This window comes from Loxodonta africana, chromosome 3, assembly GCF_030014295.1.
Source record: "Loxodonta africana isolate mLoxAfr1 chromosome 3, mLoxAfr1.hap2, whole genome shotgun sequence".
NCBI lineage: Eukaryota > Metazoa > Chordata > Mammalia > Proboscidea > Elephantidae > Loxodonta > Loxodonta africana.
Genome location: NC_087344.1, coordinates 204,054,936 through 204,167,130, shown reverse-complemented (window position 1 = coordinate 204,167,130; position 112,195 = coordinate 204,054,936). Strand labels below are relative to the sequence as shown.

Genomic DNA, 112,195 nt, shown 5'->3' with positions numbered 1-112,195 from the left:
GTTCTCATCATGCCCATATATGTGCCCGTGCCTGTGCTTGTGCAAACGTGTGTGTACATGTGCGTGCACACACATACTCTCTCTTTCTGACTTCCAGGAGGTTCAATTGTGATTGTGCAATGATGAGCACACCAAGCACTGTCACTGTTGAACTACTAATTACATATTCCAGCATTCCTGGGCAGTTTCTATCTATTCCTCCCTATACACACTCAGTGTCTCACACCCTCATACCTGTGCTCACCTAGCTCTATGTTCATAGCTTCACAGAAGTCAACAGACTGTTCTTGGCAGCAACAAGAGCTACATTTGTTGAGTGCTTACTATATACAAGGTGTTATCCTAAGTACTTAGAAGGAAGTCTCATTTATCCCTCAAACAACTCCATAAGGTATTTACTATTATTCTGGTTTTACCAGTGAGAAAACTGAAACTCCTAAGAGCTGAGTAATTTTCTTGAGGTCATGCAGCAAAGATATGGTAGAGTTTAGTTTTCTTATTTAGGACTGACTCCAAAATCTATGCATTTAACTATTCTCCTTTAAAAAGGCAGATATTTCTGAGAATGCATTCCTTATTCCTTGGAGCGTAAGTTTGTACGTATGTCGTGGAAGAAGCGGAGAACTGACTAACCTCTATTAATAATTGACTAATGGAGTCCAGTGGCTTGCCCAAGTGGCTAATCTGATTTTAACAAGGAACAGAGCTGGGAAGGAGATTATTCTTCGTAATCATCTAATGAACAAAACCCCATACTTTAGTTTCAAAACCAGAAAGAAAAACAACACTTTTGTGTAGTACCTACCTTCTTTGCTGGTTTTATTTATCCTAGGAAGGCTAGGAAATGTGATTTCCCAAGCAGACCCTGAATAGGTAGCTGAGCAGAAAAGGTGGTGTGGTCAAGAATACGGCATTATGTTAGGAACAATGCCTGTACCTACCCAACCTCAGCTACTGCTGACTGAATTCACTTCTCCTCTCTGTCCCATTTTTGTTACCTAGAAAATAGGAGTGCAAACAAGGATTTGAAGAGGAATCACAATTAATTAAAAAAATTAATGCAATAGAATTTAAGGAGAAGCAGCAAAGAAGAAATTTATTTTCCTAATCCAGCTATGTGAGTCAGGGAGAATGGGGTTAGCCACATCAACATTTGGGGGAGCTGAAGGGGCCTGGCCAGAACCAGTGGTGCCTGGGAACTAAGTGTTTTTCAGTGAACTTCCGGATGGGCGTTACTTCCCCTTGATGATGGTATTGATCTAGGTCATCTGGCTGTAGATGGTGATGGTCTTAAGATTCAGGAGCCTCAGCATGGGAGGTGAGGGGAAAGGCAGAAAAGGTGAGGGAAGATTAACATTTGAGGCTCTACTCTCTACCAGTGGCTATGTCTACTCTAGTCTCCTTCCTGTAGGTGCCTAGTGAGATGTTTGTTAACTGCCTTGTGAGTAAGGACTACGACGCTCGTTTTATCGGTGAGGAAAATGAGTCTCAGAGAGCCTAGAGACTTCATTAAGGCTTCACAGCTAGTATGTGACCAGATACGATTCAAAGCCCTGCCTGTCTGAGGCCAAAGCTATTTTATTATCCCATGCTATCTATGATTTCAACCAGTTTCCTGTGCAAAGTCCTAGAAATTCCCATATTAATCATCATTCATTTGCTCACCAATTCCTTCATTTATCCCATAGATAGCTATTGAGCACAAGATAGGCCCAAAACACTCTGCTGATAAATCTCAGATACTGTTGCATTCACCTCTAAATTCCACAGAACGCAGAAACCTTTTCCTCCAAACAGGAATTAGAACCTAGTTTTTCATAGGAAAGGTCTCATTGAAGAGAGGCACTGGTCTGAAAATCAGAAGACCTGAGGATGGATGTGGCGCCTTGCACTGCTCGCACAGTGGTTAAGAGCTGTAGCTACTAACCAAAAGGTCGGTAGTTCTAATCCACCAGCCGCTCCTTGGAAACCCTATGGGACAGTTCTACTCTGTCCTATACAGTCGCTATGAGTTGTAATCGACTCGATGGCAATGGGTATGTTTTGGCCCTTGTCATAGGTTCTTTAGCAAAAAGGCAGATTCATAAATATGTTAGACCTGTCAGAAGGAGCTCTGGTGGCACAATAGCTAAGCACTCAGCTGCTAACTGAAAAGTTGACAGTTCAACCCCCCCCCCACCAGCGGCTCAGTGGGAGAAAGACCTGGCCATCAGCTCCCATAAAGATTGCAGCCTAGAAGTTCTACTCTGTCACATGGGGTTGCTGTGAGTCGAAAATTGACTTGACCACACCAAAGAATAACAGAGCTGTGAGAGCAAGTTTGCTCTGCAGGATGTCACTGTGAGCATTGGCCCCAGTGAAGGACAGGAGCTACCCCAAGGAAAGTAGGCCTTTCTTCCATGCCCCAAGTCTGCCCTGTGACTCTAGGGGAACTCTCTATCTCAGGCTACCTAATTCGGCAGGCTCTGGGACTCAGTTCAGAACCTCTTTATCATTTCTTTCTATTCAGATTCATTTTTTCTGCCTCTTATCTGAATTCTATTTCTGCTTCTAACCTCAGATCAGGCTAGAAACTCTTGACTCTCCCATTCATGGAGGAAGTTATGTCCTCTTCGCTTGGAATTTCTAGATCTTACCATTGAGTTCCTATAGGCCCTGGGCCTCTCAGACATGCCCTTGTCTTCCATTCACTGAAATTTCTCTCTGTTTCTTGGACATCAAGCCTAGGTTTGGCTCCTTTTACCACTTAAACTATTCTGCTCTATAGTCCTTTTTTTCTTTCTTTCTTTTTTGATTACCCTTCAGAGCTTTTGAACATAGTCAGCTGCTTCTGATCTGGAATTTTCCATTTTTCTCAAAGCCTCCTTTTCCCCTTCATCTCTGTTCGCTTTGATTGGTCACCAGCTGGAAGGGAAGTCACTTCTTCCTGAAGTTACACTTCCTGGCTTCGTTGTTATTATTTATCAAATACTTGTTGAGCACCTATATGCTTCACAAGCCAGGATGATAAGATGGATGAGACACAGACCTTGCCTGACAAGTCTGGTAGGGGTGACAGGCATGGAAATAAATATTTTTCAAAAATTATTGAAATAAATGTCTAGAAGACAATGCTCTGTATGCTGACAGCACAAAGCAGGAAGTGATGAGCTCTGGCTTTACAAGAAGTCTCTGAGCTGGGTTTTGAAAAATGGAACAGTTTCCCAGGGAAAGAAGTGAGGGAAAAGCATTCCAGAAATAGGGATCATCATGTGCAAAGACCCAGAGGTGTGAAATAGCGTGGTCCACTGGGGAAACTGTTAATTGTTTGGTATTCCTGGAGCTTGGGGTTCAAATAGAGATGCTGCAAGAGGTGAGGCTATGAAGATAAGAGCTGGATGATGGAGCCTTTGGATGCATTGCCAAGGGCCTTGGATTTCATCCCAGAGGCCATGGGGTATAAATGAAGGGCTTAAGAAGGACAGCCATAGTAGTCAAATTTAGAAAGATCACCTGAACTATATAGCAAGGAGAATGTATGAGATGGAAGTAGACTGTGGCAGGGAGACCAGACAAGAGATTATCATAATATTTTAAGTAAGAAAATATGGAGGGCCTAAACAAAAGCGGTGGTAGTGAGTTTGAGGACGAGGGGAAAAATATTAAAGGTGTTAAGAGATCATGTTGATATGACTTAGTGACTGATTGGATATGTGGGGTGAGGGAGGTTCCTGGACATGGTAACGAGATGGATATTGATGCCATTAATTGTGAAGGAGAAAGTAGAAGGAAGAAGAGGTTAGGAGATGAGGTGGAAGAATGACCTCATGCCATGAGGTGAGGTCAAGGATACGGATACCATTTGGACATGTTGATTTTGTTTTGCAGCCATGGCTGAAGGCCTTCAGGTCACAGTGCCTGAAAAGAAGAAGGTGGCCATGCTCTTCCAGCCCACCGTGCTTCGCTGCCACTTCTCCACATCCTCCCATCAGCCTGCAGTCGTGCAGTGGAAGTTCAAGTCCTATTGCCAGGATCGAATGGGAGAGTCCCTGGGCATGTCCTCTCCCAGGGCCCAGTCTCTGAGCAAGAGAAACCTGGAATGGGATCCCTACTTGGATTGTTTAGACAGCAGGAGAACTGTTCGAGTGGTAGCTTCAAAACAGGGCTCTACCGTCACCCTGGGAGACTTCTACAGGGGCAGAGAGATCACTATTGTTCATGGTAATAATACCTCCTGTTTCGAATCTAGGTAATGGGGGGAGATTGGTTCCATTTCCCCAGAGACAAGGGGATGTCAGCCTCTCACCTCCCAACCCCTCAAGACTTTGATTTTATGGGAGACAGGAGCATCAAGACACCTAGCAAATTGCTTAGATGGGATGGTGAGGGTGGAAGGTGTGTATCTGGAGAAGACATAGAGATAAGCTTTGGAATTGGTCTTTCAGAGCCTAGCCTTGAGTTTCACGTGCTTGTTTTCAGAAATGAATTGAAATGTGAGAAGTGAAAGTACTTCTTCAGTCAGACATCCTTTGCCTTGACTTCAGCCTCTATGGCTGTTCCCCAGGCCCAGAAAGCAGACTTCCCCAAGGAGTTCCTCCTCTGGGAGAACGGATGTGTGTACAAGTTGTAGAGCCAGGTAGATGCATCACCAAGACCCAGATGGCTTTGCATCAGTTCCACCCTTTCTCCTGCTCCAAAGCTTTGGACCAGAAAAGGTCCCAAGAGGCCGACATGATCTATTGTATCATGTGAATTTTGAAGCACTCCTGTGAAATCAGCTCATTTCCAGTACTCCAGAGTTAGTCTAGAATCTATTTGGCTCTTAGGTGCCTCTGCAGGCCTGGTTCAAAGCCAACTCCGACTCCTAAAACTAGAACTAGACCAGTATCTGGTTGTGCTTTAATTCTTTAGCCCTAGGGGTGCTAACAGTTAATAACAATTTTGTTTGTTTAATTTAAATAACACAAACACCTTTTCAGCCGCCATCTAGGTAAAGAAATAGAACGTTGCAAACACTACAAAAGGACTCCCTGTTCTCCTCCCAACTCTCCCCCAACCCGCCCCCACCTAGTGTTCACTATTTTCCTTTCAGAGGGCAGAGTTTTAGGACTGGGCCCTTCTTTTTGTGATTACAGATGCGGATCTTCAAATTGGAAAACTCCTGTGGGGAGACAGTGGGCTTTATTACTGTATTATCACCACCCCTGATGACCTGGAGGGCAAAAATGAGGACTCAGTGGAACTGCTGGTGTTGGGTAAGTGTAAGACCATTTGTAGCATATTCCTCTTAGACTGTTTGCATTGCGCCCTTCTCACTCCTCCTTGTGTGTGTCAGCAGGCCCACACACAGCCTTTATCTCTTGTGCACAGGCATACCCATTTTAGCACATACTCTTTTTCTTGGAGGCTGTGGCCCCCTTTTAGCATTGCCTTGAATGTCTCTGTTGCCTTTTTCATTTTCTTTCACTCTCTCTTCCACTTTTACCTTTAACCCTGATTCTAGAAAAGAATAATGTTGATGCTGAAACCCAGGTGTTTTGATTCCTAGTCTCATCTTCCCTCTATGACACCATACTACCTATCTATACTAAGAAACTATAGAATGCTGCCCTGCGTAACGCATGCTGAAAGAATCTGGCTGCTGCTTGAGGCCATGGGTCATGATTTTTATTTGGCCCAAGTTTGCTTGAGTAGTTGACTTCATTTCTTGGTGAAACTGCCTACATGCATTGACCTAGGCCCTTACTTCAAAGACATGGCTCCTTCTCCATTACGTATCTCCCCACTGAGTGTGACCCACCTTCCTTCCACTCTGTACTTACTGAAACATCTAAAAATCACCATGGATGCTTCTCTCAGAAGTTTCAGAAATATCCAAAGACATGTGATTCACAGATACGAGAGGAAAACCACTGATTCAACATTAAACACAAAAACTATATTGAACCACCCTTTAATCTCTTTGATGATTCAGAAGATAAAAATCATTTATTCTGAGGTTGGAAATACACACAGTGTTTTGGGTGCTTTGAAATGACAGTGACAGGTACCTTGGAAATATTTAGACAGACATGCAGGATCATAGGGCCATATCAGTGGGTAATCCTAGAGGGTGGTGGTGCCCAGAAATCTGCCCCCTGAGATTAGACGTTGGTCTAGGCTCAGTGGCCAGGCCAGGCTGTTTATAACCTGGAACCATGCCACTATTTGGACAGGAATAAAGTTCCCTGGAGCAGCTCCCGCTGGCAGGAAAAGGACTTCACCATCTCAGGAAGGCTCAAGCAGGGAAGTTATTATTTTAAAATCTTAAAGCAGCTTGCCTCATTCTTCATCCTTTCTATGCACAGTGTGAAGGCCTGACCCTCCTTTCTGATGTCTCATTTGGTAGCTTGTTTTTTAAGGGCCTTCAAGGAGAAAAAAGGGGAAAAGGGCCCCTGTGGAAATAGGGCCGGGTGAACACTCCTCCTGCTCTGGACTGAGAGTAGAAAGAGAGGATGCGAGCCAAGGAGTGTTTAGGTTAAAGCTAAGGAAGACTTTCCTAATGGTAAATAACTGTTTTTGGAAATTGTTGGTGGTTGGAGGAAATTATAAATACTCCCTCTCTAATGAGCTTCCAACATGGAACTGGTTCTCTTGCTTAGGATATTAGGATAAACAGGATGGCTTTTCAGAGCCCTTTCCATGGTCTTGACTTTATTTAAATGATCCATGGATTAAAAATAAATTCTCTATATAGGGTGATGGCTCAAGTGTTGTTTTGCTTTATTTAAAATTTCTGTTTTTTTTTTTTTCTAAATGATACATGTTTGTTGTAAAAATTTCCAGTAAAACAGAAAAGTACAAAAGAAGAAAGTATCTCCTCACATCTCACTACCCAGAGATAACTGCTGTATTCTTCAGAACTTTTCTTGGCTGTAAGGATAAACACTCAAACTGGCTTAGGGAGAAGTTTTTGGTTCAGCTAGCTAAGTCCAGGGCTATTCCTAGCTTCAAGCATGGCCAAATCCAGGTGTTCAAATTACATTTCTAAGAATTTCTGTCTTCTCTCTTGGCTCTGCTCTGCTCTGTTAGCTTCCTTCTCACGCACTTTGTCCACATGGGCCATAGATGGCCGCCAGCAGGCCCAGGCTTACCTAGTCTTCAGCACCTTCCACCTCAGGAGGATAAAGTGCCTCTTTCCCCATACTTTCAGCAAAAGCCTTGTGGCTGTGTGTGTGAAGAGGAACAAAGAATACAGCCAGCCTCAACTGAACCATCTGAACTGAAGGGAAAGGGGGTAGCTTCCTAAAGGAAAATCGGCCAGTTGTTTCCAAATGAAGAAGAAACGAATACCAGGCAGGCAAAAAACAAACACTGTGAACATTTTGTAGAATTTCTTACAGACATCAGTTTCTGTGGCTTTATAGCCAAATGCTATTCCAAGAGGCCAGAAATAGGTGTGCATCCAGACTACTGTGCGTAGGCTGGTTGTGTACTGTGACCACTTGGGATTGAGTCTTCCCCATAAATGTAATGGCACAGAATTACCTCTGTTTTTCTGTCATGCTTCTATTTTTCCTTCCATCTCCTGCTGTGACTTACCCAGAGTGGAGAGTATATAACCTAGACAAGGGGCGAAGAACAAGCTGGGAAATAATACTGGAGTCATGCATGGATTTTTTTTTTTTTTTTTTTTTATGAAGCTATTCACAATACTGTGCCTGAAATTGCTATTCTGGTCTAAAATAAATCTTTCTGCCCATTAGTATAAAAAAGCCATTAAGAACATAAGAAATTGGTGAATTCTTGGGAGGGGACGTGCAGAACTTACACCTGACTTTAGGAATTTTTTGACAGGAGCGTGTTTCCTAAGGCCGTGCGGAGATACCCACCCATGTGTCGCCGCTGCGTCTATTTGAATCCTTTCCCACCTGCCACCCCCTTGACTTTAGTTCCTGCTGTTTAGAAAGGCTACTTGTTGCCAAGACTCCCTTCCCCCTTCTCTTCCTATTTGCCAGCCCCAGCCCCGGTGCTGCTAACCAAGGAGATTTGCCGATTAAAAGGGCCTCAGCTCCAGAGTTCCCATGGCAACAGCCTCCTTGGAGGTCTTTGTTGCCTGCTAAAACTTTGATCTCTGAGAGTGGCTGCTGCTGTTTCTCTCCAAGATTTACAAACAGAGGAAAAGGGAAAAAGAATTGGGGGAAAAGAAAGAAAAAGTTCACTCCTGGCAGAAGACAGAGAAGGAGTTAATTACAGAGCCACACTCTAGCCATAAATCTGGAGGTCACGCCTTCGGAACATCTTCTCACTTGGGCTGTGCCCACATTTTCATTTGTGGCCTCAGTTATGCTTCAGATGTCCTGGCCCTATAGGACAGTGTGGGGTTTATTCCCAAGGAGGGTGGGAAGTAGCGTTTATATCTTTGGTAGACACCTGTACCTTCAGTTTCCAGAAGAGCTGAGATAACCCCACAGATTCTCCTGGAAGGAAAGACGGAAGACAGATGAAGAGTGCACTTTCCAGCCTCTGCCCCTTTTTTCCCAGCCCTTTCTCTTAACTCCTGGTCTATGCTGTCCCGAGCTTACCTAGATAGTCTGTTGGTCTTGTTTTCAAAAACCCAGAAAAATGTGTTGAAACGAAAGAGGGGAAGGAAGAGGAAAGGATTTCGTGCCAGGAAAGTTACGCAGGCATCAACTGGAATCTGGTTTTGGTTAATGACGGTCAGTATGAGGTGTTAGTGGTTCAGAGGTAGAATTCACTCCTTCCATGCTGGAGGCCTGGGTTTGATTCCTGGCCAATGAACCTCAAGCATAGCTACCACTCATTGGTCAGGGGAGATTTGCGTGTTGCTGTGATGCTGAACAGGTTTCAGTGGAGCTTCCAGAATAAGACAAACTAGGAAGAAAGGCCTGGCAATCTACTTCCAAAAACCAGACAATGAAAACCCGGCATCTTCCTGCCTCCTCCCTCCTCCCTCCTCGAAGCTTCTCTGCCACTTCACCATTTTTGCTTTAGTTGTTCTCATCACCGTGGGAGGAATCAGCATCCGGTGATGGGGCTGGCGCAGGACTGGGCAGCGTTTTGTTTCCCTATGCATGGTGTCACCCTGAGGTGGGGGCCGATTTGGCAGTAGCTCAGCACAGCTGTATGAGGAGCGGAGTGAGGGGTGTGGCTGCCCTAGAGACATGGAATTGTAGACCAGTGACTATGCCTTTTAGTCTTTGCAAGAAGCTTCCTATGGCCTTCAGAACTCTCTACTGTATTACCTCAACCTTGCTCTTTGATAGGCTCCATGGAGTGAAGTCAGTTTTGTTTCAAGTATGATTTATGTTTAAAGTATGACTTAAATTTAACTAGTATTTTTGCTTACTATGTCCCTAGCACAGTGAGGATACAAAATAAATAATCGACACTGTCTTACCCTTGGAAACCCTGGTGGTGTAGTGGTTAAGAGTTCAGCTGCTAACCAAAAGGTCTGCAGTTTGGATCCACCAGGCACTCCTCGGAAACCCTATGGGGCAGTTCTACTCTGTCCTGTGGGGTCGCTATGAGTCGGGGTTGACTTGACGGCAACAGGTTTGGATTTGGTCTTGTCTTTATAAAAATTACATACCTGAAGCAAATACAGAACAATACAAGAGGAGAATAATACTATACTTGGATATTAAATATCTAGATTACCGGTTCTCAGGATGGAGTAATTTTGCCCCCAGGAGACATTTTTGGTTGTCAAAACTTTGAGCAATACTGTAGCATTTGGAAACCCTGATGCTGTAGTGGTTAAGAGCTATGGCTGCTAACTAAAAGGGTGGCAGTTCGAATCTACTGGGCGCTTCTTGGAAACCATATGGGGTAGTTCTGCTCTGTCCTATAGGGTTACTATGAGTCGGGATGGACTCAAGGGCAACTGGATGGCATTTGGTGAGTAGAGGCCAGGGATGTTGCTAAATATCTCACAGTGCAGAGGACTGCCCCCTGCCTCTCACTCCTACGCCCAACAAAGAATTATCTGGCCCTAAGTTTTTTTTTTTAAGTATCAGTAGTGCCAAGGCTTAGAAACCCTGATCCTGACCAAAAGGCAATCTGGATAGTGGTCGATGTCACTGTGAATAGCATGGGCTTTGGGGTCAGACAGCCCTGGATCAAGTATAATAATACAACCTTAGACAAATTAATGTCTATGAAACTTGGTTTCCTTATTTGTAAAAATGGGGGAGGGCTGTAATAGTTACATGGAAGACCTATTGTGAGGATTATTTAATAAGAATTAAATAGTTTCCTTCTCCCACTTCTCTTTCCACCCCCATTTCATTGCTAGTGTGTTCTGCCCTAATCTGAGGGAACCCTCCTTGAGGAATTCTGCTTTTGGGGACTCCTGCTAGAAAGCAGACTTTATTTTAGCCAGGTCCATTTTATAGGCTGAGGCTTTAATGGGCCATCTGTGAATTGGCAATCCTATTACTAATAGATCCATGTTTTCTCAATGACATCTGTGCTATGCCTTGCCGGTGGTGACCCTAATCAGCCCTGTGGGAATCTTCCCACTAGTGGATTTCATGGCATTCTGTCCCAGCATGCTGTATTTTGGTTGCTGCTGGAAGCCCCTATTTCTCAGGGGATGGCTCGTAGTCAATACAGGGTGCTTACTGTCTAACCTAAATACAAGGATTAGGCCCATAGACCATTCAGTGAAGTCTGGCGAGGTTTGGAGAACACCTAAGACTTGGATTAGGATCTGAGTGGGCCTGGGAAGACTTTAGGTGGAGTGACTTTGTAATTTATGGTCCAAACTAGGATACTTTTGTGAAAAGGGGGCTCTTAAAAATTATGCCAAACCAGTGGACATAAACTGGGACTGTCTGGGTAAACTGATATGAATGGTCTCCCCATTTTTAGATGATGGCCACATTAAAGATTCCCCTTTTGATTGAAGAGAACAGGAGATCCAGAGGAATTTGGGAGGTCAAGGCAAAATAGTATCAGGTCACCTTCACCAGCTGAACCTTTGCTGCTAGGTGACATTTTATTCATGGGGGTCTGTTGGTGTACATGAGGTCCCTGAGTTGTGCAAATCGTTTGCAGCCAACTACTAACCTAAAGGTTGGCAGTTCAAACCCAGCCAATGGTGCCCTCAGCTACTAAACTAAAGGTTGGCAGTTCAAACCCAGCCAATAGTGCCATGAAAGAAAGCCCTGGCAACCTGCTTCTGTAAAGATTACAGCAGAGAAGACCATATGGACCAGTTCTACTCTGTAACACATGGGGTGGCCATGACTTGGCATCAACTCCATGGCAACTGGTTTGGCTTATGGGTATGAACATCTCCATTCATCATCTGAAGGAAGCAAAACCAAAACCCATTACCATCTCATTCCAACTCATACAGACTCTATAGGACAGAGTAGAACTGCCCCATAGGTTTTCCAAGGAGTGGCTAGTGGATTTGAACTGCCAGAATTTTGGTTAGCAGCCATAGCTCTTAACCACTGCGCCACCAGGGCTCTAAACGAAGCAAAGGGGGCTCCCAAAGGGATGGTGGTTTGAGGTAATAGTTGTTCACTGAAAACGGCGCCCTAAGATTTCTGAAGCATAAAGGACACAGCTGCGGCTCTTTGCCGCCCTGGGCTTTTATGAGCACAAATGAGGTCCTGAAGGTGGTATGTCCCCTCAGCCACCGAGCCCTGCGCTGTGCCTGCACCTCCCCCCTCCTCGCAGCCTCCCTTCGCCTCACTTTTTGCTTCACTTGTTGCTCATCACTGTGGGAGGAAGCTGGGCCTTCAATTAGTGCGCATTCCTGACGGCCCGCTGCCCCCGCCACAGTTGCCGTGGTTACGCAGAGCGTGAGCCTGAGCGGCTGGGTCAGCCGAGCTTCATTGTGGTCTGCCAACCTGAGGCGGCCGGGTGAAAAGGAGAAGCCTGTGGCGGGGCAGGGGGCGCTGGGGTCTGCGAAGGGGGAGAAAAGTGGAGGCAAGCAGGAGAGTGGGTGTTACCGAGAAATCGGCTCAGCCCCTGGGAAGAAAGAATGGCAGACCTTGAAAGCCGGTCAGGGGCCTGTCATTGAGTTTTTCTCCAAAGCCAGCTGCAGCTATTCAAGTGTGCAGGTTTGCGTTCACACGGAGCTGGGCCTCCGATTTTGCTGAATTGGCTTCTCATGAGAGGGCTCTGGGAAATCCTCCATAGTCTAGGCCCCTCACATAGAGAGGGGGCTGGCCACGAAGGCCAGGCAGGAACTCGGACGATCCAAGATGTACAAGCTGTGTGCCCCTCCATGGCTGCCTGAGACCCCTGAGCTTTTCCTGGTTAGGTAGTCATTTGTGATATCTCTATCTAAGGTGCCTGTGCCAGGCTGCTGGATGGATGGAGCACAGTGAATTTAGGAAATCACACTGGGCACCAAGAAACTCAGTTTTCTCCTTCCATTAAATCCCACCCTCCTCCACATCATTTCTGAGTCAAATCTAGCTGCCTTCTGCATTTTATCACAGGCCAAGTTAAGCATGTTATATTACTAAGACTATTTTGCATCTATTCCCTCTCAGGAGGCAAGGAGGAAGTTGGATTACTACACCAAAAAAAAAAAAAAGAAGCACTGCCATGGATTCTGACTCATAGCCACCCAATGTAACCAAAAAATCCCAAACCCTTTGCAATCTAGGCGATCCTGACTCATAGCGACCCTACAGGACACAGTAGAACTGCCCCATAGGGTTTAGGAGAACCCTTAACCACTGTGCTACCAGGGCTCCCTAGTGACCCAATGTGGCACTTTGCAAATACAGAGTACTTTGCCATCATTTTTATTATTGTTTATTAGTTTGTAGCAGCATGGTGAATGCTTTTTAATTAGATCATACTGTGTTATGATGGGAAACCCTGGTGGTGTAGTGGTTAAGTGCTGTGGCTGCTAAACAAAGGGTCGGCAGTTTGAATCTGCTGGGCGCTCCTTGGAAACTCTACGGGACAGTTCTTCTCTGTCCTATATGGTCGCTATGAGTTGGAATTAACTCGACAGCAACGGGTTTGGTTTTTGGTTTTTTGGTGTTATGATGTATTCAGTCATCATTTTCTACTTGCAACTTTAAAAAGGTACTGAGATTTTCCATGATTTTCAACATTTCCTACATCCAGAAATTATACTTTAATTATATAAGTAGAGTAATACTGCCACAAGCACAAACAAATTTAAGGGTAAAAAAAAAAACTTTTTTTTTTTAAGGGTAGCTCACTGTAATACTATTAGACTGAAAACAATTGCTGCACATTCCTAAATTAAGGATGAACAAATGTTGAAGGGCAGTGAGATAGTGGGAAAAATACTGGAATAGGGGTGAGGAGACCCAGCTTCTACTCCTGACTCACTCATTAGCTAGCTGTGTGACCTTGGGAAAGATTCTTAACCTCTCTGAGCTGCAGGATCCTGAAAATGTGGAATGGAACATGGACTAGATGACATCAGATTTTTTTTTTCTAGCTATAAAATCTGATTTTGGAAACAGAAGAAGTCAGTACTTTCGGCCAAGCTTACAGTAACTGTGAAAAAGCCCAAAGTACTTATTAACCATTAATTTCAGATGGTTCAGTATTAATTGGATCATCTGAAATTCACTATTAATTCTATAGGTAAAACATTGAATGACATAGGAAGCATCAAAAGAAGATGGAAGGAATATACAGAGTCACTGTATCTAAAAGAATTGGTCAACATACAACCATTTCAGGTGGTAGCATATGATCAAGAGCTGATGGCACTGAAGGAAGAGGTCCAAGTTGCACTGAAGGCATTGGTGAAAAACAAGGCTCCAGGAATTGATGGAATACCAATTGAGATGTTTCAACAAACAGATGCAGCGCTAGAGGTGCTCACTCATCTGTGCCAAGAAATTTGGAAGACAGCTACCTAGCCAACTGACTGGAAGAGATCCATTTTGAGCCCATTCCAAAGAAAGGTGAACCAACAGAATGTGGAAATTATCAAGCAATATCATTAATATCACACACAAGTAAAATTTTGGTAAAGATTGTTCAAAAGCAGTTGCAACAGTACACCAACAGGGAACTGCCAAAAGTTCAGGCAGGATTCAGAAGAGGGCATGGAACCAGAGATATCATTGCTGATGTCAGATGGATCTTGGCTGAAAGCAGAGAATACCAGAAAGATGTTTACCTGTGTTTTATTGACTATGCAAAGGCATTTGACTGTGTGGATCATAACAAATTATGGATAACATTGAGAATTCCCAGAACACTTAATTGTGCTCATGAGGAACCTGTACATAGATCAAGAGGCAGTTGTTGGAACGGAACAAGGAGATACTGTGTGATTTAAAATCAGGAAAGATGTGTGCTGGGCTTATATCCTGTCACCATACCTATTCAATCTGTATGCTGAGCAAATAATCCGAGAAGCTGAACTATATGAAGAAGAATGGGGCATCAGGATTAGAGGAAGACTCGTTAACAACCTGCAATATGCAGATGACACAGCTGTGTTTACTGAAAACCAAGGGGACTTGAAGCACTTAACTGATGAAGATCAAAGACTACAGCCTTCAGTATGGATTACACCTCAACATAAAGAAAAAATAAAAAGAAATCCTCACAACTGGACCCATAAACAACATCATGATAAATGCAGAAAAGATTGAAGTTGTCAAGGATTTCATTTTACTTGGATCCACAATCAACACCCATGGAAGCAGCAGTCAAGAAATCAAGTGATGCATTGCATTGGGCAAATCTGCTGCAAAAGACCTCTTTAAAGTGTTAAAAAGCGAATATGTGGCTTTAAGGACTAAGGTGCACCTGACCCAAGCCATGGTGTTTTCAGTTGCCTCATATGCATGTGAAAGCTGGACAGTGAATGAAGAAGACTGAAGAAGAATTGATGCCTTTCAATTATGGCGTTTGCAAAGAATATTGAATATACCATGGACTGCCAGAAGGATGAACAAATCTGTCTCGGAAGAAGTACAGCCAGATTGTTCCTTAGAAGCAAGGATGGCAAGACTTCATCTCACATTCTTTGGACATGTTATCAGGAGGGAACAGTCCCTGGAGAAAGACATCAACCTTGGTAAAGTAGAGGGTCAGTGAAAAAGAGAAGACGCTCAATGAGATGGATTGACACAGTGGCTGCAACGGGCTGAAGCATAAAGCTATCTTGGGGACAGTGCAGGACTGGGTGGTGGTTCATTCCATTGTACGCAGAGTCCCTATAAGTTGAAGCTGGCTCTGCAGCACCTAACAACAACAACAAGTATTAGTGATTTCATAGGGAGAATTCACTGTCATAATTATTCTCCTCTAGGACTTTATAATTTAAAGAGAACTAAAATATAGAAGACACAGAAAAATTGAACACAAGGAATGCTTAAATACATAATTTACAAGGACACATAAAAGAAAGGGAGGCTATATCGGGATCTGTGATAGATAGTGGTAAACTAAATTTATTGAATGCATCGTTGCCATGGGAAAAGATAATAAAAACAGAGACATGTGTGCCTTTGGGAAATTTCCAATCTATTTGGGTTTCCAAATAGCTACAGAAACATCTTAACACTTGAAAGTATAGTCATACAAACAGCTTAACACTTTGAAGGGCCAGAGAAAGGCATCTGCTGTCCTCAAAGACATAGGATAGAAGCATTTTGGAGAATTAGGAGCCTAGAGAACAGGGGGTGGATATGGTACATCCTGAAAATGGATCTAGGGCATCTGAGGAAAGTCTGGAAGTGGGGTGAAGCCCGCATGGGCATTAAACAGAAGAGAGAAGAAGGGCACACAAGGAACTGGGAAGAAAGGCATCCCTGATTATTCTGAACAGAGGGTTCATTTGTACAGTATATTGGCAAACCTCAGCAGGACTCCAAGTTAATAAGTTTAAAGAAATGAATGGAGACAACTATGCTGTTAGCAGTGGTGACATAACTACTGCTGAAGCATTATTATCCCCACTTTCGTAAGTTGCAATTCATTAAACAACATGTCTCTTGTTGCTGAGTCATTCAGCAACAGATCTGGGATCCGAAAACAAGTCTGTCCTAAATCCAGAACTTCTGTACCTCCCATTGCACTTTAACCTCTCTCGGGATTGAAGGCTTGGATTTAAGTTGTGAGAGTAGAGACAGAAACAACTCTTTTGGCTAAAATTTGTATGCATGCTATCTCTCTGTAATGGCTGCCTTGCAAATACCCTAACCTAGTGGTTCTCATCTTGGAAGAGGGTGCTTCTGTTCCCTTGGATGGCAAGATGGCATTTTGGGGTGTTCCAATGACTGGAAGATGCTCCTGGCATTGAGCACTGAGTCCAGGGGTGCTAAGCCTTCTGCCATATGAAGAATGAAAACAAACCACACTCGTTGCCCTTAAGTCCGTTCCGACTCCTGACAACCCCATATGTTGCAGAGAAGAACTGCTGTGTAGAGTTTTCTTGGTTGTCATCTTTATGGAAGCAGATCACTAGGCCTTTCTTTTGTGTAGCTGCTGGGTGGGTTCCAACTGCCAACCTTTAAGTTAGTAATTGAGTGCAAACCGCTTGTGCCACTAAGGACTTTAATGTACAGAATAGTGGTACATGAATGAACGGGTGGATGGGTGGATGGTTTGCTCCTTTGCGTTTGTATTAAGAGCCTACTTCCACCTGAGATGGACAGAAGGCACTGTAATGAGCAGGGGATCAGAAGTCCAACCAGAAGCCCCACATGCCAAACAATGGAAACACTTCAGGGTCTGAAGGGTGAGGTGCCTCCTCACACTAGGCTGCTGGGAGTGCTAAAGATACAGCCCAGTCTCTGCCCTGGAGGGGTTTCAAGCCTAATAGTGGAGGTTGATGTAAAGGAATCATTGCAGCCATGAGATAAGTGCTCATATGAAGGCATGTACAGTGGTCCCAGGGCGCATGGAGCTTTCTTACAGGACTGCGTCAGAACGTATTTCATTAGTCTCGTAGAGACTTTGTGTGGTAAGTATTTGAACAAAGCAGGAGACAGAAGTGGATTAGCTGGTTGTCTTAGTAAAGAAGGTAAGTAAATCCTGCCTTAAGGGGACTGGGCTACCAAGAAAAGAATATTAGACCCTTGGAGAAATGTCACTAGGACACAGTTTGTTGTGGAATATACAAAGATGGTGCTACAAGTAGAAGGGAGGTAAGAAACCAGGTAAGGACTCTTTCCCTGGAAAGGTCCATGGCCTGGTAGAACCTGGCGTCAAAAACTGCAAAAAAAGTTGATGAGGATGTTAGATTGGGCAGGAAGAAAGTCTTTTCGACCTTACTTACACTGGTGGGCAAGCTGCCTGGGTTAGCCCCTTAAGCATAGGGATCATGTCTTGTTTCTCTCCGTATCACCAGCACCTGGCACAATATACATTTCTTTGTTAATTGGTTGGATGGATGCATGGATGGATGGATGGATGGACGGATGAACAAACTGGTAATATTCTGGAAGGGAGTTGGTTCCCAGGAATATGTACAAAGAGTTCAACTGGGGATAACTTCAAGGTGGCAGTGGCAGGAAACAGCTGATATAGGGAATCATATAGGTAAGATGTATAAATTGTTTTATTCACAATGCATGCACCCTAAAGTATGTGAATGTGTTTGGAAATGGAGTTTGAGACAGTATGGTGTGAAACTGGCATTTATGTGTGTGCATCTACTATATACTGTTAGTATGGCTGATTCGTTTGGCTTATTCTCATGGAAATTTCTTAAAAGTAATGGATTCTGCAAGGTTTGGGGAAAACTGTTGAGCGTTTACATGAAAACTGTATTTTCTACTGATAGTTTGAGCTGTTCTTTGAAAGGAGTAATACGGGCTTCTATTTCAGGGTCTGCTTTCCATCCTTTTCTCAGACATTAAGGTGACTTGTAATTACTGCTCTTAAATGGAATCCTGGAAGAATGACAGTGATTCACAAGTGTTGGTAAAGTGCTGCTGAAATCTGTAATGTATTTACTGCAATTGTTTAGACTCTCTAAGATAAGACCTTCATTGGAAGTGACAGAACAGAACAAGAAAGAAGGGATAGAGCATTTCTAATTGACAACAACATTTCTTAGGAATCGTTAGGCAAGAAGCTGGAAGCAAAATTATTTTCAGAAATACAAGATTCCAGCATAACTCCTTTCTGGAATGTCTTTAGCATTCAAGTAAATAATAGAATGAAAGTCAAGGCATAAAAGCCACAGAGCTTTGTACTCTCTCTGCTGTTGACATGATATAGTGTTATTATCTGCTATCCCAAAACTCCTACTATGTTCTGAATTCTGAAGAGATTTACTGCAAGAGTCTGTCACCCACGCTGCCCTAGGGCTAGCGCTATGCAGGTGCATTATGGGAAGGCTTTGCCTTCTTCTGAAGCATCAGCTATTGGCTGTTGCTTCAGGGAGAATGAGAAGTTTGATGTATGTCTTACAGTTGAAGTGGCAAGTTTTGTGAATCTCCCATCAATATTTTTGACCACCCTATCTTTATTTTACTTGCTATGAGCCAGAATAGACTTGTTGGCACAACAACAACGTCCTTATTTTAATTTTTTTCAGTTACAAAAATAAAACAGCATAAAGTAAAAAATGAAAGCTCTTTCATTATTTTTCCATGATGCTCATTCCAGCTCCCCAGAAATAAGAATAGCCAACAATTTAGTGTATAATACTGTGGCTTTCAAATTTTAATTGGAATGTAGGTGCCTAGAGCTAATTTTCACTATAATTCTGTGTGTGGAAGCAATGAATGTCAGAACACCATCAAGTAACCTAAACAGCCTGTGGGGAAATCCAACTTTTGTATTATATCAGTCCATAAATAGATGTGTGTGTACGCATATACCCTGCAGAGTTTGCAAGTGCATGACCGAAGACATATTTTATATAGCTTATCTAGTGTTTTTAAAATATATTTGTACTACTGGGGTGCCAATCTTAGTATCAGACAAAGTAGACTTTAAGACAAAATCTGTTAGAAGAGATAAAGATGGACATTACCATATTATTATGCAAATAACACGTGCCTTCTACATTTGTTTGCCAACTGCACACCCTGCCCCTGTTAGGTATTTTTATAATTGCTGCTGTGCCAGTTTTTTTACAAGTTACCATACCACTACTCACTGCCGTTGAGTCCATTCTGACTCACAGCAACCCTATAGGAGAGAGTAGAACTGCCTTATAGGGTTTCCAGGGAGTTCCTGGGGGATTCAAACTGCTGACCTTTTGGTTAGCAGCCATTACTCTTAACCATTATGCCACCAGGGTTTCCTTTTTACATGCTGCTGTAAAAAAATTAATATAGTGCACTTATGAAAATATCCCATGTGGGGAGGGCACAGTTGGCAAACAAACGTAGAAAGCACACATTATTTGCATAAAAATATGGTATACAGTGATAAAAGGGTCAATCAATCAAGATTTAACAATCATAAATATATGCATCCAACATTAGGCCATCCAGATATATAAAGTAAACACTGATCGAACTGAAAGGAGAAATAGATAATACCATGATAATAGTGGGAGACTTTAATATACCACTTTCAATATTGGACAGAACATCTAGAAAGAAGATCAGCAAGGAAAAAGAGGACCTGAATGACACTATAAACCAATTAGACTTAACAGACATATGTAGAACACTTCACCCCAAAACAGTGTAATACAAATTCTACTCCAGTGCTCATGGGTCACTCTCCAGGATAGACCACATGTTAGGTCACAAGGCAAGTCTTAATAAATTTAAAAAGATTGAAATCATACAAAGTATTTTCTCTGACCACAATGAAGTTAGAAATCAATAACAAAAAAACCTGGAAAATACACAAACATATGGATATTAAACACCTAACCAGATATTAAACAACACACTATTAAACTACCAATGGCTCAAAGAAGAAATCAAAAGAGAACTCACAAATTTCTTAGAGTCAAATAAAAATGAAAACACAACATACCAAAATTTAGGGGATGCAGTAAAGGCAGTAATTAGAGGAAAACTTATAACATTAAATGCCTACATGAAAAGAGAAGAAAGATCTCAGATTAACAGCCTAACTGAACAACTCCAGGAACTAGAAGAGAAGAGAAAATTAAGCCTAAACCTACCAAAAGAAAGGAAATAACAAAGATCAGAGCAGAAATAAATAAAATAAAAAACAGAAAAACAATTGAATCAATAAAACCAGAAGTTGGTTCTTTGAAATATCAATAAAATTGACAAACTTTTAGCTAGACTGACAAAGAAAAAAGAGAAAAGATGCAAATAACCAAAATAAAAAATGAAAGAGGGGACATTACAACTGACCCAATAGAAATAAAGAGAATTATGACAGAATATCATGAATGGAAACCCTGGTGGTGTAGTGGTTAAGTGCTATGGCCGCTAACCAAAAGTTCTGCAGTTCGAATCTACCAGGTGCTCCTTGGAAACTCTACAGGGCAGTTCTGCTCTGTCCTATAGGGTTGCTATGAGTTGGAACTGACTCGATGGCAGTGGGTTTGGTTTGGTTGGTTATTATGAACAACTGTACAGCAACAAACTGGATAACCTAGATGACATGTACAAAGTCTCAGAAGCAAACAGCTTACCCAGACTGATTCAAGAGGAAACAGGAAGTTTTAACAGACCCATAACAAGTGAAGAGTTCAAACCCATGACCAAAAACCTTCCACAAAAAAACAAAACAAACAAAAAAACAACCTCATGGACCAAATGGCTTCACTGGGGAACTCTACCAAACATTTAGAGAAGAATTGACACCAGTACTGTTTACACTCTTTCATTCTATGAAGCAAACATAACCCTGATACCAAAGCAGACAAAGACACCACAAGAAAAGAGAACTACAGGCCACTATCTCTTATGAGTATAGATGCAATAATCCTCAACAAAATACTATCAAATAGAATCCAACCACATAGTGAAAGAGTCATACATCATGACCAAGTGGGATTTATTCCAGGAATGCAAGGATGGTTCAACATTAGAAAATCAATCAGAGTAATACAGCACATCAGTAGAGTAAAGAAAAAAAACTACTTGATCATCTCTATTGATACAGAAAAAGCATTTGATAAAATGCAACACCCTTTCTTAATGAAAACCCTAAAGAAGATTCAAATAAAAGGGAAACTGCTCAATATGGTTCACGGCATATATGAAAAACCAACAGCCAACATTATACTTAATGGAGAGAGACTGAGAGCTTTCCCTTGATATCAGGAACAAGATAAAGATGCCCACTCTCACCACTTCTATTCAATATTGTATTAAAAGTCCTAGCCAGAGCGATAAGACAAGAAAAAGAAATAAAAGGTATCTAGACTGGCAAAGAAGAAATAAAATTATCTCTGTTCATGGATATGATCCTGTATATAGAAAATCTCAAAGAGTCCACAAGAAAAATTCTAGAGCTAATAGAGGAAGTTAGCAAAGTTTCAGGGTACAACGTCAACAAACAAAAATAAGTTGGGTTTCTATACACCAGCAATGAGAAATATGAAAGGGAAAATAGGGAAACAATTCCATTTACAAAACAGCTAAGAGAAAAAAAAAAAATTTAAAGAGAATAAAATACCTAGGAATAAATCTAACCAGGAATGCGAAGGACTTATACAATAAAAACTATAAAACACTGCTGAAAGAGATTAAAGAACACTTAAATAAATGGAAAGATGCTCCATGTTCATGAATCAGAAGACTTAATATTGTTAAGATGTCAGTACTACCCAACAAAAAAAAAGTGGTCTATAATTCAATGCAGTCCTGATCAAAATTCCAAGAGCCTTTTTTACAGAAATAGAAAAACCAATCCTCAACTTTATATGGAATGGCAATAGGCCCTAAATAGCTAAAGGAGTATTAAAAAAGAACAAAGTAGGAGGAATCACTCTTTCAGATTTTAAAACATACTATACAGCTACAGTAATCAAAACAGCCTGGTACCAGTATAACAATAGATGCATAGACCAATGGAATAGAATTGAGAGTCCAGAAATAAACCCATACATCTATGGTCAGCTGATTTTTGACAAGGGTGCTAAGCCCATTCAATGGAGAAAGAAGAGCCTCTTCAATAAGTGGTGCTGGAAAAATTGGATTTCCACATGTAGAAAAATGAAACAGTATCCATACCTCACACCATACACAGAAATATATTCAAAATTGATTAAGGAACTAAATGTACAAATTAAAACCACAAATTGTTAGAATAAAAAGCAGGGGCAACACTGTCAGGCCTAACTTTTAACAGTGGATTATCTGTCTAATAACAAAAGCACAAACAGCAAAAGACAAAATAAATAAACAGGACCTCCTAAAAGTTTAAAACTTTTGTTTATCAAAAGAGTTTACCAAAAAAGTGAAAAGACAAGCTACTGACAGGGAGAATTATCTTCTGAAACCATATATTCAACAAGAATCTAATAACCAAAGTATATATAAAACTTTGACAACTTAACAGCAGAACAACAACCCAATCATAAAATGGGAAAAAGACTTGAATAGTCATTGCACCAAAGAGGGCATTTAGATGGCCACCAAACACATGGAAAGATGCTTAGCCATCAGAACCCCAGTGAAACACCATTTCACTCGGACTAAGATGGCCAAGATGAAAAATAAAAGAAGACCCAAAACAAAACAAAACCCAGAAAATAACAAATGTTGGTGAGGATGTGGGGAGATTAGAACCCTTACCCACTGCTGGTGAATTTGAAAAATGTTGCAGCCATTACAGGGAATAGTGTGACAGTTCCTCAGAAAACTGAAATAGAACTACTATATGACCCAGCAATTCTGCTCCTAGGTATATACTCAAAAGACTTGAAAGCAGAGACTCAATCAGAGACTCGTACAGCAATGTTCATTGCAGCACTATTCACAATAGCCAGAAGGTGGAAACAACCTAAATGCTCAACAGATGAATGGATTAACAAAATGTGGCTTGCTATAGGTCGGAATCGACTCCATGGCAGTGGGTTTTGGTTTTGGTACATACATACAGTGGAATACTACACAGCTAGTAGGAGAAATGAAGTCTTGAAACATGCTGCGACATGGATGGAACTGGAAGACATTATGCTGAGTGAAATAAGTCAATCACAAAGGGACGAATATTTTATGAACTCATATAAAAAGACAAGAAAAGGAAAATGCATAGTGAACAAAGTTTATTAGTGGTTACTGGGAACAGGAGGAAGGGGAAAATGGGAGGGGTTAATGCTGACGGAAATATCACATCGATTAAGGGTAGGGTTGCACTGCTGATTATTGTAATTGCTGTTCATAAGTTATACACCTGTAAAAAGTGGAATTGACAAAAGTTGTGTAACAGATATATTTATAATAATGACCCAAAAAAAAGGGTGCTCAGGCTGCTTACGTACAACCAAAAACCTCATGGGATTTGGTTTCTTGGTTTGGAGGTTTAGGGTCATGGTTTCATGGACATTCCAGATAATGGATCTAATAACGTGTTTAGTGCTTCCGTTCTATGTCCTAGTTTGTTACGTAGTGTCTGGGGTCTTCAAAGCTTGCAAGCAGCCATCCAAGGCACGTTTGGTGTCTGTTTGCCTGGAGCAACAGAGGAAGAAGGAGAGTCAGGAATAGGGGAGGATATGGAATGTGTGGCTAATTTACCTCCATCAACAATGGTATCCTTTGCCATGAGACCAGAAGAACTGGATGGTGCCCAGCTACCATTACTGAATGTTTTGATAAAAGATACTGTAGAAGAATCCAGATCAAAAGGAGGTAAATGTCGAACAGAATTTCAAGCTCTTATGGATTCCAGACTTTGCGGAGCCATGAAGGTTGGATGAACCCCTGAAATATTGACTTAAACCAAAAATATCTTCTGAAATCTCCTTAAAACCAAACAATGGTTTAGCTTAACTAGTAAAAATGTCTGCTCTGAGAATTAATGCTCTTTTAAGAACAATTTATATGGGATCAAACTGACAACAGCAACTTGAAAGATTAGATAGGAACATTAGGTGGCAGTGGATTTATGTTAATGGGCGAGGAACAACTCAGAAAAGGAGGGTGAGAACGGGTGCCCAACTTGAAGAATGTAATCAGTGTCACTAAATAGTACATGTAGAAACTGCTGAATTGGTGTATGTTTTGTTATATACATTCTCAACAACAACAATATATATATATATAGGAAACCCTGGTGGTGTAGTGGTTAAGAGCTATGGCTGCTAACCAAAAGGTCAGCAGTTCAAATCCACCAGGTGCTCCTTGGAAACTCTATGGGGCAGTTCTGCTGTGTCCTGTGGGGTCGCTAGGAGTCAGAATCAACTCGACGGCAACAGTTTTTTATTTTTTGTATTTGTGTATATATATATAATTTGTATATATATATGTATGTATATATTTGAATTAGTTGCCAACATTTGAAAATTAGCACATTCCATATAAAAATCTGGGGCTCTGGGTAATCTTGAACAATAGAATGACTTGCAACCCTGAGGACACATTCCTGTGGGCAAAAATTGGGTAAAGGTGAGTAGTAGTCATCTCCTGAAGATGCTTAGCCTACACTTTGTCACACCCACACTATTCCCTGTTGTATTACATCTGGCCAGCTTCACTCATTTGTATGAACTGCTGGTCTCATAGGCATTTGAGTTTGCAACTTCAATCACTGAGTATCAGGATTTGATAATTAGAAATGTTATAGATAGGGTAACTATATAGTGAACTGTCCAAACTAGGACACTTCTGAGAGGAAAAATGGGTGGTAATTATAATAACACCAGCAAAACAGTCATAAGCCAGGACTGTCCCAAAGAAACCAAGATATATGGTCACCCTAATTATGGGCCATTTCATTCAACCCCTCTGCTGATGAGAAAATTGAGACCCAGAAATGGTAAATCATTTTCTGGTGGTAGTTACCAAGTGAACTAATGGCAGAGCTGCTCCAAGTACCCTCTCAGTCTTTTTTGAAGATAACATGCTATCTTGAATAGTATGAGTACCACATCTTCCTTTGAATGCATGGATTTTTATAGTTAATAATTATCACATAGATAATTTTCTGTAAGAGTCTACAGATTGGTAGCTTACATCACTGGTGATGTTTTGCGAATCTAATTAACGATGTGAGCTATAGCACATGTAGGGATGTTTAAAACTGGTTAGGCTTGAGAACTAGAAAGTAAACACAAGCAAAGCTTCTCATTTTGCTAGATACACCAAGAGATGTATTTAGAAGTGCTAATTGTCCAGATTGGCGGGGGGGAAATCATTAAGTAAGTATTGTATAACTGGCTTGCCAAAAAACACAGTGTATTGATTTCTTGATGACTGGATCTTGACTGGTAGTGAATATTATGCCTTTAAGAGATGGTCATGATTCCGTATTCTCAAATCTTCAACCAGCTGTTTATTGCCTTGTTGAGTTCCCAAGATATGGGGGCTACAGAGCGCAGTCAGGTGAAGCCAATCTATGTTCTTATTCACTTGCTCAGACTTTGGCCCCAAATCCTTGTCTGTTCTCTTACCCTGGGAAACTGGACTAGACCGTGTGTGAGCCTGAAGGGCACCTCTTAGCCTTTTGTGAAAGCTCAGGCCAGAGGGTGACTCCCTCCTTCAGGACCCTTTTCTCCAATACTCCATCTAGCTCCCACTTGTCCTTCCTAGGACCTCCAAGCAGCAGACTCATCTGACCACATCAGTTTCACAAGGTGGAAGACAGACAGAAGGAAGCCCTTTCCAAGGCCTAAAACAGAGCTGGCCTGTGTTACCCACTCCATGCTTCCTTTTCCTGGGAGTACACTCTGGTCCCAGTTAGTCTTCCAAATAGAGGACTATCACTCATGCAGGAGACGTGACCAGAACAGATTTTACTACACTGGCTTCATACAGTTGAGGAGAACTAAGAAGAGTGAAGTGAGAAATGACCCCTTTCCACCTCTCCCTACCATCTTGCCCTGGCTACAGATTCTCCCCTAGGGTCCTGGAGGAGCCCTTATTCTTTCACCTCCCTCTGAGCTTCTTCTCTGTGCAATAGCTTGGTAGAGGAGGGGACTGGTTACCAACCATGACCTTTAGGCACAAAATACAAACCACACACAAGTTACTTTTTCTCTAAAGCACCTGAACAAACTTTAACAGGAAAAAGCTGTTTTCTGAATGAGCCAAATCACGTGAATGACACAGGCCTCCAGAGCTCTGTGGTCCAGTAGCAACATGTGGCCCCTGAAATGTGGCTACTGCAACATATTGAAATAATGATGTTTTGGTTATATTGGGATAAAGAAAAAATATTAATTTCACCTGTCTCTTTTTACTTTTTTAATGTGACTACTAGAAGATCTAAAATTACTCATGTGGCTTGCAGTATATTTCTGTCAGCTAGCACTGTGCCAGGTGCATAAATGAAGTAGGATTTGGTTGTGCTTAGGTTCTTACATACCACAGGGACCTTTTGCCATCACAAATCTGAAAAGGAGGGCAGTTTGCTAGTTGTTCCCTAGTACAACTTACTAGTTTTTTAGCAAAGCTTCAGTGTGGTAGAGATATCTGGTCCAGGGGCAGAAGTAGTATAAGGGCCTTCTACCACCTGTCTGTCAGGTTAGCATACCACAGTGGCTGCGTATAGCTACGATGCTAGAAACTATGCCACTGGTATTTCCAATACCAGCCAAAAAAAAAAAAACAATGCCTGTTGCCTTCGAGTCAAGTCTGACTCATAGCGACCCTATAGGACAGAGTTTCCAAGGAGCGCCTGGTGTATTCGAACTGCTGACCTTTCGGTTAGCAGCCACAGTTCTTAACCACTACACCACCAGGGGTTCCAATACCAGCATGGTCCTGCATTATGAACGGGTTTCAGCAGAGCTTCTAGATTAAGACAGACTAAGAAGAAGGGCCTGGCAATCTACTTCTGAAAATTACCCAATGAAAGCCTATGGGTCACAACAGAATATTGTCCAACTTGCTTGCTTTGGACACATCATCAAGAAGGATCAATCTCTACCGGAGGACATCATGTCTGGTGAAGTAGAGGGCCAGTAAGGGTGTGGGAGACACTCCGTGAGATGGATTGGCACCATAGCTGCAATAATGGACCCAAACATGCTGGTGACTGTGAGGATGGTGCAGGACTGGGCAGCGTTTCATTCTGTTGTACATGAGGTCGCCATGAGTTGGAGTTGACCTGATGGCATCTAACAACAGCAGGTATTAACCTTGATGTGAGAATATAGTCAAAGCATTTAGCATTTCTGTCTGGAAATCAGACTATTTTTAAAAAGGACTAATGTCTTCCCCCCATCTTTTTGTGTCTTGTTTCCTTAACAGCTCTACCTCCCAGAGCCCCTGAGGGGCACCTGTTCTGATATCGACCTTTAAGCTTTTATGCCATGCCATGCAGAAGGCATCTGGGTGTATGCGACACCAGCTGTGAGCACCATATGGAAAAGCCATCCGCATACATGCGTACAGAGTATTTCTGAAGCCAGAAAGAGTGTAGGGAAGAGTGTGAGGATCTAACGTTATCTTTTCCTTGCGTTTGAACATTTCAGTCAGTGAAATATCTTTACGACATGATAGAATCATGAAGTGAGATGATCCTGAGTTAACACCAAATATTAATTTTTGTACGGACATGGGACTGTGTATGTAAGTGTATGAACGTATGAAAATATAGACTGAACGTCTGGACACAAACGGGTGTCAAGTGTGTGGGGAAGAATGTATAAATTAGAGGTGGTGTCTGTCAGTCTGCTCAAGCAGGGCTTTCTCTACTGAAGCAGGGACTTCCTCCTCCTACAAATAGTTGGAGAAAAGACTCGGTTTCTGCCTCCATCTAGTTTAGGTGCAGGGTTCACTGAGATGCTGCCAGAGATTGACGGGGAAGGTCAGTCTCCTGACTGAGCCCAGCGTTGGTGATGTGCCGCAGACTGCAAACAACATGGGCCAGTGGCCCTGTGTAGGGGTGGTGCCAGGTGCAGCCAGGCTTCAGGCTGTATTTCCCTTTGGAGTAACCTCTTTCCTTCTTTTCCTTCCACCTCTTCTAGGCAGGACAGGGCTGCTTGCTGATCTCTTACCCAGTTTTGCTGTGGAGATTATGCCAGGTATTCGGTCGTTTAACTCTTTGTTTGCTTAATTTGCTTTCGCACCATCTGTCCTGCCTCTGCTTAGTCACTAATTGCTCTTTTAATTTATCTGCACATTTGTCTGTATATGTGTGTGATCTTTTCCAGGATGAGCTAAAACTACTGGAGAAAGCCTTTAAATGTCATTCCTTTGGTAACTAGGCCCTAAAAGGATAATAAGAATTAAAAATAGGCTGAGATGGGGACCAGTCCTTCAGTGTTAGGCATGCAGCCTTTTCTGCAATCTCCACACCCTTCCCAGCATCTCAGCTACACCCAGATAGCTATAAGTACCCTTCAGATAGCCGCTTATCTATATTCCCTAAGTTATATATGTAACATATATATATAAGTATATATGTACCCATACTCGAATCCACCAGGCCCTCCTTGGAAACCCTATGGGGCAGTTCTACTCCATCCTGTAGGGTCACTATGAGTCAGAATCAACTTGACGGCAACGGGTTTGGTTTGGTTGGATTACTATACAACCCTATTACTCTGAATTGCCATTTATAACTTTATCAAAACATTTTTTCCCAAACATTATGAAAGCTACGCACCCCTCCTCCCTTGAAAAGCACATATTTACAGACCTATGTTACTTTGTACAATTTCAGGGGCTTCTTGGACTGCTAAATCCCTAGGGGTCCATGGACCATATGTCAAGGACATCTCCCCCAAACGCACATCTCTTTTCGTGTAACTTTATTTGAACACACCCGCTTAGGCAAGCCAAGCTCAGTCTGGTGTAGCACTATAGTCCACAATGAAAGGCGGCTCAGAGAGAAACAAGAATGAACTATGGGAGACGGCTTACCCAAGGAATGGGTATGACTCAGTTCTTGCTTTGGAGAGTTTCTGCTAAAGGTTTAAGAGCCGCCTAATAGTTTAGAGTAGCAGAGAGCTAGAAAATATTCCTAACCATTGGTTTTGACTTGATTCAAGTTATAAGAAACCTCCAAAGTTTTCACAGTTCAGCTTCACCTGTTATTCTCCCCTGAATTCTTCTAGTCCTTTTCCATTATCTGGCCAACCCAAATATAGACATTCGTCATATTGATATTGACCCAAACACAAACGGATGTCTATTGGTGATCCTGTTTATCCAGACTTCCTTCAATTTGTAAGCATTTGTTCATCACCAAACACAACGTTACAGGCATTGCTTCAAGCTAGATTCTGTATTCCCCTGTCCTGAGAAGGCGTTACTGTATTTTTTGTATATGCTTCTGGAGGTCTGAATCCCCTCCCTGCTTGCTTCCAAGAATCCTTTCACAGATGACATTGTTTTGTTTCTCAAAGGTAATTTGCAAGTATTTTATCCTTGACTGCCAGACTCAAATTGTAGCCACCAATAGACACAGCTCATCTAATCCTCAGGACTCATATCTAGCTCAGGCAACATACACATTGTATTATTATGTTATTGCCAAGGTCCAGGCCAATGCCCTTGACTATCTACTGCCCTCAGCATGAATGCTCTCCCAGACTGTTCTAGCCAGGGACAAGGCCTTCTTATTCCCTCACTGAAGAGAGGTTGGCCTCGGTAAAATGAATGCATTCCAGGTGAATGAGTGAGGGGAACACTGGAGAAACATTAAGTTGTTTTCTGTCTGAGGAAATTATGTCAAAAAGGTCAAAAATTTTGCCATTATAACAAAACCTTTTATATAATAAACATCATATTCTCAAGCTCCACCTGAATGTCCATTTAATTAGAGGAAGAGTCATAATCAAAATTCGAGAAAAACATATACATGGGGCTCATTGTAAAGGGACTTTTGGTAGATGGCCTTCAACCAAAGATGAGTTGATTTAATCTTCTAAATTTTAAGGAAAGCATGCCTCACCCCAGTCTGTCCCAGGTCTCCAGTCAGGTCCTACAGCCAAGTCCCAAAAGCATGATGTTCAGACTAGTTCCCTGAGGGCCATAGTCCTTTTTATCTAAGTCAAAATAAAATGTTTCCTTTTTCTTGGGTCTCAGGGCTTTAGATCTTTTGAATGAGCAAATGGAGTAGAATTCGTGTTCGGCCTCTGGCAGAGCTGCTAAAATAGCAGAAATGAACAAATATACCTGGATATATCCATGTCAGCCTTGCCACCCATCAGAGCTCTAAGCCACTTTAGCCGTTGGCTGTGCTGGTGATAAAGCACACCCGCTCTCTGGCATGGGGTCAGTGTCTTTCCTGTCCCACACTGTGTCTCCAGTTTTCCCTGGCCATGGTTTGTTTGAAGGTATAAGCACTGACCTCAGCTCTGATGCTGAGCACCGGAGAGGTGTTACAGGGGCAGTCATTAGGGGAAGCTGATGAATACATCAGGGACGTGGACCACCTAAACGTCTTCTCTACATAGACTATTTAGACATGGAGGACTTGTTTCTTAAGACTTATACTTTTATAGACAAGATTAGCTTGACTACAAGAAATGTGTATTAAATCTATAGAAACCAAAGCTTATTAGTGGTTACCAGGGGTGGGAGGGAGGAGGAGAGGGGGAGTCTGCTTAGTGGGCACTGAGTTTCTATAAATGGTGGTGGAATCATTTGGAAAAGGATAGTGGTAATAGTTGCATAACATGATAAACATAATGTCACTGAATTGTACATGTAACATTGTTGAATTGGTAAATGTTTTATGTATATTTTTGTTGTTGTTGTGTCCCTTTGAGTCAATTCCAACTCGTAGTGACCCTAGAACTGCCCCATAGGGTTTCCTAGGCTGTAATTTTTATGGGAGCAGATCGCCAGGTCTTTTCTCCCACAGAGCTGCTAGTGGGTTCAAACTGCCGACCTTTTGGTTAGCAATCAAGTGCTTAACCACTGCACCACCAAAATATATACATATATATGTACGTATATATGTATAATCACAATTAAAACAACAACAAAACCTACTACTTCTTAGCCCAATAAGACCCCCAACCAGGAGGAGTCTTTCTGCTCTTGTCCTTTACTTGTTCTGACAGTACCATCAGTTTGTTAAACCCTTTCCCCAGTAGGTGACCCTGAAGTCCTCCACCACTGGGTACTGATCATTATGTTGTACCCACTGTGGATAGGTAACCTTCCTGCTTTGTCTCCGTGTCCCTGCCTTGGGAGGGCCTGCACTTCCCGCTCTCAGAGTTCCTTGTGAGTCTCCAGGCCCTGGCCCCTTTTGTAAGATGCTTTCTTTCCCAGGTCCCTCCCGTTTGCCTCCTTTCACAGGGAGACCCAGATTAGAGTGTGCCCTGCTCTGAAGGCGGGCTGCCGCCAGTGTGGACTTCTTTGTGCGTCCTTCCAGAATGGGTGTTTGTCGGCTTGGTGATCCTGGGCGGCGTCCTCTTCTTCGTCCTGGTGGGGATCTGCTGGTGCCAGTGCTGCCCTCACAGCTGCTGCTGCTATGTCCGCTGCCCATGTTGCCCGGACACCTGCTGCTGCCCTCAGGCCTGTGAGTAAAGCCACCAGTGGGAGACAGTGGGGAGCAATCCAAAGAAATGTCCCCTCCTCACCTGACAGCTGTGTGCCCTGGGGTCCTTCTGAACCGCCTTTCCTTCCACCCGGAAAAGTTGGTCATTCCAGGCTCTCACCTGTGCTGGGAGCCCCTGGCTTTCAGAGTCGGCCATCCTTGTTTTCCTTCTCACCTACATGCACCTGTCCATGCTTTTCATGCACACCTGTCATCCTTGTGTTTGGATTCTCCTTGACACTATTGATGAAAAGAAGGGCAGGTCCAGGGTGGCAAGGTTGGAAGTGAAGCTTTTCCCCCCTCCCCAGGGCATTCATACTAGACTTCTGCTTGTTCCCCTCCTCTATAAGCAGAGTGTGCAGACGGGCAGCCTTGAGTACCATCAGCCACATAATGAAATGGGCCACGGTGGGGGCTGCCAGTCCTCATTCAGAGATTCACAATTTTACTTTACTGGCCAGGCCCATGTAGGCATGAAGGCTGGCAGCCCTGCCATAAACCAAACATATCTTGAAGGAGTGACACCGTACCTTTAGTATCTTTAGGAGTAGAGCAGGTTCTAGGGGGAATCAGGTTATTTGCTCTGCTTTTGAGATCGTGGAGCAGGGCCCACGTGCCAGCCCACTGCTTGCTTTGCTCCTCTGAGTGAGGTTCAGCACCCTCCTGGAAGTGGGCCTGGGCAGCCCCTGTGCTAGGCCTCCTCCAAAGGGGCTGAGGCAGCCTCCAGACAGTGTGGTTAAGAGGGGGCTGCTGCTGTCACCGGGGAAGCTGCTGTGACAGCTCCCAGTACCACTTACTTACTCAGTTGCCAGGTACTAAACACTGTAATTCTTTATGTCACTTCCTTTCAGCAGAGCTGGAGGAATCCAAGGAGCTGGAGGAATCCAAGGACTGGGAGAGAGTAGTTCTGATGAATTAATTCAGGCCTAGGAGAACGCACACACACACAGACACAGAGAGAGACACACACAAAGACACACACACACACAGACACAGACAGACACAGACACACACAGGGCTTTAAAGCCGGGAACCTCCTTAGTGCATCCTCAGGAATTTTGGTGTGAGGGTTGTGGAGGGTGGGCCAATGTAATTTCTCTTGCTCTTCATCTCCCTCCACAGTGTATGAAGCAGGGAAAGCAGCAAAGGCCGGGTATCCTCCCTCTGTCTCCGGTGTCCCTGGCCCTTACTCCATCCCCTCTGTCCCTTTGGGAGGAGGCCCCTCATCTGGCATGCTGATGGACAAGCTGCATCCACCTCCCCTGGCACCAAGTGACTCCACTGGAGGAAGCCACAGTGGTAAATGTAGTTCCAGACTGCCCTGCCCCATCCTCCTCCCGGGCTCCCACTTCTGGTTCCTTGCTGCTAAATATGATCAGCTCAGTCGTGCTTCTTTGGAAAATGATTACCCTGACTCCAGAAATGGGATTCTTCCAGCTGTGTCTGCTGTCTTCCAGAGTGCGCGTCAGGCTTTCCAAGGGTTGCAGGGTGGCACTGCTGCCCCTGCTTTCTTCCCAGGCTCCTCAAAAATTAAAAGTATGAGGAAAGTATTATACTTTAGATGAAGGTTTACAAAGCAAACTAGCTTCTTATTAAACAATTAACCACACATTTTTTTTGTGACATTGGTTACCAAGTCCACAACATGTCAACAGTCTCCCTTCTTGACCTTGTGTTCCCAATCACCAGCTTTTCTGTCCCCTCCTGCCTTCTAGTTCTCGCCCCTGGGCTGGTGTGCCCATTTAGTCTCATTTTGTTTTATGCACCTGTCTAATCTTTGGCTGAAGGGTGGACCTCAGGAGTGACTTTATTACTGAGCTAAAAAGGTGTCTGGAGGCCATATTCTCGGGGTTTCTCCAGTCTCTGCCACGCTAGTAAGTCTGGTCTTTTTTGTGAGTTAGAATTTTGTTTTACATTTTTCTCCAGCTCTGTCCAGGGCCCTCTGTTGTGACCCCTGTCAGAGCAGAAAGTGGTGGTAGCTGGGCACCATCTCGTTGTGCTGGACTCAGTGTAGTGGAGGCTGTGGTAGTTGTGGTCCATTAGCTCTGTGGACTAATCTTTTGTTTGTGTCTTTGGTTTTCTTCATTCGCCCTTGCGCCTGATGGAGTGAGACTGGTAGTATCTTAGACGGCCACTCACGAGCTTTTAAGACCCCAGACGCTACTCACCAAAGTAGACTGTAGAACATTTTCTTTATAAACTCTGTTGTGCCAATTGAGCTAGATGTTCCCTGAGACCATGGTCCCCACAGCCCTCAGCCCAGTAATTCAGTCCCTCAGAGAGTTTGGATGTGTTTGTGGAGCTTCCATGACCTTGCCTTGGGCAAGTTGTGCTGGCTTCCCCAGTATTGTGTACTGTCTTACCCTTTACCGAAGTTGCCACTTAACTATTGTCTATTTAGTGTTTTTCCATCCCCAACTCTTCCCTCCCTCCTAACCATCAAAGATTGTTTCTTTTTTTGTGTAAACCTTTCCGTGAGTTTTTAGTAGTGGTTTCATACAACATTTGTCCTTTTGTGATGACTTATTTCAGAAAAAGTACCTTTTATACCTCATGCTGGTCATTCGTTAAGTATTTATCTCATCCCTGTTTAGTGTGGGGCTATAGTAGGCAGAGGGAGCCCTCAAGGCACAATGGTTAAGTGCTTGGCTGCTAACTGAAAGACTGGTGGTTTGAACCTACTCAGGGGCATCACGGGAGAAAGACCTAGTGATGTGCTTCTGTAAAGATCATTGTCGTTGTTAGGTGCCATGTAGTCAATTCTGACTCACAGTGACCCAATGTATAACAGAATGAAACGCTGCCCACTCCTGCACCAACCTCACAATCATTGCTATCCTTGAGCCCCCAGCTACTGTGTCAGTCCATCTCATTGAGGGTCTTCCTCTCTTTTGCTGAACCTCTGCTATACCAAGCATGATATCCTCCTCCAGGGACTGGTCACTGCTGATAACATGTCCCAGCGTATGTGAGACAAAGTCTTATTGGCAAAGAATACTGAAAATACCATGGACTGCCAGAAGAACAAACAAATCTTCCTTGGAGGAAGTAGAGCTAGAATGCTCCTTAGAAGCCAGGATGGCGAGACTTCGTCTATAAAGATTAATACAGCCTGGGAAACACTATGGGGCAGTTCTGCTCTGTCACAGGAGGTGGCTATTAATCAGAATCGACTCGATGGCACCTAACAACAACATAGTAGGCACTGTGAGGGATATCAAGAAGCGTAGGACCTGGTTTCTCCAAGCAGGAGCCTGGCCTAGTCAGAGGGAGAAATGGGCATTTGTGGAGACAAATGCTAGAGTGCAGTACTGGGAGTTCAAAGAAGGAGCTGGAGTGATTACAGAGTCTTCAGGGAAGAGGTGAGATTCGAGCTGGGCCTGGGGGAATCAATAAGATTTAGGACAGCAGAGTGGGAGGTGCTCAAATGACGGCAGCCCAGAGCTGGGAGAACGTGGTACACGTGTTTGCCAGGGTCTAGTCTGCGATCTGACTAAAGAAGGTAGAAGGAGATGGTGAAGGCAGATTAGGGAGGGCCCTGCAACCCCTCCAGGAGAGCTGGGCTTGGTGTAGTGAGCAACTGAGAGCCACTGCAGCCAGGTTCCCGAGTGGAGAGGTAACATCGATGACAGCTGCATTTAGGAGCTATGATCTGGCATCAGTGTACCAGGTGAGTGGTAAGTGGGAGAAGGTGGAGTCAGAGACCACGGACTAAGATGCCACTGAAGTGGTTCAGGCGTAAAATGTGAGCATCTGGGCTATGGCGGAGACTACGGGGATTGAAACGAGTAGGTCAATCAGACAGATACCTTGAAAGAAGAAGCAATGAGACTCTAGGGAATGAAGAAAAGTGAGGCTTCATGATGACTCCAGGTTTTTCTAGCCTATCATTGATAAGGAGAGCAGATTTGGGTCAAGATAAGCCCCACTTGGGCATGATTAATTTGTGGTTATTGGGAGGAGGCATTAAAATATACCTTTCCTGGGGGTTAACAGGATTACAGTGTTAACCAAGAGGTTGGTGGTTCGAACCCACTCAGTGGCTCCACAGGACAAAGACCTGGTGATCTGCTTCGTAAAGGTTATAGCCAAGAAAACGGTATGGGGCAGTTGTATTCGGTAACACACGGGGTCGCTATGAGTCGGAATTGACTCGATGGCTCCCAAAAACAACAAAAACAGGGTAGTAAAGGTTAAGATTGTTTGTGTAGTAGATTTAGGAGGTGATTTTTAAATCCCTAGGGGCAGGTGAACCACTTAGGTTGGTAAAGCAGACATTTTTCCCCCGAAGTGTCTGGACTGCCCTCAGTGGTGGACAGTCCAGCAGCGAAGTGTGTTCAGCCCACTTAATGAACTGCCACTGCCTGCCTGTCGATGGAGTGTATATCCTCAGTGAGTAATTGGTGTTTGTGTTTTTCTCTCCCTGGAACTATTAGTAGAATTCTGACGTCTGAGACCGGGAATGAGTCACAGACTGAAAAGAAGAACTTAATGATCAAGGACACACAGGGAATTAGAGAAATAAAGATAACAGTCCATTTCCCAGAAGGATAGAGTGGGCAGAAGGGACACGAATGGAAGCTGTCTCATACTATTTGGGTGCTGTGTCCCCATTTTCTAATCTTCTTTCTCTTTCCTTCCCACCAGAATCCTTGCCCCTTTCCTTTTTATTTAATGGATTCTCACAATAAAATGACTCTTATTCCTAGAATGGCCAACATTTCTTTCCTATTTTCAGCCTTTTCCTAGTTCCCTACTCATTCCAGTTCAATCACTTGGCCCTTTCCTGCCGCACTATCCAACTTTCTCAAAGCCATCTGGGGGTGCTACTGGGTCTGTTAGGATTCTTTTGGATACAGGTAAGAGAAGTGGCTTTAAAAATAAAAAAGACATTATTTCACATAGCAGTAAATCCCAAGGTAAGGCAGCTTCAGGGTTGGTTAACTGAACAGTTCAGGTGGTATCACTGAAGGACCTAGTTCTTTCCATTTTTCTTCTGTCACACTGAGCTCACCCTCTCATCCTCTTGGGCTGGCTCCCCTCATGGTTCCATGACGACTGCCATAGTTCCAGGTATTAAGTATATTCACAGGTGGAAAAAGGTATGCCTCTTCCTTATGCCGCTGTTCTCAAGAGCGAGGCAGACTTTTCCATAAGCCCGTTCACCACCCAGAGGACTTCCCCTTGCAGTTTCATTGACAAAAACTGTGTCCTGTGCCCATTCCTAACCCGGTTGCTGACAAAGGGAATGGAGTTACCATTATTGGCTTGAACTTATCAAGACACATCTCCTAGGCCTAAACTTCTTCACCTGTATGTGAACAAATCTAGGTTCTACTAGCAAAGAAAAAAAGGGGAAGATACCACCAGTGTTGACCACAGCTAGTCTGGCTCATTTTATCATTATCTGGCTCATTGAATCAGGACAAAATTCTTCATAATGCCCACCAGGCACATTTCTGTATTCACAGTGTCATGAGTAGAGTTAGCAATGGAGTTGGGCTGTTCCTTCTTTGAGAGGTAGCTTAGGCCAACATTTCATGTAGATTATTCTTTAAAGAATGTTTTAAAAAAAAAAAGTTGATTTATAAAATGTAAATTTAGCCTATTTTTTATATTCTACTTCAATTTTAGGATAATCATCTAGCAATGGTAATTTCTCAGATTACATTTACACACAATACTCTTTTGAACACTCTATGAAGTTGAAAAGGCATCTCTGATGAGCTATGAATAATATACCCAGTTGGTTATTGAGTGGGAGAAAGTTTGGAGGCATCCTGATTCCTTCTCCCATTCTTTGTAGCAGCCATTTGAGACCTTCTGTCCTTTCCTAAAACCTAAATCCTGCTATCAGCCCTGTCATTCTCAGCAGATGACTTCATTCTTGCTTCTCAGAGAAAATAGAAACCATAAGGTTTCCTCTACGCAACCTACACAGTTACCTGCTCCCACACAGAGTGTTTTCATCTTTTCTCCTGTCACAGTGAAAGAAGATTCCCCCTTCCTCTTCCTGTCTGCCTCTGGATCCCATCCCCATCAGCCTTATCAAGGTTCTCTATTGACTATCCACATTCCCACCTTACATCTCCAACCTTTCCTTTTCTGTCCTATCAGCATTGAAAACACCTTCAAATCTCTCCCATTAAAACACAACAGTGTGTAAAACCCTGATGTTACTTCCTTATCCCTTTTCTCCTCTTTGCAGCCAAAGTCCTTGAAAGAGTTTTGAATATTTAATGGATCCACTTCCTCTGCTCTAACTCCTCAACTTACTTCCATCTTGCCATTGTCTTCACCACTCCAGAAACCAGCTCTTTCCAAGATCATCTTATTGCTAAATCTAATGGATGTTTTCAATCCTTACCTCCCTTGATATCTCAAAAGTATTTGCCACCCTTGACCCACTCATCTTTCTTGGCTTTTTTCAACCTAGTGCTTTGTAATTTTTCCTTCTCTCTCTGTATATGCTGGTTGTCCTTTCTCTGCATATCCTCCATTTTCCTATTTGGTCTGAGGTTCTCTTCCTAGGAATCTTAACTATTACTATGACTTCAGTCACATCTATATGCTAATGACCTCCAGTCTTTATCATCATCCTTTCTTCTGCACCTCAGTCCCATATATTCTACATTTCTTAGTGGATGGCACCATCATCCACCTAGTTGTCCAAACCAGAAGGAGGGACTTCATCCTCATTTCTTCCTTTTCCCTTATTTCCCTCATCCAAGCCATCACCAAGCCCTTTAAATTTACCTCAAGATAATCTCGAATCAGTTTACTTTCCTCCATCTCCACTTCAATTATCCTAGTCCTAGCTGCCTTCATCTCCCATCTCAGTTAATGCCGTTATCTCTGCCATGTCTTCCACATATACTCTTGCCTTGCTCTATTTTATTTTCTTGCAAAAGAATTGAGTCAGCAAGTAGATTTTTGAAATGTCATTTTCAAAGCTAATAAGGATGTGTGTCTGTATATATGCCTGCTGTATGTATACAGAGATTATGCAAATTTTAACCATCGCTTCTCCCACAATGGAGCTGCTGTCACCCTGGGGGTGGAATTTGGCAGCTGTTCTATCATCCATAAACAGCCTTAGCTCATTAAGATAGGACAGAAAGAACAAGGCTATATCCATGGATATCTGCCTTACAGACTTCTTTAGCAAGTTTTATAAGTTGGATTTGGGCTGTAAAAGAGAAATGAGCTAAAAAATTGTTGAGCCTTACCTGGGTCAAAAATATCAGCTCAAATCCATTAAAATATGAATTTTTTGAAATTATACTTTGGCATCAAAGTGAATATCCCAGTATCTCCTCTCCACTAAAATCAAAGCTGGCAGGGCTGATCAATTAAAGTTGGTGAGGTATGAAGAGCCACATGAACCAAAGGACTTGGACCAGACTGAACTTGAAAAGAGAAATAAATCATCCATCGACCCTAAACTGAAACATCGCCAGGAAAAAGAGTCATTTTTCAAATATGCTGGACTTTAGCCAACAGTCTAGGACATTTCTTATTAAAATATCACCACGCATCAGAGAGTTATCTGATCTTCAAAAAATTACAGGTAAAAATCAATCTGACACCATTCTATGTGTTTTCAAATCAAGAAAAAAAATATTACGATTGCCTACAAATGTTCCCTGTCTTCAAGGAATTTACAGTCTAGCAGAGTAGGGAATGAGGGCTAATGAAATAAAATGAGTAAGAAATATAAGGCAGTATATGGTAAGAAAGGAGCCCTGGTGGCGCAGTGGTTAAGAATTCGGCTGCTAACTAAAAGGTCAGCGGTTCAAACCCACCAGCTGCTCTGTAGGAGAAAGATGTGGCAGTCTGCTTCCTTACAGCCTTGGAAACCACATGGGGCAGTTCTACTCTGTCCTATAGGGTCTCTATGAGTTGGAATAAACTTGACAGCAACAGTTTTATGATAAGAACCATCCAATGATGCAGAATTAGAGAAGGAAGGGTCTTATCTGCTTGGAGGAACCAAGAACAGTTTTCTGGTGTTCTGTATGCTCCTGAGCACATATGTGACCCAGGACCAGATTCTACCAGAATGAGAGAACTAGTTTAGTTGCCACAACTTATAACAATGAAAAAAAAAAAAAACCCAACACCTTTTTAAAAAGAGAATTGCCTAGCTTTTGAGCTACTGAAACCAAATGGATGCTACCTCTAAAGTCTAAAGATGAATACTTTGTCTCTTGTTGTCTAACAAATAAGAGGAATTTAGGTCTCTGAAGTCATGGTATGGTGTGACAGAGAAGTCACACCTGAAAGCGGTAGAGTGGAGTCTCTTTATAACGCCAGTATTGAAAGAAAACTACCATCTTCATCTAGGCTGTAAAGCGTTACTGTAACTTTTTGAGGACATGATAACATACACATATATAATCAAATCTGTGTCATAATGAGGGGTGTAATTTGTTACAATGACACAGAAAGCAATCTAAGCTCCAGTCCGAGTTGCAATTAATCAAGGGGCCTCCAGCTGTTGCCCCCAATATCTGCCATCTTTAACCACCAGGGGACAGCTGATGCATCGTTCCATATAGCAACCGGTTTCCTACCCTCATGACCTTTATCTCAATATCGTTGTTCTTATTAAAAAAAAAAAAAAAAAAATTTTTTTTTTTTTCTTATTAGGTGCTGTCAATTCTGTTCTGACTAAAATGACCCAATGTACAACAGAACGAAATGCTGTCCAGTCCTGCCCCATCCTCACAATTGTTGCTATGTTTGAGCACATTGTTGCAGCCACTGTGTCAGCCCATCTCACTGAGGGTCGTCCTCTTGCTGACCCTCCACTTTACCAAGCATGATGTCCTTCTCCAGGAACTGGTCCCTCCTCATAACATATCCAAAGTATGTGAGATGAAGTCTTGCCATCCTTGCTTCTAAGGAGCATTCTCGTTGTACTTCTTCCGAGACAGATTTGTTCATTCCTCTGGCAGTCCATGGTATATTTAATACTCTTCACTAACACCATTAATTCAAAGGCATCGATTCTTCTTCAGTCTTATTCATTGTCTAGCTTTCACGTGTATACGAGGCAATTGAAAACACCATGGCTTGGGTCAGGCGCACCTTAGTCCTCAAGGTGACATCTTTGCTTTTTAACCCTTTAAAGAAATCTTTTGCAGCAGATTTGCCCAATGCAATATGTTGTTTGATGTCCTGACTGCTGCTTCCATGGGTGTTGATTGTGGACCCAAGTAAAATGAAATCCTTGACAACTTCAATCTTTTCTGCGTTTATTATGATGTTGTTCATTGGTCCAGTTGTGAGGATTTTTGTTTTCTTTATATTGAGGTATAATCCATACTAAAGGCTGTAGTCTTTGATCTTCATCAGTAAGTGCTTCAAGTCCTCTTCACCTTCAGCAAGCAAGGCTGTGTTACTTGCATGTTGGAGGTTGTTAATTAGTCTTGCTCCAATCCTGATGCTGCATTTTTCTTCATATAGCCCAGCTTCTTGGATTATTTGCTCAGCATACAGATTGAATAAAGGATACAACCCTGACATACACCTTTCCTAATTTTAAATAAACCACTCAGTATCTCCTTGTTCTGTATCAACGACTGCCTCTTGGTCTATATACAGGTTCATTCATGAACACAATTAAGTGTTCTGGAATTCCTAGTCTTTGCAATGTTATCCATAATTTGTTATGTTCCACATAGTTGAATGCCTTTGCATAGTCAATAAGACACAGGTAAACATCTTTCTGGTATTCTCTGCTTTTAGCCAAGATCCATCTGATATTAGCAATGACATCTCTCGTTCCACATCCTCTTCTGAATCTGGTTTGAATTTCTGGAAGTTTCCTGTCAATGTACTGCTGTAACCCTTTTTGAATTATTTTTAGCAAAATTTTACTGCACCAGATATGATATCGTTTGATAATTTCCACATTATGTTTGATTACCTTTCTTTGGAATAAGCACAAATATGGATCTCTTCCAGTTAGTTGATTGACCAGGTAGCTGTGTGCCATATTTCTTGGCATAGATGAGTGAGGTGGTCTCTAAATTCAGGTGGGATATACTCAGGGTTGTACTTTGGCTCTTGTGGACTTGTTTTAATTTTCTTCAGTTTCAGCTTGAACTTACATAGGAGCAATTGATAGTCTATTCCACAGTCAGCCCCTGGCCTTGTCCTGACTGATGATAATGAGTTTCTCCATCTCAGTATTACTGAATGTTTATTACCAGAACAGTGCTTCAAGTAGTAAGAACATCTAGATAAAGCCACAGGTGCAGATGGAATAGATCCCCTCCCTACTTCCTACAAACATGTTTGTTTTCTTAACTTAAAAAATCATTATCAATAATAATAACTGAAAAACTAATCTATACCTTGCTGCTCTTCCTGGCCAAAATTCTCCAACAAACCACCCACATGGCCTCATCTGCCATACTCTGTAATCCGTTGTAATATAGTTTCTATTCATGGTTTCTCCTCATTCATTCATTCATTCATGCAAACACACATGTATTGATGTCTGCAATGTGCCAGGCACGATACTAGGTACTAGGGACACAGAGGTGAACAGAGAAGGTCCCCAGGAAGTTTATGGTCTAGAGAGGGAAACTCTACTGAAAATATTCTTCCCAAAGAAACTGCTGGCCCCACCCCTATCCCCAGGCTGGCAGAAATTCAATTCAGTGAACATTTAGAAAGTGCCAACTCTGTAAATCACCACCCTAGGCACATGGGGGAGCCCTGGTGGTGCAGTAGTTAAGAGCTTGGCTGCTAACCAAAAGGTTGGAAGTTCAAATCCACCAGGAGCTCCTTGGAAACCCTGTGGGGCAGTTCTACTGAGTTGGAATCCACTTGACAGCAATGGGTTTTTCTTCAGCTAGGCACATGGGGGATCCAGATTGATTAAGCGTGTTTTTTTCCTAGGTGTTTAATAGGGAAGTTTAGACCCTTATAGAAATAACTTGAAACAAACTAGAATGTATTAAAAGCCACAATAAAAGTACAAAGTAAATGATTTGTAAATTAGAGGAGAAAGGAAGGAGGGAAAGAGAGAGAGAGAACTTTTCTAGCTATGAGAATCAAACAAAGCCTTATGGGTGAGGTGGCATTTGAACTGCACCAAATAATTAGCAAAGAACGCTTAGTGCTCACTGATTTGGTCTTCATTTTCCTCTTTTCCTTAATGGGTGGATAGTATTTGCTGCATTTTATAGTCACAAAAACTGAGTTGTAGATAGGTCATTACTTAATGGAAGTCCCTCAACAAGCCAGCAGCAGCATGCCAAAAGATACCCACTTCCTCATTTCCCAGCTCTGTGTCCCATCCATCAGACATAACTGCCTCACAACCGACATAGCAGTTCCGTGGGATAATTGCATTTTAATTGAACTGTCTGTACCACTCTGTAAACGCCTCTGCAGAGACGGGATAGTGTGTAGCTTGATAAATAAAATCATTTCTGCTAATAATTGCTTCCACACAAGGATTATGGATCTAACCTCTGGTGAAGGTGCCACTAAAAATCTTGTGCTTAGATTCATTAATTTAAGTAATTCCACAGTTGAGATGAATCTGAGCTGCCCGGCCTGTTCTCATGTAGAAATTCAGTGCACCTGCAAATGGGTGTGTGGGCGTCCTTCTCTGTCTTCAGTGCCTATGCTGTGATTACAGTGCTGTGGAATTTTATATTTTAATCTTCAGTGTAGTTTGTGTGTGTGGGCAACATGACCAGAGAGTAGAATGCATGGTTTTCTCCAAGCCATGAAGGTTTCTTTATGGAATGTGCCTCACTTTGGGAACAGGGAGTGTTGGGCTTGGACCGCTTGCTTCCATCTCACTGTACCGTGCTGACAGACCAGGAGAGGACCATGCAGCAGACCACACCAGTTGCCGTCAAATTGACTCCAGCTCATGGCAACCCCATGTGTGTCAGGGTAAAACTGCTCCACAAGGTTTCCAAGGGCTGTTTTTTAGAAGTAGAGTTCCAGGCTTGTCTTTTGAGGTACCACTGGGTGAACTCTAACCTCCAACCCTTCGGTTACAGCCAAGTTGAGTGTACCACCCAGGGACTCCACAGCAGACCATAGAACCCATGGGATACCCAAAATAGATAAGAGTATTTCATACTCTGGAACTGGCTTTCTCATCTTCCCCTTCTACCTCTCTTTACTGCCTCTCATCCTAGACTCCAAAGGGGCAAGATGGGCCAATGCAATTAAGCTTCAGTTAGACTATCTGGTTCCAGCCCAGCACTGCTAGTTATTCCTGGGCAAGTTAGACAAGATCTTAAGCCCCTCTGAGCCAAAGTTTTCTCAGCCATAAAATGTGGCTGATAACAGTAGCTTCCTTAGGTGTGAAGAGCAAATGTCCATGTTAAGCATTTAGCCTGACCTTGCACATTTTCCATGTTCAGTAAATCTTGTCTATTACCATTAATATTCTGTCCCCTTCTCCTTCATTTCCTTCTTTCTCTCTTATCTGTGCATTGGGCCTGCCTGTGTCTGATCACCCTGAGGGCTGGGATTGAATTCAGCTGATACTTAATTGCTATGGCACTTAAAGAGCCCCTTTGTCCTTGACAATATGGGGGGTGAGGATGTAGGAAATGGTATTATCTCCGTGCTTTAGTTTAACTGTTTTAAACCCTGGAAACACCTGCTTGTGACCACATAACGGCAGGCTGAATTAATCATGACCTAAATATGGTATTCCCTTTTCTAAAAGAAAAATGCTAATGAAAGAAAATGGAATCACGATTGGAAATCACCTGTTTTGCATCTTGCTTTGAACTACTGTGTGTATGGTCTGTAATCTGACATTAGCTCTTATACATCACCCAGTTTAAGGATTTGTTGCACCATCTCCCAGGCAAATGTAGCCTTTCAGGCCACTTTTGTCAAGGTCCCTAATGTTTGGGCATCTGTTTAAAAGTCACAATCAAATATTCTCCCACCAAGTGAAGGTGTGATCCTCACAGACTATACAGTGGCATGTGTCTTCGATCTAGAAAATGGTCTTTTTGTCATTGTGAGTATACGCCCCCAGTGGAACTGAAAAGCTTTGAGAAGATGAGCTTTAAATGGAGTCATAGGATAGGAAGCAGAAGTTAACAAAATCGAAAGGAAGCAGAAGTTAACAAATGACTAGAAATATACCGTAATGGGATTTTGTTGTTGACCTGCTGCTAGTCCTCCATTCCAATGGCGCCATCTGCTAAAAGGGTCTCAGATATGATGTCATATATATAAAGTATTATGCCAGGGTGATTTAAAAAAAAAAGTTGTTATAATTGGGAGCCACGTTTCCTATGTTATAAAATGAATGGAGGCATTCTTCTCCTGATATTTGCCTTTCTCAGCTCACCTTCTTGTTCTTTTCTCAACAGTTCGCAAAGGCTACCGGATCCAAGCAGACAAAGAGAGAGATTCCATGAAGGTCCTGTACTATGTCGAGAAGGAGCTGGCTCAGTTTGATCCAGCCAGAAGGCTGAGAGGCAGATGTGAGCATCTGTTCATTTTATGGGATCTGTGCATCATGCAGTAGTTAGAAGCTGCAGGGAATTTTGGGGTTACCAAACTTGGGCAGGATGGAATTTGCAGAGTCAGAATTAGCAGGAGAAGCTGGTGGCTCTGAGTATGCAAGAGGGAAGAGAAAGATTTTCTGGTCTGAAAGTAAGAACAATCAGGCACTCTCTTGGTTTATGTTCTGTCTCTCCATGGGCAGTCAGTATTGCTGGGGTTATACAATTCCAGGGTTTGAAATATTTTATTAAAATCGTCTTCCCTACTACCTCCTTTAAAGTATATTCAAACCATTGAATTAATATGTGGATGCTTAATTATCAGTTCTTTCCAGTGTGGAGGCCCTTAGCATTGAACAATTCACCTGTCAATTTGTTGCACGGAGACCTCGATGAAAGTGAAAGATCAAGTCTGCCAAATGAATCTGGTGCAGAAGAAGCCTACATTATTCTTCAGAGCTGCCCCGTAGCAGAGACTGAGGGGAAAGCAAGAGGGCTGCCTCCCTTCTCAAAAGACCCGTTTAATGGCTAAGTCTGTAGGTGGCAGAGCCCCAAACCTTAAGTCCCCCATAGCCCTTGGAGACTGCAGCTGACACAGCTGATTCTTCTGGGTGGATTCCAAATTACCATCTATCACGAGAGGCAGCACAAGGCAGGTCTGACATGGAAGGGCTAATTATGAGAGGGTGTTGGCAGGCATGGGAGTGAGGTCACTCTGTGTCTGTCTGAACACTCCTCGCCTTGGAACCACTGAGAGACTTGATGGAATTGTTGGGGAAACAGTTCCAGTCTAGAGGAGCTTTATTCAGATTAAGGACAACATATTCCACCCAGTTTGCAATTCTAAATCCGTCCTGTCTGAGTTGTATCCATTGCGGTATCCTCCCACCGCACCGACTATAAAAAGCCCATCTCCAGATTGGAATGTCAGGAATGCAGATGTCGCTGCACTTGACGAGCGGATTTTCACACTGTTGTCATGGATCCCTGTACGGGCCAGGGATAGAGAGAACGATCGGGGAAGGGGCATGCAGAGGGACTCTTAGAGTCTCACGGCTTAGAGGAGAAGTTAAAAACTAGGGTTGAAGCTAAAGGATGAATTCTGGTTTATATGATGTAGCCTGTCTGCCTTGATTAAAATGGTCACCAGGGGCTGGCTGGTCATAAGGTAATGGAATCTTAGAGTCGAAGGAGACCTCAGAGATGGTCTCAGTCAACCTTTGCAGTGTAATAATTAGGGAACAGATGCCCAGAGAGATGAAGTGGCAGAATCAAGACTGCAGCCCAACTCTTCTGACTCTCAGTCCTGTGCTCTTTACATAAACCGTGGAGGGCTCCATGGCTGGCAAAGCAATTCCGTTCAGAGACCACAACCTTTGAGCTTGTAGAACTTTAGAATATTAGCCAAGGGACTCTGAGATCACTGAAGCCACTTCCCTTATGTTGAAGAGGAGGAAACTGAGGCAGAGAGGGAAAGTAACCAGTACAGATACTCAGTGCAGTACCAGAACTGGGAACCCCAATCTCCTGTAACCTCCAGGGTGACATTACAGTCACTGGATAGAATGAAGTAGGAATAGAGTTCACTTTACTTTGAGAAAGTCTGTTCCTAGAGAGCAAAGTAAACTCTGGTGGAATCATGGAAGTGGGCTAGTCTTAAAAGTCTCGTTATAAAGTGGATTTCACAGCTTCAGCTTTGAGCAGGGGAGTAATAGATTCTGTAAAAATTTGGAATCTTGGGCCAAGGCTCAAGAATTTGCTAGCTAGTATGAGACGGCACTGGGTTTGGGTATGATCCTCATTAGGAGCCCTGGTGGTGCAGTGGTTAAGTGCTCAGCTGCTAACCGAAAGGTTGGCGGTTTGAACCCACTAGCTATTCTGCGGGAGCAAGATGTGATAGTCTGCCTCTGTAAAGATTACAGCTTGGAAATTCTATGGGGCAGTTCTCCTCTGTTCTATAGGGTCACAATGAGTCAGAAGCGTCTCTTCAGCAATGGGTTTATGATCCTTATTTGCCTTGCAAATGAATAAGGGGTTGTTCTTGGGATATTTTTAATCTGGGGAGTCCTAGAGTAGGGGTCAACAAACTATGACTCCCTGGCCAAATCTGGCCCACCTCCTGTTTGTAAAAGGGTTTAGGTGATGTAGCCTATCTACCTTGATTAAAATGGTCACCAGGGACTGGCTGGTCATAAGGTAATAGAATCTTACAGTTGGAGGGTATCTTAGAGATGGTCTAAGTCACCCTTTGCAGTGTAATAATTAGGGAATAGAAGCCATGTAAACATGGCTGTTTATGGGAACATAGCCAGGCCATTCACTTATTGTCTATGGCTGCTGTCATACTATGAGTAGCTGTGGCAGTACAGTTGGCAAAGCCTTAAATATTTACCACCTGGCCCTTTACAGAAAAAGTTTGCTTGCCCTTGTCATAGAGCTACATTGTTGGGTGTATGTGTGAAGCGGGAGATGCTGTTGTTTGTGTTCAGCCTGGTGGAAATTTTAGTGCAGTGTACAGCCTGGACAATCCATCATTACGAATGGTGACACAGAGATAGCCCTCACTGGCTGCAGAAACGAAAAGTCATGTTCCTGAAGGTCAAGGAAAGTTCTGAGCGGACAACATTATTTTTCAATCATTTCACTTTGTGCATATTTAAATTCTCTCTATGGTTCCTAGGAAATTGGAATTCACTGGAATCACGAGAAAGGGAAGGTTCTAGATTTTATTAATCAGTGGATCTGGGTTATATTCCTTTAGAGCAAGCATAAAAAGCCCATTCTCCTTAAGAGGAAGAAAAGGTGCATCTTCAAAAATATATAGTTTTATAACTCAAAACCCGCTGATCACAATGATTAAACTGAATGACACGCAAGGTACACCCAGCACCCTGGTGAAACAGGACTAGAAGGCTGTGTTTGTACCATGGGGGTGGGGGGGGTTCCCTCTCCTTTGTGGGGAGGAACCAAGAGAAATTCTCTGCTCCTCCAAGAATTGTTGGGGAGAGGGAGGGGAAAAGCAGGAAACCTGAGACACACATCTGTGCTTCCCACATCTTATTTTTGCTTACCTTGCACTCAACAGCCAGGCCTTAAGCCTCATAAATATTGCTTCTGATAATATTTTGAAGTTCTAACTAAAGGATTTTAGAAAACAAGTGGATTCCGTTACATTGCAAATAGATTTACTAGATTTGTTTTTTAAGTAAAATTCAGTTTAATCCATTTCACAGTTCTGCAAATAAGTAGCTTTTTTTCATTTCCAGATTTTGATTCTGGTCCTTATTCACAACTGCTTTTGCAAAAAGCTACTCAGGCCACCTTAGGAAATCAGACAGCTGTGACCACGCCTCATTCTTACATGTCGGGGCTGGCGCAAGAGTACAAGTGGAAACCCACAGGCCATAGGTGCAGGCCATCCCTCTTTTCATCCCATCCCCCCAAATAGCTGTGAGCCCCCAAGGCCACATACTCCTGGGGTACTCTTTGGGGAGAGGAAGAAGACTACCCAGGCCCTGGAAGTAGACTTGGTGCCATTTGGGCAGGATATTCCAGGCTCCTGGGTGAGCATGGTTTAGAAGGGTGGAGGGCACGGGCACCAGGTGAGCACATCCCTTTGGCCCGATGGACCCCTGCTCTGTGGAGAGGGGCACAGCTGAAGGAGGCCAGAATGAGGCACCTCTGAAACGTGGGCGCTACTGGCTATGAAGCCGCCATCTTGGGACTGGGTGAGTGGTAGGGAAGATGCTGTAATCTGTGTCTTCTCTTTTTGCCCTTTCTGGCTCAAATGCCTGGGATCAGCATGGCTCATTTGACAGGAAGAAGAAAAACACTTGAAAAAGGATGATGATGTCCTAGGAGGAGGCCAGCTGCAGAAAGCCTGGGTTCTGGGAAGCCTGCCTTTGCTGCAACAATATCAATTACTCTCCCATTCCAAGAACAGGGCATATAGGAAGCCTCCCTGTCTGTAGACATGTGGGCCTCTAGCTAGAGCCAGTTCCTGCCGAGCTAACAACACAAACAGTGCTAGTTAAGTACGCAACCCACCCTGGACAGGGTTAAAGCCCTCAGGAAGGAGTGTCCTAGAGCCTCTGATCAGCCCTTAACAGAGTGCATCTCCTGTCTAACACGCCGAAAGCTCTGTCATGCCTGGTTTTGTCCCCGCAGATAACAACACCATCTCGGAACTCAGCTCCCTGCATGAGGACGACAGCAATTTCCGCCAGTCTTACCATCAGATGCGAAGCAAGCAGCTCCCTGTATCTGGGGACTTGGAGAGCAATCCTGACTACTGGTCAGGTGTCATGGGAGGCAGCAGTGGGCCAAGCCGGGGGCCCTCAGCCATGGAGGAGCGGGAGAGCTTCAGGCACAGGTGAAGATGGCCGTGGAGGGGCAGCTCTGGTGCTGAGTGTGGCAGGGAAGTAGTGGGGCAGGAACGGGAAAGCAGGGCAGATCTGAGGCTGTTTCCCCAGGGCTCAACCAGCTGTTATCTGATAGCATCTCTCCCATTCTGGGTTACCCTACCACATCTCTCTGTGGGCTATTGATACCCAATTCTCACATTTATTAAGCAAGGGTACACTTGTGACATTGTGTATGGAAGGAATCATCCAAGGCCCTTGGCAATGAGTGCCCCTGACTCCTTAAAGAACCTCGTTAACATTTCCCTGCCCTTTCCACGTAGTTTATCCGATAGGCTCTAAAAAATGCCACTCATCATCTCCAACATTTTTGATCGTTTATGATGTGAAAGATGAAATGCCAAACACTCTATGCTGTTGCATTTAATTCTACAGCAACTCTAAAAGGTAGGCACTATTGTCGGCGTTGTAAGTTGCCAATCAAGGTGGCCCCCTACCCACGGCACCCCCGTGTGCACAACAGGATCAGACTGTTGCGATCCATAGGGTTCTCACTGGCGATTTTCTGAAACAGGTCACCAGGACTTCCTTCCTAGTGTGTCAACCCTGCTGAAACCTGTTCAGCATCATGCCAAGGCTACTGACAGCAAGGCACCATTAACGTCTCAATTTTAAGTCGAAGGAACTGGAACTTACAGGTGCTGAGGAAGTCACCCAGGGTCACACAGCCAATGAATGTGGGAGGCCAAGATTTGCACCCAGTTTTGTGTGACCACTTCCCCACCGAATGGCACCTTCCCCGCTCACCTGTCCTATCTGCAAGCACAGCAGACATCCCTCCTCTGGAGTTTACAAACTGCAGGGGGCCTTCTGGCCTGCTGCCCTCAGAGATAAGCTGGCCCTCACTCTTGGGGAGGAAAAGGTCTCTGTGTGTCAGCAAATATTACAGGGACTCCTTGGGCCATGTTTGTATTGCAAGCCACACTACCTATGCTGACTTTGAGGGAGGGTGGAGTGAGACATGTTGCTGTCAGTTGGAGGTCACATAGTAATAATCAGAAGGCCCCAGGTGTGTTTCAGCACGCGATAGACCACAAAGTGTTTTTATCCACACAACCTGATTTTGATCCTTAGCACAAACTCAAAAGGTAGTCACTTGCCCTCACTGTACTGAGATTATGGGGCCTGCGAGATGGTGACTTGCCCAAGATTATTCATGCAGCAAGGAGCAGCGCTGTGGCTCCAGCCGAGGTCTTCCGACCCAGGCCCAGAACACAGTGGGTCCCCTTACGCCCCAGCCTCAGCCCCCGGCCTGGCACCTGGCACGCGTTCCCTACACCAGTACTAACTGGTGGGCTGACCGTGACTCCTCTGCCCGCAGCCAGCAGCGCTCCAAATCCGAGATGCTGTCCCGGAAGAACTTCGCCACGGGGGTGCCGGCCGTGTCCATGGACGAGCTGGCGGCCTTCGCCGACTCCTACGGCCAGCGGCCCCGCAGGCCCGACGGCAACAGCCACGAGGCCCGGGGCGGGAGCCGCCTGGACCGCGCCGAGGCCCGGGCTCGCGGCGCCTTCTACCAGGACGGCTCCCTGGAGGAGTACTACGGGCCGAGGAGCCGCAGCCGCGAGCCCCTGACGGACGCCGAGCGCGCCTGGGCCCCCAGCCCCCCGCGCCGGCGGCCGGCCGACGACGCGCACCTGCCGCGCCTGGTGAGCCGCACGCCCAGCGTGGCGCCCAAGTACGACCACTCGTACCTGAGCAGCGTGCTGGAGCGCCCCAGCCGCGGGGGCAGCCTGGAGACGCCGTCCAAGCGGAGCACGCAGCTCAGCCAGCGCAGCGCCTCCTACTACGCCTGGTCGCCGCCGGCCACCTACGAGGCGGTGGGGGCGCCGCAGGCCGACGACGAAGACGACGCGCCCGAGGACCCGCTGCCTCCCTACAGCGAGCGCGAGCTGAGCCGGGGCCCGTCCTACCGCAGCCGCGACCTCCCCTACCACAGCAACTCGGAGAAGAGGAGGAAAAAGGAGCCCGCCAAGAAAACTGTGAGGCCCTGCCTGGCGCTGCTCCTTCAAGTGGGCTGAGGGGACGGCCAGGCAGGGTCGCCACCCAGGGTCTAGGGGCCCCGGGCAGGGCAGGGGGCCGGGGAGGCAGTGAGGACAGAGAGCAGAGTGGAGGGGGGGGGCTGAGATGCTAGGTTCCGGGGGGCTGGGCGGCGTGCTTTGGGAGAATTTGCCTGTGGAGGTTGTTTGCAACCTGGGTATATCCAGGGCTAGGTGAAGTAAGCAAGCATGGGACCCTGCAGGGTTGAAAGGGGGGCAGAAAGTAGACGGAAGGTGCGTAGATGGTTTTACAGAGAGTATTAGATAAAGGCCAGCTTTTAAAAGCATTTATGATTCCTGGCATCAGGGATTCTAGGTATTGTCACCACCAAAGGCCTTTAGCTGGGCTTCTGAGGTCTGTGCAAAATATTCTATGTGTGTTGTAGTGTATTTCCCCCTGGGGTGCGAGTTTGTAAGTTGCATCAGATTCCCAGGAGTCCAGAACCCAGAGGTTAGGAGCCACGGCTACTTACGGACTACTCACGTCTTTCCTCCTTTAATGCTGGTATTGAGGTGAACTGTGTACTGTACCCTGCTTATGTAAAGGAAACCTTTTGATCCCTGCCCAATTAATTGTCTGTTTTGTAAGCTCCTTATATAAACTTCACTGCTTTCTCTCCAAATGCCAAAGGCAGCCCACTCTATCCCTCTGCCCCCAAATGTGAACTCTGGACCCCAGAGAAATGTTGCGGGACGGTCACATCTGCCCACAGAGTGTCTCTGACCCCTGTGTGTCGGAGGCTGCTCTCCAATCACAACTGCATCTGCCTCCTCCTCAATTACCCAGCCTCCCCTGCTTTTTTTTTTCCTCCCATGATTCCAAGGTAGACATTTTCCTCAGTGTAATATGAGGGAAGGAACATGAATAGAAAAAAGGTTTTGCTGTTATCATTAATTTCTCCAAAGCAATTAAGAGCTTTTCATTGTTCCTTAAATAGAAAATTGACATGACTAGGGTGCTATGAGCAGGAAAGGAATTTTCAGGTGATTTGAGTGAGAATAGATTTATGGAGTGCCAGCCACACTTGCTGTCTGTGGAATTGCAAAGTTGTTGTTATCCCTAAGAAAGCGGGGAGTTATTCTCCAGCCATGGAACCAAGTTCTATCAGATTTATGTTGGCTTCAGCACCAACTGAGGCTCATTTGATAATAACCAAAAGCCTAATGAGATTTCCTAAGTGTTGGGGTGTGGTAGGCTCTGAAGAGGTTATAGACTCTGTCCAATGAACCATCTATTGTGTAGGTTGCTTTATTTAACTGACGTGTGGTTTAATGTTGGGCTCTTTCTGCTCTTCTTCAGAGTGACTTCCCAACCAGGATGTCCCTTGTGGTCTGATGTTTGCTTTCAAGACATGTCTCTGGATGACTAGAGATCAGAAGAAAACTACAAGGACAAGACACAAATCCAGGAGCCAGCAGACCCAGGACCATCTCTGGCCACTACTGGAAGATTTGCTGATTATCTGCTTTGGCAAGGGGTGGGAGGCAGCCTTTAAGGGAGGCTGATTCCAAACCTCAGTGTCCATCAGACTAGTTTGGGAAATCTATCAAGAAAACAACCTAAGTGTGAGAATATTCCCACATACAGTTTCTCACCCACAGAGTTTATCCTGCTCAATCTCTGTCCTTAGCTGAACCAGAATTCTTTTTTCTATTCCAAAAGGGAGTTAGATCTGGACCTCTAATTAGACTACTTATGCCTACACTATGTTTTTCCATACCTCCTGTGCTGTGCTCAGAGACAGAAGAATTTATTACTACTATTAGAAGAAGACCTTCTGCTGATAATGGAAGACCTTCCGCTGATAATGGAAGACAATGTCAAGGGAAAATATACCTTTTATACCCATAACTTCCCAGTCAGTGACTTGTTATACTATACTCAGAAGACCTTTGTTGAGCTCAGTGACAGTGACCTGCTGGACAATCACAGAAATGACGTTGATTTGTTGTTCTGAATGACAGTTCTAGAGTGGCTGGGACAAAATGAGAAAGCATAAGTTTTCGAAAAGCCATCTAAGTGGTATTTATTTTTTCATTCTGAAAACCTAAACTGATTTTTCTCTTTCTGCTGTAGACGTCAACATCCGAGTCTTGGCCATTAAGGGCTCTCCTCTTCTTCGTCCACTCTCCTGGACTTGCTATGGTTGGTGCCACTCTCCCACTGCACTCTGATTAGAATGTTGTCAGGTGCCTTTTGATAAATTCCTAAATTATACACATGAAAGAGAAGAGGGAGAGAAAAAAAAAAGAAGAAAGCAGTAATGCAAGATAGAGAAGAAAGAAAATTTAAGAGGAAAATAACATATGGTCTTATTATATTTTGAATGTGGGCCATTTTTCCCACAAGCACCACTCAGTCTTCTCCGGTTTTGTGCTTCACTTACCATGGGTTGTTTCAGCCATTCCAGTTCTGCCACTCCAGGACACCAAAGTTATGGAGCTTATATCTCTTGGTCTGACCAGGTTGCTGCTCTAGCTACTTTTGAGACATGAAAGATACTATCTCAGGAAGGAGCACTCTCCACCCCTACCCTTGCCTAAATAATAGATTTTTCCTAAATCCCCAAGCTAGATCTCTCTGGACTTTGTAATTTGTATAGATTGCAAAAATGGTAATCTATACAAACTCTTCCAGAACTTCTCGTCAAGAGATAGTCTTTTTCTCTACCCTTTGAATCTGGGGTTGGCCATGTGACTTGATTTGGTCAAAGGAACTATGGCAAATACCACATATGCAGAGACGTGAAAAGCTCTTGCCATGGGGCTTGTCCTGTCTTGCTGCTCTTGGGAACATTGCACATACCACCAGGCGAACAATCCTGGCCTATCCTACTGTATAATTTGAGAAAAAAGCCCAGTTACGCTCTTCACCCTAACTGATAGCCTATCAATTCAGATGATCACAGTAAGCTTAGCCAAGACCAACAGAAGAACTGCCTAGCTGAGCCCAGCCCAATTTGTTGACTCCTGTTCGAGGCGTGAGAAGTTGGTGCACTCATGTATTCATTTCCCTTCTAGGCAAAACTGACTTTCCCTTCTTGTCTCAGTGGTCAGCCCTGAATCCCTGACTCCAACCAATCCTGGGTGTCTCACAGCCTCCACTTTCTTCAACAGACTTTTGTTAAAGTTTTCTGCCCGCACTATTTTGACAGACACATGGTTGGGTTAAATCACTGGAAGACAATGATTCTTGACCTTGTTTTCCCCTACTCAGCATTGGTCCATTCCAAATCTGTGGATCCATGGACAAGCTCTGGAGCAAGTTTCTTCTTCAGCATATACTTGGTCTTCTCCTGAACCACCTGATTGGATATAGGCCCTATTCTCAGAGTACTATTCCACTAGTATACATTATACTTCATGGCATTTCCAAAAAGGTCCTACATGTGCAGTGAAATAAAGAAGAGGCTGGGTGAGGATCAGAAGGGATGAGTTGGTATCATTGCTGGGAGAGTGGCCTATCAAAGGACTTAGCAGTGGCTTTGGCCTGTCCCAGAGGGACCAGGAAGAGAGTTAAGTCCAGTGCTGGCACTCCCAAGGGCTGGAAGACACAAGCCATAATCCTGGTGCTGAGTTTTAATTGTCTCTTTGGCTCCTGAAAGCCTAGGTCTAGTCTGTTTGTTTGGGCCCCAATTCAGATGGGAAAGATGATAAAAAACACCATTTCTTAGTCACCAGCTTTGGATTTCCACTTGCTCAGGCAATTTTGGAGAATGTTGGGTAGCTGCAGTAGCTATTATCTTTAAATTGAGCACTGTGTCAGGCTTCTCACCACCAAAGAGCCCCATAGCACCAGCTGCAGAGACCAAAAATATTGCTCTTATTAGCAGGGAGCATGTATGATTTTGGTGAAGGTTGAGGGGAGCAATGGGAAAGAGTTGCTATAACTGGTAACCTACAATTCCAGAGACAGCAAAACTACAGACAACAAAAAATACAAAGACCATACAGGCTACTGGAATAACCTGGGGTTGGCCAGGTTGGCCTCTGTAGGGCTGGCTGCATAAATCACTCAGAATTCCAGCCCTACCACCGAGAAAGAAAACAGTCATTTCTGGGTAAGTGGACAGGAGACAGGCTAAGCAGAAAAGTAAAGGCAAAGCTGGCCATCATTGGCACCCCTACCTTTTTCCTACATGTCCTGCACAGGAAGCGTTTACACATGTTAGCTTCTTTCCTAGGTTTTATTGGGGTATAAAGTGAGTCTCGTATAAGGCATGGTCACTGCCCACTGGGATCCTGTAGTTTAATAGGGGAAATAAGACATGCCCAAGAAAGAATTAGGAGATTTTATTCATATAATATGAAATAGTGCTACAGATAAGGTACACTAAACCCAGAGAACTAAGGGTTTTTTAATTTAAATGGCGGTATTTTGATACCTAAGTGTTGTGTGTGTGTGTGTCCATCCATCACATTTGGAGAGGTGCTCAGTGATTTGAAAAGTCGATAGTTGAAAATCTAAACTTAAAAGAGATGAATTAGGATGTGGAGGGTTGAGAGGCAGAGGGCCCCAAAGGATGACGCATGAGCTGCTGTGTTTGCCTGTGAGTCACAGCTGAGTCAAGGACGTGCTGGAGGAGGGAGGCTGGATGTGGGCAGGAGGTGTCCCCTGGTAGATGAGCTGTTTCTTTAGGCTGTGAGTGGACTCATTAGAAAGCTGGGGGCGTTGTCCGTGAACCTGGTGGTATGTGTCAGCTGTTCTGCCCAAGGATGCTCACTAGGGAGCTCTGTGTTTGCTTCTCCAGGGCCTCCGTTCTTCAGTTTGAGCGTTGCTGCCCACCTTCACTGACCTAGGGTAGTGAGGGGATGATGATGGAGATGGTGGGCCTCTCTCTTATCTCCTTTCTCACGAGCCTCCCTCTGCACCAGCAGCAGAACTGTGCCCACTGGGGATTGGAAGGTGCTGCCACTCAAGCCTGAGTCAGTCCGTGCTGAGCACACCTAGCAACAACTGTAAATATTTCTATATAAAGTCCGCAACAACTTCATATAGGTCATCTGCTTAGACCTTAGGCAGCCTTGGAGAGAGGCTGAAGTAAGCTATTATTGTAACCCCCTCCCCCTCTTTTTTACAGATGGAAACCCATCACTGCCATTTGTGAAGTCACTGCCTAATTAGGTCTTAGACTCCTAACCTATAGATCTTTTCTGCTGGATCAGTTGATGCGCAGACTTGCCTAACCAAAACAATTGCTTGACTGCCGTTCTTAACAATGTCTCGTTGGGACCTACCTTGGAGATTGGTTGGGTGGGTCTGGACCAGGATTTGTACTTTCAATATGCATTTCAGGGAAGTCCCGTGATCAAATGCATTTGGGAAATGCTGCACCGACTATACCTCTGGTGTGTCCCAAAGAGCTGATCCTGGACTTTGGAATGTTTTTCTTCAGATGTCCTGGTAAGGCCTGTCTCACTCCCTTGGGGCTGGCAGTGGTGAGGCACCCAGAAGCCTGGCTGTGACACTGGTGACTGGCTCACCAGGGTCCAGTGGTAGAACTATGTAAGAAAAAAAGGAGATTTAGGAGCACCCCCCACGAGCCTGTTCTAGATGTTTCCATTCCTACATTAGTGATCTGTTGCGACAGTCAGATTAGAAAACAAGAATTACAGGTAATTTTCTCATTCCTTTGATGCGGTTCTGAACTTAGATCATGAATAGAAAGAAAAGAAACCCTTAGGGAAATGGCAAAATAAATGATTTTTTTTTAAAGCATTCAAATTATCAGCCAGGCTACTCAACACCCACTTCCACCTTAAAACCAAAAGTGGGGTGGGCCATAATAATAAAATCTGTAATAGAATAACAAAATCTACACTACATATTCTTCCAAAATCAGATTTGAATGCTCCCAGAATCTTTCAGGAGTTTGGAATTGGTTTATATATAGAAATTCAAAGTCACTAAGACAGGGGTCCAAGTATTTAAAATCCTAGGAGAAAAAAGTGCCTAGTTTTGTTTTTTTTTTCTGCCAGGATCCTACCTCCTAGCCACCTGGGAAGCTGATCAATGAAGCTCAGGGTAAGGGTTTTTTAACATCGGAGTGGAGCAAGGATTACGTTGAGCTACTTTGACAGCAGCCTGAATTTTAGCACTACCTGAGAGTGATAAGAAGGTTAATAATAATATTTGTATTATTTCTATAATGTATTTCTGTTTACAGATCTCTTTCACATGTATTGTCTCATCCTTGTAACAACCACTGTGATATAGATAGGGTGGATGTTGTGGTCCCATTATACAGAACATAAAACTGAGGTTGAAAAAGACTGAGTGATTTGCCGATAATCAAATGACTTTTAAAATTACAGAGCCAGGTCTTCTTAGTGTCTGTTAGGGTTCTTTCCAATTCCTACAGTATTGATGGGCCTGGGATCTGGGTGATTCTCTTCAGAGGTCAGGATCTGGTGGGAACTGTCTAGGACTTGATGCTCACTGATATCTCGTCAGTGGAAGGAGGCTAAGAAGACAGATGCTCTTGCTGGTTCACGCATCCGAGCACCAAATGCCAAGAGGGAGTCAGCTTTGCTCAAGGAGAATTTCATTTTCATTAGCTGTACGTGAAGGAGAAAGATGTGACAGTCTGCTTCCGTAAAGATGACAGCCTTGGAAACCCTATGGGGCAGTCCTACTCTGTCCTGTAGGGTCGCTGTGAGTCAGAATCTGCTCGATGGCACGCAACGACAACACTGTGAAGGAAAAAGTCTTTGAAAAAAATATGCTTCAGATTTGGAATTCCTTTTGAACAGAAAATTTTGAGCTAAATTACAAATTCATTGGGGCTTCGTTTTTTTGTGGGGGGAGGGGGAGGAGCTACTTAGAAGTGAAATACCTGGCATCTTTACTACATTTTGGAATGCTGGGGAGAACTAAGAGAGGCCAGATATAGGCAGAGACGAGCAAGGAGGGTGAGAAGGAGAAAAACTCAGAAGTTTAAAAGTTTTGTTAGAGTTTCTTGGTGGGTCTGGACACAAGGTAAGTGTGGTCTGACCCATTTCTTCTGGGAAAGTTAAAAGGGACAAAGAACTTTTCTCTTACCTTGACTTTACAGAAAAGCTGCTTTATTAACACAGGTATTAGACACTGCACCTTGAGAATTTTCCTTGTGAGAATAAAGAACAAGAGAATAGAAGAAACAGTGGGACAAAGAGGGTATCACATGTCTGCTTCATGCTAGTCACCTGCCCAGTTGTTTCTGTGCCTTGTCTGTGGCATCAAAACTAAAATTTTTGTATCATTCTTGGCCTTTTGTGTGTGTGTGTCGGATGTACAAAGTGAATTGTAATATTTTAAACTCTCTAAATAAAGCATTTTCACTTATGTTGGTTATCAGGAACTCATTTAATACAATTGTGGCTAATCGTGATCTGACATTAACTCAGTGGGAAAAAGAATCATACACTGCTCAGGTTGTTCTAAGTACTATGATGGAGGAATAAAATGCTGTGGGGTTATACGGGAGGCAGGTACTGACAGCATAGTGTATGTTTCTACAGGCTTTAATAAGCCTCAGCCTGGATAAATGTTGTTCCCATCCGCACTGCTGTCCACATTCAGGAGGAGATGAGGAGTAGGAAGGATGGCTGGGTGATGTGGTGGTACCTAGCTCATTTTCAAGAAGGCCACAAACATTTGCCTGCTAGGCATTACACTTGGAGAAGCAAGGAAGGAGGCTATTCATGGGAGTACATTTTAAGTTCTGGAGAAATTCCATAGCACCATAGTTAAGAGAAGGCAACTTAAAACCTTTGTTAGCCAAGGAAGTGGTAAGTACTTCAGGGAACTATTAATCTTCTCTTGATGACTAGGCCCTCTTTGGGGACTGTCAGATTTTGGGGTTCTGGATGAATGGAAAATCTGCTGATGAACATCTTTGCTTGAAGGTACTGGGCTGAATGTCTTTTTTTTTTTTTTTCTGGTAGTTAACTTCAAAATGTTACCGTGTAGATTTAAAGATAGAAAGACCCCAAAACATTTTCACTGATTACCGCCTCTGGACTTTCCACTCTTTTGCCCATTGTTTTAGTTATATCTTGGTTTGCAGCTCTATAAAATAGATATTTTTTTATGAAGTGATTTTTAGAATCACCCACGTTTTTCTTCATCTCTTTTCTTTCTACATCTCATATCTTCCTTTTGAAATATTTTTTTCCTGCTTTCTGAATTAAGTTTTCTTTTGACTGTCTTTGGTAGGATTCTTAATTAGTTTTTTGGTTCGTTTTTCAAGCTTTGTTCTTTTTTTCAACTGCATTCCCATTGCCGTCAATTCAATCCCGACTCACAGCAACCGTGTAGGACAGAGTAGAACTGCCCTATAGGGTTTCCAAGGCTGTATCTTCACGGTAGCAGACTGCCATATCCTTCACCTGAGGAGCAGCTGGTAGGTTTGAACCACTGATCTTTCACGTAGTAAACCCAGCACTTAACCACTGTGCCACCAGGACTCCAGAGCAAATTAGATTCGTATTTGGTAGTTTATACATAATTTCATGGCCTTGGTTTCATTCTCCGGAGTGTGTCAGCATTCTCCCCCTTTCCACCCTGGGTTCCCCATTTCCTTTCCTCTGATTTTCTATCCCTTTTTGCCTTCTCATCTCTGCTTTTGGGCAAACATTGCCCTTTTGATATCATATAATTGTTCTAAGGAACACGTTCCTCTTGGGTGCTATTTTTATTTTATGGGCTTGTGTTATTTGGCTGGAAGGTGGTCTCCGGGAATGGCTTCAGTACCAGGTCAGAAGGGTGTCTTAGGGCCATAGTCTCGGGGGTTCCCCCAGTCTCTGTCAGACCAGTAAGCCTGGCCTTTTTTGTGAATTTGATTTTTTGTTCTACAATTTTTCTCCCTCTCTGTCCAAGACCCTCTGTTGTGATCCCAGTCAGAGCAGTCGGTAGTGACAGCTGGGCACCATCTGATTCTTCTGGTCTCGAGGTCATGTAGGCTGTGGTTCATGTGGGCCATTAGTCCTCTGGACTAATTTCTTCCTTGAGTCTTTGGTTATCTTCACTCTCCTTTCCTCCAGATGGTAAGAGAGCAATAGTTGTGTCTTAGATGGCCACTTGAAAACTTTTAAGACCCTAGATGCTATTCACTAAAGTAGGATGCAGAACATTGTCTTTATGAATTTTGTTGTACCAATTGATGTAGATGTCCCCCAAGTCTATGGTCTTTTGTCTTCAAGCCTAGGAACTTCATTCCAGGAGTATTTGGTTATGTCTAAGAGGTTTCCCTGACTGTGCCCCTTATGTGCTCTATTGTCTATATTAATCTATGAGAACCACCTACAGTCATGTATTTAGAAATATCCATCACCAAGCCTGTATCTGCAGGTGGGTGTCTTCTCTTACACCCTTCCACACCCCTTGGCATACCTATCTACCTATGCATCCATTCATAAGTTATTCTTTGTTAATACTGTTGTTGCAGGATTGTCTATGCTATAGTAGTTACTGTGAAAAACCAAAAACCAAACCCACTGCCTTCAAGTGGATTCTGACTCATAGTGACCCTATAGGACAGGGTAGAACTGCCCCACAGGGTTTCCACAGAGCGGCTGGTGGATTCAAACTGCTGACCTTGTGGTTAGCAGCTGTAGCTCTTAACCACTATGCCATCAGAGTTTCTCTTTATTCTTGTGTTCCTCTCAGGGTCCTCTCTTGCCTTGGTCATGTTGTGCTGACTTCTCCCATATTGTGTATTGCCTTTCCCTTCACCAATATTAACGTTTTTTTTTTTTTTTTTCCTGTTTGGTAATTTTCTCTCCCTCCTGTTCCCATCTGTAGTAACCATCAAAGAATATGTTTTTCTGTGTGTAAACCTTTTGTTGTTACCTTATAATAGTGATCTCACACAATTTGTCGTTTTGTGATTGACTTGTTTCACTCAGCGTAATGTCCTCCAAATTCAACCATGTCATGAGATGCTTGGCAGATCTGTCATTATTCATTATCCTTGCATAGTATTCCATTGTCTGTATGTAACACAGTTTGTTAATCCATTCATCTGTTGATGGGCACTCAGGTGGGTTCCATCTTTTTGCTGTTGTGAATAACACTGCAAAGAGCATGGGTCTGCATATGTCTATTTGTATCATGGCTCTTATTTCTTTAGGGTATATACCTAGGAGTGGGAATGCTGGATCATATGGCATTTCTGGAAACGCTGGTGGGGTAGTGATTAAGTGCTACAGCTGCTAACTAAAAGGTTGGCAGTTCAGATCTGCCAGGTGATCCTTGGAAACTCTATGGGGCAGTTCTACTTTGTTCTATAGGGTCACTATGAGTTGGAATTGACTCGACAGCAACGGGTTTTGTTTTTTGTCTTTTTTTTTTTATGGCATTCCTATTTCTAGCTTTTTGAGGAAGTGCTGTATCATTTTCCATAGTAGTTGTGCCATTTTACATTCCCACCAACAGTGTACAAGTGTTCCAATCTCTCAACAACCTTGCCAACATTTATTTTCTGTTTTTTTTATTAGTGCCAGTAATGTTGGGACGAGATGGTATGTCATTGTAGTTTTGATTTGCATTTCTCTAGTTGCTAATGATCATGAGTATGTATTTCTTCATATGATTATTAGCTCCCTGAATGTCTTCTTTGGCAAAGTGTCTGTTCATATCCTTTGCCCATTTTTTAATTGGGTTATTTGACTTTTCATTGTTGAGGTGATGAAGTTTTCTATATATTTTAGAGATTAGACCCTTGTTAGGTATGTTGAGGCCAAAATTTTTTCCCAGTCTCTAGGTTTTCTTTTTACTCTCTTGGAGAAGTCTTTTGTTGAGCATAAGTGATTTTTTAGCAGTCTCATTTATCTGGTTCATTTTCTGCCATGTGTGCATTTTTTATTATATTTGGTATCCTATTTATGCCATAGGGTGCCTAGTGTTGTCCCTGTTTTTTCATCCATGATCTTTATAGTTTTAGGTTTATATTTAGGTCTTTGATACATTTTGAGTTAGTGATTGTGTATGGTGTGAGGCGTGGGTCCTGTTTCATTTTTCTACAGGTAGATACCCAATTTTGCCAGCACCATTTGTTGAAGAGGCTGACTCTTCCCCATTTAACGGACTTTGGTCCTTTGTCGAAGATCAGCTGTCCATCAGATCAGCTGGGTTCTCAAATCTGTTCCATTGGTCTATGTGTCTGTCGTTGTACCAGTACCAGGCTATTTTGACTACTGTGGCTGTATAGTAGGTTCTGAGATCAGGTGGTGTGAGGCCTCCTACTTCGCTCTTTTTTAATAATGCTTTACTTATTTGGGGCCTCTTTCTGTTCCATATAAAGTTAGTGATTAGTTTTTCCATCTTGTTGAAGAATGCTGTTGGTATTTGGATCAGGATTGCATTATACCTGTATATTGCTTTGGGTAGGACTGACATTTTCAGTGTTAAGTTTTCCTATCCAAGAGCATGGTATGTTTTTTCATTTATATAGGTCTCTTTTTGTTTCTTGCAGTAGTGTTTTGCAGTTTTCTTTGTGTAAGTCTTTTATGTCCTTGGTTAGATTTATTCCTAAATATTTTATCTTTGGGGGGGCTATTGTAAATGGTATTGTTTTCCTATTTCCTTTTCAAAGTTTTCTTTGTTGATGTAGAGGAATTCAACTGATTTTTCTAAGTTGATCTTGTATCCTGCTACGTTGCTGAATCCTGCTATTAGTTACAGTAGCTTTCTTGTAGCATCTTTGGGATTATCTATGCATAGGATTATATCATCTGTGAATAGGAATAGTTTTACTTCTCCCTTACCACTTGGAATGCCCTTTATTTCCTTTTCTTGTCTTATTGCTCTAACTAGGACTTACAATGTTGAATAAGAGTGGTGATAATGGGTATTCTTTTCTCTCTCCATTGAAGATAATATTGGCTGTTGGTTTTGTATAAATACCTTTTATTATGTGGAGGAATTTCCCTTCTATTCCTATTTTGCTGAGAGTTTTTATCAGGAATGGGTGTCAGACCTTATCAGATGCCTTTTCTAAGTTGACTGAAATGATCATGTGATTCTTTTCCTTTGTTTTATTTATGCTGTGGATTATGTTGGTTGATTTTCTAATGTTGAACCATCTTTGCATGTCTGATTTGAATCCCACTTGATCAGGATGTATTATTTTGTTGATATGCTATTGAATTCTATTGCCAAGGATTTTGTTGAGATTTTTTATGGCTATATTTATGAAGGATATTGGTCTGTAGTTTTCCTTTTTTAGTGATTTATTTGTCTGTTTTGGTATCAGGGTTATGCTGTCTTCATAGAATGAATCTGGGAGTCTTCTTTCCTATTCTATGTTCTGGAATAGTTTGAGTAGAATTGGTGTCAACTTTTCTCTGAATGTTTGGTAGAATTCTTCAGTGAAGCTCTTCGGGCTGGGGCTTTTTTTGTTGGAAGTTTTTTTGTTTTGTTTTTTATGACCTCTTTGATTTTCTCTTTTCTTTTGGGTCTGTTTAATTTTTCTACCTCAGTTTGTGTTAATTTAGGTAGGTACTATGTTTCTAGAAATTTGTCCACTTCTACTAAGTTTTCAAATTCGTTGGAGTACAATTTTTCATCATATTCTGTTATGACCCTTTTTATTTCAGTTAGTTCTGTTGTAATGTCACCATCTCATTTCTTATTCGAGTTATTTGCATCTTCTGTTTTGCTTTTGTCAGTTTGAATAGTGGTTTTCAATTTTATTGATCCTTTCAAAGAACCAGCTTTTAGTCGTGTTGATTCTATTGTTTTTCTGTTCTCTGTTTCGTTTATTTCTGCTCTAATTTTTATTATTTTGTTTCTTCTGACAACTGTGGGCTTCTTTTGAGCTCTCTTTCTAATCTAGTTGTTCAAGTTTTAGGGTTAATGTTTAGATTTTTGCCCTTTTTTTTGGTGTTTATTGCTATAAATTGACCTCTAAGCACTGCTTTCATTGAGTCTCAAAAGTTTTGGTAAGTTGTGTTTTCATTCTAGGGATTTTTTTTTTTTAATTTCATCTTTGATTTCTTCTATTATCTAGTGGTTTTTAAGCAGGTGTTACTCAATTTCCATGTATTGGATTTTTTTTTCCCTTTGTTCTTCCTGTTATTGGTTTCTGCTTTAATAGCACTGTGATTAGAGAAGATACTTTGTGTTGTTTTGATGTTTTTGAATTTGTTGAGGCTTGCTTTGTGGCCTAAAATATGGTCTGTTCTACAGAATGGTCCGTGATCGTTGGAGAAGAATGTGTGCTTTGCCACTGTTGGGTGAAGTGTTCTGTATATGTCTATGAGGTTGAGTGCATTGACCGTGGTATTTAGATTTTCTGTGTCTTTGTTGAGTTTCTTCCTAGTTGTTCTGTCCTCCACTGAGAAAGTGTCTGTTTAACTTTTCAGCCCTGTTAGAGTTTGTTTTATGTATTTTGAAGCTCTGTCATTGGGTGTGTATATATTTATTATGGTTATGTCCTCTTGGTGGATTGACACTTTAGTCATTATATAATGTCCTTCCTTGTCTTTTATGCTGGATTTTGCCTTAAAGTCTATTTTACTGGAGATTACGATTGCCACTCCTGCTGTTTTTGGTTGTTTGCTTGATATATCTTTTTCCATCCTTTAAATTTTAGTTTATTCATACAAAAATCAGTTGGATTCCTCTACACTAACAAAAAGAACATGGAAGAGGAAATCACAAAATCAATACCATTTGCAGTAGCCCACAAGAAGATAAAATACTTAGGAATAAATCTTACCAGAGACGTAAAAGACCTATACAAAGAAAACTATAAGACACTACTGCAAGAAACCAAAAGAGACCTACATAAGTGGAAAACATATCTTGCTCATGGATAGGAAGACTTAACATTGTAAAAATGTCTGTTCTACCAAAAGTGATCCATATAGATACAATGCAATTCCAATACAAATTCCAACGTCTTTTTTTTAAGGAGATGGATAAACAAATCACCAACTTCATATGGAAGGCAAAGTGGCCCCAGATAACCAAAGCATTACTGAAAAAGAAGAAAGGAGGAGGCCTCACACTGCCTGATTTTAGAACGTATTATGCCATCACAGTAGTCAAAACAACCTGGTACTGGTACAACAACAGATACATAGCCCAATGGAACAGAATTGAGAATCCACACATAAATCCATCCACCTATGAGCAGCCAATATTTGACAAAGGCCCAAAGTCATTTAAATGGGGAAAAGACAGTCTCTTTAACAGATGGTATTGGCATAACTGGATATCCATCTGCAAAAAAATGAAACAAGACCCATACCTCACACCATGCACAAAAACGAACTCAAAATGGATCAAAGACCTAAGTATAAAATCTAAAATGGTGAAGATCATGGAAGAAAAAACAGAGACAACACTAGGAGCCCTAATATATGGCATAAACAGTATACAAAACATTACTAATAATGCACTAACACCAGAAGAGAAGCTAGATAACTGAGAGCTCCTAAAAATCAAACACGTATCCTCATCCAAAGACTTTACCAAAAGAGTAAACAGATTACCTACAGACTGGGAAGAAGTTTTTAGCTATGACATTTCCAATCAGCATCCGATCTCTAAAATCTACATGATACTGCAAAAACTCAGCAAAGAAAAGACAAATAACCCAATTAAAACATGGGCAAAAGATATGAACAGACACTTCTCTAAAGAAGACATTCAGGGAGCTAACAGATACATGAGGAAATGCTCATGATCATTAGCCATTAGAGAAATGCAAATAAAAACTACGATGAGATTCCATCTCACTCCAACAAGGCTGCCATGAATCCAAAAAACACAAAATAATAAACGTTGGAGAGGTTGTGGAAAGACTGCAATATTTCTATACTGCTAGTTGGAATGTAAAATGGTACAACCCCTTTGGAAATTGATTTGGCACTTCCTTAAAAAGCTAGAAATAGAACTACCATACAATCCACTTTTTGGAATATATCCTAGAGAAATAAGAGCCTTTACACAAACAGATATATGCACACCCATGTTCATTGCAGGACTGTTAATAACAGCAAAAAGATGGAAGCAACCAATGTGTCCATCAACGGGTGAATGGATAAGTAAATTGTGGTATAGTCGCACAATGGAATACTATGCATCGATAAAGAACCATGATGAATCCCTGAAACATTTTGTAACATGGAGGAATCTGGAAGGCATTATGTTGAGTGAAATTAGTCAGTTGCAAAAGGACAAATGTTGTATGGGACCATTATTATAAGAACTCGAGAAATAGTTTAAACAGAAGAAAATATTCTTTGATGGTTACAAGAGTGGTGAGGGAGGGAAGAAGTAATTAGATAGTAGACAAGAACTATTTTATGTGAAGGGAAAGACAACACACAATACAGGAGAGGTCAGCCCAACTGGACTAGACCAAAAGCAGTTTCCTGAATAAACCAAATGCTTTGAAGGCCAGAGTAGCAAGGTGGGGGTTTGTGGGCCGTGGTTTCAGGGGACAATTCGCATAATAAAATCTATTAAGAAAACATTCCTCATCCCACTTTGGAGAGTGGTGTCTGGGGTCTTAAACACTAGCAAGTGGCTATGTAAGATGCATCATTTGGTCTCAACCCACCCGGAGCAAAGGAGAATGAAGAACACCAAGGAAACAAGGTAATTCCGAGCCCAAGAGACAGAAAAGGCCACATTAACCAGAGACTACATCAGTCTGAGACCAAAAGAACTAGATGGTGCCTGGCTACAACTGATGACTGCCCTGACAGGGAACACAACAGAGAACCCCTGAGGAAGCAGGAGAGCAGTGGGATGCAGAGCTCAAATTCTCGTAAAAAGACCAGACTTAATGGTCTGAGACTAGAAGGACCCATAGGTCATGGTCCCCAGACCTTCTGTCAGCCCAAGATAGGAACCATTCCCAAAGCCAACTCCTCAGACAGGGATTGGACTGGACTATTGGACAGAGAGTGATACTGGTGAGGAGTGGGCTTCTTGGTTCAAGTAGACACAGGAGACTATGTGGGCAGCTGCTGTATGGAGGGTAGATGAGAAGACAGAGGGGGTCAGAAGCTGGCCAAATGGACATGGAAATAGAGGGTAGAGAGAAGGATTGTGCTGTTTGATTAGGCAGAGAGCAACTAGGAATATATAGCAAGGTGTATATAAATTTTTGTATGAGAGACTGACTTGATTTGTAAACTTTCACCTAAAGCACAATAAAAATTAAAAAAAAAAAACATGTCTTTGTACCTAAGGTATGTCTCTAGTAGACAGCGTATCTATCTATGGGTCATTTTTTTTTAATCCATTCTGCCACTCTTAGTCTTTACTAGTGCATTTAGGCCATTTACATTCAGTGTGATTATCAATAGATATGAGTTTTTTGACATAATTTTGTTATGATTTCTTTTGAGGTGTTGATTTCTTCGTTTCACTTAATTTTCTGTGCTGAATTATTTTTGATTATGGGTTTTATTTTCATTTCCTTCATTGTTGGTTTTGTGTGTATGGAGTCTTTATGATTTTCTTCTTTTATCGTTTGATGAGTAAATTTGTTAGCTTTCTTTGTGATTACCCTGAAATTTACCTTTATCTTCCTAAGTTTAAAGCAATCATCTATTTCTTGATGTTGCCTTGAGTTCCTCTCCATATAGAAGTTTTAAACCTATACACTTTATTCCCCCTTTATGTTTTGCAGTGATCATCAGTTATAGACTGATGTCTTTGGTTCCGTTTTCCTTTTTTAGCTTTATTTTTCAGAGTTCTTTATCTGGGTTGATATCTGGCTGATGTTTTCACGTGTTTTAATCCCAGATTGTTGTCTGGTGTTTTCTGTCCAGAGGACTCCCTGTAGCATTTCTTGTAAGTTTGGTCTGGCTTTTACAAATTCTCTTAATGTCTGTTTATCTGGAAATGTCCTAATTTCACCATCATATTTGAGGGATAATTTTGCTGGATGTATAATTCTTTGTTGGCAGTTTTTTTTTCTTTCTTTCTTTCTAGGTTTTATATACTTCATCCCATTGCCTTCTTTCCTGTGTGGTTTCTGCTGAGTAATCAGAGCTTAACCTTATCAGTGCCCTTCTGTAGGTGATCTTTCATTTCTCCTGAGCTGCCTTCAGAATTGTTTCTTTGCCTATGGTTTTGGAAAGTTTGATTATGATATGTTTTAGTGTTCTTCTTTTGGGATCTATCCTGTATGGAGTTTGTCGTGCCTCTTGGATGGTTATCTTCTTGTCTTTTGTGAAATTAGAGAAGTTTTCAGTCAGCAAATCTTCAACCATTCTGTCTGTGCTTTTTGTTGTCTCCCCCCATTCTGGGATTCTGATCACGCATAAATTATCCCTCTTGATAGTGTCTCACAAAATAATCAAGGGATTTGTCTTCTATTCCACTGATCCTGTCTTCCATTGTTTTGATTCTACTCCTGTAACTTTCCATTGATTTGTCTATTTCTGAAATTTTGTTGTTAAGCTTCTGGATTTCTAGTTGCTGTTTTTGTATGGTTTCCAGTGGTCTATTTATTTTGCTCTTGTATTGTTTTCCTGAATTCTCCTAGCATTTTGTCTGTGATTTCCTTGGCTTTGTCTGTGTTTTCCTTGATTCCTTTGAGGACCCTACACATAAGTGTTCTGAATTCCTTATCAGGTAACTCCACTACCTTTTTTTTCCCCAGGGAGTGTCTTAGGCTGGTTTCTCAAAGGGAGCAAAATCAGTGAAGCATGTGTGTGTGTGTATATATAAGCGTGTATATATATATATATATATATATACACATACATACATACATACATACACACACACATATATACATATGTATGGGCCCTGGTGACACAGTAGTTAAGAGCTACATCTGCTAACCAAAAAGCTGGCAGTTCAAATCCACCAACCATTCCTTGGAAACCCTATGGGGCAGTTTTACTGTATCCTATACGGTCACTATGAGTCTGAATCGAATTAATGGCAATGGGTTTGGTTTTATATATACATACATATATGTACGTGTTTGTCAGTTTGTCATACTGTGGGGGCTTGTGTGTTGCTGTGATACTGGAAGCTATGCCACCGGTATTCAGATACCACCAGGGTCAACCATAAAGGACAGGTTTTAGCTGAGCTTCCAGACTAAGACAGACTAGGAAGAAGGACCCGGCAGTTTACTTCTGAAAAGCATTAGCCAGTGAAATCCTTATGAATAGCAGTGGAACGTTGTCTGATATAGTGCTGGAAGATGAGCCCCCCAGGTTGGAAGGCACTCAAAAGATGACTGGGGAAGAGCTGCCTCCTCAAAGTAGAGTCAACCTCAATAATGTGGATGGAGTAAAGCTTTCGGGACCTTCATTTGCTGATGTGGCATGACTCAAAATGAGAAGAAACAGCTGCAAACATCCATTAATAATCGGAACCTGGAATGTACAAAGTATGAATCTAGGAAAATTGGAAACCATCAAAAATGAAATGGAACACATAAACATCGATACCCTAGGCATTAGTGAGCTGAAACGGACGGGTATCAGCCATTTTGAATTGGACAATCATATAGTCTACTATGCTGAGAATGACAACTTGAAGAGAAATGGTGTTGTATTCATCATCAAAAAGAATGTTTCAAGATCTATCCTGAAGTACAATGCTGTCAGTGATAGGATAATATCCATACGCCTACGAGGAAGACCAGTTAATACCACTATTATTCAAATTTATGCACCAACCATTAGGGCCAAAGATGAAGAAATAGAAGATTTTTATCAGCTGCTACAGTCTGAAATTAATCGAACATGCAATCAAGATGCATTGATAATTACTGGCGATTGGAAAGCAAAAGTTGGAAACAAAGAAGGAACAGTAGTAGGAAAATATGGCCTTGGTGATAGAAACAATGCCGGAGATCAAATGATAGAATTTTGCAAGATTAACAACTTCTTCATTGCAAATACCTTCTTTCACCAACATAAACGGCAACTATACACATGGACCTCGCCAGATGGAACACACAGAAATCAAATTGACTACATCTGTGGAAAGAGATGATGGAAAAGCTCGATATCATCAGTCAGAATGAGCCCAGGGGCCGACTGTGGAACAGACCATCAATTGCTCATATGCAAGTTCAAGCTGAAACTGAAGAAAATCAGAGCAAGTCCACTGACCTTGACTATATCCCACCTGAATTTAGAGACCATCTCAAGAATAGATTTGATGCACTGAATGCTAGTAACCAAAGACCAGATGAGTTGTGGAATGACATCAAGGACATCATCCATGAAGAAAGCAAGAGGTCACTGAAAAGACAGGAAAGAAAGAAAAGACCAAGATGGATGTCAGAGGAGACTCTGAAACTTGCTCTTGAGTGTCGAGCAGCTAAAGCAAAAAGAAGAATTGATGAAGTAAAAGAACTGAAGATTTCTAAAGGGCCTCTCGAGAAGACAAAGTAAAGTATTATAATGACATGTGCAAAGAGCTGGAGATGGAAAACCAAAAGGGAAGTACACGCTCGGCGTTTCTCCAGCTGAAAGAACTGAAGAAAAAATTCAAGCCTCGAGTTGCAATAGTGAAAGATTCCATGGGGAATATATTAAACGATGCAGGAAGCATCAAAAGAAGATGGAGGGAATACACAGAGTCATTATACCAAAAAGAATTAGTCGAGATTCAACCATTTCACAGAGGTGGCATATGGTCAGGAACTGATGGTACTGAAGGAAGAAGTCCAAACTGCTCTGAAGGCATTGGCGAAAAACAAGGCTCCAGGAATTGATGGAATATCCATTGAGATGCTTCAACAAACAGATGTAGCGCTGGAGGTGCTCACTCGCCTATGCCAAGAAATATGGAAGACAGCTTCCTGGCCAACTGAATGGAAAAGATCCATATTTATGCCTATTCCCAAGAAAGGTGATCCAACCGAATGTGGAAATTATAGAACAATATCATTAATATCGCACGCAAGCAATATTCTGCTGAAGATCATTCAAAAACGGCTCCAGTAGTATATCGACAGGGAACTGCCAGAAATTCAGGCCGGTTTCAGAGGAGGATGTGGAACCAGGGATATCATTGCTGATGTCAGATGGATCCTGGCTGAAAGCAGAGAATACCAGAATGATGCTTGACTGTGTTTCATTGAAATGTAAAGGCATTCGACTGTGTGGATCATAACAAACTATGGATAACACTGTGAAGAATGGGAATTCCAAAACACTTAATTGAGCTCATGAGGAACTTTTACATAGATCAAGAGGCAGTTGTTAGGACAGAACAAGGAGATACTGATTGGTTTAAAGTCAGGAAAGGTGTGTGTCAGGGTTGTATTCTTTCACCATACCTATTCAATCTGTATGCTGAACAAATAATACGAGAAGCTGGACTATATGAAGAAGAATGGGGCATCAGGATTGGAGGAAGACTCATGAAGAACCCGCGTTATGCAGATGACACAAACTTGCTTGCTGAAAGTGAAGAGGACTTGAAGCACTTACTAATGAAGATCAAAGACCACAGCCTTCAGTATGGATTGCACCTCAACATAAAGAAAACAAAAATCCTCACAACTGGACCAATGAGCAACATCATGATAAACAGAGAAAAGATTGAAGTTGTCAAGGATTTTATTTTACTTGGATCCACAATCAATAGCCATGGAAGCAGCAGTCAAGAAATCAAAAGATGCATTGCATTGGGCAAATCTGCTGCAAAGGATCTCTTCAAAGTGTTGAAGAGCAAAGATGTCACCCTGAAGACTAAGGTGCACCTGACCCAAGCCATGGTATTTTCAATCACATCATATGCATGTGAAAGCTGGACAATGAATAAGGAAGACCGAAGAAGAGTTGATGCCTTTGAATTGTGGTGTTGGCAAAGAATATTGAATATACCATGAACTGCCAAAAGAAGGAACAAATCTGTCTTGGAGGAAGTACGGCCAGAATGCTCCTTAGAGGCAAGGATGGCGAAACTGCGTCTTACATACTTTTGACATGTTGTCAGCGGGGATCACTCTCTGGAGAAGGACATCATGCTTGGCAGAGTACAGGGCCAGTGGAAAAGAGGAAGACTCTCAATGAGGTGGATTGACACAGTGGCTGCAACAATGAGCTCAAGCATGGCAATGATTGTAAGGACGGCACAGGACCAGACAGTGCTTCGTTCTGTTGTGCATAGGGTCGCTATGAGTCAGAACCAACTCGACGGCACCTAACAAGAACAACATACATATATATAGATATATATGGTTTGGTTATATATATATGGAAACCCTGATGCCGTAGTGGTTGAGAGCTGAGGCTGCTAACCAAAAGGTCCAAAGTTTGAATCTACCAGGCGCTCCTTGGAAACCCCATCGGGGAGTTCTAGTCTGTCCTATAGGGTTGCTGTGAGTCGGAATCAACTCGACAGTAACGGGTACGGGTGTATATATATATATATGTTTATATATATAATAGAGGTAGAGATTTATCTCAAGGAAATAGCTCACATGGTTGTAGAGGCTGGAAAGTCCCAAGTCCATGAGTCAGGCATCAGGCATGAGGCTGGAGGCTTCTCCTGGCTCACATAGCTACAGGGGGTGATGAACCCAAGATCCACAAGTCACATAGCAGGCTGGTGGCTCAAGGCTGCAAAGGCTGACAAATCCAAGTTCAGCTGGTAAAATGGCAGGCTTCTGGCCCAAGTCCCAAGAACTGGAGGTCAGATGCTGATGAGCTGAATGTAGGATCCAGAGCAGAGCAAGAGCCAGCAAGTTTTGTCAGAGAGTCCACATATATTGAATGCAGGCCACACCCCCAAGGTAACTCCCTTTCAACTGATCATCTAGTCATAGCAGATCTCATCATGAAGGTGATTACATTATATCAGATTTCATCAGGGAGGCGATTACATCATTACACAACTGCCAAACTACATTATATCTGCTAAACCACTGAGAATCATAGCCCAGCCAAGTGGACACACAATCTTAACCATCACAGGGAGGTTTTCTGGTTCTTTGTTTTGGTCACTTGCTGGGGCCACCTTGCCTGCTTCTTTAGGTGGTTCGATATTGTTTCTTGTCTCCAGGACATTAAGGGGTTATTATATTTTAAATGTATAATTGTTTGCTGGGTCCTGTTTTATTGTTTGGTTTTGTTTTGATGATTCCTAACAGGCATGGTGGTATAGTGGTTAGGAACTCAGCTGCTAATCAAAAGGTTGGCAGTTAGAATCCATGAGCTGCTCCTTGGAGACCCTATGGGGCAGTTCTACTCTGTCCTATAGGGTCACCATGAATCAGAATTGACTAAACAGTAATGGGTTTGGTTTGGTTTTTTAGCAAGAGTGGCTGGTGTGGTGCAGAACTGGCCATGCTGGAGTGCTTCCTACCTGTCTCCAGGTGAGTGGGGCAGTGGGTAGGTGTGGGAGCTCAGGTCTCTGTTTACTAGCCTTGCAGGGCAGCTCAGGGTGGATTGCTCTGGGTTTGGCCTCCATCTGTCTTTGGTTTGGTGGTGGAGTGGAGAGTGGTGCTCTCTCTGCAAGTAGAGCAGCAGGTGTGGTGGGTGTGGCAGGCGAGGGAGGAATGGTTGGGGTGGAGGTGTGAGTGTGGGGGTGGTGAATGGACTCATGCACAGTCATGCTACTTCTGCCTATTCCTGGGTGGGGGGAGGTAGGAAGAAAGGGCTGGCGGATGTGTTTTCAGTTGCTCCTGCATCCACCTCTCTGTGGGCGGGGAGAGGGAGGAAGGTGCAGCGGGCAAATACGTAGGCACTCGCCCTGCTTCCATCTCATGCTGGGCAGAGGAAGGGAGCAAAGGGCCTGGTGGGGGAGAGGGAAGGATGCACAGCCAAGTCTCTGCCCCTCAGTGGATGTGTTCCCCGTCACATTGCTTCCACCTCACACCGAGTGGGGAGAGGGAGGAAGCGGCAGTGGGGAGATGCATGTGCAGTCATGACACCTCTGCCTCTCTCGGTGGGGAGGAACACTCAGCAGATGGACATGCACGCAGTGGCACCACCTTCTCATGCTGGGTGGGAGGATTGAGGAAGGGGTGACGGGGAGGGGTGCATGCACAGTTGCATCTCGTCTCCCCTCACTGGGTGGAGGGAAGAGTGAGCAACAGGTGGGCTCACTTGCTGTCTCGCCACTGCTACCCACCACTGGGCCACTGGGGTGTAGGCAGTTGGTGGGCACGTGCATGGGGGCACTCTTCGTTCCACTTGTCATGTGGACAAGGGGAGGTAGTGGACGAGGTAGGGTGGGATAGAGGGGAAGAGGAAAGACTCATGAATCCCCAGTTAGGCCAGGCAGTAGGAGCCTGGGACCCTCTGCTGCCTCTGATCAGGAGGATAGGGTGAGGGGGAGTGCATCCCTCTGCATGCCAGGACACCTCGCATCTGCTGCAGCCAGTGAGTGGGACCTCTTCCCACTCAAGTCAGGGAGGGGGCATCCTCGGGCCTGGTTGGGTGGGAGACCTCTTGCGAAAACTCCATGGGTCCACAGCCTTGTGCGCGTCACTCATCCCTGAGGCCCAGGGGCTGCTGCTCCTGGGTATATCTCCAGTTCTGGAACTTAGATCCCTCCTTGCTTCTGCTTCTCTAAGTATGTGTCTATAGAGTTTTTCTGTCCCGTTTGGGAAAGTCATGAGGTTGCCTTCCTGTTTTCTTCACCTGGGGTCACTGCTGGCTTTGTCCTAAGATGGCCACATCGGGCCAGGACAGCTGGCTGAGCTCCTCCATTTCATGGTACTCCTCATTTGCTGCATTCACGCACTTTTTCCTTCCAGTCAGTGTTTGGATCAGTTCTTAGACTTCCTTATTTTTTATTTCAGGATTCCCAGATTATTATCTGCTTCTGTGTAGCTTTGTTTTTTGGGTCTTTGGTACAGGGGAAACCCAGGTGTCATAGTGGTTAAGTGCTATGGCTGATAATCCAAAGGTCCACAGTTTGAATCCACCAGACGCTCCTTGGAAACTCTATGGGGCAGTTTTACTCTGTCCCTGTGAGTTGGAATTGACTCCACGGCAGTGGGTTTGTTTTTTTTTTTTTTTGGTGGTGGTTCAGGGGGAGGTTATGGTGTGTATGACTAAGCCACCATCTTGGCTCTGCCTACTCTGTATTAATATTTGTTTATCTAAAAACAAAAAGTCCATTTTTGTTTCTGAAAGGTAATGTCACTGGCTATACTATTCTAGATGGATATTGGGCAAATCTGCTGCAAAGACCTCTTTAAAGTGTTAAAAAGCAAAGATGTCATTTTAAGGACTGACAGTGCACCTGACCATGGTGTTTTCAATCATCTCATATGCATGTGAAAGCTGGACAATGAATAAAGAAGACCGAAGAAGAATTGACACCTTTGAATTGTGGTGTTGGTGAAGACTACTGAATGTACCATGGACTGCTAGAAGAACGAACAAATCTGTCTTGGAAAAAGTACAACCAGAATGCTTCTTAGAAGCAAGGATGGTGAGATTACATCTCACATACTTTCGATATGTTGTCAGGAGGAACCAGTCCCTGGGGAAGAACATCATGCTTGGTAAAGTAGAGGGTCATTGAGAAAGAAGACCCTAAATGACATGGATTGACACAGTGGCTACTTAAGTATAACAACGATGGTTAGGATGGTGCAGGACCAGGCAATGTTTCGTTCTGTTGTACATAGGGTTGCTATGAGTTGGAACTGACTGGACAGCATCAAACAGTAACAATGGTTATTTTCTCTCACCACATTAAAGATATTTTGTTGAAGATTTTTGTTGCAGTCTCTTCTGGCATTCATTGTTGCTTTTGTGAGTCAGTTGCCAATCTAATTGTCCTTCCTTTGTAAGTAACCTATCTTGTCTATCTGGCTGTTTTTAAGATTTTCATTTTGTCTCTGGGTTCTTTGGTTTAACTAATGTGTGTTAGACCTTCACCGGAAACCCTGGTGTGGTAGTGGTTAAATGTTACAGCTGCTAACCAAGAGGTCGGCAGTTTGAATCCGCCAGGCACTCCTTGGAAACTCTATTGGGCAGTTCTACTCTGTCCTACAGGGTCACTAAAGACTTGAGGGCAGCGAGTTTGGTTTAGTTTTTTTTTAGACCTTCACATTCCATTCCCCATACTGTTTAATCTTTCATATTTTCAACGTCTTTGTCTTTCTATGCTCTATCCTGGGTAATTTCTTCAAGTTTATCTTCCATTTCACTAATTTTTTTCTTTGGTTTTCTTCTTAAAACTCCTTCCTTTGAGTTTTAATTAGTGTATTTTTATTTCTATAAATTCAATTGGGTTCTTTTTCAAATAGTGGTAGTGTCTTGCTCCTTACTCTTGTATGCAATTCCTTCTTATTTCTTTGAACATGTTAAATATAGTATTAAACATTAAATTATATTAATATTAAATATAATACAAAATATACTTTTTTATATTTAGTAATTTCAGTATCTGCAGTCTTTGTGGGCCTAATTTTGAAGTTCGTTAATCATGTTGACTCTCATTTGTGATTTCTTAGTTTCTTATGTGTTTTGCAGTTTTCGATTGTGAACTCATGTTTGGTGGAACTCCAGATCACAATGGTGCTGGTCGAGAAAGACCTTTTCTGCACCTAACTGTCCTTCTTCTCACCACAATACTCTACATATACACGCCAATCTTGGAGGAGCCAAAAGGAATGAATGATTGAATGAAGGAGTGGAAGTGCTGAGTGGGAAAATCAAGAAGGCACACATTGTTCTCTCTAATGCAGACTTCTAGACTGAAACAAGCCTAAGTTAGGGGAAGGGAGGAAGCTCTAACTTTCCATATTGTGCAGAGTTTGATAATTATAAGAGAATGGATATTTTCATTACTTAAATAAGACTATTCTTGTCTAAAAGTGAGAAGACCATTTATTATTTAAAAGTGATCAAAGAAATTATGGATTGATATTTCACCCAAGATGAAGGAAGAACTAGACCCATATGACAGATTAGAATTAGGCAATTGTGGGGAAAATAAATCATTTTATGTTTGCACCCTACCAATTCCCACTTATTAAATATGATCATATTTTTTATATACTTTCAATTTAAGAAATAAAGAAGCAACTGATTTCAGGTTCTCCTAAAGTCTTGCCAGAGACATTCTAATAATACTTATCACACCATTTAGGTGAAAGTTACATTTTCTGCTGAACTGGTTTTAAGCATTTCCCAAAGGATTATCCTGTGGCCCGAAATGACTCACCAAATACGGCAAGAGATGTGGAGATAGCTATCAAGTCTTTTAGAGAAGGTGAGTGAGTTAGCTTGAGACGCCATCTAGTGGCACATATCCAGGAAATGCCTCTACTGTGTTACTAACAGAAAAACCAAGTCTGTTATTTTTTTTAGTTCCTGTTGAGTCGATTAACCCTATAGGACAGAGTATAACTGCCCCATAGGATTTCCAAGGAGTGGCTGGTGGATTCGAACTGCCAACCTTTTGGTTAGCAGCTGAGCTCTTAACCACTGCGCCTGCAGAATTCAAGATATTGTGTATAGGTGTGCCTCACATTGCTTAAGAAATATATACATTTTTAAAGCTGTGTATGAATTCACTTTTGGCAAATCAAATTAAGTGCACTCAGGAGTTCATCATTTAGAAGTGGTGAGTTTTTCTGTATGTTTTGCAACTTTAGAACTTGCTATATTATGTTTTCAGGATACACTTCTGTGGGTATCATGTAGAAAAAACCTCATGTTTCTTGTTTGGGACCAAATGGAAATGAGACATATACCTGTCTATATTTAAAAGTATTTAACGTTACTGAATTATAAGTGTGTTCTAAAGTCAGATCAAACCCTAATTCTGCAGAATTACAAATGAAGCCAGTCTTTCATTAACAATCAAAAACTACGTCATAGAACCATGCTATCAAAGGATCTAAGTCCGTTAGAACCATGCGACCCAAGGATCTAAACGCTCCATCCCCTGGCCTGTGGCTGTCAACAAATGAATCAGTCTCTCCCTCTTGTTCTTGTAGTCACTTTCTAAAAACATCAAGAAGGGAAAATTCCAGTCTCTTATGTTAAAACACTTTGGTTTTTTTTTTTTTTTTTTTTGAACCGTCTTTGCTCTCAGGAAATCTTAAGTTTGGTTTAAATAGCTTGTGCAGCAGCCTAACTCCAGTGTATTCTTCCTGGCTCATTCCCCGCCCCCCCCCCCCCAAATATTCAGTCTCTAGGAGAGTAAAGTCAGAGAGAGATATATACGCCAACTTCTGCTTAGCATTGTTCTTAGGAAAACCCTTTGTTCAGCTGATAGAATTCATTTATAATGGACATGACCATCCACTTCCTCTCCAATAGCCTCTTGGTGTTACTGGTGTGTTCTGGGCATCTGGCTTTTCTCATTTCTTCAGGCCGAGGAGGCAGCCATTGACACTTCAGCTGAATTTTCTTTCCTTTGGCAGCTGTACTGGTAAAAAATCTTTTGGTTGAAAACAACAGAAAACCAACGAAGGCTAGCTGAAGGAAGGAAGAGAAGGAGAGAGAAAAGGAGAAGAGAGAAGGAGGGAGGGAGGGAGGGAGGGGATGGGGTAGTTTATTAGGATACTGGGTAACTCACAGGACAAAAGAAGAGCTCTGGTCCTGATGTAGTCAGGATACTCTCTCTGTTCATCACTCACCTCTATTTGTCTTTTTGCACCTATGTATTTTCCAATGGGTGCAGACTTCCTCTACAGGGCAGGAACATAGCTGCTGTCCCTCCGAGAGTCACAGTTTTCCAGCTTCTGTGACCAGAGAGAAGAGGGGCCTTACTCATGAGAACAATGCTGAAGAATGCCTGTGGGTCATGTGCCTATCTTTAGACCAATCATTGTGGCCAGGGAGTCCATTTATGACCACGAAGTAGGATACCGTGATTGCCAATGCAGGAGAACCATATGGACTGCAGAGTGGGGTAGGAGCATTTCTCCAAAGGACATAGGGAAGTGTTGTTAATAGAAGACTTGGGGGAAGGGATGCTGGGCAGACAAGACACAAATGCACACACACCACCACCTCTGCTACCACCACCACCACCACCACTGATAACAACAACAAGAACAGGTATCCACTACTACAGCCCAAAAGATTTTTCTCCTATCATCACAAAGCCCTGGAGAGCCAGCCCTTCCAGCTATCTTTTGTCGCCCAACTCCTCAGACATAGTATCCCTATCCAGGGGTTCAGGGAAACTGTTTTCACTGAAGCTAGGTGAAAATCGCACCAGAGTCCTCCACATGCCAGTCTATTGCCTTGGTTACACTCAGTTTGTTCTCTCTTCAGAAACCTACTTCCGTGTCACTGCTGTAGTTAGTGCTTTTCATCCCTTCCCTGGGTTATACCAATACCTTTTTCTCTCCTACCTCGAGTGTTGGTCCCTAATAATTCACCTTCTACATTGATGCCAGAGGTTACTAGATAATTTCAAGAAAAATACCTGGCATTGGGCACGGTGCCTTCCCCCTTCCTCTCTGAGTTTCATAGAACAGGGTATTTTTGCTTCCCTATCTGTCTCTCACGCACCATGCAGTCTCCTCCTGGCGCCACCGTGGTCATCTTCCCTTTCCTCTTCTCAGGGATGGTGAGCACTTTTGTGCTTCCTTCTCCCAAGTGGAAAACACACTTGGACAGTCATGCCCGTGCACTTCAGCTCAAGCTAAGGCTGCGTTATCTAACATGATTACCAGAAAACCCACATTTGGGGGTTATTTATTTTTTGCATTGGAGACCTTAACGCCCAATTTTTTATTGACTGATAGGTTAAGCAGGTAGAAAGTCAGTAGGTGTACATTGATTTGGACAGCACCATCAATCAACTTGATCTAATGAGTATTTTTAGAATAATCCACCCAACAATAGCAGGATACACATTCTTCTCAAGCTCACATGGACATTAATCAAGAGAGAGTATACTGCGGGTCATTAAACACACCAAAACAAACTAAAAGAATAGAAATCATAAAAAATATGTTCTCAGATTACATGGAATTAAACTAGAGATCTATAAAAGAAAAATTGCTGAAAATCCTCAAATATTTGGAAATCAAACAACACACTTCTAAAAATGACATGTATCAAAGAAGCTTGAGGGAAAATTTGAAAATATTTTAAGCTAAAATAAAATGATAATACAACTTATTTTTTGAGATGTAGCAAAAGCAATGCTGAGATAAGTTTATAGCATTAGATGCACATGTAGAAAAGGAGGATCTAAAACCAATAACCAAAGTTTCCACCTTAGAAAAGTAAACACAGAAGAGAAACTTAAGCCTGAAGAAAACAATTAAGAAATTATAAAAATCAGAGCAGAAATCAATGGAATTGAAAACAAGAAAACAATAGATAAGATCAACAAAATCAAAATCTAATTCTGTGAAAAAAAATCAATAAAATTGAGAAAATTCTAGACAGGCTAATTAAGAAAAACAGAGGGAAGTCACAAATTACCATATCATAAATTAGAGAGAAACTATCACTATTTTTTTCTTTTTTAGATTTTTTTTTCTAAGTGAAAGCCCACTAATCAAGTCAGTCTCTCACATAAAAACCCACATACACCTTGCTACATACTCCCAATTGCTCTTCCCCCAATGAGACACCCCGCTCCCTCACTCCACTTTCTCCCTTCGTGTCCACTCCACTAGCCTCTAACCTAACCCCTCTACCTTCCCATCTCCCCTCGAGGTGGGAGATGCCAACACAGTCTCAAGCGTCCACATGACCCAAGAAGCTCACTCCTCACCAGCATCCCTCTCCATCCAGTTGTCCAGTCCAATCCCTGTCTGAAGAATTGGCTTCGGAAATGGTTCCTGTCCTGGGCCAACAGAAGGTCTGGGGGCCATGACCGCCACGGTCCTTCTAGTCTCAGTCACACCATTAAGTCTGGTCTTTTTACGAGAATTTGAGCTCTGCATCCCACTGCTTTCTTGTTCCCTCAGGAGTTCTCTGTTGTGCTCTCTGTCAGGGCTGTCATTGGTTGTAGCTGGGCACCATCTAGTCTGGTCTCAGGCTGAGGTAGTCTCTGGTTTATGTGGCCCTTTCTGTCTCTTGGACTCGTAAGTACCCTGTATCCTTGGTGTTCTTCATTCTCCCTTGGTCCAGGTGGGTTGAAACCACTTGATGCACCTTAGATGGCCGCTTGCTAGCATTTAAGACCCCAGATGCCACTCTCCAAAGTGGATGCAGAATGTTTTCTTAATAGATTTTATTATGTCAATTGATTTAGATGTCCCCTGAAACCAATGTCCCCAAAACCCCAGTGCTACTACGCTGGCCTTTGAAGCATTCAGTTTATTCAGGAAACTTCTTCCCTTTTAGCTTAGTCCAATTGTGCTGACCTCTCCTATATTGTGTGTTCTCTTTCCCATCACCTAAAGTAGTTCTTATCTACTATTTAATTAGTGAATACTCCTCTCCCACCATCCCTCCCTCACCCCTCTCGTAACCATCAAAGAGTATTTTCTTCTCTGTTTAAACTATTTCTCAAGTTCTTGTAATAGTGGTTTTATGCAATATTTTTGCTTTTGCAACTGACTAATTTCACTTAGCATAATGTCTTCCAGATTCCTCCATGTTATGAAATGTTTCACAGATTCATCACTGTTCTTTATTGATGCATAGTATTCCACTGTGTGAATATACCATAATCTATTCATCCATTCTTCTATTGATGGGCACCTTGGTTGCTTCCATCTTTTTGCTATTGTGAACAGTGCTGCAATGAACATGGGTGTGCATATATCTGTTTGTGTGAAGGCTCTTATTTCTGTAGGATATATTCCAGGGAATGGAATTGCTGGATCGTATGGTAGTTCTATTTCTAGCTTTTTAAGGAAGCCCCACATCGATTTCCAAAGTGGTTGTACCGTTGTACATTCCCACCAGCAGTGTAGAAGTGTTCCAGTCTCTCCACAACCTCTCCAACATTTATTATTTTGTGTTTTTTGGATTAATGGCAGCCTTGTTGGAGTGAGGTGGAATCTCATTGTAGTTTTGGTTTGCATTTCTGTAATGGCTAATGATCATGAGCATTTCCTCATGTATCTGTTAGCTACCTGAATGTCTTCTTTACTGAAGTGTCTGTTCCTATCTTTTGCCCATTTTTTAATTGGGTTATTTGTCTTTTTATCGTTGAGATTTGCAGTATCATGTAGATTTTAGAGATCAGATGCTGATTGGAAATGTCATAGCTAAAAACTTTTTCCCAGTCCGTAGGTAATCTTTTTACTGTTTTGGTGAAATCTTTGGATAAGCATAGCAGTTTGATTTTTAGGAGCTCCCGGTTATCTAGTTTTTCTTCTGCATTGTTAGTAATGTTTTGTATACTGTTTATGTCATGTATTAGGACTCTTAGCATTGTCCCTATTTTTTCTTCCATGATCTTTATCGTTTTAGATTTTATATTTAGGTCTTTGATCCATTTTGAGTTTGTTTATGTGCATGGAGTGTGGTATGGGTCTTGTTTCATTTTTTTGCAGATGGATATTCAGTTATGCCAGCACCATTTGTTTAAAAGGCTGTCTTTACCCCCATTTAACTGCTTTGGGGACTTTGTCAAATATCAGCTGCTCATATGTGAATGGATTTATGTGTGGATTCTCAATTCTGTTCCATTGGTCTGTGTATCTGTTGCTGTACCAGTAACAGGCTGTTTTGACTACTATGGCGGCATAATAGGTTCTAAAATCAGGTAGAGTGAGGTCTGTCACTTTGTTCTTTTTCAGTAATGCTTTACTTATCCGGGGCCTCTTTCACTTCCATGTGATGTTGGTGATTTGTTTCTCCATCTCATTAAAAAATGTCATTGGAATTTGGATCAGAATTGCATTAAATCTGTAGATCACTTTTGGTAGAATAGGCATTCACAATGTTAAGTCTTCCTGTCCATGAGCCAGGTATGTTTTTCCACTTATGTAGGTCTCTTTTGGTTTCTTGCAGAAGCGTTTTGTAGTTTTATTTGTATAAGTCTTTTACATCTCTGGCAAGATTCATTCTTAAGTATTTTATCTTCTTGGGGGCTCCTGTAAATGGTATTAATTTGGAGGTTTCCCCTTCGATGTTCTTTTTGTTGGTGTAGAGGAATCCAACTGATTTTTGTATATTTATCTTGTATCCTGATCCTCTGCTGAACTCTTCTATTAGTTTCAGTAGTTTTCTTGAGGATTCCTTGGGGTTTTCTGTGTATACGTTTATGTTGTCTGCAAATAGAGAAACTTTTACTTCTTCCTTGCCAATCTGGATGCCCTTTTTTTCTTTATCTTGCCGAATTACTCTGGCTAGGACCTCCAACGCAGTGTTGAATAAGAGTAGTGATAAAGGGCATCCTTGTCTAGTTCCTGATCTCAAGAGGAATGCTTTCAGACTCTTTCCATTTAGGATGATGTTGGGTATTGGCTTTGTATAAATGCCCTTTATTACGCTGAGGAAGTGCCTTCTACTTCCATTTTGCTGAGAGTTTTTGTCATGAATGGGTGTTGACCTTTGTCAAATGCCTTTTCTGCATCAATTGATAAAATCATGTGATTCTTGTCTTTTGTTTTATTTATATGATGGATTACTTTTCTAATGTTGAACCATTCCTGCATACCTGGTATGAATCCCACTTGGTCATGGTGAATTATTTTTTTGATATGTTGTTGAATTCTATTGGCTAGAATTTTGTTGAGAATTTTAGCAACTAAGCTCATGAGAGATATAGGTCTGTCATTTCTTTTTTTGTGGTGTCTTTATCTGGTTTTGGTATCAGGGATATGCTGGCTTCATAGAATGAGTCTGGGAATATTCCGTCCTTTTCTATGCTCTGAAATACCTTTAGTAGTAGTGGTGTTAATTCTTTTCTGAAAGTTTGGCAAACTCTGCAGTGAAGCCCTCTGGGCCAAGGCTTTTTTTGTTGTTTTGGGGAGTTTTTTGATTACCTTTTCAATCTCTTCTTTTGTTATGGGTCTATTTAGTTGTTCTACTTCAGTTTGTGTTAGTTTAGGTAGGTAGTGTGTTTCTAGGAATTCATCCATTTCTTCTAGGTTTTCTAATTTGTTAGAGTACAACTTTTCATAGTAATCTGATATGATTCTTTTAATTTCAGTAAAGTCTGTTGTAATATCACCCATCTCATTTCTTATTTGGGTTATTTGCTGCCTTTCCTGTTTTTCTTTTGTCAGTTTGGCCAATGGTTTATCAATTTTGTTGATTTTTTTCAAAGAACCAGCTTTTGGTCTTGTTAACTCTTTTGATTGTTTTTCTGTTTTCTATTTCATTTAATTCTGCTCTAATTTTTATTATTTGTTTTCTTCTGGTGCCTGAGGGTTTCTTCTGTTACTCTCTTTCTATTTGTTCAAGTTGTAGGGTTAATTCTTTGGTTTTGGCCCTTTCTTCTTTTTATGTATGTGTATTGATATAAAATGAGCTCTGAGCACTGCTTTTGCTGTGTCCCAAAAGTTCTGATAGGAAGTGTTTTCATTCTCATTGGGTTCTATGAATTTCTTTATTCTATCCTTATGTCTCCTATAATGCAGCCTTTTTTGAGCAGGGTATTGTTCAGTTTCCAAGTGTTTGCTTTCTTTTCCCTGCTTTTTCTGTTATTGATTTCCACTTTTGTGGCCTTATGGTCAGAAAAGATGCTTTGTAATATTTCAATGTTTTGCATCCTGCCTACGCTTGCTTTATGACCTAATATGTGGTCTATTCTAGAGAATATTCCATGTGCACCAGAAAAGAAAGTATACTTTGCTGCTGCTGGGTGGAGTATTCTGTACGTATCCATGAGGTCAAGTTGGTTGATTGTGGCATTTAGATCTTCTGTGTCTTTATTGAGCTTCTTTCTGGATGTTCTGCCCTTCACCGAAAGTGGTGTGTTGAAGTTTCCTACTACTATTGTGGCACTATCTCACTTTTCAGTACTGACAGTCTTTGTTTTATGTATCTTGCAGCCCTGTCATTGGGAGTATAAATATTTAATATGGTTATATCTTCTTGGTATGTTGTCTCTTTAACCGTTACGTAGTGTCCTTCCTTATTCTTTATGATGGATTTAACTTTAAAGTCTGTTTTGTCAGAAATTAATATTGCCACCCCTGCTCTTTTTTGATTGTTGTTTGCTTGGTATATTTTTTTCCCATCCTTTGAGTTTTAGTTTGTTTGTGTCTCTAAGTCTAAGGTGTGTCTCTTGTAGGGAGCATATAGACAGATCGTTTTTTTTAATCCATTCTGCCACTCTCTGTCTCTTTATTGGTGCATTGAGTCCATTCAGTGTAATTATGGATAGGTACGAATTTAGTGCTATCGTTTTGATGTCTTTTTTGTGTGTTGTTGATTGTTTCTTTTTCCCACTTAATTTTATGTGTTGAGTAGATTATCTTTATGTATTGTCCTTTCCTCATATTCGTTGTTGTTGATTTTGTTTCTGCTGGGTCTCTCTTATTTTCGTTTATTTTGATGAGTAGGATAGTTTGTCTCCTTTGTGGTTACCTTAGTATTTACCCCTATTTTTCTAAATTTAAACCTAAATTTTATTTCTTCATATTGCTGTACTTTCCTCTTCATATGGAAGATATAGGACATTTCTTAGTCCCCCTTTATTGTTTTCATGTTGTCTTCTTTTATGTAATAACACTGCTGTTTACCTGTTTTGAGTGTTTTTATACCTTGGTTTATTTTTGTGATTTCCCTGCCTGCAATGACTTCTGATCGCTCTGCCCAGTATTCTAGTCTTGAGTTGATACCTGATATTATTGATTTTCTAACCAAAAAACTCACTTTAGTATTTCTTGTACAAATTCCCTAAACCCCTGTTTATCTGGAAATGTCCTAATTTCACGTTCATATTTGAGAGACAGTTTTGCTGGATATATGATTCTTGGCTGGCAATTTTTTTCCTTTCATTTTTTTATATATCATCCCATTGCCTTCTTGCCTGCATGGTTTCTGCGGAGTAGTCCGAGCTTATTCTTATTGACTGCCCTTTGTAGGCGGCTTTTCCTTTATCCCTAGCTGCTCTTAAAACTCCCTCCTTATCTTCGGTTTTGGCAAGTTTGACTATACTATGTCTTGGTGACTTTCTTTTAAAATCTACCTTATGTGGAGTTTGATGAGCATCTTGTATAGATACCTTCTCATCTTTTCATGATATCAGGGAAGTTTTCTGCCAAGAAATCTTCTATGATTATCTCTGTATTTTCTGTTATCCCTCCCTGTTCTGGAAACCCTGGTGGTGTAGTGGTTAAGTGCTCTGGCTTCTAACCAAAGGGCTAGCAGTTCAAATCTGCCAGGCACTCCTTGGAAACTCTATGGGGCAGTTCTACTCTGTCCTATAGGGTCACTATGAGTTGGAATTGACTCGATGGCACTGGGTTTGGTTTTTGTTTTTTCGTTTTTTTTTTGGGTTCTCCCTGTTCTGGTACTCCAATCAGTGGTAGGTTATTTCTCTTGATAGAGTCCCACATGATTCTTAACGTTTCTTCATTGTTTAAAACTCTTTTATCTGATTTTTCTTCAAATATACTAGTGCCAAGTGCTTTATCTCCACGTTCAGAAATTCTGCCTTCCACTTGCTCAGTTCTGCTCCTCTGACTTTCTATTGAGTTGTCTACTTCTACAATTTTGTTGTTAATCTTCTGAATTTCTGGTTTCCATCTGTCTATGGGTTTTTCCAGATTATTAAATTTTTCATTATGTTCCTGAATAATCTTTTTGATTTCTTCAGTTGCTTTACCTGTGTGTCCTTGGCTTGTTCTGCATATTGTCTCCTTTCTTTCCTGAGGTCTCAAAGGGTTCTGTATATTAGTCTTTTGTATTCTGCTTCTGGTAATTCCAGGAATGTACTTTCATCTAGAAGATCCCGGGATTCTTTGTTTTGAGAGCTTGTTGAGGTGATCATGGTCTGTTTCTTTATGTGCCCTGATATTGACTGTTGTCTCCGAGCCATCTATAAGTTATTGTATTAGTTTATTTTACGTTTGCTTACTGTGTTGTAGCTTCTTGGTTTGTTTTGTTTTAGTATGCACAAATGGGTTGCTTGAGTGAACTAGCTTGATTATTTTCACCTTTGGAGCTCTGACATCCTGTCCCCAGATGACTAGAGCTGTTATCAGGTGTATCAGTCTAGGAGTCCATTCACTTTTCTTGTATGAGTTCAGCTCAGGTAGCTGATCTTCAAGTGTGTGGTCCAGGCTCTATCCTTCAGTCTTAGAGGGGCAGGGGTGATTGATGTCAGAACCAGTATCTGGTTGCAACAGGGGATCCCACTCTGAACAAGGCAGGGGGCTGAGAATTGTCCCCCATGTGTCTCTGAGGAAAGCGCGTCCCTGTTTCCTAGAGCGTACAGGTGGGTGGGTTCTGCAGATGGACCATGAACACCCAATGTTTTTGGTTGTAAGGACTGGGAGGTACCAGTTGTCCATGGACCCCTGTTGCAGGTGGCTGGGTGACCTAAGTGGAGCCACCAGTCCTCAGGCCCCTGATATGGGTAGATGAGGACCCTGTTTAATAGGCAAAGAGATGTCAAACATCAAACACTTCACCACACAGCTGAAACAGTTGGAGTCTGCCAACAAGGGCCTATTCTCCTGAAATAGGCCCACACAGGTCCGTGCAGAGGGGAAAAGTACTGAAAGTTAATTGACCATTTTTGCCTGGTCGGGAGCTGCTTCTGTTCTGAGCTCCCCCAGCTGGTGGAGCTGGCAAATTATCTTTTCTCCCAGTTGCAAATTTATTCCTTCTTCAAGGCTGGGAGTATAGCTCTAGGTGTTCAATAGGGCCTATCTCAGGCCCAGAGAATTCAGCTGCTGAAGCCAGCGTAGAAGCGGGGTTGCAGGGGGAAAAAAAAGTTTTTTTTTTTTTGCAGGGGGAGGTCGTGGTAAAATATACACAAGTACTTAGCTTTTTCTGAGAGTGCCATTCTTCTCTGGTTCCGGAGGTGTGAGTAGACTGTGTGGTTGTCTGCTTCTCCCTGAGGAAACTAGTACTAGGCTGCCCCCACTGCTCCAGGAATGGTGCCTGAGGGCTCTCTGTGATTCAAGTTCAGTAATTCCTCTCCGCCTCTGAACCGTCTCTTCCTCCCCTTGTCCCTCAGTTTGTTTTCTAAGCTTGCCTTTGATGTTCAGGGCTCCTACCTTGTCATAAATACACTCTTTTCACTGGTTTTTTTTTGGGGGGGGTCTTTGTTGTAAGAGGGCTTGCTGAAGTGTCTGTCTATTCTGCCATCTTGGCCTCCCCTTGTGGAGGTTATTTAGCCCTTAGGGAGCCCTCATTTGGCTTATAATCCTTATGTGTATGCAGCATTGGGGATGGAATAGGATGGTGCAACTCCAAACCCCTAACACTTTACAGGACATTTTTTGAAAAAAATATTTGTACATGCTACAGATAATTTATCGATGTATAGTATATATATTATATGTATATATACACACACACATATATACTTATATACACTTGTGAAACCTGTGAGAGCTGGAACTTGGCAGGACTGTCTTGTTTTTCCAGGTCACCTAAGTTTTCCACCTTTGATAGGGTGCAGTCTTACCACTTTTCTATCACTTGTTTTATAGGAAAATATTTGGGGTTTCCTTCTCTGACAGACTTCCACCTTACACAGTTTCCAGCTTTTTCAGGTTTTACTGTACATATACCTACACACACACACACACACACACACACACACAGAATCCCTGGGTGATGCGAACAGTTGAGCGTTCAACTACTAGCTGAAAGGTTGGCAGTTCAAACCCACCCAGAGGTGCCTCAAAAGATAATCCTGCTGATTAACTTCTGAAAGGTGACAGCCTTGAAAATCCTATGGAGTGGTTCTACTGTGCACGCATGGGGTCGCCATGAGTCAAAATCAACTCGGCAGCAACTAACAATATATTAAAAAAAAAACAATATATATATGCAAATATATACATATATACCCAAAATATATATTTTATAATTTTTCATTGTGATTTTTAAAATATATTTTTTTCAAAAACTCATTGTTTCCAAGCAGCTAATATGTCTCACTCATCTGACCATAGATTACCCATGACACGAAAATTTATTTCCATTCCAGGATTTGACACAGGACTTCAAACAAAATACTGAGAAAGCTCTAACAATTTCGGAACAGTAGATTCTTGGGGAGGGGGGGACAAAAATCCATTTATTAAGAAATGTTCCCTCAAAAAAAGTGAACCATGTCCGAGGTATTCTCCCTGAGGGGAATCTGAGGAGTAATAATTTTTCCATGGTGACTCTTCAGATTTAAATAACTCCAGCAAATGAAAGTGGACTCTCATAATGATCTAAACTCAAGTCACTCGGAGCAGACCATGGGGAATTTTCAAGAAGAAACCTCTTCTGCTGGTATTTGAGGGCTCTTGTGTATACTTTCAGTACTTTAGAGGGAAAAGTCTTTGAGAATGGGCAAACCATTCCTTGTCACAACAAATCTTTCTCTCATTCCAAGAACCTTATATTTCAATATCCCAAGAACCTTATGTCTTAGTCTGGGTTCATATATACATACATATATATATACATAGAGAGAGAGAGAGAGATTTATTTTAAGGAAATAGCTCACGCAGTTGTAGAAGCTGGCAAGTCCCAGATCTGTGGGTCAGCCGTCAGGCTGCAGGCTTCTCCTGCTCATGTAGTTGCAGTGGCTGACAAACCCCAAACTGGCAATTCAGATGGCAGGATGCTGGCCCACGGGGCTGCAGAAGCTGGTGAATCCCAAAATCTGCAGGTCAGGTGGCAGGCTGCTGTCTCATGTCCCAAGAACCAGGGATCAGATGATGACAAGTTGGTTGCAGGATTGAGAGAAAGAGAGAGAGAGAGCTTTGCCAGAACATCCATATATGTTGGACACAGACTACACCCCTGTCTTAGTCATCTAGTGCTGCTACAACAGAAATAACCACAAGTGTATGACTTTAACAAAGAGAAATTTTTTTTGTCTCAGAGTCTAGGAGGCTAGAAGTCTGAATTCAGGATGTTAGCTCCAGGGGAAGCCTTTGTTTTTCTGTCAGCTGTTGGGGAAGGTCTTTGTTATCAATCTTCCCTGGTTGAGGAGCTTTTCAGCTGAGGGACCCCAAAGGAAGCCCTATTCTCCTGGCTTTTGTTTCTTGGTGATATGATGCCCCCATGTCTCTCTGCTTGCTTATCTCTTTTATATCTCAAAACAGATTGGCTTAAGATGCAACCTAATCTTGTAGATTGAGTCCTGCCTCATTAACATAACTGTCACTAATCCTATCTCATTAACATCACAGAGATAGTATTTACAACACAGGAAAATCACATTAGATGACAAAATGGTGAACAGTCACACAATACTGGAAATCATGGCCTAGCCAAGTTGACAGATATTTTTGGGGAATGCATGGCCCAGCCAAGTTGACACGTAACATTAACCATCACAGTTCACCTGTTGTCACTTTGGCACCTACACACATCTCCTTAAACTATACATAATCTCTGAATAAAGACAATTATAAAGTCATACTTGTACCTAATATGATACAACTAACATGTGTACAACCAAAAACACACCAGCCCTGTTTACAGCTGGTATTTTATAAGTAATGGCATAAGGGAGGGAAGAAAACAAAAATATTTGCCATATATAGAGACTGGTTTTCCAGGGTCCCCAGCAGATACAGAAATCTGCAGATACTCAAGTCCTTTATATAAAATGGCATAGTATTTATATATAACCTACACATAGCCTCCTGTATACTTTAAATCATCTCTAGATTATTTATAATACCTAATACAATGTAAATTCTATGTAAATAGTTGAAATAGGAATACAACGTAAATTCTATGTAAATAGTTGAAATACTGTATTGTTTAGGGAATAATGACAAGACATGAGGTGAACAAGAGAAAAGCAACTAGTGCTAGACATAGACTGAGGATGTGTGAAATAGTGCAGGCTATTGCAGGGTATGCCTACACATCATTTCATTCATGTGGATTCAGCATAGTGCTCAGCTCATGGCAGATGCAAGTTTTGCTTTTAGAAACTTTCTTTTTTTCCGAATGTTTTCAATTGAATCTGCAGATGCAGAACCTGTGGATACATATACATATAACAAAATAAGGAAGAAATACTCGAAACAATTACAGGTTTCATTTCTGCAACCGGTCACGTGGTTATAGCTGGTATTTAGAGCTACCTTCTTCCACCACCCATCCTGTATTCCCTTTGACCTCACCAAGCAACTCAGCTGGTTATGGTTCTTAGCCCAGCGGGGTAAACCAAACCTTCATTCCAAAAAGGGTTTGGGCCATTAGTAGTCATACCGGAACTGGGTTGCTGTAGTTTTCCAAAAACTTTAATCACAGGGCATGGCAGTACTAAGAGATGCCCTAAAGGATTTCCTGTATTCCAGACATAGCCTTCTTTACTTTCGTTATGTAATATAAATCTAGTTCTGCCTTGATAATCAGGATCAATCACAATAGCCAATACGATAACTCCCTTCTTTGCCTGTTGATCCAAAGGCATGAGGAGCACAAAGTGGCCTTCTAGTTCAATAGAATCAGTGTTGTCTCTCTAGATGGGAACATTCTTCCCTTTGGATCTAAGATGACTAGACCCGCAGAACATGGGATCATAAGGACAAGAAGCAAAAATTTTGCAAGTGGATCACTGGGGGTAAGAGTGAGTGGTGCCATTCCTCTTTCCACCCCTTGATTCCTTGTTATGGGAGAAATAGCAGCATATGTTGGGTGCTGGTCTAGAGCATATACAGCCTCCTAGAGAACATTGCTCCAACCCTGCAAGGTATTGCCACCTAGCTGGTGCCATAATTGTGTCTTTAGAAGGCCATTCCATTGTTCTTTCAAGCCAGCTGCTTCAGGATGATGTGAAACATGGTAAGACCAGTGAATTCCATGAGCATGGGCCCATCACCACATTTCATTTGCTGTGAAATGTGTCCCTTGATCCGAGGAAATGCTGTGTGGGATATCACGACAGTGGATAAGGCATTCTGTAAGTCCACAGGTGGTAGTTTTGGCAGAAGCATTGCACGCAGGGAAGGCAAATTCATATCCAGGGTGTGATGGTTAAGGTTGTGTATCTATTTGACTGGGCCATGATTCTCAAAGTTTTGGCAGTTGTATAACGTTGGGATCACTTACCTGTTGAAATTTGATATGTGATCACCCTCATGATGGAATCTGCTGAGTGGTACTGGCGGGGGTGGGGCCTGTGGTGGCTCACCACCCCCTCAACCTTCATCTGTCCACCTTCTACCACCTACATCCTTCCTGCTCACCTTGCAAATGTTGTTGGCTTGTTCTGGATCCAGCAGCTGTCTCTCGTCTGACCTCTGGTTCTTGGAACTTGAGCTAGCAGCTTACCTGTCTATCTTGGGATTCGTCAATCTTCACGGCCTGCAAAGAAGAGCACTGCTCTCTGACCTGCCTATCTTGGGTTCGCCAGCCCCTGCAGCTACATGACTCAGGAGAAACCCTGATGTCTTCCCTGCCAACCTTGGGATTCCTCAGACTTAGCAGCCTGTGAGCAGTAGTCCTGCCCTCTGGTCTGTTCACCAGCTTCTATGGCTTTGTGAATTGGGAAAGACCTCTACCCTGATCCAAGGACTTGGGTCATTCCAACCGCTACAATCATGTGAGCTGTTTCCTTGATATAAATCTTTATATATTTATACACGTTACTGGCTTTGCTTCTCTAGAGAACCCAGCCTGAGACACACAGTAAGTGTCTATCCCACTAAGAAAAAAGTGCTGTCCTTTCCATGATGGAAGCAGTCAAATGTAATCAACCTGCCACCAGGTTGCAGGCTGGTTGTCCTGGGGAATGGTGCCATATCAGGGACTCAGTGTCTATCTCTGCTGCTGGCAGATTGAGTACTCAGCAGTGGCTGTAGCCAAATCGGTGTTGGTGAATGGACATCCATATTGTTGAATCCAGGCATATACCTCCATCCCTGCCACCTTGGCCACTTTGTTTATGAGTTCATTGGGCAATGAGAGGAGTGCCTGGGGAAAGAGAATGACTGGTTTCCACAGAACACGTCATCTTATCCACTTGACTGTTAAAATCCTTCTCTGCCAAGGTCACCTTCTGGTGAGCATTCACATAAGACAAAAATATTGTCACTTATTTGGCCCATTCAGAGAGGTCTATCTACATACCTTTTTTATATGCCTCCTTGTCTCCAGTTTTCCAATCATGTTCCTTCTAAGTCCCTGACCATCCAGTCAAACCATGGCCTCAGCCCATGAGTCAGTACACAACTGCACACCTGGCCATTTCTCCTTCCAAGCAAAATGAACAACCAGGTACACTTCTCAAAGTTCTTCCCTTTGGGAAGACGTCTTTCACCATTGTCCTTCAGGGAGGTCCCAGAGAGGGGCTACAGTGTTTGTTGCCACTGTTCCCTTTCGGGTGGTGCCTGCATATTGCGCAGAACCATCTGTAAACCAGGCATGAGTTTTCTCTTCTTCAGTCAACTGATCATAAGGAATGCCCCATGAGAGGAGTGGAGACATAGGCATTTAAGCCACTTCCTCATGCAACTTGCTTTTGCCTTCAGGTCCTTGCCGGGCTGGATCTCGTATATACCACTTCCATTTAATGATGGATTGCTGCTGTGCATGCCTGACTTTATAACTCTGTGGGTCACACACACTCAGTTCATGTGGCAGCTCAGGCCACATGGTGACTTAGTGACCCATGGTTGAGCACTCAGCCTCTACTAAGACTCAGTAACAAGCCAAGCTGTTTCTCAAAAGGAGAGTAGTTATCTACAGAGGATGACAGGGATTTGCTCCAAAATCCTGAGGGTCTACACCGTGATTCACCAATAGGGGCCTGCCAAAGGCTCCAAACGACATCTCTCTCTGCCACGGACACTTCAAGCACCACTGGATCGGCTGGATCATATAGCCCAAATGGCACGGTTGCTTGCATGGCAGCCTGAACCTGTTACAGAGTTTTCTCTTGTTCTGGGCCTTACTCAAAACTAGCAGCTTTTCAAGTAACTTGATAAATAAGCCAGAGTAGCATAGCCAAGTGAGGAATATGTTGCCTCCAAAATCCAAAGAGGCACACCAGGCATTGTGCCTCCTTTTTAGTTGTAGGAGGGACCAGGTGCAACAACTTATCCTTCACTTTAGAAAGAATATCTTGACATGTCCCACACCACTGCACTCCTAGAAATTTCACTGAGGTAGAAGGAGCCTGAATTTTTGTTGGGTTAATTTCCCACCCTCTAGCATGCAAATGTCTTACCAATAATATAGAGCCATTGATACTTCTTCCTTACTAGGTCCAATCAGCATAATGTCATCAATGTAATGGACCAATATGATGTCTTGCAGAAGGGAAAGGCAATAAGCTCCCTGTGGACTAAATTATGACAAAGGGCTGGAGAGTTGATGTAGCTCTGAGGTAGACAACTGAAAGTGTATTGCAAGCCTTTCCAGCTGAAGGCAAACTGCTTCTGATGGTCCTTTGAAACAAGTATGGAGAAAAAGGCATTAATGAGATCAATAGCTACATACTGAGCACCAGGAGATGTATTAATTCGCTGAAGCAATGAAACCACATCTGGAACTGCAGCTGCAATTGGCGTCACCACCTGGTTAAATTTATGACAATGCACTGTCACTCTCCAAGATCCATCTCTTTTTCGTACAGGCCAAATAGGCCAGTTGAATGGGGATGTGGTAGGAATCACCACTCCTGCATCCTTGAAGTCCTTGATGGTGGCAGTAATCTCTGCAATCCCTCCAGGAATGCGGTATTGCTTTTGTTTTATTATTTTCCTAGGTAGGGGCAGTTCTAATGGCTTCCACTTGGCTTTTCCTACCATAATGGTCCTTATTCCACATGTCAGAGATCCAATGTGGGGGTTCGGTCAGTTGCTGAATATGTCTATTCCAATTACGTGTTCTAGGACTGGGAAAGTCACCACAGGATTGTTTGGGGACCCACGGGACTCACTGTAAGATGGACCTGAGCTAAGACTCTATTACCTCTATAAACCTCTACTCTGACTGGTGGGCCACAGTGACATTTTGAGTCTCCTGGAATTAGTGTCAGTTCAGAGTCAGGGTCCAGCAATCCCTGGAGAGTCTGATTATCTCCTTTTCCGCAGAGAACAGTCACTGTTGCAAAAGGCTGCAGACCTCCTTTGGGGAAGGCTGGGAGAAAGACTAAAGTATAAATTTTGGGCATTTTAGTGGGGTCCTTCCTCGAAGGGACCTGCCCTCCTCTTCATTCAAGGGGTTGTGGGTTTGTAAGCTAGTTAAAGCCTGGTAATTGGTTGAGGGGCCATGACACTCTATTCTGGCAATTCAAGTTAAACAGCCATTCACTTGACCTAGAATTCTGCACATACAGATTAAGTACGTATTTAGTATATTTCCCATCTATTTCACTCCTAGGGACACCATGACTAAGTAGGCAACACCATAATTCCGTACGAGTCAGGCTATTCTGATTACTGCTTTGACTCTGCTGTCTACTACAGTAACCATGCCCACCTTGTCTTTGTTGATTGAGTGTTGCCATTTGGCACCTAATTAGGTGTCTTAATCCTGTTAGGGCAGTTTTCACTGTCAAATCTGACTTACATAAACTAACAATCACAGCAGTCTTCAAGGATGCTGGGGCTCCCTTCACAAATTTGTTCCTCACTTATGTGATGAAAGGTGTGTCCTCCTGGCACTCCATGTGTGAGTCTGTGGGTCCAGCCTGATAAATGCATTCTAATATGCCAATTTCCCTAAGATTTTGGATACTTTCTTTTGCAGTATACCTAGGCAAGTCTGGTACTTCAACTTGATTTAGCATAGCCCACTGCTTATTCCATGCTTCAGTGACCCAACCAAATAAGCTATGAGATCCTTTACTAACTTTTCAAGCTGAAACATTGATAGGAACTGTTTTCATTCTCACTGGATTCTATGAATTTCTTTATTCCATCCTTAATGTCTTCTATAATGCAGCCTTTTTTGACCAAGGTATTGTTCAGTTTCCAAGTGTTTGCTTTCTTTTTCCTGCTTTTTCTGTTAATGATTTCCACTTTTGTGGGCTTAGGGTCAAAGAAGATGCTTTGTAATATTTCAATGTTTTGCATCCTGCTAAGGCTTGCTTTCTGACCTAATATGTGGTCTATTCTCAACAGCATTGGGGTTTTTTTTTTGGTGGATGTGGTCTATTCTAGAGAATGTTCCATGTGCGCTAGAAAAGTATACTTGGTTGCTGTTGGGTGGAGTGTTCTGTATATGTCTATGAGGTCAAGTTGGTTGATTGTGGCATTTAGAGCTTCCTTGTCTTTATTGAGCTTCTTTCTGGATGTCCTGTCCTTCACCGAAAGTGGTGTGTTGAAGTCTCCTACTATACTAAGTGCTGATAGAGTTTGTTTTATGTATCTTGCAGCCCTGTCATTGGGTGCATAAATATTTAATGTGGTTATATCTTCTTGGTATATTGTCTCTTTAATCATTATATACTGTCCTTCCTTCTCCTTTATGATGGATTTAACATTAAAGTCTATTTTGTCAGAAATTAATATTGCCACTCCTGCTCTTTTTTGATTGTTGTTTGCTTGGTATATTTTTTTCCATCCTTTGAGTTTTAGTTTGTTTGTGTGTCTCTTGTAGGCAGCCTATAGATGGATCATGTTTTTTAATCCATTCTGCCACTCTCTGTCTCTTTATTGGTCCATTCAGCCCATTTACATTCAGTGTAATTATGGATAGGTATGAATTTAGTGCTATCATCTTGATGTCTTTTTTTGTGTGCTGTTGACTGTTTCTTTCTCCCACTTACTTTTATATGCTGAGTAGATTATCTTTATATATTGTCCTTTCCTCATATTCGTTGCTGTTGATTTTGTTTCTGCTGAGTCTCTATTTTTTTTCTTGTATTTTATTTTGATGTGTACGATAATTTGTCTCCTTTGTGGTTACCTTATTATTTACCTCTATTTTTCCTAAATTTAAACTTAAATTTTATTTCTTTGTATTGCTGTATCTTCCTCTCCATATGGAAGATCTATGATTACATTTCTTAGTCCCTTTTTATTGCTTTAATGTTGTCTTATATAATAACATCACTGTTACACTGTTTTGACTTTTTTTTGTTTTTGTTTTTAATCTTGCTTTTTTTTTTTTGATTTCCCTGTCTGGGTTGACTTCTGATTGCTCTGCCCAGTGTTCTAGTCCTGGGTTAATACCTGATATTATTGATTTTCTAACCAAAAAACTCCCTTTAGTATTTGTTGTAGTTTTGGTTTGGTTTTTATGAATTCCCTAAACTTCTGCTTATCTGGAAATATCCTGATTTCACCTACATATTTAAAAAACAATTTTGCTGGATATAAGATTCTTGGCTGGCAATTTTTTTCCTTCAATTTTTAAAATAAGTCATCCCATTGCCTTCTTGCCTGCATGGTTTCTGCGGAGTAGTCCGAGCTTATTCTTATTGGCTCCCCTTTGTAGGTGACTTTTCCGTTATCTCTAGCTGCTCTTAAAATTCTCTCTAATCTTTGGTTTTGGCAAGTTTGATTATAATATGTCTTGGTGACTTTCTTTTCAGATCTACCTTATGTGGAGTTCGATGAGAATCTTGGATAGATATCTTCTCATCTTTCATGATATCCGGGAAGTTTTCTGCCAACAAATCTTCAACAATTCTCTCGGTATTTTCTGTTATCCCTCCCTATTCTGGTACTCCAGTCATTCGTAGGTTATTTCTCTTGATAGAGTCCCACATGATTCTTAAGGTTTCTCATTTTTTTTAATTCTTTTATCTGGTTTTTCTTAAAATACATTAGTTCCAAGTGATTCATCTTCAAGTTCAGAAATTCTGGCTTCTACTTGGTCAATTCTGCTCCTCTGACTTTCTATTGAGTTGTCTACTTCTGTAATTTTATTGTTAATGTTCTGAATTTCTGATTGCTGCCTATGGATTTTTCCAGCTTATTAAACTTTTGATTATGTTCCCAAATAATCTTTCTAATTTCTTCAATTGCTTTATCTGTGTGTTCCTTGGCTTGTTCTGCATATTGCCTCATTTCCTTCCTGATGTCTTGAAGGGTTCTGTATATCAGTCTTTCGTGTTCTGCCTCTGGTAATTCCAGGAATGCACTTTCATCCAGAAGATCCCGGGATTCTTTGTTTTGAGAACTCATTGAGGTGATCATGGCCTGTTTCTTTATGTGACTTTCTTTCTTTATGTGACTTTATGTGATACTGACTGTTGTCTCTGAGCCATCTGTAAGTTATTGCATTAGTTTATGTTTGCTTACTATGTCATAGCTTCTTGCTTTGTTTTGTTTTGGTGTGCCCAGATGGGTTGCTTGAGTGAGCTAGCTTGATTATTTTCGCTTATGGAGCTCTAATGTCCTGTCCCCAGATGGCTAGAGCTGTTATCAGGTATATCAGTCTAGGAGTCCATTCACTTTTCTTGTATGAATTCAGCTCAGGTGTCAAGGTAGCTGATCATCAAGTGTGTGGTACGGGCTCTGTCTTACAGTCTTAGAGGGGCAGGGGTGATTGGAGTATGTACCAGTATCCGATTGCAACAGGGGGTCATGCTCTGAACAAGGCAGGGGGCTGAGAACTGACCCCTGAGTGTCTCTGAGGAAAGCACATCCCTGTTCCCTAGAGCGTGCAGGTGGGTAGCTTCTGCAGACAGACCATAGACACCCAGTGTTTTTGGTTGTAAGGACTGGGAGGTACCAGTTATCCTTGGACCACTGTCACAGGTGGCTGGGTGACCTAAGTGGAGCCTCCAGTCCTTAGGCCCCTGATGTGGGTAGATGAGGACCCTGTTTAATAGAGAAAGCAATGTCAAACATCAAACACCCACCTCTCCACTGCACAGCTGAAATGGAGGCTGCCAACAAGGGCCTATTCTCCTGAAATAGGCCCACACAGGTCCATGCAGAGGGGAAATGTGCTCAAAGTCCACAGACCATTTATGTTTGGACAGGAGCTGCTTCTGTCCTCACTCCCCTGGCTAGTGGAACTGGCAAATTATCTTTTCCTCCAATTGCAATTTTTTTTTTCTTCTCCAAGGCCAGAAAGATGGCTCTAGGCGCTCAATAGGGCCTATCTCAGCCCAGGGATTCAGCTGCTGAACCCGGCTTGGGGGTGGGGGGGGTGGGGTAAAATATACGCAAGTACTTAGCTTTTGCCGAGAGCACCGTTTCTTCTCTGGTTCTGGAGGTGTGAGTAGGCTGTGAGGCTGGCTGCTTCTCCCTGAGGAAACTGCAGATGAACGCTAGTACCAGCCCACCACCACCGCCCCAGGAATGGTGCCTGAGGGCTCCCTGCGATTCAGGTCCAGTACCTCCTCTCTGCTTCTGAACTGTCTCTTCCTCCCCCTGCCCCTCAGTTCGTTTTCTAAGCTTGCCTTTGACACTCAGGGCTCCTAGCTTGTCATACATATACTTATTTCACTTGTTTTTTTGGGTCTTTGTTGTAAGGAGGGCTTGCCGGAAGCTTCTGTCTATTCTGCCATCTTGGCTCTGCCTCCCCTTGAGCTGAAATATTGAATGAAGAATCTTTACTTAGTGGACTCATATCAATAAACTCAGATTGAACCAACTTTGGAGACCTTGGTGGCGTAGCATTTGAGAGTTCAGCTGCTAACCAAAAGGTTGGCAGTTTGAATCCACCAGGTGCTCTTTGGAAATCCTATGGGGCATTTCTACTTTGTCCTATAGGGTCAGAATTGACTTGATGGCAATGGATTTTTTGTTTGTTTTTTGATCCAAATTTATGTTCCTTTTACCATTATCCCACACCCTTAATAGTCATTCCCATACATATTCTGCAGGTTTCTGTTTGTATATATTAGAAAAATCAAGCAGGCTCTTTGGAGTGTAGCAAATCCTATCCTGGGTCACACTTTGTACTTTCCCTCTTAGAGTTTGCTGGGACTTAAGTCTAATTATAGGTCTAGAAGCAAAAGTGGGTGGCGGGGATCGGTACTGGGAGCATTCAGCAATGTCTTGTAAGGCACATGCCTCAGGAGATGCCTCGGACAACACCCCAGGTGCCGAGCCAGGTGATATCTCAGACAAAGACACTTCAGGCAGAGCTGGGTTACTTTCATCAGATGGGGGTCAAGGGATAATGGTTTTACTGGGGAAGGATGGCTTAGCAGACAAAGGTGAAGTAATCTCTTCAGATGGGAGTGAGAAGGCGGGTTCTGTTGGCAGAAATGATTCAATGGAATTTAGGGGCTCAGTATCCCCAGCTTCCTGATGATCTGCCCATATGTCCCCATCCCAAGTGTTAAGATCCCATTTCTTCCCAATCAATGCCTTCACTGTAACTTCAGACACCACTCAATGTTGGGAATTCAATTGGTGTTGTAGTTTATCTACCGTTAAGATAGACTCCGGGTTTGGTTTTCAGCAATATCAGCTCTGTTACTACAAGAAATAAGGCTTTATTTCAGGGCACAAGTGGCAACTTTCAGGTCTTGTGTGCAGCACTTGATCTGTGACTCTGAAGCTTTCAGCTCATCCCTTTCTTTCACCACTTTGTCTAGCAAAAGTGGGACCAACCAACCAACTTCCTTATACTTCTCATTATGACAAAATTGTAGCAAAGTATCAAATATGTAATCACCCAGAGTCTTGTCTTTCACAAATATTTGATCCAGTTGTGGTGATATTTTGCATATTCCTATTGCCACCTCACACTGTGGGTAGCTGTGCCCTGCTTACTACTGAAGGCAGGGTCATCAGCACCTTTAAGACTAACCAGACTTGGGGACAAATTCAGAAAACTCGTCTTTATGATTTTTTTCCTCTAGAACCACTCTCAGTATCAAACGCCTTAGGGTAGGTTCTTTAAAGGAGCACAACCAGTGAAGCTTACCAAATTTATATTTATGCAAATATTTATATCTGTGTGTCTTCCACACTTGTTTGCCAACTATGCCCTGCCCCTGTGAGACATTTTGGTAAGCATGCTATGCTAATTTTTTTTACAGCAACATGTAAAAAAAATTGGCATAATGGCATTTATGAAAATAACTGGAGGGGGGAAGTATGGTTGGCAAACAAACATAGAAGTCACGCCATTATTTGTGTAAAAATATGGTGTGTATATATATAAACAGATATATATCAAAACCAAAAAACCTAGTGCCGTTGAGTCAATTCCGACTCATAGCGACCCTATAGGACAGAGTAGAACTGCCCCATGGAGTTTCCGAGGAGCACTTAGTGGATTTGAATTGCTGATGACCTTTTGGTTAGCAGCCGTAGCGGTTAACCACTACACCATCAAGGATATACAAAACCAAAAAAACCAAACCCACTGCCTTCGCGTCGATTCCGACTCATAGCGACCCTAAAGGACAGAGTAGAACTGCCCCATAGGGCTTCCAAGGAGTGCCTGGCGGATTTGAACTGCCGACTTTTCCAGTTATCAGCTGTTGCTTTTAACCACTACACCACCAGGGTTTCCTCCAGGGATATAGAGAGAGATTTATTTCAAGGAAATGGCTCATGCAGCTGTGGAGGCTGGAAAGTCCCAAGTCTGTGGGTCAGGCATCAGGCTGGAGGCTTCTGATTCAGATGATTACAGGTGCTGATGAACCCCAAATCAGCAGATTAGATGGTAGGCTGCTGGCTTATGGGACCCCAGGAGCTGGTGAATCCCAAAATCTGCAGGTCAGGCAGCTGTCTGCCAGCTCACGTCCCAAGAACTGGAGGTCAGGTGATGGCAAGTTGGATGCAGGATTGAGAAAGAGAGCTTTGCTAGAACATCCATATATACTGGATGCAGGCCACACAGATCACAAAATGTAGGATAATTACATAATACTGAGAATCATGGCCTACTCAAGTTGACACATAACATTAACCATCACACTTACCAACACATTGTTTCTCAAGGAAGTTCAGAAAGAAATTAAATGTTTTAAATTTTTGATTTAAGGAGACCAGCATTTTTTATAAAACTGCCAAATGCTCCTCAGGGTAAAAGGTGACTGAAAACGTGAGAAAGATAAAAGCTAGGTAAGAATCACACCATAAGAACTGTAAGGGGTAAAAGGTGTTACTTAACTTTGATTTGAGGTCAAGGGCAGCTGGCAGTGGGCAGCGCTGACCTGCACAAATGGAGACCTGGGACAGTGGGTTGTGTGGCAGGGAGACCCTGAACTGATGGGTGCCTTGGCTCCTATATCCAGACAAAAAAATCTAGCAGCGTATAACGCACCCAAAATGGAAAGCCTGAACACTTACACGAAGCCACATCACGATTATGACCCGCAGTGATAAAATTCCAGACTTACAAATGTTTCCTAAGCAGAAAACTCAAATATCAAATACCAGTACTAGTCGTCATCGAGTTGATTTCAACTTATGGCAACCCCAAGTATGACAGAGTAGAACTGCGCTCCACAGGGTTTTCAGTGGCTGATTTTTTTGGAAGCAGATCACCTGAGATTTCTTCCAAGGCACCTCTGGGTGGACTCAAAAAGCCAACCTTTGTATTAGCAGCCGAGTGCATTAATTGTTTGCACCACCCAGGGACTCCAATATCAAATAATACAGTTGAAATTAAGTTACTTGGCAAAAATAAAGTCTGACTTTGTCAGACCCTGCACTCCACAGTCTTCTTGCCGTGAAGCCAAGTACCTTAGAACACACAGGCAGCTCACTGTGACGCAACCCTTCTGCCATCCAGCTTCATTGCTTTCTAGCGGCTTCCTCTTTGCTGCCTTCTAATATGCAGAACCATTTGTAGTATTTGAATACACGGCATTATTTTTGTGCTTCTTTACCTTTATCTTAGAAGTCCTTCCTCCCTTCTTCAGGCACTGTCTGACACACACGGTAAGATTCAGTCTGTGTGTCAAGCCCCATTCTCACCAGGCTGAGCTAAGAGCCCAGTTCTATGCTTTCACAGCAGCATTCATCCTGTTGCTGCATTTAACACGTTAATTCAAAATGATCTCTTTTTATTGTGTCTACCCATGGAAATGCAAGTTCTTTGAAAGTATTTTTTAAATCCTTAATTCTACTGTGGTGCAAAGCATAAGTAGATTATCCAGTGTTAGCTCGACTACACCAAATTGAAATCATTGTATGATATTCCAAAAGCCCTGATCTCAGGAAAGCTGAAGAGCAGTTGCAAGCAACGCCCATATGGGTTGAATATGCCCAGACACCTTTATATCCAGGTCACATCTTAGCCAGTATAAATGATCTCAGTCATAATAAGGCTTTCTTCCTAGCCATATATTAGAGCAGAGTTTGGAAAACTTTTGAAAGGGACTTGCCAAGAAGTTGGTGGCTTTTACAGTGACATACAAGTCTGAAGGGGTTTGCAGGGCAGGAAATGGGGGCCATTTTCATTTATAAACTATGAGCAAGAGATTCTGAGAGTATAGGCACAGCTTTTGGAGGTAGTACTACTTAAGGTCTCTGCTCCCAGTGTCTACAATAATTTACAGATACAAAGTTTCTTGATGAGGGTATGGCTGGGACAGAGAAGAGACAACCATTCCATAGGCTAACAGCTGTTTTGTGAGTGTTTTCATCCACACCTAGATTGTGAACTGCTATCCCCCAGCCAAGAGAACCACAGAAGGGTGTAAGCTATGTATACAAGACAGAGACATCAGGGTTGAACAACATGGTGGGGGGAGGTGGGCGGAAAAGATCCTGTCCAGGTAGTGAAACGATGAGGCAACAGAACCACTAGAGAGATCCACTCAGTCTCTGGTAGTCCCTGGGCCTGCTCCTTCTGACTCTCAATTACATCTCATCCTCAATTTCTCATATCCGATTCTCAATTTATTTTAGTCTAAAAGGCAATATGTTGGTGTAAATAGAAAATATCAATATCGTAAGCCCTTCTCAATCTCTTCCTCCTTCAATGCACACCAAATTCTGACTAGCCAGCTCAGCTTCTACAATTTTGTGGTGTCAGACAAGGTAATGAGTGAAGGAATAACCCAGAGATGCCTGACTTGGCTTTATTGATTTACATGGAAAGAGCAGATGGTGGGAGAGAAGACAGTAAAATGACTGGGATTGGTTAGGAGAGTTTGGAGAGGAAAAAAAGTAGATTTCTGGGGTAACCATGTATATGAGATTTTGAGAGAGAGATGAAAAGAGGATTTTAAAGGTTTTGTGTTATGAATACAACCCCCTTTGACATTTTTTGAAAGACTTTTGTATATGCCACAATAGGGCCATGATTTAAATTGGTTATGACAGCTTTTTAAGTCCTCCTTCTCAGCAAGGCCTATACCTTATAATCTAGAACAAAGAGAATCTTTGTAGCTTCTTTTGAAAGGTGCCTTTATACTGGGCATGAAAACCAGAGGAGGAAAGGCCAAGATGCCTTATTGCGTACAGTGAATGGGAGAACTGGTGGCTCTGGAGAGAGCTCTGTGCTATGGCCTCTGGATCCCCCGCCATCTCCCATGGTGCATAGACTCTCCCAGATGCCTGTCATCTGGCCCTGACTGTCCCCGAATACCACCTTCTATTTCAGTAAAATTTTAGATTGTTCCACAGCATGTCTGTATACATTGTTATTTGGTCCTCATAACAACTTTGTGAGGAAAGCCAACCAGACATTATTTTCTCTGTTTTATAGACGGGAATATTGAGACCACAATGAGAGGATGACTTTCTTTAAATAAATAAATAAAGATAAGAGTACAACTGGAGCCAGCATCCAGATCTCCTGAATTCTGATTCATTATTCCCTGGGATGTTTAATTTCTGTTTGGTAAAGAGGTGTAGAGATTGTGGATGCTCATATGAAAAGAAGGTACAGTGAAAAGGAAGAGTAAACTTCAAAACTGGGAACTTGGAGTGCCCATTAACACAGTGCGAGAGATAAGGCTGATTGGAAACTAGTATGGGTTACTGCGAACGGCCTACAGATCCATGAACAGTGGGCAGGTCCGGAATTAAATCTCAAGTGAGATCTCTAGACTGGGGCAATGAGCCAAATCTAATCAAATCAAATTAGGAGAGATAAACGCAAAAGTCTTTCATTTGGATCCAAATTTCACAAGGATGAAACGGGGAGATATTGCTTAGTATCTTTTATCCTTTTATTTAATTCATCTATAAAAGTATTTATTGGGCACCCACCATGTACTAGACAATGTTCTTGACACTGGGCTTACAGCAGTGAACAAGATAAATAAGGGCAGTTTGAACCCACCAGTGGCTCCATGGGAGGAAAGACTGGCGATTAGCTCCTGGAAAGATTACAGTCTAGGAAGCCCTATAGGGCAGTTTTACTCTGTCCTATAGGTTGCTATGAGTTGCAACTGACTTGATGACACACAACAACTCTCACAGAGCTCAGATTCCAGTGAGGGAGACAACCAATACACACATAAACAAATACTTTCATAAACTTATCAGTGCTATGTAGGGTTATAGACAGTGACTGTTAAGAGAGAATGACAATGTTAGAAGGGTGGTCAGACAAGGCTTGTTACCAGGTAACCATGTTAGACAGGTGGTCAGAGAAGGCTTGTTACCAGGGAACCATGTTCGAAGGGTGGTCAGAGAAGGCTTGTTGCCTGAAGGATGAGAAGGAACCAAGATTATGAGGATCATCGGGCAGAGCTCCAGGCAAAGAAACACTAAGTGCGAAGGGCTTGGGGAACAAAAAGGAAGGCATTGTAATTCACACTAGGATGGATGCAAGAGATAATATCCCTACATCCATCCTGGTGATGTTGGAAGAATAGGTAGGGGGCCAGATCATTTAGGCCTTGGAGGCTTACGATAAGTATAGCAGACTAATGGTCATCACCCAAAATCTATTCTCCTTTTCTTCCTTAGTAAAAAACTTTAGCTGGATACATGAGCACCTAGCCAGACATTGGTCCCCAATTTTCCTTGCAGTGATATGTGGCCACGTGACTAAGGTTTTTGCTAATGGAACAAAGGCAGAAGAGATGGGTGAAACACCTACCACACTTGATTGAAGGAAATTGCTTATCCTTGGCTTCCTCTCTTTTCTCTTCTCTTGAGTGACCAGCCACACACGTAAGGACAATATACTAACCTAAGATATAGTGGAGCAATGAGATGGAAGTAACCTGGATCCCCAAATCACTTTATGGAGCAGACTTTATGAAGAAATATGCGTCTATCTTATTTAATCCACTATATTTCAAATTTTTTATTATAGCACATAGTCTTTACTGTAACTAAATCAATGAGAGATTTGGATTTTTTTTCTAAGTGGGAAACTACTAGAAAATTTCAAACTAATGAGTGACATGATTTATATTTTTAATAGGTCATTCTGCTTTTTGTACAGAAAACAGCAGTCACAGATTTTATGTGAGAGAGAATGGAATAAGCTGGTGGCAGTGGAGATGGGATGGATTGGTAATCTATTTTGGAGGTAGAGTAAGTAGGCCTGGTGATTGATTAAATCCCCAAGGGGGTAAAAGAAAAGGAAAAACGAGTATGACTCCTAGGTCTCTGACATGAATAATTAAGGAGATAGCGAGGCCATTTCCTGAGATGGAGAAAATTGAGGTGCAGGATGGAATGGGAGACTTTGATTGCAACAAAACAGAAACTCTATATAAAACTGGCAAAAGCAATAAGGACATTTATATCCTTCACAATGTAGAACAGGCTACAATGGCTGGCTATTTCAGTGGCTTAAACATGTGACCAACAACCTCTTTCTATCTCTTTGCTGTCCAAGTTTAAGTTTCATCTTAAAGCTGGTTCCCCTTGTGGTCAGTGACTGGGATAATGTGTTTCTTTGCTCACATCCAACATGGAAGAGAGAGAAGCCATTCCTCTACGCATCCAATACAAGTCCTTCCTTCTAACCTGAATTTGCTGGTTTAGGTCTGCCATATTTGGATTGGCTTGGGTGAATAAGAACTGGACTTGGAGTCAGTGTCCTCTGAGTTGTGAGTAGACACCTAAGCAAATTCAGGCTTTGTTAGGAAGGACAGGAGGAAGGATTAAGAGTCTATGTTTATGCTCTTTAGCTCTCTGTTTCTTTCTTCCTAATCTGTGAGGTGGGAGAGCTACATATGTGCAGCCTTGGCAGACAAAGGGGCACCAGCAGACTCATTTTACTAGGGAATCACAGAAAACAGGAGAAATTTTTGCATATATCAGAAGAAAGAAAGTTACAGCTAAGGTTTCTCTGACACCAAAGGGGAAGCACCCCTCCTAACATCACAGGGACCCACAGGGCAGAAATGGTGCCATGTGAATATCAGTGACTATTTTGGTGACACAAATGCAGTGTCTGTGACCGATGAATCCAAGCAGCCCTGTGGGGAAGCCAGGGCAGAAGGCAGCAAAATAAAACTTGCTGGCCCTGGTTTACATGCTTTAGAAGTTTTTGATCTACTAGAAAATAATCACAGAATTCTAAAACTTCCTCCTTTTGTAAGTTGAGTCTATGACATTTTGAGAAACCAGACCTTGAATATGAAAAATAAATTGGGACAGTGCTATTGAGAGAAAAAGGAGACTTGGTCCAGGAGGACAGAGATAAGAGGAGAGAGCCAGCAAGAATGATGTGGTAGTATCAAAAGCCTCACTTGCTCTTGCGAGCTTGGGAGCCAGACTCTCTCGGTGGGCAGTTGCCTTGCTTGTCATTCTATAGGAAACTTGTTCAAAGGTGCTCACAGCAGGCCATGGAGAGGAGCTGTTCTTAATTAATCATTAAAAAAAAATTTTTTTTTTATGGGAGTTCTTAATTAGCCTTTGTGATAATCGTGTGTACCCAATGGCTGCAAGGTTAATGTGGATCACCTGTTTCCCCTCAAGAAAGGAACAAGATTTGTTCCCATTCATAGGTTTTGCTGCCAAGAACCTAAGAAACACTGGAGGCATGAAGCATTTGGGCACTACCAAATTAGTTTGCACTGTGGACTTAGGATCTGAACACTCTGTAGTCCCAAACTGTGCTCCCCAGTCAGCAACTCCAATTGCTAAGGCTGGAAGGTTGCTAAATAGACCAGGCAAAGCGCTGAATTGTCAGTTTCTGCTTTTGAGTTTGCTTCGGGTGGATTTCACCAATCATCCTGTACTTCTTCAGGAATCGTTTGGCATATTGAATTCTAAAAATCGGGGTTAATAGTTATGGAGGTTGAACAAAGAAGGTAGGAAAATAGAAAACAAGTAAATTTTACTTTTAACCTTAGAAATAAACTGGGAGTTTTAACACAGAGGAATCGCTGGGTGGTGTAACAGTTAATGCGCTCAGCTGCTAATTGAAAGGTTTGCTGCTCCAGTCCATCCAGAGGCTCTTCAATCTACTTCCCACAAATCAGCCATCGAAAACACTACGGAGTACAGTTCTACTTTGACACACGTGAGGTGGTAAAGAGTTGGAATTGACCCCATGACAACTGATTTGTTTTTTTTTTGTTTTTTTAGAATAGGAGTTAACAATAACTCAGCACCACCCCATCTCCAAAAGAAAAGACTTGTTTTTTCACCTATTTTTCCTACTTCCATCGGTGGCCTACCAGTCCCAATTAGTCCAGTCAGAGTCCTGGGAGTCATGTCAGAACTCTCTCACTCCCTCACCCCACCATGGGGATGAAATGTCTGGTCCCCAGAGTCTGAATTCTTGGGTTTAAATCTCATCTCTGTCATTTTTAGCTCAGTGAATTTAGGCAAATTATTTAGTCTTTCTGAGCCTGAGTTTCCCAATCTTTGAATGAAGCATAGGAACAGTATCTGCCTCACAGGGCTGTAAAATAGTATATGTCTCTACAGATCTTAGTGCAGGCCCTGACACAAAGTAAGAATGAAATAAATGTTAAACAGTTGCCGTCCAGTTGATTCCAACTCATGGTGACCCCATGTTTAACCGTTGTACCACCCAGGAACTCAGAAATGTTAGAGGAGACAGACCAAGATGAAGGCTTAGTCACAAACACCAAGCCATCCCCCTGCAGCATACCCAGAAACCAAGTGAAACAGATACGGATGACAATCTGGACACCCAGAACAGCAAAAGGAAAGATGAAGAATTAGATAGAACACCAAAAGGAAGGAGGAACTGAATGAAAACAGCAAATGAGGAGACCTACAGACTGTAGGCACTCTACCAGCTGGCCCAATGCAGCTTGGCCGTCTTGAGACAAAGAAAGCAGCATTCCCAGGTGAGGATTACAGGAAGGCAACTTCATGGAATCCCCACTAGAATACAGACACACTGCAAAAACAAACCTGGAATGGAGCAAGGTTAGCAGAACATGAATTGGATCTAAAGAGGGAAAATGCAGAAAGGTGGGTAAGAGCCCTAGGCATCCAGGTAAGCATAGAGTAGGGATGGAGCCAGAAAAGAGGGACAGAACTACCCACCAGCAGTGATCCTTGGTCATTTGGGTCGGTGTCATTGGTGGAGTGGAGGATCCTTGGAGTGGTAGCTAAAGATCCCCCACACGACTGGGCATAAATAGCCACCCCTCCTTGCATTTGGTTGAGCCTGGTCCTGATAGCTGGCTGCACTCTGTGGGGAGTGTCCCAGCACCCACACCAGAACATGGGGGAACACGACCCCTCCTCTCCCTACTGACCTCTTGGTGCCCAGTGGTGAGCCCCCTCTCCCTGCCACCTGGTGATCTGTGGTGTGTGCACTTTCGTGCTGGCATATGTGTGACAGGAGGCTTACAACCACCCAGCGCATTCCTGTGCATCCACACCCACCAGAGATCTGTGGCACATACTCACACACTGTTGGATCTGCAACTGGAGGCTCGTGCTTGCTCACTCCAACTACACCTGTGTTGCCCTGCTTACCCAACAACTGCTGGTGTGAGTTCCTTTGCTACTCACCTGGTGATGAGTGACCCATATACTGTTGCCCTGATCACCAGGCAAACAGCAGTATGCACACTCAGTACCCAACCCAGTGACCAGTGAAAATGATTCTGTCCCTGCACCCAAGTCACTGACCAGAAAGACACATCACCTCACCAGCAATGCCAGTCACATCCTGACAAGTGCCAGTTACACTTCTGCCAAACGATGAGCAGGAGACCCTAATGCCCTCATTTAATGTCCACCTGGCTACAACAGCACACATCCCACAATTGAACAGTTCCTGAAGTCCATCTGCACCTGCACTGAAACCCATTGATACCTCACCACCAACTGAGACACCAATTTGTGCATGCACAATGGGCCTACCCTGTCCATTTGGGTAGCACTTTCTTACTACAGAAACAGATGTCTTGCCTTGAACTCCAGAGAACGCACTAACTACTAACACCAAACTTAAGACCTTGGAGACAGCAGACAATAACAAATTATATGAAGGAAATGATAAGATGGCTCAAACAAGCGAGCAAAATAAAGAGGCAGAAAACCTTCCTGAGGAAGAAATGGTAATAGAACTAACTGACAAGGAATTCAAATGACTTATATATAGGATCCTCAAAGAGATCAAGGAAAACACAAACAAAACCCTAGAAGAACTCAGGAAAACAATACAAGAACAAAATGAAAAGACAATTAGAAAACATACAAAAACAACAACCAGAAATTCAGAAGATTATCAACAAGATATCAGAAATAGATAACTCAGTAGGACATAGAAGTAGAATTGGATAACGGAAGAAAGAATCAGTGAAATGGAGGACAAATTCCTTGGTACTAATTTCTTTGGAGAACAATCAGAAAAAAGAAAAATTAAGAAAGCCTAAGAGTTATGTGGGGCACTATCAAGAGGAATAATTTATGCATAATCAGAATTCCAAAAAAAAAAAAAAAAAACCACAGAGAGAATTGTGGAAGATTTATCAGTAGAAAACTTCCCTGATATCATGAAAGAAAAGAAGGTTTCCATCCAAGAAGCTCAAGGAACCCCATACAGGATAGACCCCAATAGCAAAATCACTAAGACATATCATAGTCAAACTCTTTAAAACCAAAGTCAAAGAAATAATTCTGAGAACAGCTCACGAAAAATGAAATATCATCTACAGAGGGGCACCAATAAGACTAAGTAAGCTCTGATTTCTTGGCAGAAACCATACGGGCAAGAAGACAATGGTAAGATGTATATGAAACCGTGAAAGAAAAGAATTGCCAACCAAGAATCATATATCCAGCAAAACTGTCTTTCAAATATGATGGCAAAACTAGGACATTCCCAGTTAAATAGAAATTAAGGGAATTTGTAAAAACTTGACCAAAATTACAAGAAATATTAAAGGGAGTCCTTCAGACAGAGAACAAATGACATCAAACAACAACCTGAGATGAAGACACATGATAGCATCACCCAGATATCAACCCAGATAAAGAATTCTAAAAAGCAAAATAGAGCTGCAAAACTGAAAACAGGGAACCAGAACTGTCAATCTGTAAAGGACAACTTCAAAACAAAAAGGGGGAATAAATAGTGTAGTTATGGAACTTCCATATGGAGAGGAAGTCAAGGCAATATCAAGATATAACAGACTGTTTTAAACTTAGGAAGGGAAAGGTAAATTTCAGATTAACCACAAAGAAAATTTATGAATTTTCTCACCAAAATAAAGAAGAAAAAAATAAAAAAAGACCCAGCAAATTTAAAATCAACAACAATGAAGGAAACAAAAAGAAAATCCATAAACAAAAAGAACTCAATACAGAAAAGTAAGCAGAACAAATTAAATGTTAACAACACAACAAAAAGCAAAACAAAATGGCAGCAGTAAATTCATACAGATCAATAATCACACTGAATGTAAATGGTTTAAATGCACCAGTCAAGAGATAGACAGTGGCAGAATAGATAAAATAACCTGACCTATCAATATGTTGTCTACAAGAGACACACCTTAGACACAAAGACA

The 112,195-nt window shown here is 42.4% G+C and overlaps 1 protein-coding gene across 3 annotated transcripts; it reads left to right on the top strand.

The window, feature by feature from the left end:
* The first annotated feature begins 3,225 nt into the window (after nucleotides 1-3,225).
* On the top strand, nucleotides 3,226-52,819 carry ILDR2 (immunoglobulin like domain containing receptor 2). Of its 3 annotated transcripts, XM_003415216.3 has the most exons (9): nucleotides 3,226-4,200; nucleotides 5,115-5,234; nucleotides 27,986-28,042; nucleotides 31,348-31,494; nucleotides 32,635-32,811; nucleotides 44,889-45,002; nucleotides 49,191-49,395; nucleotides 50,766-51,426; nucleotides 52,784-52,819. In XM_003415216.3, the coding sequence occupies exons 1-9, from the start codon at nucleotides 3,870-3,872 to the stop codon at nucleotides 52,817-52,819; spliced, it is 1,848 nt and encodes a 615-aa protein (XP_003415264.1). In that variant the 5' UTR covers nucleotides 3,226-3,869. The 3 variants fall into 3 exon arrangements, with proteins under 3 accessions (XP_003415264.1, XP_064138968.1, XP_064138969.1); XM_064282898.1 differs by lacking the exon at nucleotides 27,986-28,042; XM_064282899.1 differs by lacking the exon at nucleotides 32,635-32,811.
* Nucleotides 52,820-112,195: the final 59,376 nt, after the last annotated feature.

What these genes read in the sequence shown, in the direction of transcription:
- ILDR2 (XM_003415216.3), top strand. Translation starts at nt 3,870, where the DNA reads ATGGCTGAAGGCCTTCAGGTCACAGTGCCTGAAAAGAAGAAGGTGGCC. An exon ending in AGAGATCACTATTGTTCATG is followed by an intron (nt 4,201 to 5,114) that starts GTAATAATACCT and finishes TTGTGATTACAG; the next exon opens with ATGCGGATCTTCAAATTGGA. An exon ending in AGTGGAACTGCTGGTGTTGG is followed by an intron (nt 5,235 to 27,985) that starts GTAAGTGTAAGA and finishes CACCTCTTCTAG; the next exon opens with GCAGGACAGGGCTGCTTGCT.